General features: G+C 47.2%; 1 protein-coding gene across 1 annotated transcript; it reads left to right on the forward strand.

The window, feature by feature from the left end:
- Positions 1-131,000: 131,000 nt before the first annotated feature.
- On the forward strand, positions 131,001-132,515 carry LOC146829595 (zinc finger MYM-type protein 1-like). Its single transcript, XM_085606518.1, has one exon. The coding sequence runs from the start codon at positions 131,001-131,003 to the stop codon at positions 132,513-132,515; it is 1,515 nt and encodes a 504-aa protein (XP_085462644.1).
- Positions 132,516-144,179: the final 11,664 nt, after the last annotated feature.

Here is a 144,179-nt window from a genome sequence, read left to right on the forward strand (position 1 = left end):
AATTACCACAATGCTGGGCCGCACGTCAACTAGTCAGGGAACATGAACCAAAGACTCTTTACCTTACCCAGCCGTGCTGTTAAACCCTGATGGTGTGTCACCCAAACGTTCATCAACATCCAGGACTGAGTGGACCAACAAGTTCACCCCATTGGGCCTTTTATGGAACAGCAATAATAGGGGACTTGCACCTGAGCAGATTCATGTTTGGAAATTTCCATAAGTAAATGCCCTGCAAAGACTTGCGGTGGCTATACAGATGCTGTGATTCTTCACGCACAGAATATCATCCAGGTAAGAATAACTATAACTGAAGAACGCAACACCTTACGCTCACCGCCTTCTCTAGAAACCAACCTCCCCTTTTATTAAATCCATAGACCTACACAGTGCATTGTCACTGTTTCCAGAACTTACCAGAGATTAACCATAACGCTATGGCTATAGCGAGTTCATGTAAAGAGCCGGTCGGCCAAACCGTACCCCTGACTGCCAGCCTTTCCTCACACTGAGGTAAGAGCACCTTTTGAATCAAAGTGCATCACATATCCTGCCCTGTCTCACCGTTTTCCCTTAACCATACTCTCCTTCTCTCCCATTTCCCCCGACAGTACCCGGACGGGTCCTCTTGTGAGTAATACCCTTTCACTTCTCACTTGTGGCGCATCACTAGTTCACAAGGCTGAGCATTAAGCAATCCAGGTAATTCACACTCCATGTCCCCCCTTTTTTATTTCTCGCATTTGTGCCGGTACATGGGCCTTATGCTCTTATTATTTCATTATAGATTTCCCTGCATCACTAGTCCTGAGGAGACCCCGTACTGATAGAGGGTCGAAACGCCGTCGACAAGCTGAAAGAGCAAACCATTGCCCAGCGCGTATTATTATATACAGTTGCTGTTCACAAAGAAATTATACAAGAATGGTCGTCTTTTAAGATTTATGGAAACCTTGTATATAAATATACACCCTGTCACTTACGATTAGGTTCCATTTTTCACTTTGGGACACAGTGCACAAATATCTGTTCTATTGTAAATTTAAACAATGTATATAATAAGTCTGTTGTGTTTATAAAACAAGTCATAATTGTACAAATGTGTTGGTGGTTCCTTGCCCTCTGACTTTATTCTACCCTCTTTTTATTGCGATTGTGCAAATTATATTGCTTGAATCATTTTTTATGAGTCCACAGAACCGTTGTTTCCCCTTATATACACATTGGTTGCAGCCCGTACTGATTTGAAGAGCCTTGTAACTTAACCTCATCAGTGTGTATTGTTGGGTACTGAGTACCATGTGTTTTGTTGTATTATTAAAGGGTTTCACTTATTATAAGAAACACCCTAGGCTGGACAGCATCTTATTGTGTCTGATGGCTGATTATTGAGTTCTGAGTTTTTGCCCCTGACACTGCCACCATGAGAAGCCTTTGCTCACCCTCACTGCCCTGAGAGTCAAGAGTGTAAGGGCTGTGGTTGTCCCAGATTACACAGCCATGGTTCCAGATCACAGAACACCAGTGGCAACACAACCCCAAGCCCCACGGTTGCCCTGTGGCCTGTAAACAGGATCTGACAATGCTCACCTTGAAATGTAAATAAATGGGTTCTTCCCTCAGATCTGGATTCACTGTGTTCCACAGACAACAAACCTGAGCTCCCAGCAGCCCCCCTCCATGTATAATATCATTGAGGGCTTATTGTGTCACTAAAGGTGCAAAAGTGGCATACAGGATCCTGTTAGGCTGGCATTGGCGTCCGAGTATTTGAACCTTTCCCCTAATACGCTTTGTGAACTGTGGACATACCTGTACCACAAACAACCAGTGCCCAGGATTTGAGTACCCTGATGGGAGCAGGAAGGGATACCCTCGAAAGAGGTGAGGGTGCCCATATTTTCCCTGTGGAGGAAAAAAATAGCATGTGCAAATAGACTTTTGGGAAGTATTTATTTACAATGCATAATTCTACAGCATGTACAATGCGTACCATTGCGAATATCTCTGGCTCCCTGGAGTACCCTTGAAATGGAATAAGAATTCTGAAATTTACGACAAACGTCGGTGTGAAACTATGGGTGTAAGTTATTTTGTTTGTGAATCAGGGCCTCGAGATATTAATTTGGTCCAATACCAGGAGTGACATCTTCATTTTAATATATATCACTCTTTCAGCCCCTGGAATGATTGAATTTGGCAGCCCTAAATTTTCTGCACAGTGATGTATTTGTTGCACTTGACACCTAGTACATTAGCTACTGCATAATTTTCAGATACCAACAGAAAACTGTTTCGAGCTCAGTCGTATCAAAAGTTGCAAAGGTGAGCTGAGCTGTTCACCTTCCAGTTGCTGATTGCTACTGTAGGTTTTAAATCAGTACTAATGTGATGTGAAACTTGTCCTAGACAGTGTTAATGTGTATTAAAATAACATAATAGCAAAATAATTCTACCACAGAATGTGCCGCATGGTGGTGCATAATTATTCTTTAAGCAAACTCTAAGCAACACTGTCAATCAATCAATCAATCAATACATTTGTAGAGCGCACAACTCACCCGTGAGGGTCTCAAGGCGCTGTCGCATACTTTGTTCCTTCATTGCCACATAATTCAGTGGTGTCAACATAACAAAATTATTTATTCAACACACTGACGCTTAATTTTCTTGTTCATTGCCACATAATTCAACTGGCCTGAGCACAACACTGTGTTTCTTCAAACATGCCACATAATTTGACCCTTCATCGCCGCATTAGTCCTGTGGCCTCGGTATGGCACATCCTCTGTTCACCTGCAGAATAGAAGCAGCCTTGCCTCGCTGGCGGCCTCTCTCAGGAATCTTCGTCTGGGGCTCGTGATGCTGATGAAGGACATTCCTTACATATTCCTCGCGCCGCGTGGATGGACTGTTTTCTGGGTGGCCTCCGTGCGCACTGTACACATTTACAAACATCTGTCTAAAACAGACCTCACATGTATAGTTTTCCTACATGATAGAGGACCCTGGGTGTTTCAGGAAGCCAGGGCTGTGTGGACTGGAAGCCCAGAACGCGTCGCCTAGAGAGCCAGAGCAGCACCAGAGGTCACTGTGACCTTCAGATCTGTGGCAGCCCTGCCAGCCATCACCTGAAACGCTCACATTCACACGGCGTTATGTTAAGCCCTGCATGGGGTCTGAAATCCATCAGTAGTTGAAGTAAGTGACATGGCACAGCTGCATTGAAAGGCAACTACCAGTGGTGAGATCCATTGATGCTCTTTTAAATGCATGTCACTAGATCATGCACAGCTTCCAGGGAGCAGATGTAAGGGCTGCAGTGGTTGTGAGAATGCCCTCCCCCAGCAATGTTTTGTTTTCGTGAAGCAAGTTACCCATAATAGCTTTTTCTGATTTAAGTTGGGACGATTTGGTGCTCCCTGCCTGGGCGGATTTGCACTGTGCGTGTGTCGAGGTCATTGAAGGGGCAATCACCCCCCAATGCTCCCTGGACAATCGGCACACATTGGAAGCTTGAACAGGTGTAAGATAGCACACAGGTAAGCACAGCACTGAGCTGGCAGCTTTATTATAAACCTCTTCTCAGGTGCTCTGAAGTGGCCAAGATGAGGTGTGTGGTCTTCACCAAGCTCTGTAGAGGATGGAGCGTCCTCCCCCAGCCTTGGAGCATGCAACATACCACGCACACACGGAACTCTGATTTACACATCTTTATTCTTCAGCATGCAACCGTTAACTGAACGCAGTGCGTCACAAACTTTATTAACCACACCCAGCCACACCCACCAGATTACATTATACTTTTAAGGATTCTTCCGAGGGCCACTAGAGAAATCATATACACAAACACAGGACACGACATCTCCCCTTTGTTAAAAAATGATTGCGAACAAATATATACACCTATATACATTATAACTCCTTAACGAGTCATTGAGGTGCTTGCACCAGTCTTCCAGATCTAGTTGTACGAGCAGAGGAGGGGTGCATTTGGCATCTCTGGAGAAGAGTCAGATGCTTGACTTGGACACATAGGTGCTTTTGCTTCACTCATGAGCTCTGGAGCTCAAGACGATTGAGGCTGTACCGTCCTCCCCAGCCTGGGTGCCCACCAATGACTACGCCACACATGGAGCTTAGTTTTATACAACTTTATTTGTATGCGTGTAACTGCGAACTGAATATTCTAAACCAGCCTTCAATGCATTCCGCTCTATCGCTTACATCGCAGTTCTATGAAGTCCCTCAGCAGCCAGCAGGGTTCCATCATTTCTAACTCACAAGGCGCTACATCTCCCCCTCTGTTAAATATAAAATTAATAATTTTTATACAAAGTATACTGATGGATCTTTAATCAATCGTTTTGCCGCTTGCATTGTTCTATCTGATCTTGTTCTCAGAAACTGGGAACTGTTGACAGCAGAGTCCAGAATCTGCATCAGCGGTGTAGAGGTAACAGCAGGCTCTGATGGTTCAGACCCAGTCTCTACTTCAACAGTTAGATCCGATAAACAATTAGTTAAAGGCCTAAAGTGAGAAGAGTCTCTGGTAATAGACTACCCAGGGCAATGGGCAGTCACCATGTGCCCCTTGGTAGACACAACTTGAATCGGTTCTGCATCAAATGGAGCATCAGATTGTCTTCCCCGCATCTGTCTTGCAAGCACTTGCTCTCCTTTCCCAAAGATGTTCGTCGCACGTTGTCTTTGGTCAGCATATGTTTTCATCTTATGTTAGTTCACCAAGTCTTTCTCATGAGTTACTTTCTCATCTCTCTTTGTCTGATTGGTTCATTGAGGCAACTTGGTGCAACATTCCGTCCATCATCTTGTGTGATTTGCTGTTCACCCTATGTGGGAAGGGTATGCCCGGATGTGGGTCCCGTGCTCACTATGCCACTGGAGTCAAGCTATCCTGGCTGAAGAGGGGTGAAACCCCGAAACCGGTCCTAGGATGCTTGTTTCCAGTCCAGGGAAGACATGGCTTGGCAGTTCTGGCTGGACTGTTCCCATGAGGCACAGGGTCAAGACTGATTTGCATATGGCCATGTCTGAATTGGGGTGGCGTGGTGAGCAAAATAACGATGGATTAAACCCAGATCTGTGACTGGGGGTGAATGTTTTGCCAATGTGCAACATTCCGTCCATCATCTTGTGTGTTTTGTTTGCTGATCCGAACATCAATGTCGCAGGACTTTCACCTGTGGTCGAGTGAGGTAGAATTCAACACAGTTATCAAATCAAGCATCTAAAAATAAGCACGCTGCACTACGTCCTTTACTGTACTCTTAAACCGCTCAACAAGTCTGTTGCCCAGCGGCCACAAAGATAAGCTCTTTTGATGCTTTATATTCAAATAAAGAAATCTTTAAACTTTCAAATACTAAAAGGCGGGCACTTGTCAGACTTTGCCATGGCTTAAACATCTCTTGTCGCCAAGATGCCATTTAGTCTTTTAATGACTCGTGCTTGTGTAATAGATGAAAGATCTTCAAATAAAGGAACTTGTGAATACTCATCCATAATCACCAGCAGGTGATGTCCATTGTTGAGTGGACCGAAAAAGTCAATGGCTATTCTCTCCCATGCATGTTTTGGGAGTTCTGACGTGCTCAAGGTGTGGTGAGCAATTTTCGTAGAAAGACAATTACATTGATGACAGACCTTTAATTCCTTTTCAATCCTGTCATCATGATAAGGAAACCAGACATGGTCTCGGAGAGCTTGTTTTGTGACAACGATTCCACGATGTCCTTCACAGGCCACTTCATTTATTTTCTGTCTCTGAATCTCTGGAATGAGAATGCTTGACCATCAAAGAATAACTCCTTCCTGAGTTATAGGCAGTTCATCCTTGAAATTTGTGAGTGATCGACTGTGCTGGTTCCACGACTGATGTGTAAGCATATCCTTCAGCTTTAACATGTGACTATCATGGCTCATGGCAGTGATAATCTGGGTTAATGAAATAGCAGCTGGTATGTTTGGTTTTACAATGAAATTGATATAGTCCACAGTCGTCATGGATGGAGTACCATGACCCTGTATTGATATTCCGGAAAATAGTCAGCAAGGTTCTGATCTTTCCCTCTTGTAACTGTGGTCCCTATTGTTCAATGTGAGGAGGAATTTTGGCCTTTGGACTGCTACATATAGTCAGTAAAGCTTGATGTAAAAGGCTTTCCACACAGGAAGACATGGAAATATTCATAAACCCATACCACAGCAACATTTTCTTTTTCAGGTTGTGTGTAAGCATGTCCTGTTTGAGATACACTTCTACTTGCATATGCCACAATAATGTCTTCGGGCATTGGAGTGTCCACTGTCCTGGTCAAGGATAGCGCGTAACCCAACGGAGCTAGCGTCAACAACAAACTCTGTACGAAGCGTAGGATTAAAGTACGCCATTTCCATAGCATTCTAAATGTCTTTTAATTTTTTTTAAAGCTTTTCTTACAGTCATGTGACCAATGATATGAAGCATTCTTTTACGTCAAGTTTCTCAACGGAGCACTTACAGTGGCAAAGTCTTGTAGGTATCTGGAACAGTAACTGGCCATGCCAAGAAATTAATTCACCAAAGAAACATCTTGTGGCGGATCAGCATTTGACAGAGCTTGTAATGTAGCAGGATCTGGTATCAGACTCCCATCAGATATGGGCAATTAATTTTAGCTTTGTCTTATGGAACTCACACTTGTCCGCAGTCAAAGTAAAACCTGCTTCAGCAAGCAAACAACTTACTTGCGTAAGAGTTTTATCATGTTCTGTTTTTTAATGGCTCCAAAAACTAATATGTTATCACTGTAAATGAACGCATTCATGACAGGCTGTATGATACATCGAATGACATTTTGAAACAGTTTGGCAGCGGATGACACAGGAAAACATAGTCTTTTATATCTAAACAGACCAATACATATAGAAAAGGTTGTAATGTACCTGCAATTTTGTTCAAGCTCTAGCTAATGATAACCTTTACTTAAATCAAGGTGAGAGAAGACGTATGCGCCATTTACTTGCATTATCACGTCAGCAATATGTGGACCTGGATCAGTAATATGTGGACCTGGATGTCATTCTCGGTCAATTGCCTTGTTTGCCTGACGTATGTCACTGCATATGCGTACAGCTACTTCACTTGTCATTTTATGGTGCTACCACTATGGGAGAAACCTATGGTGCTGGACCAGTTGAACACTCAATAATGTCATGCTTAAGTAAGAACTCGATTTCTTTTTCAACTGTTTCTTGCAAATAAAATGCAATACGCCTATGTCTCTGAGCAACAGAACGGATACCCTCCCTCATGTTAAGTTTTCCTAAACCATGAAATAACAAAGAGAACTGACTTACTATTTCGTGGTGATTTTTCATGTCGTAATTCACAGAGATTCAGTTCTATATCAGCACCTGTGCTGAAACTGAGCAGACAGGCACTTGATTCTCTTGATTGTTTTTAAAATACCTGGCCACTCACTTGCATTTAAATTGTGTTCCCCACCGCGGCTTCTGCGGGTCCCTCCCAGCGCGTCTCCCGTTCTCGGGGAACTTTGTCGCCATCTTGGGGGTAGGTAGGGGTCGTTGTTAGGACACCAGCACAAGTTGCGCTCTAGCAGTCAGGTTGACTCGCTAGAGCCCTATTTAGGCCGGACATGCAGGCGCGCAGCGTGTGCGCGCGGCGTGTGTGCCGCAGTGACGCCGGAGTCACGCCAGAGTCCAGCCCGTCTGCGCCCGTCAGCGTCCCGGAGGCGCTCGGGGCGGCGGGACAGGCTCGGCCACCCAGCATGTGTCATACAGGTCCACTCGTGCTGCGTTATACTGCTGGGGAGCTTCGCGCTCTCCTCACTGCTTCCAGTGGCTGCTGTACTGTCTTTCCTGGGCGTCACCGTGGTAAGTCCATCTGCCCCGGTTGCGGATGGCGCCCCTCCCGTGCTTTGTCTTGTTCCCCTGGCAATAACATCGCCAGTGTGGGATATCTCTGCATGCTACTAAACACCAGATCGGCGTGCAGACATGCACAAGACATCTTTGAGCTTCTTGACACGGCTAAGCCACTGTGACTTATGCTTACCGAGACATGGTGGGGAGAACTTTCAAATCCAGACGTTGCCATGGCAATTCCGCCTGACTATAACGTCTTCAGGAAGGACAGAGCGAAGGGTAGGGGCGGTGGAGTGGCACTGGTGGTGAAGAAAGGCACGGCTTGTACTATCTTGCCAGTGGAGGATATTCGTGGCTCTGAGTCCCTTGCTTTTTCCATCGCTCTGGCTCCGCATCAATCAGTCAAGGGATTATTGGTCTACAGACCGCCTGGCCCACCCGGAACATTCTTTGAAGATCTTGACTCCGTTTTACTGGGACTGGCCCTGAAAGCAGAACATTGCATCGTGGCCGGAGATTTCAACTTCCGGATGGATGATCCATCCGATGCGGCCGCTATTAAAATCTCTGAGGCTATGGCACCGCTGGGTTTGCTCCCCTATTTGCAGGGGCCGACGCACGACAAGGGGCACACTCTTGACCAGGTTTTCTCGACTTCCCCTTTGGAGGTCTTAGAGATTATCCCGGTACTATGGTCAGACCATCTGCTGGCTAAATTTTCGATCATAGGCACAGGTAAATTGGCTGCTGCCGCCCCACAGCAGCTTGGTCGCACCCATAGGGCGTACCATCGAGTGACCCCTGAGATGCTGGCTCAGGCTGCCCTGGATCACCCCTGCCCCCTTTCTGGCGACCTGTCGAAGAATCTGGAGTCCTTGCAGGCATGGCTTTCTGACAGACTTAACGATCTGGCCCCGGAATTGGCCCCCCGTCTTACTCCCAAACGAGTTTCCGCCCCTTGGTTTACCGCAGCACTGTCGGCTAGGCGGCAGCAATGCAAGGTAGCTGAAAGAGCCTGGCGGGTAAAATATGACTCGGATGCTAAGTTGACCTATAAGAGCGTGGTTAAGGAGTATCACCGGGACATTCGCCTGGGTAAGAAAGCCTACTTGGCAGGGAGGATAGAGGCTGCCTCCAACTCCTGTAAGGAGATTTTCTCTATAGTTAGAGAATTTATTTCTCCACGGACTAACATCTTTGAGGAGAGACCCTCTGATTCTTGGGCCTCTGATCTTGCTAGTTTTTTTACTAGCAAGATCCAACTTATACAGGATTCTTTTCCATCGGTTGTATCCGTGGAGCGAATTAATTCTGAGGCCAATCGATCGCCCCCTGCTTCGCCAGGTATGACGCTGGGCGTATTTCCACCTTTATCTGCGCCCGCCTCGTTAGCACTTCTGGGCAATTTGAAATCGGGCTCGCCCTTGGACCCATGCCCTGCTAAAATTCTGGCAAAACTGGCCGAGGTGGTTAATCCATTGGTTAACCCGCTACTGAATCTCTCGCTGAGTCAGGGAGTGGTTCCGCAGGCTTGGAAGCAGGCAATGGTCATCCCGCTGCTCAAAAAGCCTGGTCTGGATCCAAAAGCCCCAGTCAACTACCGGCCTATCTCTCTGCTGCCGGCTCTTACGAAAGTTGTTGAAAAGCACGTGCAGACGGTGCTGTCCAACTTTCTAGAGTCGAATGAGATTTTGCATGCCACTCAGTCGGGTTTTCGCCCAAATCTCAGTACGGAGACTGCGCTCCTCGAGGTCTCAGAAACCATTAAAGGGGTTCTGGATACTGGGGGCAAAGCCATGCTGGTGTTGCTGGACTTGTCGGCGGCTTTCGACACCGTCCCCCATGATGGTCTTCTCATAAGACTCTATGAGATTGGACTACGGGGGACGGTGTTTAGCTGGTTTTCCTCATTTCTAACGGGCCGCCGGCAAACGGTCTGGGCCTCGCCTGATTCCGCCGTGATGCCGCCTCTGGGAGTCGGGGTCCCTCAGGGCTCTATTTTGAGCCCGACCCTCTTTAATATCTTCATGACCCCTTTGGCGGCGTTGGCGGAGTCGTTTGGGGCCCGGATCGTATCCTATGCAGACGACACCCAGCTCCTCTTCTCGTGTAAGAGAGGAGGAGACTTTGATGGGGAGAGTATCTGGGATTGCCTTGGGGCTGTGTTTCAATGGTTTCAACTGAACAGCCTCAAGTGCAATTCCGATAAGTCCGAGGTACTTTTCTTTGGGTGCGACACGGAGCCAGTCTGGCAGGCTTGGTGGCCTACCAATATGTTCCCCCCAACTTGTTCATCCCAAATGGCTAAGAACTTGGGGGTCAAGATGGACAAGGGGTTGACTATGAAGTCTCAGATCCTGGGGGTGTCGGGCACCTGCTTCGGCCTCCTGAGGATGCTACGGAGGTTTCTTCCCCTCTTATCGGAGGAGCACAGGAGGCTGACTGTGCAGGCTCTGATAGGCTCCAGGTTAGATTATTCTAACGTTCTGTACCTGGGCCTGCCACAGTACCTGCTACAGCGGCTCCAAATTGTGCAGAATGCTGCGGCGAGAGCGATCTTTGGCTTGAACAGACGTGTCAGTGCGGCGGGCTTGCTCCAGACCCTGCACTGGCTTCCAATCCGCAAGCGGATCGCCTTTAAGGCTTTGACCTTGACAAATAAGGCCCTCCATGCGACGGGAGCAAAATACCTCCAAAGGAGACTTGCTTTCTACCGTCCGGCTCGTTCTCTGAGATCAGAATCCCTGTTTTTGGCGTCCGTCCCGCGAGTAAAGAGAGCGCGCTTGGGAGGTCGCTCTTTTGGACTACTGGCGCCACAGCTGTGGAACTCTCTGCCTCTTACACTTCGGGGAGCCACTAGCTTACTAGCTTTTAGAAAGGATCTCAAATCCTGGTTGTTTACTCAGTAGGTCTTGTCTCGTTCGTTGTTTTTCTTTCTGTCTGTGTCATTTTCTCTTTCAATGTGTTATGTTAACATAATGTAGTCTACCTTAAATAAAAGCGCCGGGACACTCTTTTTGAGTAGCCGTGCGCTCTATAAAAGCCATCTTAACATAACATAACATAACATAACATTCTATTCCTTGAAGTGCATGGATGGGTGCTTGCACTTTCGTTTTCTTGTTTTCCATTGTCGCTACAAATGATCTTTAACTTTTTAAGGGTGTCAAGGCAGTCCACGTGCATTCTTTGGTTTTCGATGGCGTAAGCGGTGGCAATGGAGATATTTCATTGTATTTCTTCTCAGGCATAATGTCCACTGTCGATGATGAAAGGTATTGAACAAACATTTACTTTCAGTGTCATCTTCAGTCAATGTTTGAATGAATGTTGTGCTTTAGTATGTCAAACTTTTCTTGATTGGACATTTTACTTCACAAGCAGCCAAAACCAACATACGCAAGCTTTTCTGAGGTAAACATCGACATGGCGCAATCATTTTCATCACTTTCATTTGATACTGATACAGAAAAACGGTTTGTCAATGATTTATATGACAATTGTTGACTTTGTACAGTGCCGGTTTGGCTCAACTGATCTTGCTGCTTGGCCTTGAGTTTTCGTTAAACGTGGTTTGTGGAACATTCTTGTGGCCATTTTGTCTTCGCGCCGTGTTGCACTTACTTTTTCCTTAACTTTGCAAACCATCACAAAATGGTTCTACTTCCCAAGGCCTCTGCATACCTGTCCAAGAGCAGGACCTTAGTGTGGAAACGAAAATCCACATCTAATACACAACTTCTTTCTACGTGTAGACATCACTTTGTGTCCATAAGTATATTGTTTTGGCTTACTTTTCACTCTCATAATGGATTTGTCAGCAGCTTGTCTTTCAGCATGCTCTTTGCCTCTGGCAGCCATTAACACTTACTCCAGACTAAGGGTTTCACTCAGCATTTGTCTTCTGATTGAATCTGACAAGCATCCATCAATAACTCTCAAATGCATAGCTTTTTCATCATTAAATTCATTGAACTTACAATGTCTGATGGGTGTGTAGAGTCTCTCCAGAAATTCATCAATAGTTTCACCAACTTTCAGGTGTTCTCGGTTGAAGATGTATCGTTCATAATCAACATTTGGCATTGGATTAAACTTGAGATGCAACACTCCTTTAATTTGATGATATGTGACGTCTTCATCAGTTTGCAGCATTGTCTTTATGACTTCTTTTACACCATCACCAGCAAGATTTTTGAGATACTTAATAATCTTTTTGTTATCAAGTGCAACAATGAAATCATAAAATGTCTCTATCCAACCTGTCCATCTATCGCCAATATTTTTCTTTTTGGCGGTATCCAGCGGTGGTGGTGGTTTCAGGAAAGCGGCAGCATTGTAACCATTTCAGGAGTGGTTGACATTGAGGGTGGAGCTCTCTCCGGCTCCCTTGGTGGTTGATCTTGAATCAGTTAGGGTGAGCCATGTCTAGGGCAGTGAGATGTGCTGACCTCAGGATCATCCAAGATGACTTTTGAAATGACAGCCTCAGTCTTTGCCTCCATTGTCTCAGCTTTCCACAGCTCCAATGATGCCTTCAGTCATTTCGGATTGTCACCAGCTTGGTAAGCACAACCACTGTGTTACCTGGGCTGTGGCATCTAGCGCTGAGGTCACACCGAGTCAATGCTCTGGTTCTGGTGTGTGAATATCTGTTTTATTCTTTGACGTCTCTTTGTGTGCACTTTTTCTTCACCACTTTCAAATTGTAACATTATCATGCATCTCTAGATTATTAATAAGTGCTTCTTGAAAACATACATGTAACTGGCTTTAGCGTTAATGCTCTGGTTTAAGTATGATTGCATACTGCGCAGTAGCGCGATACCCTGGTGTATGGTCTGACCGTCCGGTTCTCGGTCACCGATATGTAGATTTCTTTGCAATGATTTTGTTTTCAACTTCTTTACAGTGACTGGAGTTGTGCTTTGACTCCACATATGTTAAATGTTGATTCTGTACTTTGACTGCAGCACACGTGGCACGCACGAGCAGTATGCTTGTACCACTGCAAACTCTCTGGGAGAGCACTGTCGATCTTTGGGTTACTTACTCCCTAACTCCACGCCAGTTGTAGTATTCTTCGCAGCGGAGGTACCTGTCAATGACTTAGTTTAAATGTTGTTACTCATCATCTGTTTGTAACTGCAAATTCAACATTCTAAACCAGCCTTTAATGCCTTCAGCTCTAATACAAGCATCATGGTTCTATGGAGTCCCTCAGGAGCCGACAGGGTTCCATCATTTCTATCTCACAAGGTACTATAGAGGCAAATGTTTAAAGTGTGCGGAGTCTATGGTTATGGATTTTCCAGGTCATTGGGCAGTTATAATATGTACTATGCTTGCCACCCACAACTCTTTGTGGTTCAGCATCAAACGGAGCGCCAGTATTGCATGTTCACTTTTACTTGACAAGAACTCGGCCTCCTTTTTTGAAGACTGTGTCTCGAGCACATCAGTGCTTATCCGCGTAAGCCTTTGTTTTGCATTTGCAACAAGTGTCGGTGATGTGAATCTTGTCAGCTTCTATTGACCAACTGTTGGTCCATTGTGGTATCTTTGCTACAAGAGTTCTCCTGAACAGCAAGGTGGCAGGACTTTCTCCTGTCATGAAATGAGGAGTGAAACGGTTGGCACAGAGGGCTGGGCGTGAAGCTGACTTTATGTCAAATCCTTCCAGCGCTGCATGCTGAACCACCCTTTTCAAAGTACTCATTAATCATTCAACAATGCTATTTGCCAGTGGTCAGAGAGGAGTACTTTTCTGATGTTTGATGTTTACACGATTAGGAAAGTCCTTGAACTCTCTGCTATTGAAGGGTGCACCAACATCAGACTAGTGAATGGAAGGGACATTCCTTGGTGTGAAAATGTCATCCAGCCTCTCGATGACTGTATCATGTGTGGTGATAAGTGTTCCACTAGAGGACAGCGTGAGTTTTCATCAACAACTACCATAAGATGATGTCTATTATTGAGGGGTCTGCAGAAGTCAACTGTAGTCCTCTCCCAGGCTTGCTTAGGAGGATCAGACATGTCCAGCGGGTGCTGAGTCATTTTGGGAGACAGACAGTTGCACAGATGACATGCCATCAGCTTCCTTTCAACTCATTAATCAAGGCGCAATAACCCCATTTGATCCCTGTGGGCTCTTTTAGTTGCAGCACTGCCATGATGTTCTTTGTCTGCCAGTTCAATACCTTGTTGCCTCAGACTTTCAGGGATAACTATTCTTGCCCCTCTTAGTATGACACCATCATGTGTAACAAAAAGTTCTTCCAGAACTTATTTGAATTTCTGGTACTCAACATTAGTTGTAAGAGGTTAAGTACGTTCCTCCACAATTGCATCGCAATGATTTCTTTAAGCTTAAGAATGTCCTTGTAAGTACTAGTAGCTGTCAGAATCTGTTCAATAGAAAACACTCCAGGCACCCTCGACTTTACTATAAAATTGATATAGGCCTTAGCCGCTTTGGACATTGTACTATGACACTGTAGCAGCACTCGTGAAAAATAGTTTGCGGGGTTTTGCTCCTGCCCCATTTTTTGAACGATAGTGTAATCATAATCCTGTACACCCAACCCCCACCTCTCGATGCGAGGGGATGTCTTGGCTTTGGAATTTCCAGAAAGGGTGAGCAATGCCTGATGATCCGTGACAAGGGTGAAATGCTTTCCATACAGAAACGCATAGAAGTGTTCACACACCCACACAACAGTTAAGCTTTCTTTCTCAGGTTGAGAATAGGGACATTTGGTCTGAGATAGACTCCGGCTAGCATAGGCCACAATGTGTCTCTGAGTATCGGGCCGTCCATTGTGTTGGGCAAGGAATATTATAGTATTAGCTCTCAGCTGAGCCCAGAGAGCCTGCCCCTTGAGGAATGTTTTGATATTGGATACTATAATATTCACTGCCCTCTAGAATCTCGTTCCATAATGCCTTGCAGGGCCTTTGGTTGGGATTGTATTGTATTGTATTGTATTGTATTAGTATTTGTATAGCGCAGCTGTGACCCTACGGGTATCCAGGCGCTCTGACAGAACGGAATCACTTGTGCTGAGGGGGAGGGTCGGTCAGGGGCCATCAGGCTGTATTTTTGCCCATAACTGTGCTTGGGGTGGTCCTAGGAGGATGGGACCACCACCAAATCGTTCAGCATGATGTGCTCTTTGTGTTCAAGGCATCTGCTTGGTTCTCTCCGTAGGTTAGGGAGGACACCAAAATCATCACCTCTCTCACTGCTTCCTGTATTTTCATTTTCACTTTTATGAGATGACTATATGCATTTTTGCATGTGAAGATAGAGTTACTTCTTATTTTATCATGGGTACGTGAGGTTTCAGTTTTTTTAATTGAGATGAGACAGAATGGTGTTGCGAAGCGTAGTTTACAAAAATGTTGTTCAATTCCGCAGAATTCCGTGTAGTGGTACTGCGCCAACTACGCCCACCCTTAGCTCTGACCCTTAAAAAGGTATATGTTTAATTGGCTCACCTATGATTGGAATGAGTTAATTTACATATAAATGCTTAGTACATTGTACCAGTGGTACCCAGGGCCTGCAAATTAAATGTCCCCTGTGGACTGCAGCACTTGTTGTGCCACCACAAGGGAGTCATATCATTGCATGACTCCCAGCCCACTACTGCCAGCTGGCAGAACAAGTTTTAAACTGATAACTCCACTTTTCCATTTAAACCAAAGGCAAACCAAGACCTTCCTTTCTAATATTTGTCATCCCTCAGGCAAGCTTACTGAGCCCTAAAGGAAGGGTGAATTATATAAAAAAGATAGAAATGTGTTTTCTTAGCTTTGCATGTCCTGACAGTAAAACTACCCATTATCGTTTTTACTGTAGTCCCATTGGTGAATATAAAGTTTTACGCTGGCAACCTAGCCGTGCTAACTAAATATGGTACTTCAGGGTATCAACAAAATCACGGCATTAAACTTGACTTGTTGTTCAAATTGAATTTATTGTACCTTTTTCACAAATGGTTTGCCACTTTTTCACCCAAAAGCTTCCAGTAGCCTTCTAAGGTTTCACACAAGTTGCTGTCTACGAGACAACCTTCTTTTCTCCTGGAGAGAGGCGTGTGAACAACTCAGGAAGGGAAACAAAGGACCCACTGTGGGAAGAAGTATGGCCCCATCCTGGCAGGATGGCCAAAGTGTGTGTGAGCCCAAAAGGTGTGCTTCGAAGGGAAAGCAACCTTTGATGGGCCCATGATACTCACACATGGAAGAGACTGCTCTTTTGTTTGAGCAGACAGACTGGCATCTTAGACAGAGAGGTAGAAGCTGTGTTCAAACTAGTTTTTCAGAGGGCTCATGTAGCCACTGGACTGGGCAAGGGAGCTCCACACACCAAGAGAAGGGATTTTGGCATGTTGGGAATGGGTTGAATAGGGCATTGTGGGCAAGCTAGAGGCCACACTTTTCAGATGGCAGTCATCAGGCAGGAGGGGACTTGGTAGCCCATTGGCTAGTTAACCGCTAACATTCCCCTAGGCTCGTAGTAGGCATAAAATTGTAAACACTGGCACTTAGACCTCATATCACCTCTGTACTGGAGAGAGGACCAAGACAGGACTGCTGTGCTGTTCCCTGGACCGGGCAAAGAAAGGCTGCACCATTGGCCACGCTGTTTAGGCAGAAAAGGCAGTGGCAGCACAATAGACCATGGTTGGCAGGGGAAAGGGAGGTAGGGGAAACAAACCAACCATGCAGTACAGACAAGAGAGGTTGTCAGAGACAAGATGATGGCCGCATGGACAGCTGAGTGAGCTGGTTCTCGGCTCCCCTAGCTGAAACTCCCCCTTCCTTCTTACCTGGTCTCACAGCATTATAATCGGGGAAGGAACATATGCTTGTGGTTCCTGATATCTTGGTATGTTCTGGTGCTTAGGGTTACGGCGTTGCCCCGCACCTTTTCAATTGAAACCTGCAGGCCCTTTCATCTCCACCGCGTTCATCTCTATATTTGAACGCCCAGCTCCCCCGATGCTGCCGAAAACTGTGTCCAAGGGCACCAGGACGAGGGGGCCGCTTGTAGGCTCCGGGAGTCCTGGGAAGGCAGCCACCTCTACCGCTACTGATACGGACACCGGAACAGCAGGAACACGCCGGCTGACTGTGGGATGGGTTAATGGATCTTCAGGAATCGTGGAGTGGACCGGGAAAGGAAGCACTACTGCTCGCAGACGGCAGATGGTCCCAGCTCTTTTTAAGGTACAGGCGGGGAAAAGTAAAACTGTGGTGGATACGTCCGATGGAGGCGGTAATGCACTAAAAATGCCAACGGTGCCAGGGACACCCACAGCACCCTTTGTAGCACCTAATCAAGGTACTGTGTCTTCTCTTTTGATGAATATTGGTGAGGAGTGCAGTGAGGGGGTGGTCTCTGGAGATTTAAATGTGCTTACCAGCTTGGTTGCCCCTGAGGGAAAGCAAGGTACTTTGGCCATCTCTACTGGGCCAGAGAAAAATCTGGGGTGAAACATGAAAACAGCTTTATGGGAGTTGTAGTTTCCCAAAATGGCACTCAGGAAAAGGAGATGGGTGAGCAGGGGGATGGAAGCACCTCTAGTAGGATGGCTAAAACAGTGGCAACAGACCCTCAGCAAGAGCTTCAAGGTGAAGAAATTTCAGTTAAAGGGCTCATAAAGGAGGGGAACTCAGGAGATAAGTTTTACTCTATGTCGGATCCCTCCAACTCCTCGGGGGATGACAGCCTTGGAAAAGACTGGGCTGAAGATGAAAGTGATACAGGTAGTTTGCATCTGGAAGACGGCGAGGAAGGAGACAATCCCCCATATATTCCTGGAAGGATTCGGAATCAAAAGGGGCAGCATGATGTCTTGTTAAATAGGGATTCTCGCTCAACTGGGCCAATGATATGGGACTATTCCTTCTCTCCAAAACGGGATGGCATTGTCACAGCTATTGAAGGGATGCCTACCGGTGCCTTATGTTCAAATACAGTGGGTCCAGATGAAATTACACTTTCTACCATCTATCAGAGTATCATGGCTCACCGAGAAGCGACCCGGATGGAGTGTCTACACACCCAGGGAGCATATTGTAAATTACAAAACTCAATCCGCAGGGTTACAAAGACTTGCTCTGACTTTGCTGTCAGGATAGGAGAAGCTGAAACTAGAATATCTACGCTTGAGGATGAGATGGCCGTGCAGAAGACTCTTGCTGATTCTTTGAAAGCCCAGAAGACATGCTCTGGAAATTGACGGATCTTGAGAATCGCTCAAGAAGGAATAACTTACGCATACTGGGCATTCCCGAGGGCTAGGAGGATGGAGATGTGCAGGGCTCATGGGTTCCCTGTTAATCAACGTAAAATAGTGGGACAAACTGTTGATCAACCACGAGCCATTCTGATTTGTCTTAACAATTTTTGGGCCCGAGAAACATTGTATGATTTGGCCAGACCGGACAGGAAAAGGGTGTGGAAGGGCTGTGAGTTTTTTGTGAGACCCGATTTTTGTCAGGCAACGGTGGAGAAAAGATGGCAGTTACACCAAATGATCCCAATGTTTCAGGCAAAAGGGGCGCGAGTATTCTTGCTTAAGCCCGCCAAGCTGAAAGTGATATTTAAGGGTCAGACGTAATTGTTTTCTTCTGATGTACCTGCGAAGGAATACTTGCATTCAATTTAGGAATGATATGCAAAGATGCTGGTTTGTTGATTGATTGATGCAGGCTGTTTGATGTCTACCCTATGCTCATGTTAGAGTTACAATAGGGTCTCTCACCCTTTTGTTTATTTGTATTATTTTCTTCCGCATATTCTTGTTTTTCTCTCTTCCTAGTCAGCCTAATGGGGGGGTACTAGGGAAGGGGGGTGGTGACCAGCTCTCCATTACCAGGGATCGGTTGGTCCTTATGCCTCATAAGGTGGGTGGAAGGGTGGGTATTGAGGCGGTGGATAGGCAAGGAGGGCAGGGTTTTAAGGGGGTTGCACTGTTGTTGTTTTCTATATATTGTCATGGTATTTGTTTTCAAAGGAAAAGAGCAAACCTTGGTATAGGTTGTAATTCTTATAGATACTGTCTGGTAAGGTACGATGAAGAATATGGCGCATTCAAGGATGATGGGTAGAATGGGTAGAATCTCTATCTGCTCATGGAATGTTTGTGGTTTGAACGACAGGAAAAAAAGAGGCTTATTGGCTAAGATTGTGCAATTTATGCAAATAGACTTGTTATGTTTACAAGAGACCCATCTATCATGCAGTAAAGGTGGATGGTTGAAAGAATTAGGCCTCGATCTGCTGGCATATACGCGTACAGTCAAGGGTTAGTGGGTAATTATTGAATTTATAGCTAATGGTGCCCCTTTTTCAATTTGCTCCATTTACGAATTAAATCTGGATGATCCGGAAGTTTTGAATCACTTAAGTGGAGAGTTCGCTGCATGGCCACATCCGTTAATTTTTTGTGGAGACTTTAACATTCATTTGGACAACAATTTTAAACTTTCTACTAGTGATTCTCTAAACCAAGGAAGAAAGAAAAGGACTTTTAAGGCTCTCCAGGGATTAGTTAGGGAACATGGGCTGGTGGACGTTTGGTATAGACATAAACAAGCGGACTCTGGGTTCATTTTTTATTCTGCCCCTCACAATAAACTGGTACGTCTGGATTACTTTTTTATATCATGCCAAATGGCTGAGAGGGTCAGTATTGAGATCTCCCCCAGGGTTATTTCAGATCACAACCCATTAGTTGTGGAACTACCACTTAGCTACTTTGTAGGAATCCAGAGTCCGTGGACTTTCAAAAGAAAATTGTTATTGGACAAGTCATACAGTGAAGATATGGCCAAGTGGATAGTAGAATATTTTAATATCAATAGGAACACGGCTTCTGAAATCATAGTGTGGGATGCGTTTAAAGCGGCCGTGCGTGGTGAGACTCTTAGCTTCTCAATCTATCGTCGGAAGGTCGCAAAGGAGAAGATGAGGGACTGGGTTGAACAGCTTAGGTCGGCGGAGATAGATCTCATGAGGGAAATTTGCGATGGTCAAAATATAGAAGAATGCCAGCAGCTAATTCCTATTATTAAATCTAGAATACATCAGCATTTTGGGGAAGAGTTTTCTATCAAGTACGTGCAATATAGAAATGAAGTTTATGAACTTGGAGAAAATACTGGGAAGGTTTTGGCGAAACGACTACAACAGAGGGAAGTTTCAAATAGAATTTGCAGAATTAGAGATCAGCTCGGTCAGATTCAGGACTCTCCAATAGGAGTCCTGAATGTATTTCAGAACTTTTACCGTTAGCTTTATACTGAGGAAGTAGCTTCCAGTGGGGAGGAATTTCCAGAGGAGTTTTTCAAAGACCTCCAAACAACGGAGATTACACCTGATCAAAATAAGACTCTTGCAGCCCTGATTACATGGGAAGAGATTGAAAGTGCTACAACTTCTTGAGCTTCCGGTAAGGCTGTGGGCCCAGACGGTATTCCTTTGGAGTTCTTCAAGACATTTCGTAAACTACTGCGGCCAGATATTACATCTTTCGTTCAGTTAGCTCAAAGGGACTGTATTCCTGATTCTTGGCATAAGACTACTATAGTATGTTATGTTATGTTAGGGCAGCTTATATAGCGCATGGCTACCCCAACAACAGGGCGTCCCAGCGCTTGCAGATGAGCCAGATACACAGCAACCGAGCCAGGAGTGGGAAGAACTACAGAAAACTAGGCCTAAGGAGTGTTAAATAGCCAGGTCTTAATTTTTTTCCTGAAAGACAAATGATTCGTAATAGCACGAGCTTCAAGCGGGATTGTATTCCACAATTTCGGAGCCAAGTATCTGAAGGATCGGCCTCCTGCTCTGCTCCTCTGAATCATAGGAATGTGGGCCAGAAACAGATCTGCAGAACGGAGAGCCCGAGTGGGGACATATAGAGAGCTTAGATTTTTCAGAATTTTAGGGCCCGAGGAGTGGAACATTTTGTGGATAAGGCAAAGTGCCTTAAATTGGATGCGCTGCTTTACCGGCAACCAGTGCAGATGTTGGAGGATAGGAGAGATATGAAAGTTTTTTGGCAAACCAAACAGACTGCGTGCGGCCGCATTCTGAGCTCTTTGAAGTCTGTTAATCGTAGACTGATTAGAGCCCAGCATGAGGACATTGCAGTAATCAATGTTTGACAGCACCATGGCCTGAATGATCATCTGACGAACTGGGGGTTCGAAAAAACCCAGAATGGGTCTCAGAGACCGAAGACGGCCATAGCACATGCCTGCCACCTTTTTGGCGTGGGAGTCAAGGTCTAGTCGGTTATCGACCATGATACCCAAGTTTTTGACCTCCTTCTTAGGAGTGGGTGCAGGTCCCAATGCAGATGGCCACCACTGATCGTCCCATTTTTGAGTCTCCTTCCCAACCAGTAATACCTCAGTCTTAGATGAATTGAGTTGGAGACGGTTTTCAGTCAACCAGTTTGCAATGGCCGATAGATCTTCTTGAAATTTAATTTTGTCGGCGTTAGTATCACTGGAGAAGGAGAAGATAAACTGTGTGTCGTCCGCATACGATGTTAGTTTGATGTTACGAGTTCTAGCCAGTGCGGCTAGGGGGCGGACGTACACATTAAATAGCGTGGGACTAAGTGCAGACCCCTGGGGGACGCCACAGCACAGCGGAAACCTTCCTGATTTATGCGGTGGAGCATGGACCTGGAAAGAGCGGTCCGTCAAAAATGACACGAACCACTCTAGGGCTCCCTCTCTGACTCCGATCTCCCATAGTCTTCTTAAGAGGATCTCATGGGAGACCGTGTCGAATGCTGCACTCAAGTCCAACAGGACCAGTGCAGCTGTACCACCTCGGTCCTGTACCTCCCTTAGTTGTTCTGTGACGGCTAATAAGGCCGACTCGGTACTATGATTTGTCCGAAAACCATTTTGGGAGTCATCCAAAATTCCATTGGCCTCTAAATAGTTGATCAAAATGGAATTTACATGAGATTCCGCTATCTTGGATAAGTAGGGTAGCAGGGATATTGGTCGGAAATTTTCCGGCTTGGAGGGATCCAAGGTGGGTTTTTTTAATAGAGGGACGACCTTAGCATGCTTCCAGGATTTAGGTATTATGGTGGATTCCAGGGTTTTATTGATCAATTTCAGGCCTTCTGTCAGAATGGGGTCCTTGTGAAGTCGCGCCATTTCGGGTTTAACAGGGTCCTCCGGGGAACCGGATTTAATTTTAACAATCAGCCTATCCATTTGGACCGCAGAGATGGATGCTATGCTTCACTATGGTGAAGTCCGGGCTAGCGACATTCGGGGGGAAGGACTTATAGATGCCCTGTACTTTATTTATAAAGAAGGTGGCAATTTCGTTGCAATGAGCATTCGAAGTAATCATATTGTTAGGTCCTTCTGGAAGCTTAGTCATTTCTTTCACCATAGAAAAAATTGTTTTGGATTGATTTGCACTTGACAGAATCGTGTCAGTATAGTATCTGGCTTTAGCTTTTTTGATTAATTTATGATACGTTTTTGTCGCGGACCTAAATGTACTTTTGGCTTGGGGGTCATAGGATTTTCTCCATGCGCGTTCGAGCAACTTACATTGCTTTTTTTGATCAGCCAGTGTCTTTGAGTACCAAAGATGAGGTTGCGCACGTTTGGACTTAGACAATGTTACGGGAATCAGCTGGTCTAACGACTTATTAATCCACTCTCTATACGCAGCGTCAGCTTCCTCCAAATTCCTCGGCCAGACAGGGCACATGGCTTTCAGGTTGTCTATAAGCAGACTGCTGTCAAGTTTGTGCCATGGGCACCTTGGGATAGGAGGGGGGGGGTGTCTTTTGGAGTTATCAGCTACCTGAATGGAAATATGAACCAAATAATGGTCCGTCCAGCTAAGAGGATTTGGAAGAAAAGCGGTAATGGCCGGAATGTTTGAAAAGACTGGATCCAGTAAGTGGCCTGCTATATGGGAGGGCCCTTTAACAAGTTGTGTGAGTTGGCATGCGCCTAAATCATCTAAGAGACCTCTCACCATGGGGGTCTCGCTGCATTCCAAGTGAAGGTTGAAGTCTCCCAGTAGGCTAAAATTAGCGGAATTTAGAATCATCGTGGAGACAGTGGCCACCAGGGATTCCCGAAAGGAGCTTGTAGGGCCAGGAGGGCGATATATCAGAAGCCCAGTGAGAGTGAAGGTATCCAGAATCTTGATCTTAAAAAGAGAACTCTCACAATCCGCAATATTAGCCGGGGAGAGTGAGCAGGTGAAAGAAGATTTAAAAATCACTGCTAGACCGCCCCCTCTCTTTACAGATCTGTTCTGAATTTGTATTAGATATCCTGATGGGAGGGACAGAGACGGAATGGCTGAAGTATCTTTAGTTAGCCATGTCTCCGTGAGAAATAGTAGGTCAGGAGCCTGGTCAACTAGAAGATCATAAATATCCTCATAATGACTGACCAGGGACCTACAGTTCAAACTAAACACCTTAAGGTGTGTTACCTTATCAGGGGGTAAGGAGGTCTCAGTAGTCGCAAAGCCGCAGTGAGGGCATTGCACCATAGCTGAGCCAGGTTGAAACAGGTGGGGGGTGCAGGCTGAGTGGTCCCAATAGGAGAGAAGCCTCTCCCGTGTATACTTTGGCATATTTACAAGATAAAAGTACAGGGGGACTGGCAGCGCGCAGCGGACTTAGCGCGGACGGGCGCAGACGGGCTTGCCTTTGGCGCGCCGCCGGCGCGCCGCTGCGCGCGTCCGCGCCCTCGGTCCGATTAAGTAGTGAGAGGGACGTACAAGGCGTGCGAAGCTAGAACGCAAGCCTGCGATGTCCGGTACAGCCGGAAGTGAGTGTTAGCCCCGACGACCCTCCGCTCAATCGGCACCAGCCGTGGCGGAACGGGGTCAGGGGCGGCGAAGCAAGCGAGGAGCAACAGGCGAGGCAGGCGAAGAGCAAACAGTAGCAGATAATAGCAATTTTAAAAAAGGATGTGCAAATATGGCAAAGATTAACATGTGCAAATACGCAAAGGCAATGTTAAAATCACGAACAGTAGCAGCAATTGACAATAGAGCTTTCCACAATACCCTGGCTGAAGGGGGTCAGATACCTAGCAGCGGCCTCGTATACTTGGCAGCGCTGCGCGCGTCCGCACCCTCGGTCCGATTAAGTAGTGAGAGGGACGTACAAGGCGTGCGAAGCTAGAACGCAAGCCTGCGATGTCCGGTACAGCCGGAAGTGAGTGTTAGCCCCGACGACCCTCCGCTCAATCGGCACCAGCCGTGGCGGAACGGGGTCAGGGGCGGCGAAGCAAGCGAGGAGCAACAGGCGAGGCAGGCGAAGAGCAAACAGTAGCAGATAATAGCAATTTTAAAAAAGGATGTGCAAATATGGCAAAGATTAACATGTTCAAATACGCAAAGGCAATGTTAAAATCACGAACAGTAGCAGCAATTGACAATAGAGCTTTCCACAATACCCTGGCTGAAGGGGGTCAGATACCTAGCAGCGGCCTCGTATACTTGGCAGCGCTGCGCGCGTCCGCGCCCTTGGTCCGATTAAGTAGTGAGAGGGACGTACAAGGCGTGCGAAGCTAGAACGCAAGCCTGCGATGTCCGGTACAGCCGGAAGTGAGTGTTAGCCCCGACGACCCTCCGCTCAATCGGCACCAGCCGTGGCGGAACGGGGTCAGGGGCGGCGAAGCAAGCGAGGAGCAACAGGCGAGGCAGGCGAAGAGCAAACAGTAGCAGATAATAGCAATTTTAAAAAAGGATGTGCAAATATGGCAAAGATTAACATGTGCAAATACGCAAAGGCAATGTTAAAATCACGAAAAGAAAGGCAAATCTGAACTCAATCCATCCTCATGTAGATCCATCTCACTTATTAATTCTGATAGTAAGATTTATTCTAAAATACTAACGACCAGGCTAGGAAAGATCATCAACCCTCTGGTTTCTATTTGTCAGCATGGGTTTATCCCTGGTAGGACTAATCATGTCAGACGAGTTATTGCCCTCCTCGATTGGGCTCAGGCCACGTGATAACCACTGGGGTAATCCTGTTGGACACTTAGAAAGCGTTTGACAGGGTCTCCTGGCAGTTTATGTGGTCTGTCCTACGATGGAAGGGGATGGATATGAAATTTATTCAAGCTATTCAGGCATTGTATCAACTGCCAGAGGCCGGGATCCGCATATCAGGACAGGAATCTAAACTATTCAGGATTAGCAGAGTCACTAGGCAGGGGTGCCCTTGCTCTCCCCTTTTATTTGCGCCATATATTGACCCTTTTCTCAATAAATTAGAACAAAGTAGGAACATCAAACCAGTGAAGGTCAATGACACTGAACTGAAGACATTGGCGTATGTCGATGATATTGCGATACATACTTGTGATATTATCTCGGCTTACCCAGCAGTGAAGACCCTGGCTGAACAATTTGGTATCTACTCAGGGTACAAATTAAATATAGATAAGGCTCAGATTCTTTACTCTGGCACTGAGTACCTTGTGGACTTACCAATCGTCCCTGAATCAACATACTTGGGGGTTAAGATTACAGCAGGGGTTGTTCAAATTACGGAAATAAATATTATACCAATGATTGATACGGTCAATAAGAGATGCTAGACCATTTGCATCCATCCATGTATGGACAAAACAATGTTATCAAAATGATTTCCCAAATTTTTGTATCTATTTAGGACTATCCCTCTGGAATTTCCTGCTACCTGCTTCGCAAAGATAGAAAGAATGTGTTCTAGATTTCTGTGGGGCTATCATAGATCAAGGAGGGTGGCTAAGTGGCTGACTCTTCCAAGACTCCGGGGGGATAGGCTATCCCCAATTTTTTGCTGTATTATTGGGCATCTATGTTGCAACACATGGAGATACTTATAGTGGGGGATAAAACGGAAAGTTCGGAGGCAGTTAGACCAACCACAGATGAGATAGGGCTGGGGGACGAAGCAAAGCAATGCTTGGTTAAGATTTAGAACCTTAACCTTAGTCTTAAAAGACTAGATTTAAATTAATCAAGGCAGCTTATTCGATTTGGAGAAAGATACGGTGTAGATTAAAGAATTTAAATTTAAATGGGTATACACCATTATCGGCCTCTGGGATCTTGCCATCAATCTTTCAAGATCAAACCACTTTCCGATGGGGGAATATTGGAATTAAGACTATAGGCGAGTTGAGCTATGAAGGGCGAATGGCTTCATTTTTGTTTTTACAGGGAAAGTTTGTTTTGTGCAAACCAGATTTTTTAAAGTATTTACAGATTCGTAGTTTTTTGGGGAGGAACATGCAAGGTCCAGCTTTAAATTTCGGAAAGCTTCAACTAGTGGAATTAATACGAACTAAATCTAGTATAGGGAAAATGTATCAAAGTTTTTTGAAAGCTCTCCCGGATGATATATCTATACAGAACAACAAATGGGATAGGAAATTTGGGAAGGTGGGAACAAATTTTGAGGATTCACTTGAATTGGCCAGCCAGATCTTAATAACTGGCAGCCTTAGGAGTCAGCATTTTATATCTATTTTCAATCTCTACTATACTCCGGCAAAGATGGCCAAGTGGGGAGGAATGCGGGGTGGGACATGTAATAGATGCGGCCTGCTGGCAGCTGATACCATTCATATGTTTTATTCTTGTCCTAGCTAGCAAAATGTTTGCAGGATATTGAATATTTTCTGATTATGGTTCTGGGGATGGTTCTGGGGATCCCGTAAGCAATTACAGCAGATCTGGTAATCTTGGGGGTTGCGGGAAACATGGGGGGAAACGTGAAGCCGCAAGCTGTGACTGGGTTTCTGTTTATTTCAATGGCTATTGTACGACTACGTATCACCTCCCAGTGGATAAGCCCCTATCCTCCTACTTTCTGTAACTGGCGCTCTAGGTTGTTAGACATATATAATATTGAATTTTCAGTGTATCAACTAAAAGGGCGAAGGAGACGGGAGCTGGGGAAAAAGATCTGGGCTCCTATCTGGGCTCCTATCACAGATTGGTTGCAGTAAATCAAGATTTAATAACAATTGTAATATGTGGAATGCCCTTCCCCAATGGATATATTGCTATTATTTATGTAATTGTTCGGAATCAGGAGCTACTTGTTATTTTTTTGTAGAGTATATTTCGTTAGTCTGATTCGGGCTTTGTAACTGTGATTTATCTCTTCAATATTGCTTTTTTCTTTATCAATTACTTTTCTTGCGCCTTGCAAGAGGTCAAATGTTATGCTTATCTCTGAATTTACCATGACATATAGTTATGTAATATCTTTTTTTCTTCTGAAAGCAACAATACAAAATAAAAAAACAGACTAGAGATGTTGTGGCAATATACAATACCATTGAGGGCAAAAAGAAGGGGCTGAGGCAGTTTAATCATACATGCCAACAGACCTCCTCTTTTTTAATGTAAGTCAATGGGGAAAATCAATTTCTCAGGTCTTGTTTCAAAATGTCCCTCTTGCCACATTCAAAATGTTGGCAAGTAAGATACACTGGATCACAGAGGGCAGTAGTAATTGGGTAGGGACATTGTTTGGAGACGAAAGGGCAGGAGGGATTTGGGCAGGGGCACCACACTGACCTTACAGGGCAGGTATCAGAGCTTGCAGCTGCACAATACATCACACAGGGTAAGCAGGATGGCAGTGCAGCACAACAGACTATGGAAAGCAATAGGGAGGGGACAGGGCCATGCCCATGGACAACAGAGAGCAATGGGAAAGAGGCAAGGGCAGCAAGCTGACAATACCGGACAGACAGAAGGGACAGTTGCAGCATATTGTAGACTATTAAGGGCAGGAGGGAGGAGAGGAAGAGGGCAGGGTCATGACGGCGGCCCAGACAAGTCAGAAGGGAGGAAATAGGATTCCGCACATGGAACACAGAAGACAGGGGGCAAGGGGGCAGGGCAGGCACAGCAAGTTGACGATGGAGGTCAGGCAGGATGGGCACTGGAAGCACAACACACCATGGATGGCAACAGTGACACTATAATTGAATACTGACAGACAACAGAGGGAAGGTGGGAGGGGGTCAGGGGCAGCAAGCTGACTACACAGGGCAGGTGGGAGGGTCTGTGACAGCACAACAGACCATGCATGGCAAGCAGGAGGGTTAGTGGCAACCCAGTGAACATGGTGGGCAAGAGAGAGGGGGCAGGGGCATGCACAAAGCACAGAAGGGAGGGGGAGGGGCTTTCTCACATACAAAAGAAGGCAGGGGAAGGGGCTTCACAACCTGCAGAGCAGACATGAGGAACAGTTGCAGCACAACAGAGCCTGGAGGGCAGAAGGGAGTGGCAGCAAAATGGACCATGGAGGACAGAAGGGAGGGGATAAGGGCATGGAACTTGGACGGGCAGGGTGGTGGTGGCAGGGACAGGCAACAACCATGTGACCATGTTAGGCAGGTGGGAGGGGCGGAGGCAGCTTAACAGAACACTCAGAGCAGATAGGAGGGTGGCAGGTCCATAGAATATGGTGGGCAGAAAGGAGGGAGCAGGGGCATGCACACAAACATCAAAGGGCAGCAGGGAGGAGAGTAGGAGCACCAAGCTAAGCACAGAGGCTAAGCAGGAGGGCAATGATGGGACATAGAATTGGGGAATGGAGGGCAGGGACATCTAGCTAAATGGAGGGCAGTGGCAGCACATCGGACCACGCAGAGCACGAGCGATGGGGCTGGTGCATTTGACTCAGACACAGAGAGTAGGGAGGAGTTGGATGGGGCAGCAAGCCAACTGTTTAGGGCAGGGCAGTGGCAGAACAGTGGCCACACAAGGCTCTAATTAGGGAGCAGGGTCATTGACTTGGGCAATGGATGGCAAGGAGGAGAGGGGGAAGGACCAGCAAGCTTGGGTGGGGTCAGCGCAATGCCAGGCCAGGCCCTGCGTCCAATCCCCCCACTGTGCATTGTGATGGGCATTTGACGTAACGTTGAAAAAACCTTTGAAATTCACTGAAAAAAAACAAAGGTGACATGGACATTATAGTTAGGAAATATAATTAAAAACCTTAGCTATTCAATGAAAAAAACAAAGGGTACAGGGACATTATAGTATCAGAGCATGCAGCTGCACAATACATCACACAGGGTAAGCTGGATGGCAGTGCAGCACAACAGACCATGGAAAGCAATAGGGAGGGGACAGGGCCATGCCCATGGACAATAGAGAGCAAAGGGAAAGAGGCAAGGGCAGCAAGCTGACAATACCGGACAGACAGAAGGGACAGTTGCAGCATATTGTAGACTATTAAGGGCAGGAGGCAGGGTCATGACGGCGGACCAGACACGTCAGAAGGGAGGAAATAGGATTCCGCACATGGAACACAGAAGGCAGGGGGCAAGGGGGCAGGGCAGGCACAGCAAGTTGACCATGGAGGTCAGGCAGGATGGGCACTGGAAGCACAACACACCATGGAGGGCAGCAGTGACACTATAATTGAATACTGACAGACAACAGAGGGAAGGTGGGAGGGGGTCAGGGGCAGCAAGCTGACTACACAGGGCAGGTGGGAGGGTCTGTGACAGCACAACAGACCATGCATGGCAAGCAGGAGGGTTAGTGGCAACACAGTGACCATGGTGGGCAAGAGAGAGGGGGCAGGGGCATGCACAAAGCACAGAAGGGAGGGGGAGGGGCTGGGCACAGACAAAAGAAGGCAGGGGAAGGGGCTTCACAACCTGCAGAGCAGACATGAGGAACAGTTGCAGCACAACAGAGCCTGGAGGGCAGAAGGGAGTGGCAGCAAAATGGACCATGGAGGACAGAAGGGAGGGGATAGGGGCATGGAACTTGGACGGGCAGGGTGGAGGTGGCAGGGACAGGCAACAACCATGTGACCATGTTAGGCAGGTGGAAGGGGCGGAGGCAGCTTAACTGGACACTCATAGCAGATAGGAGGGTGGCAGGTCCATAGAATATGGTGGGAAGAAAGGAGGGAGCAGGGGCATGCACACAAACATCAAAGGGCAGCAGGCAGGTGAGTAGGGGCACCAAGCTAAGCACACACCAAGCTAAGCACAGAGGCTAAGCAGGAGGGCAATGTTTGGACATAGAATTGGGGAATGGAGGGCAGGGACATCAAGCTAAATGGAGGGCAGTGGCAGCACATCGGACCACGCAGAGCAGGAGCGATGGGGCTGGTGCATTTGACTCAGACACAGAGAGTAGGGAGGAGTTGGATGGGGCAGCAAGCCAACTCTTTAGGACAGGGCAGTGGCAGAGCAGTGGCCACACAAGGCTCTAATGAGGTAGCAGGGTCATTGACTTGGGCAATGGATGGCAAAGAGGAGAGGGGGAAGGACCAGCAAGCTTGGGTGGGGTCAGCGCAATGCCAGGCCAGGCCCTGCGTCCAATCCCCCCACTGTGCATTGTGATGGGCATCTGACGGAACGTTGAAAAAACCTTTGAAATTCACTGAAAAAAAACAAAGGTGACATGGATATTATAGTTAGGAAATAGAATTAAAAAACCTTAGCAATTCAATGAAAAAAACAAAGGGTACAGGGACATTATAGTTAGGCTCAGGTTTCACATGCACAAAACCAGTAAAATTCAGCAGTTATAGTTACCTGAGTTAACTATAACCTAGAGACCTGCAATGCACTGCTTATGGCCGCACATATTACATCACTCATGACATGGTAAGTGACGGTGAACAGACAGAATATCGAAGGAGAAATTGTGAGTTTAATGAATATCGAGTGAAGAATATTGAGGATGCAGAATATTAAGGTAAGTTATATCATTATAAAAAATATTGACATTTGTGTAAGTAAGAAATATCAATTTTGAAAATACCAATGTAAAAAATATAGGGGAATATTCTCAAGGATCTATCGCCAAGTTATCAGCACTTTATCTCAGCCAAAGTAGCGATACATTTATTGCCCCATTCACAAGCTTGTGCTACCAGCCGATACCACCAGTTTACCTGTGATAGCCTCTGCAAAAACATCGCCACGGATGACCCTGGCAACTATCGCTAATGAGATGCAGAGTAGGCATTACCAAGCAAAAAGCTGTGACAACACCACATCTCAACATCCTCCACGACCAGCCAGAACGGCGATAAGATCACAAAACATGTGATAAGGAGCGTTAGCAGCAGGAAATTAACATCTGCTCTGACCTGGTGCAAAGTCTGACAACAACCTGCACCAGAAAAAGGAGCCCAGCCACACCTGAAGACCAACAGATGCCATGGAGCCACTGATCATGCAGCTCAATGCCCCAACAAGACCACAACACCCACAGCCTCCCCCCCTGACCACCCCACCCCCTGGACCACCACAGAGGCAGCGCAGAAAAAGACAGCGAGCCTTCAGGAAATGCACCAGCCGCACAGACCTAACACCAGACAATGTCATTGCCCACTACAGGCTCAAAAGGACAACCATCCTCCGCATCCTTACCATCATTGCCCACAGGCTGACGGTACCAACACAGCGGGCAACCAACATCCCACCCCAGACAAAGCTGCTGGCTGTGCTGCACCTCTTGGCCTCTGGTACCTTCCAACAAACAACCGCCAGAGTCGGATGAGTCTCACAGCCAGCCCTATCCAAGTTCCTCACACCTGTCCTGGATGCCATCATCAGCTTGGTACCCCAGTACCCATACGTCCCCCACAATGTGCAGAAACAGCTGGAGACCAAGCAAGGCTTTCACTTCAAAGCTGTATTCCCCGTACGTGTTGGGGGCAATCGACTGCACACATGTCCTACTTGTGTCCCCTGCCAACACTGCACACAATTACCCCAACAGAGAGCACACACATTCCATCAATGTGCAGGCAACAGTGGACCACCGGGGACTCTTCACCAATGTCGCCGCCAACTACCCAGGCAGTGTGCATGACTCATACATCTTCCGACAGTCCATCATCAACCGGCGCTTCCAGGATGTCACCTACGGAAATGCCCTGCTCGTCGGCAAGTACCAACTAAACACACCACACCCCCTAGCTCCACAATCATGCAACTTACAACTCTGGCAATGCACACATCACAGACTCACAAACATGCCCATCCACCAGACATGACAGCACAACTTACTGCGGCAATCTGGGCTAGCCATGTACATAAGCCATCAACGGCATGGCACCTCAGCCACACAATAGCAGAATGTGGGGAGAGGTGGGAACCAGGCATGTGCGAAGGAGGCAAGTGACCCATGAATGAGAATGTACGCAATGCCAAGTGTGGCGGAGATGTGCAGGACAGACTGCAGTATGCAGACCACAGATATATCCATGTCTACATGCACTGCTGGTGTTTGGTGTGTAGTGGACAGTGGATGCAACCATGTCACCCCAGGATCAAGTAAATGTAGCTTGTGACGTCCCCCCCTGTAAGCGTGTGCAGAGTGGGCTGGCCCGGGGTATGCCAGGCCAGCATATGGGTATGAAAAAAAGCACACAGCTCTGGGCATGGTTCTCTTCCAGAATACCCAATGTGTCTGCCAGGGTGTTGCCTCCCAGCCCGCCATGAGGCTGACGCCATCGCCATGAGCAGTGCTGCCTGCCATCCTGTGAGCCTGCTGCACCCCGCTCCGCTGGTCCCCGAACCGGTCTTGCCCATCTCTGCGCACCAAGGCCTCACTGCTCACCTGCTGACACTGGCGTGTGTCAAAGAGGGCCCACCACGTGCCGGCGCAAGCCTCAAGCCCGAGGCCCGTGACCTTGGCAGTCTTCTCAGACCATTACGGCCCCCCCGACACAGGCCCGCAGTACTCCTTTTTTGTTATTTTTATTGTTGTATTTTATTGCATTTTCATAAACAGACAATACAAATTGAAAAGAAAGACCCCAACATATGCGAAAATCAAACACCAGAAGAATCATACAGAAAATGACATAAAAGGTGGATCGCTAGAAACTAGAGCAAATAATAAAGGATACATCATCAATGCAAAATACAATAACAATCATGGTAAGGAGATAAGGAGTGTGGGCGAGAGAGGAACCACAGGAGGGAGTATGAGGACGTACACAGTAAGAGGGGGAGGGGGTATATGCACAGCGCAATGCACGCTACTACAGGCAGGAGCAGGTGCGGGGGGAGGGTAGGGGAGGTGCCTGCAGCGTTAGTGCGCGTATTACCATGTGGCTAGCAGCAGCTCAGGTTAGTCTTCAGGGACTGACGCCTCAGTGATCCGAGCAGCTTGATACTGAGCAAAGAGGCCCCAGAAACTTCTCGGGAGATTGTAGGGAGGAAGCATCTCATTATAGACATCAGGCTGAGTATTGCAGTAGACCATATCTTGTTCCCATTCCGCAATAGTGGGCAACGGCCCCCTCATCCAACGCAACGCCAATCTGCGCTTAGCCAACAGGAGACCGAAAGCTGCTAATTTCCGCATAGATTTCCGCATTGGTTTAGTGTAGCCAGTGACAAACTCTAGGCCCCGGACTAAAGGCCCAGCCACGATGCGATTACCAAGCCCCCGCAGTACTCTGTGCAGAGAAGGTTGGTGGGGATCAAACTACCGCCGCAGGATCGCCGAGGAGTTGAGCAGGCGGGGCAGGTCACTGCAAAGGGATATGGCCGGATTATGAACGGAGGGTGGCGGCATGTAGCGGAGCTTTACAAGAACGCAGCCATCTTTCAGCCGAGCAAGCTCCACCCCCGCAGTACTCCTTTCTCGTTGACATACTCCACCGGCCTACACAGCTGTCAAGTAGGTCACACAGTAGTCTTGATTATGCAATGGGAGAGTACACATGTTAATGCAGAGTTCAAATCACTATACTTCCTTCGATGTGGTGCCACCGACTCTGTGCATAGCATTACAACCACAGTCTGTGGCCCCTTGCTGACAACACCCTCGGACTACACTGCGGTCCAGCAGGCCTCACACCAAATCCAATCCAGTCAGTACCAGGCAGGACACGGCATCGTCGCTGGCTAAACACCTGCTCAGCTCTGTTGCTTCTATCTCCGTCAACCACAAGTCATCCCCACATGCCATTTCAACGTCGTGTGTCAGAGTGCCCGGAAAAGCTTACCGAACAGCGGTTGGCCCACGCTGACCAATGCCTCTGGCCTACACAGTGGTCCAGTAGGTCAAACATTTGGATCTGAACCTTGATTTATTTAGGGCAGAGGTCATATCATTGTACTGGCCTCATCGCAGGTCACACATGTGGAACTGTGTCTTAATTATGCAATGGCAGAGTACTCACTTTATGGTAGATTTTATGTCACTGTACTCCCTTCGATTTGGTGCCACCAACTCCGTGCCTAGCATCCGAACGACACCTGTCTGTGGTCCCTTGCTGACTACTGCCTTCGGCCTACACTGCAGTCGAGTAGGTCACACAGTTGGAAATGAGTTCTGATTTGTGTAAGGCAGAGTTCCTATCATTGTATGCAAGGAGAAGAGTAAGAGTAAGAGGAAGACGTGGTGCAGTCCGGAGGAAAAAAGGATCCTCGTTACAGAGGTGTTCGAACATTACCAACACCTGCCCTGGTGCCACTAACTCTGTGCATCCCAAGCCAATGACACATGGCTGTGGGCCCATGCTGACCGCTGCCTCCGGCCTACACTGCGGTCCAGTAGGTCAAACATTTGGATCTGCCCCTTGATTTATTTAGGGCAGAGGTCATATCATTGTACTTGCTTCATCGCAGATTGCATCCCCTTTCAGCTCCGTTGCCACTAAGTCTGTTCCTCGACATTCATGGACACTCTCTGGTTGAACTTTGGTGATGACTGAGTCTATGGACTGGTGGTTGTCTTCATCATGGTGTCAGTGATACTGACTTTGTGGTAAAAACGAGGCTGTAGCATTCCACTCCTCCATTTGCTGCTTCCGTCCGGCTTCTGCCCTTTGCCTCATGCCCTGAAGGGCACCTTGCACTGTCCCCCACAAACCTCCGCCACAATCACCTTGGACATCGACGAGGACCCGCTCACCTAGTGTGACCCTGTCTCACTGCACCGAAAGTCATCGTCCCGTGGCGGGGTGCCTCTGCCGGCCGAAGTGCATCCGGCGCCACTAACTCTGTGCAGCTCAAGTCATGGACCCTTTCTAAATGAATATTGGATGGCCTCTGTATCGATGGCCTGGGGCACATCAATGCCATGTGTCTGTGGACCTGCACTGTCCGCTGCCTCCGGCCTCAACTGCGGTCCAACTGGGCTCACACATCATATCGAGTCCTGACCTGCCCGGACGTTGTATCACCGAAGGATGCACACAACACCACTGCCAGGACCAACTCCAAATAACAGGTGCCAGAGTCGGAAGCGTCTTACTGCCAGACTATCAGATTTGCTCACACCTGTCGTGGGTGCTATTATCAGCTTGAAACCCTGCTCAGCTCTTCAGGTGCTACTAACTCAGTGCACCACACCTCATGGACCATTGTGGTTGCATATTGGGTGAACACTGTATTTTCTCCGGCTACCACCATGATGCATCGCAGTTGTTTATGATTTGCTGGTGTTTTCTGTTTCCGCTTTCATTTTGATCACTGTTCAAGTTGTTGCCAGCACCAACTACTCCATGAGGGCTGGCTTACACTCACCCCACACACATCCAGCACAGGCATCACTGTACATGTGACCCTGGCAATAAAGGTGTCAAGCCTCTCCAATAGTTTGTTGAATTGGCTACGGGCACCGTAGCTAATTCAACAAACTATTTGAGTGTGTCTGTGTGCTCATGATATATGGATAAGGGCCCGGGCCCTATAACATTACATTGTGCTGTGTACAGCGGATGCGGCCATGTCACCGCAGGCGGTGGGTGAGACCTTGCAATGTAGCTTTGTTGTCCCCCAATCAATACGTAAGAGGAGTGAACTGGGCTGGCGTACACAAGTCCAGCGTGGGGTTGTGGATGATTATCCTGCGGCTCTGGGCATGGTTCAGTACTGGAACTGTGCAAAGGCATGTGTCACAGTCTCTGTTGGGGAGTGTAGGTGGGCCATGATGGGACTTAGACACCCACGTATGTGATCTGGTTTGGGTTCCATGAGGTAGGACCCCACCCGCACCTGTTCGGCCACCTCCTTCTGGCAGTCTGACTCCTGGCCTTGGAATGCAATGTGTGCTTCGGTGGGCTGCTGGGAGCCAGCCGTGGTGGTGGGTGCGTCCAGCTGTGTGGTCTGTGCAGATGGTGGGGTATCCTTGATGCAGATGGGCTGCCCTGCTCCTGGAGGTCGATTGCCTGAGATGTCCATGAACTGTTGTACGGCGTCGGTGTCGAATGTGTGGAGGTCCTCTTCAGCATCACTGTAAAATGTGGTCCACACTCAGACACCTCAGTGTCGTGGCGTGCACAATGTCCTGGTGATTGTACTCCAGCCATGCTGCTTGTCATGTAGTTTCGCTTGCATTGTCAGTGTGGCTCACAAATATGCATCTTTGCTGTGTTTCGCACGGGGCATGTGTGTGTTGTGGAATTGGTGATGTGGGGGGGACCCCTTTGGACACATGGTGAACGGGGGCCTACTTGATGTTTGTATGTGTGCTGCAGTGTGCCAAGGGGATCAGGGACATGATCCAGGGTCATGGCGGGTGTGCGGTGTGCTACACGTTGTTGTGCATGTGTGCCATTGTGCCTGAAACCCCCTTTTCCCCCAAGTCCCTGTTCGTTACGCACCCTGTTGATGTTGTGTCAGGTCATGTTTAGATGTGTCCGGACTCCCGACTCCTTGCACTGTCTCCACACTGAAGACTGTGGCTGCCATTTGCTCCAGCTCCTCCTATGGTGCTGGACTCCCACCTCCATACACCGTTGCTGCCTTCCTGTTGGCAGTGGGTTTCTGCTAGGTATGGCTTTTCACATCATGCCAGCGCATCTTGGCCTCCTCGACACTCCGACTGCATTCACAATGGAATGCCATTTTTCTGTCTGTGTTGCCAATGACAAGGGAGAGGTAACGGACAGTTGTCGTTAGTGTTCTGTCAACTCCGTGAAGACGATCTGGTTGTCATGCGGACTGTACCCCGTCTAACTCTTCCTCTTCTCCTTGACCTTCCCCGACCCCGGGGTTCCTTGCTGGTGGTCTGTGGGGCTTGTGGAGTTCGCGTTGACCTGGGTTCTCGGTCCGGGTGCATTTATGTTGCTACGCAGTTTATTATGTTTTTGTTTGTGTTTTTCTTGTTCTGCTTTATAGTGGTTTATCCCACATGACGCGAGGGAATTGGAGGCCTGTCGCTGGTTATCGTGATTTTGTATCGCGCTTGGCCTCATCGCATCTTTTTTCGCGTTCGGGTTTCGCATTTTTGCGACATCGCGTTTTGTTTTAACGCGGTCATTTGATGCGTTATCGTGGGACTATCACATGGTGCCGCCAGCTTGAGAATACCACGTTAACACGGAGTTATTTTCCAGCGATAAACTGCGATGTGAAGAGATGCATCAAGCTAACTTTGCGATGGTTATCCCACGGTTTTGAGAATGTCCCCCATAGTTGTTAAGAACATAGACTATAAAGGGGTTGATTCCGATCCGGGTCGGACAGCTCTCCCAGAGCTGTTCGTAGCCTTACCTTGCAACCGACACGTTCCGGGAGCCGGTGCGTCTGGGCAATGAAGTATGATGCGCATAACTGGCATAAATCCGACCAACACGTAGGCTGCGATTCAAGCTGCATTTCCCGTACCTCCGATCGCCGATTCGAGTCGGCCGGAAGCAGTTCCCACAGCAGTTTCCGGCCGGACAAGTACGATGCGCAAATCATATGTGCCGGACGGGTCCCCACGTACAGCACGTCACAGCATCCGGGAAAGCAGCATATCAGTTACGATTCGTGCCAGAACACAATCCACAGCTACGAGACAGACCAGCTAGCAACGAGTACGAGACGGAGCAACAAGCAGCGTGTACGAGACGAACACATCATGAATCCCATCGCACAGGTCATACCAGTACTGTAAATCTATGACCGGATCAGGAACAGATGCGGACGGCACAGACGGTAAGTCAGACACCCACCACACAAACAAATGACACTTACCCGCCAAATGTCACACACACCCAAGGGGTACATATCCTGTCCACTAGCAACAGGCCACCATAGGGGTCGCATGGCCATCAACACTACCAGCCCCACTCATAGGGCACTTGTTGCCTATCACTACTGCCACCCCCACTCATAGGGGACCTGTTTCCCATCACTACTACCACCCCCACTCATAGGGGGTATGATGCCCATCACTACTGTCACCTCCACTCATAGGGGGTATGTTGCCCATCACTACTGCCACCCCCACTCATAGGGTACCTGTTGCCCATGAATACTCCCACCTCCACTCCAATTGGGCCCCCCTTAGTGGGCAATCAGGCATTGTGAGATTAGAGGGGTCACAACAGACACATTTGACACAAGCTGGAATGAACAGCAACTAAAACAGCAAGAGACTGACACACAACAGCACTACCCCCAGGGACCAGATATTGGGGTGACACAAGCATGCATGATACGTCCACTGTGATGACAAAGGTAGATGTCGTACAAACTGTGTAACTCAGACATGTGTCCTGTGCCACAAATGTACATCACACCTACACAAACACAAATCACTCAGCATGGCCCGTCATCCAGGGACAAACGTGAGGTAGGGGCCGAGCCATGCAAATATTCACATCTGTCCACCCTCAACACCACACACCCTGAACTGCACCAATGTGTATCAGTGAAGCCCACATGGACTTGTGACATTGCACATGCACCCATGACAAACACAGTAATGTTGGGAGGAACTAAGGTGCACAGACTCCTCACACAAGGACAGTCTACAACCCTGGTGAATGACAGACATACTGCACAGTATGCGGTACATGGCCATGACGTGTAAGCTCCCGTAACCTTTGGAATCCCTGCCACAGTCCCAGGACAATGCAGAAGCCAAGGAGAACCACAAGGTACACATGCTGACACATGCCAACAGTGAACCTCTGAACCTGATGAGTGGGAGCAGTCACGCACACATACACATGTCTCAATCACCGAAAGGTAGCACCTTGGGACAACTACATGATATTGCGAAGAAACAAGTGCCTTGGGGACCCCTGTCTGTGTCCATCTGCGTCTGACCACACCATCACCACTCAGAACTGACAAATCCCAATGATGAAACACCAATGAACAGTAGTGTGTCATGCACCCACATATCTGGTAGCCCAGGACAAAGATGTGGGATGAACACAGGACAACTCAGCAAGCATCAACAACAGGAACATATCAAGGGAACACAGCCTGTGTAGAAAAAGGGATGTGGACACACACATGCTCACACAACACACACCATGGGCCCAGGCAATGTCATGGAACAACACACTTAGTTGAGGGGACTCAACTCCTGTGGAAGCTTAGCTGTGCCAAACATAGTCCCAGGAGGTCTGAGTCATGTCAGCAGAACACTTGGTCAGTCAGCCATCAGTTACCACCCACTGAAGGCTCTGGTCACATCAGCCTGGGTACGGGAGTGTCCCTTAAGTTATCTGCACATACTCAATACATATGTCTAGCAAGCTGCACAGAGGACACAGTTGCTCTTACACCAATGATGCCCACACCTGCAGGTCCAGTGGAGATGCGCTCACAGTCAGGGGAATAGACAAATTGGACAATGGGAAGCACATCATATGTGCATGTGTGCAAGCCACAGATGTGACCATGCAAATGAAATGTTTACAGAGATGTTCACAAATTGTTAATCATGAAACACCCAGTTTGCTGCAAAGGATGACATGGATACCCACCAGAATAGGATACATATCTCATGGACCACATGGAGTACATCACATCAACACCTCATCACATTGGAAATCCAGCATTATAACAGCAAGGTCATGGTAAACATCATCAACATAATGTACAGCTAAATCAAATTCATAAGAATACATACAAATGCTTTATTCAGCAAATTTGAAATGCAAATGCAAAGTCCTTTCAAAATGAAGGCCAATGGCCAGTCCATATCCAAATATCAAAAATTAGATGTGAGTGACAACTGTCACACGTTGCTTGCCTGCACTGCTAAGGACAGGGGACATCCACTCGGAGGGGCATACATGGGGGCAGGCCAGGCACCGCAGGGACAGGATCAGGGCTTAGCAGAACGAGGCAGTGAAGGGGTGGTGGATGCAGGAGAGTCACTGGCAACTGCAGTGGAGGTGTCTGACATAGTGGGTGCAGTCACAACTATGGGGCACAAGTCAGATGGGGTGGGTGCCAGCACAACTGCAGTGGGCAAGTCAGATAAAGTGGACTGGGTCTCCACTGCAGTGCCCAAGTCAGACTGGGTGGTCGTTGACTCCACTGCAGTGCCTAACTCCATGGGAGCGGAATGGGGTTCAGGTGAGGTCGGCAGGACAGAGAGGGGGGCCACGGTCCCCACACCAGTGGCACAAACAGTCTGACTGGGGGGTGGGGATGGAAGAGCAAGTGGTAGGGGGGAGGGCCTGAGCATTTTGGGGATGGTGTATCTGTGGGTGGGGGAACCTGGGGCAGGGTGTGACGGGGGAACCTGTGGAGTGGTGGCCTGGGAGATGGAGGATGGAGACTGTGTCGTGGAGCTGCGGGGCGGGGGTGGGGTCTTGCTCTTCCGGCTCAGGGGGGACTTGCGGGTGGGGCCTCAGTCTGACTGTGCCTGGGGGAGGGTGTCCGGGTGTGAGGGGCACTCCCCTCTGTGTGTGGGGACTTCCTCTTCCCCTTGTAAGCTGGATCTGCTAGATCGGTGAGGAAGAGGCCAGGTCACAGAGGAAGAGCTTCTTGGGAGATGGAGTTGCAGGTAAGGGAAGGGGTCTTGGAGGGAGAGGTATCGGAGGACTGCGGAGTGGTCGTGGATGCCTGTGTGTGTGTTTGCAAACCATCCCCTGTGAGTGTGGTATCAGTCCTCTGAGGTTGTTTGTGTGCACGTCTAGACCTTGGTTTCGGTGTTTGTGTGCTGCCCGTGTCTGTGGGTTTGGGTGAATGTGCTGGTGTGTGTGTGCTTGGGACAGGCAGGGTGCTAGGAATCGTGGATGGGGCAGGGGTAGGAGGGGTGAGGGACTGTTGGAGGAGGGACTCTGCTGCCGTCAGGGAGGAGGCCATGGACTGATTGGTCCTCTGTAGGGCAGACATGCCCGATGAAATGCCCTCCATGAACGACACCAGTTGTGTCAACAAACTGGTGTGTGCATGGAGGACACTCAGCATTGATGTCTGCCCTACATGGATCTGTCGAAGCAAGTCCACAGACTCCACACTCAGGGCAGCAGGGGACACAGGGGCAGGGGGTGCAGTGCCTGGCACAAAAGAGACATTCTCCCGAACACGGGAGCCTCTGCGGACCTCTGGGATGGGAGCCGATGGGAGGGTGGTGATGGTGGTGGTGGCGGTGTCGGGGACAGCCTCACTAGCTGGGGTTTGTTGGCTGCTGACACCCGCCTCCACAAGGGAGTCATCCTCCGAGCTGCTGTGGTCCTCAGCTGGGGTGGATGGTGCTGAGGACTCCTCTGGGTGGCTCCACTCGCCCTCCGTGCCACTGGGTCCCTCCAACTCCTCACTTTCGATCCCAATCTGGCTCTGTGGCTCCTCCTGGTCTGTGGCGCTGTCCCCTCCTGTGGCCATGGATGTATCTGGATAGAATTAGGAAAAACAGAACGACATCAGACACCTGCAATGACCACACACACCACAGTGAGTACAGCACATCACAGGGCAAGCCTTGGTATCATCATCTGAACACTGCTCAAAGTGCTCACACTGCTTTGAATAAGCCAATTGTCAGTCTCACCATCAACCATGGCACTCGTATCCCTCCTGGACTTGCACCCATATGTCTGTTGCATGTTGGATGCTAATACCCCAATGTGCAGACATGCACCACCTACACAGTTTATGGACATGCAAGTGAACATGTAGAAGTTTGTCACTATACACACATCACATCTCTTACCACTGACTCAGTACAGGTGTCATGAAGAAGGGAAGAAGGGATGGCCAGAGTCTCATTTCACATGCCACAATGGGGTGCATGGAGCACATTTGACCCCAATGCAGGATCACTCATAGCAAGTTAAATGCCATGGCACAGGCATGCCTGGGAAGTCAGTCATCACTGTCTCCTGTCACAGGGGCAGGACATACAGACAACAACAGTATGCACTGTGTCATAACCATAGGTCATGGGTAAAGCAAACTCTGCAGCTGACAAGTGCACTTGTCCATCCCCTGCAAACAACATATCCCGGACCCAGATGACCCCACATCATACAAATCAGAGATATGAGTGTCTGCGAACACAACTCCCTGAACATGAGCACCACACAGTCTGCTGTGCATGAAACATAGCTGCCTGAACTTCACAGTCGCATACACCATTGTGCACTGTCAAGTGATCACACACCTATATGTCACACAGGTCTTGTAAATGTAAATGTGTATGTGCTTATATAGCGCCGAATCACCCCTGGGGGTATCTCTGCGCTGTACTCATACCGCTGTAGGAACCCTTCCTGGCTATCCGTGTGAAGTGTCCACTCCTGGGCACCCCCATGGTGAAGCCAGGCATCCCAGCGCTGTTGGGGCCGTTGTGGAGACTAAGCAAGCTATTGCCCAGAGTTGCAGCGTGGGACCCATGATTAGAATAGGCACTGATGCGAGAATATCCGGTCCGCGGAATTTATAGCCCGAGACCCTGCCGCATCGGGAATCGAACCCTGGTCCCGGACCAGTGCTCTGCATCGAGGTCTGCCACTCTAACCATTGAGCCACACTTCTCCACACTTGTCTCCGATAGTCACATCTCAGATGTCCTGCTGACCCTCAAACTTATGAATACCCCAGTTGTCCTGAAAAGGAAGCCACACCCCAATGACACAGAGGCAGACACCTGAAGGCACATGTCACTAAGCACAATCTGTAAGTTGATACACAGGAGTGGGAGTACAGAGGGCCCGATTCACAGAACTAACTTAAGACAAAATCCTAAACTTACTACTTTTGGTATTCACAGAAGTTAGGATTTTGTCTTAAGTTTGTCTTAAGACAAACTTAAGACAAACTTAAGACAGACTTAAGACACACTTAAGACTGATTTAAGACTGACTTAAGACAAACTTAAGACAGACTTAAGACAGACTTAAGACAGACTTAAGTTAGGATTTTGTCTTAAGTTTGTCTTAAGTCTGTCTTAAGTCTGTCTTAAGTTTGTCTTAAGTTTGTCTTAAGTTTGTCTTAAGTCTGTCTTAAGTCTGTCTTAAGTCTGTCTTAAGTTTGTCTTAAGTCAAACTTAAGACAAAATCCTAACTTCTGTGAATACCAAAAGTAGTAAGTTTAGGATTTTGTCTTAAGTTAGTTCTGTGAATCGGCCCCAGCGTGTTTCTAAATGCCCTGGAGTAGGCATGGCTGCCCAGGTCTACGTGAAACAGTGTATAGCCCTGGACAGTAGTCAGGTGGCTAAGCAAGTGTGACACACTTGATATTCATACTCCTGAGGCCCAAAATTTGGAGTCACCTGCTGCATGGGTATGTTTGAAATACCCCAGGCACATGTGGTGAGTCAGACCAGCAATTGGAACACATATCAAGGGCACACACAGATCACATGTCAGATCTCAGGCATTGTGTAAACAATTGACCCACCCATGAAACACACAACAGAGTGACGGTAACAGATGCTGTCCGGAACCTTAAGCATAGCTGACTGCAGGGACACAGTGCCCTAGTGACACAAGCCACAGACTGTAGGGGCCACACCTATGGATCAGATGAAGAGGGTGCATCACACAATTGAGGGACATGAGTCCTGGACTACAAGACCTACGTAATGTGGAAGTGTGACCAGGCCAAAAGACTGCAAATAGCATGTCAGACATAGTACACAGATTAGGCATGGATTTACCCCCTCCTTGCTGCTGTCTGGCCTTCAGCTGCCCATCCAGGTCCGGGAAGACCACCGCCAGAATCCTGAGCATGTGGGGGGTCAGGGTCTGGTGTCCGCCCCTCCTGCGAGGAGGCGAAAGATTCAGCTGGACCCTTGCGATCCTCCGGGTCCAGCCCCGAAGGTCCTGCCACCTCTTCTGGCAGTTGCAGATCCGGCGCTTGTAGACTCCCACTGATCTAACTGCCCGGGCGATGGTCAGCCAGATCTCGTGCTTCTGGTGGGCATCAACCTGTGAGGATGACAAAGTTAAAAGTCCTTTACCACACATGCCACATATTTGTGCTGCACACACTTGGATATACATGTAGTCATCACAAAGGTAAATGAGGTACACAGGTAGTGCAACCATGGAAATGGACAATTGCCCTGCATGTCTGACATGTTAACATTGCCGGGGTAGTTAAAGCTTGCACAAATGCACTTTTGCTGCGAACACATGTTCATCACATGTACCTACACACTTTGGGGGTTGAAAGTTCTCAGTGAGTATGCTTGCCACTGGTGTACACACTGCTAGTACTTCTAGTCAGACAACAGGCACAATTAGGAAGGCAGTGGACTGCACACTCACCTGCTCCCCTGGTTTCCAATACAGCTTGCAGTACTGTGGAAGGAGCTCATCCAGCAATGCCTGGTTCTCCTCCTCAGTGAAGGCTGGCGCCCTCTCCAGAGTACGTGCCATAGCAGTAGCCAGAGGATGCAGAGACAGCAGCAGTGGTAGCAGAGATGTGGTCCAGTAGCATGTAGTGCAGGCAAGTGAGCTCCCTGGGGGCCAGCCAGCCTTATATCTGTGCTGCAGAGGAAGACACTGTGCCATGTGTCCTAAGTGATAGGTCCAACACGGTTGCATTCTATGAATCTGGCCAATCCATGGAATTGTACGACTTGTACAAGTCTTCCGCATTGTTCAAATTTTCACCTTCATGACACCCTAGAAATTGCAACATTGTTGTAGGCATCCAACTGAATTTCCAGCGCACGACTTGTACAAGTTTTGAATCCGCGTCTGTCTCCATGACAGTCCATAGCCAATGAGTGGGCACGGTTTGGTCAACTCTCTGTACAACGCGTAGTTTGAAAATCCACACGCACCCGTCTCCATACAATTCAATGGGCTATGCGTGCGCACAGCTCGGTCCATGCCTGCACGAAGCGTATGAATAATAGTCACCCGCATCGGTTCACATTGCAGTCAATGCCCAAGGCGTGCGCACAGCTCAGTCCATGCCTGCACGACGCGTATGAATAATAGTCACCCGCATTGGTTCACATTGCAGTCAATGGCCAAGTCTTGTGCATGGCTCGGTCCATGCCTGCACGACGCTTATGTATAATAGTCACCTGCATCGGTTCACATTGCAGTCAATGGCCAAGGTGTGCGCACGGCTCGGTCCATGCCTGCACGACGCGTATGAATAATAGTCACCCGCATCTGTTCACCTTGCAGGCAATGGCCAAGGCGTGCGCGCGGCTCGGTCCATGCCTGCAAGACGCGTATGATTAATAGTCACCCGCATCGGTTCGAATTGCAGTCAGTGGCCAAGGCGTGCGCACGGCTCGGTCTATGCCTGCACGACGCGTATGAATAATAGTCACCCGCATCGGTACACATTGCATGTCAATGGCCAAGGCGTGCGCACCGCTTGGTCCAGAACTGTGCAATGCGTCTCTGTAGAAGTCACCCGCATCAGTTGATATTGGTGTGACTTTTTGACGGATTCCAAACACAATTACTTGCCAGGGACTCAGGTGCACACCTACCACACTACAGCATGTGCCATACTGTATCCCATGGCATGTAAGGCTGCATTACCTGTGTGTGTAGGGGGGGCAACATTTGGTTTGTTGTGTGGCACTTTGGTGCAGCCACTCCCAGGCTGTGCACGTGTTCATGGGGACAGAATCCTTTGTGTGTTCTGCACATTACCACTGTGATGTGCTTCTGTGCAGTTATGGGCATGAGTCATGGACACAGTTGCAGGTTGGATATGTTTAGGACATGTCACATACACCCTTGGTCCTGGGTGGGATGGTATGTACGTCACAGTGAGACCCATTGCCACAATTCTGATGTACACCCACAGTCTGTGTGCATGTTGTGTCTCAGATGTGTCTGATCCCATGTGCCCAATGGGAGACAGTCTCCACATCCATGTGGTTTGTGCATCAACATTGATGTTGTGTGTGTGTCTCAGAGACGTCCATGTAGGGCCTGCAGAGATAACAGGGGCCACTACCTGTGGGACTTATTGGCTGTTTTGTGGCGTGTACATGATACGCCATGTCATGCCAGTGTCCATGTGGCAATACAGGGACCCTGGGTATCTGCCTGTCAAAGAGCTGTGATGCCTCGGAGACATCAGGCTGCACTTGTCACTGTGGTGTGTGTTTGGAACGTGACAGCAGTACATAGGTACTGTGACACAGCCTAATGATTGCCCATTGCACTATATGTAACTTATGTAGACATGTGGACTTGAGATGTGAGATGATGGGCATGTAGGTGACATATGTGTCCATACCCAACAGCACACACCTCAGTACATTGTGTATTGTCATGAGGTATCATGTGATATTTTGCTTGGTCATAGCCACATGGGTGGATGAATCGACAATCTTCCTTTGTTCATCTCTGTACTGCAGGGCACCAGCTGTCCATAGACCGTTCCCAGACCTTGAAACCATGCAGGAACGTGACTGCATCCGACGGTACCGCTTCACCAGGCCACTGATTGAGGAGTTGGCGGAGCAGTTGGCGCCACATTTGCTACCTGGCCGGACATATCCTACAGCACTGACCCCAGAGGTGAAGGTGATGGCAGCCCTGTACTTCTTTGCTACGCGATGTCTTGGAGGGGATGTTGCATTTCCGTGACCTGTACATCAAGTTTCCTAACCCAGGTCAACTCACTGACATTAAGGATGCTTTTTATACACTGGGGAGGATGCCGAACGTCATCGGATCTATTGATGGTACACATGTGGCCCTGGTACCACCACGGGCACATGAGCAGACTTACCAGAACAGGAAACATTTCCACTCCATCAATGCTCTGGTGGAATGTCTATCGGACATGTGTATCACACATGTGTGTGCACGTTTCCCCAGTTCTGCGCACGATGCCTACATCATGAGGAGTAGTCGCATTGCAACGCTGATGTCCCAGATGCCAAACCAACGTGCCTGGCTTGTCGGTGTGTACTGACTGTTTACCATTGTGTGTGTTTGGCAATGTTGTATTCCACCCTCTTTCATAACTCAGCTAATTGTTTAATTGTTTGCATGTAGGTGACTCCGGATACCCCAACATGCCGTGGTTGCTGACACTCCTCAGGAACCCTGTGACACCAGCCGAGATGCGCTACAATGAGGCACATGGTCGGACCAGGAGGGTGATTGAACGGACATTTGGTCTCCTGAAGAGCTGCTTCCACTGCCTGGAGAAGATCGGAGGGTCCCTCCCATATGACCCTGCAAAGGTGTGCAAAATTATCCTTGTATACTGCATGCTACACAACATGGCAGTGCGGAAGAAGGTGCCTCTCATCCAGGATGACGATGACCGACCTCTGCCACCTGTGGAGGATCCAGGCCTGGGACACGATGCCAGTGATGATGATGATGAGGGTGACATCCGCACACAGCTCATCAACAACTTCTTCACCTGAATGTAAGTTTACAGGGTTGTTATGTCAAAGTATTGAGTTAGCCTGAAATGTGTTGGTGCTGCTCTGTTGCTGTTTGAGTGTGTCTGTGTGCTACTTGACTGGATGCATGCAGTGATGTGTCCTTTCAGGTAGTCTGTACTCCACAATAGTGTCGACATGCTAACTTGTTTTTGTGTAGGTTTCTTGTGACATGTTTTGTGCATCTGTATAGCATTTCTCTCCTGTTCTACTGTGCTTTTGACTGTGTCTTATGTCTGTCCTTCCCAGGGTACTTTGCCTGTTGTTTGGTCAACTCTGACCCCCGACACCCAGAATCCAATCCCAGGGTGGAAGTGGTCGATTCCCATCAAGTGATGTACCACACACCCCTGGACTTCAATTCTTCGACACTTTGTGACCGTGTGTCCACTGTCACGTAGAATTACCTTGAAACTGTTGTGGAATAACCATGTTGCTAATGTGTAATGAACCTGTGCTACGCTTTGTTATGTGTGTTGTCTGTCTTCCCTCACCTGACTGACATTTGCTTACCTCACCTGTGGGCTTGTTTCCACTGATTGTGGATAGGTGTGGTGTCTGTGCATTCCACTGTATTTCAGGTCAACATCATTGTATGGGATGAGTTACATGGCCATGGTGAGTATGTGTTGTGGTGCCCTAGTGGTGTGTCTCCGTCACATGTGTCACATCACCATGACTCACATAACAGTGGTCACATTGCTGTAGTAGTTGGGATGCACCATGTTCTTTAGCAAATCATCATCTCCATGACACATAACAAGTTGGAATCACAACAGAGGCAAGTATAGTGTACTAGTGAGTTTATTTACAAACATGTGTGAGGATAGTGCACAGGATGGTGGGTGCTGTACATTGGGTTTTGAATCCAGAGTTCGCATAAGAGTTGGAAGTGTTGGTAGCTGAAATGTCCAGAGTAAAGTCCACAGTCATCTGCTACTTTAGACCAACATGAACCCTCCATGTCATGTAGGCGAGTTGGGTTATATACGACAAGGTGAACGGTTTGCACACAAAGAACATTTTCCAGAACAGGTTTTGAGGCCCTGAGGGATGTGCATGGCCATCTGCGTCTCACTTGTCCTTCTTCGGACGACCCATCTTCTTCTTCAGGGGGGATCCTCAGGTGCAGGCGTCTGTGGTGCAGAGGTCTCCCCACCAGAGTCATCCTCCCTCCCTGTGGCACTGGCAGATCTTGCGGCAACAGATGTTGTGGCCACACAGGGAGGTGTGGACATGTTGGTGCTTTTCTGGCGGAGGCATGTGAGTATGTCCCTATGCACCACAGTAAGTGCATCCCACTTGGACTCCATGCGAGCATGATGGGCAGCCTGCTCCTGTTGAATGTCCTTGAGGATCCCCACTATCTGGCCGAATCCTCCGGTGCTATCCTGGTACGAATCTATGATGCGTGCCAGTTGGGGGTCATCATACAGTCCAGACCCCTCTGCAAGCCGCAACCTCTGCCTACCATCCCTCCCATCACCCCAGCCACACGTGCAGAACCTGTGGCGGCACGCACAGGTGACACTGGGCCCCCTTGGGTGTTGTTACTGGTGGTGTTGTCCGTAGCTTCCTGGGGGGCCTGTGTCCCTGTGCTGTCAGTATTCTGTGTCCTTGGTCTGTTTGTGTTGGCGGGGGTGCCCTGTCTGTTGCCAGATGTTGGAGGTGTAGGTGCAGGTGGTGCAGATGTTTGTACTGCTGGTGCTGCATGATGACTCACACCGGAGGTTGTTCTTCGTCATCCGAAGAGGACAGAGACTGATCCACACCAGAGAGCTGAGGGTCCACCGGAGTCTGGGACAGGGACTCCTCTTCGTTTGCTGCTGTGTCCCCAGCACCACCTGTGTTTGGAAGAGACACACAATGTAAGTTATGTTTCTACAGGCATCAATGGTTCACATACATGACATTTGCTACTGTATGTCAGGATGCGTGCCTGCACACTGCTTTGTCCAAAGTTGTCACGGACAGAGATTGATATTGTTGTAGCACATTGTCCAGCCAACATGAAGCATTTCAATGTGCATGGCGAAGTGTGTGCATGACCAGCTCATGCATAGATTTGACTGTACATGGCCATTACTACTCAAGGGCCATCACGTGGCTGACACAGGTGTGTCATCCCTGTACACATTTGACCTTTAACAAGGACATGCGTTCAATTCCACTTAGGATATGTTGCAAGATTGGGGCATGTGTGGTAGCAGTTTTTGCTAGTCTTTGTGCGTCACACTGGTGTGTTGGTACAACATGATCACAGTCCGGTATGCCTGTTATCTCTTGTGAGAAAGTGTTTTTTTCCTGTGTTCCTAGTTCCCATCTCATTTCATACAAGTGATGATGTCACCATCGTTAATGAGTCTGGTGCTGAGTTTTGTACGTGCATATGTGATTTGACTTGTCAATGTTCTCCATGGTGATATGGATTGAGCAAGGCAGCTCTCTGGCTTTTCAATGCTCATGATAGTGATAGCCTGTGTTGTGTGTGTTGTGGTTTGGCTGCTGTGAGTAGCATGTCTCCTCCAATTCAGTCCAGGTTAGACCTTGTGTCTACAGTGTCTATGACAGTGAGTGGTGTGTTGTGTGAAGGATGCATATGTTGCAGAACGATGTAGGAGTGGAATGCAACACACAACAGCACCTAGTGTGAATAAGACCATGCTACGGTGTCGGCTATATTGGTGTGTCCATTCTATTCACTGTCAGATGTCCCCTGTCAATGATGTATATGTGAGTTCCTGTGTGTTTTGTGCAATGTACTCCATATGGATCTCCACACTTGTCATCTGCAAGACACACCTCCATAGCCAGGCCAGGGGGCACCCCTGGACAATGCATCCCCAGACAGTGAGTTTGAACATACGGTTGCAATGGCTGTGTGTGCGAACGTGTTTGGGTTGGCCAGTGCTTATGTGTGATTTTTAGCCACATCATTTATCAGGCCCACATGTCAGCCATCTTGCCCGGGCATTATCTTTGTGAGGGACTATTTGTTTTCAAGTCAGGACCTCCTTCTCCCCCAGGCCAGTTATCCCATCATGAAGCGTGACACCATTGCAGTGGGTACAGGTTAACTTTCAGGATGTCAGTCAGGGCAGTCCTGGTGTTTGTTGGTGCCCAGTTTCTAGCAGGGCCTTGTGCTCCCCACAACAGAGCCCAGTGTCAGACATCTTGTCAGTCCATTTCCACTCCCTGTGAGGTGAGCATGGTTCAGTGTGAACTTGCTGGGCCATGTAGGTGGGTGGGGATGGTCTGTGACTGCAACTCCCATCATGTTCTTGGCTACACCTCCCTTCTCAGCATGCCCATACTTCCTTCCTTTTGACTCTGCTTCCCTGTGAGGGAGTGTGACAGCAATGACAAGATGGCTGACAGTGCAGTCCTGGTGTTTGTTGGTGCCCAGTTCCCAGCAGGGCCTTGTGCTCCCCACAACAGAGCCCAGTGTCAGACATTTTGTCAGTCCATTTCCACTCCCTGTGTGGTGAGCATGGTTCAGCGTGAGCTTGCTGGGCCATGTAGGTGGGTGGGGATTGTCTGTGACTGCAGCTCCCATCATGCTCTTGGCTACACCCCCCTTCCCAGCATGCCCATACTTCTTTCCTTTTGACTCTGCTTCCCTGTGATGGAGTGTGACAGCAATGGCAAGATGGCTGACTGTGCAGTCCTGGTGTTTGTTTGGCTACAAGTCCAAAGAGAGCCCCTGTGCTTCACACAGCGGAACCCAGTGCGGAGTATCTTTGGGTGATATTTCACTACAGTGTGATTCAATGCATTATCCCAGGTGAGTTGTGTGGAGTTTGTGTTGAGGGGTGTGTGTGTGTCTACACATGCTGGTAAGTATGGTCAGAGCTGTCCGTCCTCCTTCCCACCCAGCCAAACATCCCACCATGAAACGTGCTTCCATTGGAGGGCGTGCATGTTGGCTTTCAGGATGTCAGGCAGAGGTGTCATGCTTCTGATGTGGGCACAACCCCTATCAGGGCCTTGTACTCCCCACAGCAGGACCCAGTGTCAGCCATCTTGTCAGTTATTTTCCACTCCCTGTGATGTGTGCATGGTTCAGGGAGGTCTTGATGGGCCAATTGGAAGGGGGAGCATTATCTGTGACAACAAACCCCATCATGCTTTTGGATACACTCACTTCACCTGCATACCCACTATTCCTTCCTGTCAGTCAGGTTCACTGTGAGGTAGTGTGTTTGTGGTGGCAAACTATCTGACAGTGTTTATTTAGATTTGTGCCACTGCCTTGCTCTATTTGTTGGTAGGTTTGTACATGTCATGACACAGTTACAAGTCACTATGAGATGGCAGGTATTGTGTTTATCTGACTAGCATACACATCTTGGGATGATTATCTATTGGTTACTGTGTCTTTGCTAACGGTGCATGGTTTCACTGTCCCCTTGACAGTGATGTGTGTGTATTGCCACACAATATTGAGTATATTGGTTGTGTACTCACCAGGCTCTGGTATGTCTGATAGACCATGGACGCTCTCTGGTGGAAGGATGTCACGCACCTTCTCCTCCCAGGACCTGAAGTATACTGGTTTTGCAGGAGGGCCACCACCAGTGCGCTGACCCAAGGCGTGATCCTTCTCGATGAGTTTCTTGACCCTCCTGCGCACATCATACCACCTGTTCTGGATATCATCCTTTGTGCTCAACATTGGTGCTTGTGCGTTCACATTGACCACAATCCTCGCCCACATCTTTGTTTTCTGTGACATGGGGGTCCTTTGGACCAATGTACCAAACAAATGTGGCTCTACTCTGATGATTTCATCTAGCAGCACTTCTAACTCACTATCTGTGAACTTTGGATTCTTCTTTGGGGGCATGGTGATGGGTGGTGGTGGTGGTGGTGAGTGATGTGTGTGTGAGGGTGCAAGTGAGGGTGGGTGAGTGTTAGTTTTGCTAGCTGTATGTATGAGTGCTTTTGGTGAGGTGCTAATGGTGTGAAAGTTGTGTGATGGGTGAGTTGTGAGTGTGCCTGTGGTTGCTGTCTGATGGTGTTTTCTGCTGGCTGTTCTCTTGAATTTGCAGAGGATCATGGTAGTGATTTGTGGCATTTATATAGGTGGAGTTGTGGGTGTGTCTTTGTTCCAAGTTTTTTGTTTTGATATTTATTGACTTTGTCATTGCTTGTTTGGTCCTTTTTTTGTATTTTTTCCTTTGGGTTTTCTAGGCATGAAGGAGACGTTCTTCTGACCAAGACGGACGCTGATGTTGCTCGTGCGGGCTTCACCGGGTCTTTCGCGCTGACTTTCTTCTGTGTTTCATACGCGTCGGTCGCGGAGATCTCTATTGCTTCAGGTCCCTGTTTTCTGTGCGTGTCGGTCATGCGGCTTGGGCTCCGTGCGAGTCGGTCTGGTTTTACACGCATTGCATTGTACTGTGCGGGTCGGACATCGCGGGTACGTGTCGGTCGGGGTCATTCCTGGTGCGTGTTGGTCGGTGCGAATCGCATCCCGTTTCCCTACGGCTCAGTCGTAAGGCTTGTGTTCCGTACGTGTCTGTTGTAATTCACACACGTTGCATCGTACTACACGGGTTGTACGGCGCCGGTCCGTGTCGGTCGGTCTCCGTACCCTGTCCATGTCGGTCGGTACGTTTTACGACCGGAATCGGAATCGGCTCCTTAGTATTTTATTTTTTTGTTGGTACAATGTTTAAAATAATTTATTTATGTTAATAGTAGTTATTTTATATATACAAGTATTATTTTTAATGGTAAAATATATATTTTTATTTTTTTCTAAATTATTAGGAGCGGGATGTTGGGTTTATGGGGGATATGGGCAGGGAGTAAATTAAAATATATTTGTTTAAAGTAATATATATTTTTTAATTTTTTTTTTTTAATTTGTAGCAGGATGTTGGGTTTATAGGGTATAAGGGTGGGGAGTAACTTAAAATATGTTTGTTGAAAGTAATATTTTTTTACATTTTCATTTATATTGTTAGGAATGGGCTGTTGTGTTATAGGGGATAAGGGTGGGAAGTAATTTAAAAGATATCTGTTTAAAGTAATATATATATATTTTTTGGTAATTTATTAATGAGAATTTTAATAAAATATTATCAATTATAAACATTGTTTGAAAAACCTTGTTTAAAATGTCTTTTTATTTTGTATTTTTGAGGTGTTGATATATTATTTAGAATTTTTAAAAAATTGTAAAAAAAAAATGAAACATTTGTTTTTTGTTGTTAATTTTTTAAAGTGATATATTTTTTTAATGGTTTTTTATTATTTGTATGTGGAAAATATGATTACTTGTATTTGTTAAAAAAATGTAATTAAAAAATCTTTTTACAAAACAATTAGAAAATATTTTTTTCTGTAAAAAATATTTAACATTTTGGAAATTAATAGTTTTTTATCATTATTGGAAATTTAGAACAAAGTTTATTTTTTAATAATTTTAAAAAAAAATGTTAAATACATTCCTAAAATGTGTCCCTTTATAAAGAATGTAATTAATAATATATGGAATTTTAGCAACATTTTGAATATTTTTAGATGAGCCAAACAAAATATAGTTATTTTCTTGGGTTAAATTTCCAAATTCAATATTTTTATGTATATTGTTTATTTTTTTTATTTTAAAATGTTTGAGTACTTTCTCAGAATATAGTTAACTGAGAGGTGGAATAGTTAAGTTTAGTTAGTTTGGAGTTGGAATAGTACATTTAAATGGTTTATTATCTAGCACTTTCCCTGAGTTTAGTTAGTTTGGAGTTGGAATAGCAATTTTTAATTGTTTATTATCCAGCACGTTTCCTGGGTTTAGTTAGTTTGGAGTTGGAATAATACATTTAAATGGTTTATTATCTAGCACTTTCCCTGAGTTTAGTTAGTTTGGAGTTGGAATAGTGATTTTTGATTGTTTATTATCCAGCACGTTCCCTGGGTTTAGTTAGATTGGAGTTGGAATTGTAATTTTTCATGGTTTATTATCCAGCACTTTCCCTGACTTTAGTTAGTTTGGAGTTAGAATGGTAATTTTAAATTGTTTATTATTTAGCACTTTCTCTGAGTTTAGTTAGTTTGGAGTTGGAATAGTAAATTTTTCATGGTTTATTATCCAGCAATTTCCCTGAGTTTAGTTAGTTTGGAGTTGGAACAGTAATTTTTTCAGTTTTATTATCCAGCACTTTCCCTGAGTTTTTGTTAATTTGGAGTTGGAATAGTAAATTTAAATGGTTTATTATCCAGCATTTTCCCTGAGTTTAGTTAGTTTGGAGTTGGAATAGTAATTTTTTTCAGTTTTATTATCCAGCACTTTTCCTGAGTCTAGTTAGTTTTGAGTTGGAATAGTAATTTTTAATCGTTTATTATCCCGTGCTTTTCCTGAGTTTAGTTAGTTTGGAGTTGGAATATACATTTTTCATGGTTTATTATCCAGAACATTCCCTGAGTTTAGTTAGTTTGGAGTTGGAATAGTAAATTTAAATGGTTTATTATCCAGCAGTTTCTCTGACTTTAGTTAGTTTGGGGATGGAGTAGTATTTTTTTCAGTTTTATTATGCAGCACTTTCCCTGAGTTTAGTTAGTTTGGAGTTGGAATAGTAATTTTTAATTGTTTATTATCAAGCACTTTTCCTGAGTTTAGTCAGTTTCGAGTTGGAATAGTAATTTCTCATGGTTTATTATCCAGTACTTTCCCTGAGTTTAGTTAGTTTGGAGTTGATTGATTGATTTATTTATTTTTTGCAGAGTTTTCTATAGCGCGAGCTAGACCCGAATCCAATCAGGTATCAGAGCGCTTTACATAGCACCAGTTACGTTACATGAGGACACACATTCATTTTTTGTTAGGCACGGGGAGATTAAGTGATTTGTCCAGAATCAAAGGATTTTCGGCGTCATTATCGAGACTCGAACCCAGTTCCCCAGGTCCGAGGTCGAGCGCCCTAGCCGTTAGGCCAACTCCTCTACCCCATTGAGTTGGAACAGTAATTTTTTAAGTATCCAGCACTTTTCCTGAGTTTATACATGAATTATATATTGAAAAAAGTAGACGTATTTGATTTCATTATGTTATTTTTATTCAAAATCAAGTGTAATTATTTTAGCAGTTCATATTCATATTCATATTTTGTTTTGTTCAGTTTTCTTTTTCATTTTCTTGTAAAAAATAAATTATGTTTTCAACTAATTTTAATGTAAATCAGAAGACATTATAAAATATAAAACATTTTACCATATATTTTGAATACACAATTTTACAAATATATTCCTTAACCCCTTCAGTGCCCCGCCCTTTCCCTCTCCTGTGCCGGGCATTGTATTAGCGGGCGGGGTCCATGACGAGATAGTCTCGTCATGGGCACAGCGCAACCGCGCTCCATGACGAGACTATCTCGTCATGGGCATAGAAGAGGTTAATACATTAATATTTTTTTTTAACAATTTTGATAATTTTTACATTGTTATCCAAACACAATTATGCCATAGTGATATAAGTATATTTTTGATATTTTCATTAAATACTTTTTAAGATCTAGAACTGCTCATTGATTTGAAAGAAAAACAAACATTTTAGTACATTCGTTTTTACATAAGTTTTAATACATTTTAGATAATTTTATTTTTGCATTAAATTGATATAATATTTATTTTAAAATGTTATAATTTTTGCATTTTTTTGGTTATTATTTAGTATTAAATATTATTCTTTTTTATATCCAGTATTTAATATAATAAATAATTTACATATATGTTTCAAAAACATTTTGGTATAAGACATATTTTAGTTGTTAAACAGTGTCATATTGTTTGTAGATTAACAATATAGTTTTGCTAATTTTATATGTTGAAAATTAAATGTATCACAAAAATATATAGATTATTAATATATATTAAATATTATAGTTTATATTTGGGGCCCGATTCCGATGCGGTTTGGAAGGCCTCCTAACGGCATTTGCTCCATCCGAATCCGATCTGTGAAGTGTCTTCCTGACATAGGGCTCAATTATGATGCGGTTGGGAAGGCCTCCTAACGGCACTTGCTCCATCCGAATCAGATGATTAAGAATTAGGAATATCCTAATCTGAACCCGATGGCATTCGGAATGACCGAGCCGTACGGAGCAGACTCGTACATCTCTACAGGCCGCGTTTTACGTATGACCGATTACGTTCCTGGATTTGGACAGCCTTTCAAATTTGTGTTCTCCGACTCAAATCGGCAATCAGAATCAGACTTACCAGCCATGCACAGTGTGGCAGGCACCAGGGGATGCCCGCCACCACAGAGTGCCCGATTTTCCCCTGCTACCCCTTTCTTCAATGGGAGCCTATGCATTCGGTCGGAACATAGGAGAGGATGTAGCCTTACAGCTAGAGCAGTCGACCTTGAAGCTGGGGAACTGGGTTCGAGTCTCGGCAACGACGCTTAGCATCCTGTGATTCTGGGCAAATCACTTAATCTCCCTGTGTCTAACAAAATGAATGGTGCTATTTAAAGCGCTCTGATAACCAATGTCTAGGGTCTAGTTAGCATTATATTAAACTCTTAAAAAAAAATAGGTGACCATTGAAGTCAATGGGAGTCCGACCCAATCATATCTGGAAACAACCGGATGCATCGTAATTGGTCAGTCGGACTCTCGCTATCTGAGTCGGTCGGAAACCATTCCCAAACCAATTCGGTCATAATGATTTGCAATCTGACTGAATCAGTTCCGGAAAGCTTTCCGAACGACTCGGCTTGGGGGAGTCCGAACAAGCGATTTGGATGCATCCAGATGCTTCTGGATACGGGTCAACTGGACTCCCATTGACTTATATGGGAGCCTGTGTTCCGAACGAGAACACAGGCTCCCATTGAAGAATGGGGTGGCTGAGTAAAACCTTGCACCCTGTGGTGGGCACCCCACTTTGCCTACCACACTGTGCATGGTTGGAAAGCAGGGTCCCTTGTGTACCCTCAGGGGCCCGATTCAGAGGGCCCTGGGCGAAGGGGGTCTGCTATGGGCCCCAAAGACCGATTCTGACAGCAGATTCGTTCCGGAGAAATTGATTCAGAAAGGCTGTCCGAATTGGTCATCGTACTCACTCGCTTGGGAAACAGAGTCCATAGAGCTGAACGATTCAGCTCTGAAAAACGGGACCTGCCCAAATGCCTTTCGGAACAGATTCAGTCAGCCCTAACAGTTTCCAGGCATCGGAATCGGTCGTTGGGAAGTGTGTCCGATTCGGTCAAAAACAAGGGTTCACAATGCACCACTTAGGACCTCACATATTAGATCACTCATGACATGGTCAGTGACATCACTGATGACATCACTGATGACATTCCAAATGACATCACTGATGCAATCATCCACAGAACCACTCACACACCCACTCACACCCCAATACAACCTCTCATATACCCACTCAAACACCCAGAACACCACTCACATACTCAGTCACAAACCACTCACACACCCACACAGCTAGTCAGAAACCCACTCACTCACCCATACAGCCATTCCTGCATATACTCACACACCCATACCGCACCCAGTCACCCATTCACATACTGGTGCAGACAGTCACACAGCCACTCAGATCACATATGTTAGGAATAGTATCACTAATTAGTGGTATGATTAGTATATAATCTAACTTTGTGTTTTGGTTAGTATGTATGTTTAAAACTCATAAACTCTTTGAAAATACTTACGCTCACTTAATTATGTCATCAGTAATATAATTTGCGATGTCTTCGTGATGTCATCAGTAATATCACTCACTATGTCATGAGTGATGTAATATGTGAGATCATAAGCAGTGCAACTTATAGTTAGCTCAGGTAAGAACAACTGCTGAATTTCTATGGTTTTGTACATGTGAAATCTTGCCTAACTATAACGTCCCTGTAACCTTTAGTGTTTTCAGTGACTATATATATATTTTCACTGAAAAAAAACAAAGGTTGCAGGGATGTTATAGTTAGGAAATGGAATCAAAAACATCTTAGAAATTTACTGAAAAAAACAAAAGTTAATGAGATGTTATAGTAGGCTCAGGTGTCACTCGTACAAAACCAGAGAAATTCAGCCATTATAGTTAGTGAGCTAACTGTAACTTGCGCCCCCGCAATGCGCTACTTATGACGTCACATATTACATCCCTCATGACTTGTCAGTGACATCACTGATGACATCTCAAAAGACACAAAGTCTGTCAGTCATGTGACCCAAGACATGCTGCAGGCACAAAAGGGCTAAGGGCAGACAAATGGCTACTTTCTAAATATGGCATTTTCAACATTTTAACAAAAAGCACAACTTTACCATTAAATAGGGGTTTTCATTACAATTCCAAAGACATCAAACACGATATCGCTACCTGATCACAATTTGAAATTACAGCTTATTAAATGTAGCAATTAAACCCCAATGTTACCCTATGGGAGGGGTAGTTCTCACAGTAGTAAAAAACTAATTTTGAGTTTTCTCACTACCAGGACATGTACAACTTAAAAGTACATGTCCAATCTTTTAATTACACAGCATCCTGCCCTATAGGCTACCTAGGGCCTACCTTTTGGCTGACCTATGTGTAAAAACGGGAGGTTTAAGACTTCGCAAGGGGGTTTTAACTCCAAGCTGACATGGCAGTTTAAAACTGCATTCAGGCTGCAGTGGCAGGCCTGGGACATGTTTAAGGTGCTACTTAAGTGGGTGGCACAATAAGTGTTGCAGGTCCACCAGTATCATTTAGTTTACAAGCCCTGAGTGTATAGTGTATAGGGATTTATAAGCAAATTAAATATGCCAATTGGGTATAAGCCAATTTAATAATGTTTTAGGGGAGCAAGCACAAGCACTTTAGCACTGGTTAGCAGTGATAAAGCGCCTACGTCCACCAAAAATAAGTTTAGCAAAACGGAGGAGGAGAGGAAAAAGTTTTGGGGAGGGCCAAGGACTCCAGATTCACAATTGCCTTATTCCACATTCTCTGTTATGGAAAGTTGATTTATGCACACAGGTCACAAGAGGCTGATCTCTACAAAATACCCTATTCTGAATAACAGAAGGTCTGAGAGAGCAGAGAAAGGACAGGAGAGAAGAGAAGAGGGAAGAAGACAAAAGTTGCAATGTTTATTTATGTAGGACTTCTTCATCCGGTATGTACAGGAAGTTTAGTCGCATTATATCCTATTGTTACGTGCAAGGGCATCTGGTATGTAAAGGAAGATAAAGGTAGAAACATCTGGGTTTTGCATCTGTTACCACCAATGTTTACAGGTTAGGTCATCACATCCATACATCCTTCTCGGATGAAACTATATGGCTATTCTGTTTGTGCACAGTAATATTTGTGTGAGGTAATTTGTGTAGGCTGTACCTCAAATTGTCACATCAGTCTCTTTCTCTGTTGTATTTGCAGAATTGTTATGTTTTGAAGTTGTACATTTATTTTGCACCTTTTAAGATGATTTACAGCTCAATGCTTCTTTGGTTACCATTGAGCATAGTATTTAGGGCTTTTTTTTACTGCACACATATTCTCTTCACGTTTTGCAAATTATGAGTAAACATATGGGCTCCCAGTGTGCTGTGAAGTACCTGGAAAGACAGGGAAAACAATGCAGTGTTTTTATTTTTTTTATTTTACTGCTGGGTTTTCTGAACACTTTTAAAGGCAAAAATATCTTTAGATGATTGAGTTTAAGGGATAAAACAATTTTTACTCCTCTGAATATTGGAAGGAATGACAGGAAAGTATAATGACTTACCAATTAATTGCACGTTACATGCATTGTGATGTTTCACAAATGTGAAGATGGTGGTGTACAATTATTTTAGTGATTACCATTTCCATCAGTTACGTTGAAAGTGAGACTTTGGCATCCTGCTGCCTAGAGGAGCATGAGCTTGGCTTCCTTGGACCCTCAAACGACATGGAAATACCTTCCCACTGCAGGATGAAGAGTTGGCTATGCAAAGGGCAGCTCTGAACAGGCCTGTTAAAGAACATGGAGCAAATGAAGGGTATCAAAACCAGCAGAAATGCACTACTTCAGCAATACATGTCTAATTGAAATTCTGTCAAAGGCAGGGCTTAAATTTAGCCGGTTGTTGCAGGTGGAGACACACCGCACACTTTCTTGGGGACTGAAACTTATTTTCAATCATTAGACTTTGGTCCAGAACAAGAGAGACAAAGGCACTAAAGGAGGATAGACGGAAGAAGAGAAAGACAGAAACAGAAAAGCACTACAGAGGGAGAAAGCTGGGATAAGGATACTAGAAAGTATCTGAAATATTGAATTAAAGAGACAGCGGGAGTTTCTTGGTGGAAAAAAGAGGCATGTGATGAAATAAAGGTTGTACAGGGCATTGGGAATTTTACACCATGATTAACACTTGTACCACCAAGAGATTAACACAAATATCAACTCACGCAGAGATGGAGCACTGTAAAAGCATGTTGGAGATCAAAAATAATGTAAAATGTGATCTACATCTGTACATAGAACCAGGTCAACAGTAGGGAAAGTTTTAAGTAAGGCCAATGTGCACTTGGATTACCAGAGGTAGCCTTCTCATCCCTTAGGGAGTTGCCGACATGCAATAGACCAATCGGTACTTGGAGCACCAGAGGCAGCCTCTTCTCATCCCTTAGGGAGTTGCCGACACTGACATGCAATGGACCAATCAGCACTTGGAGCACCAGAAGCAGCCTCTTCTCATCCCTTAGGGAGTTACTAACATTGACAGGCAATGGACCAATCTGTATTTGGAGCACCAGAGGCAGAGTCTTCTTATCTCTTAGGGAGTTGCCAACATTGACATGCAATAGTCCAATCTGTACTTGGAGTACCAGAGGAAGCCTGTTCTCATCCCTTAGGGAGTTGCCAACATTGACATGCAATGGACGGGGAACTAATCAGCATCAAAGGCCAAATCTATGACCTATTAATAGTATTGAACATGGATTAATGCTCAATGTTGTATTACATTTTCAAGTTTGTATTGTAGACCACAGGTCTAATGCGCTCACAGCAGTAGTCCATGCACAACATTATAGTCTTGGGTTCAATTTATGTGTAAAGGCACTGGACAGTGGCACTGCTGTAGAAAGTATTATTTTAGGAAATGTAACCTCAAGACTCAATTTCAAGAAACGTAGCTTAAGTTTAGGTTGAACATTTTTTATGTTACAGATGAAATAAATTGTGCACTAAAGATTCGATTCTCTACTGTAAAGTGGAAAATGTGCACCCATGAGTTGCACCTATGTTTGGAGTAAGTGCCCGAATTTCATGGAATTCACAAAGAATTCTGAGAGAACTCTTGTAGTATTTGGCAGATATACTAAGGAGTACACACATATATTTCCTAATACACACATGGGGCCCTTTACCTCATTGGACATGAACATTTAAAGTGTTTTTGCACTAGGTAGCATTTTATTACCAACAGTCTTCCCTGTAGCAATTTTCCTTTCATTACACACCATGCCCATCAACTGGGCATAATGGTGACATGTTTCTACCCCCAAGACAAATTAGGTCCTGCCCCGATAGCATAAAATGTCCAATGTGTTTATGGAATACCCAAAAACCTGCAGGATTCTTGATGTTCATCAGCATTTGGTCTATTGAAACCTGATTAAGAACTCTGTCTAGAGGCACATGTGGACTCAGTGGGATCAGCCTGCGCTTTTCAAATTAAGCTCTTGAAGGAAAGTTTAAGACGTATCTGACACAAGAACTTCATGTGACGCTTAAAGCAGTGTCCACCCTTTCCAAGTTAGACTACACCAAATCCTGCTAGTTTGGTCTCTTGATAATCCCTAGATTGCAATTGATTCAAAACACTGTCAGACTTGCTTCTGGTCTAGGAAAGTTTGATCATGTCACAGAGGCCAGGAGGCATCTGCACTGGCTGCTGGTACAACAAAGATTGTATTTTAAATCATTGTGCTTGATGTATGGAGCTTTATGTAAAACAGGGGCTCCAGTGATCAGTGCCTGCATTACAACCTAATTGCCAACAGGCATGCTTCGATCCTCTAAATGAGTGGTTCTTAATCTTCTGACTTCTACCGATCCTTTTGAAGCACAACTGGAAAGTAGGGACCCCTAAATCATTTCTAGAATTTGAACCAAGTACATACTATATAAACTCAGCACATCTACCTTCCTCTGCAACTGCATGGTTACATATGAGAGTGATTACACACCAGTAAAAGACCCAAGGCGTATTCACAAGTCAATAAGTAATCATGTTCAATATGAGCATTCAGAAGAAATGGTGGGACAGAGGTAGTAATTTGTTTGACGTTGGCCTCAGAAAGAAAAAGAGCAACAATGAAGCTTGGTATGGAGAAAGCTGGAGATCGTGCAATGCCTTTTTGCCAAAAAGTGATAAAAAAAGTGATTGAATAAAAGCTAGAAGGGGCCAGGTGCCGTATTATGGAAGTGCCCCGGGGGCACAACGGGCGTTAGCGTCCGCTTTGCTCATCCCCGGGTCACTTTGGTATTAGAGAAGGGGCCACAGATGCTTGTGCGGATCTTTTTGCAATGCAGATAGCACTGGTGCACATATTTTGCCAGTACTATCATCAGAGGGTGTTTCCTCATTTGCATGGGGGCGTGGCCCCAAGCAAATGATGGAATCCCTTTACCTCTGTGCTTACGCCGTATTATAGATGCGGTGGCAGAGGCAAAGTAGCTTTTTAGCTGGCGCACTGACAGTGCGCCAACTAAAAAGTGGTGCATTGCTAGTGCGCCCACTGATAGCAGCCCTCCTGAGGGGGAAGGGGGTTCTATGGACCCCCCAAAAATCCCTTTGCAGGCAGGAGCAGCCACTCACTGAACGAGCCTGCTTAAGGGTCTCTCTCCCCTTTTAAAAGTGCAGATGGGTTGCCGCCTGTACAGTGAAACATGGAGCGGCTGTGTCAAAGCCGTTCTATATTCCACTTGAATGCGCTGCCCCTAGGGCAAGTTCACGGCTGCCCTGGGGGCAGCGCATTCAATGTATTAGGGCACACTTTCCCCGTTTGTGCCCGGTGCACCTGTTTTAAAGTGTGCCATGGCGCAAACAGGGAAAGTGTGCCCTATCGATAATACAGCCCAAGATGCTGGATCTGGTGGCTTTGTGGACCAATACATCCACTATAGGGGCCTGTGTTTGAACTCATGGTCACAGGTTCAAATCCTGGTGGGCCCACTCAACCTTTCATACTTCTGAGATCGATAAAATGAGTACTATTGAGTTGGGTAACAGTAAACATCTGTTATTCTCAGCCAAGAAGCCCACGGGTGAACGTGAACTTTACAAATACGCATGTTAGATTATGTATAAAGTATTTTTCCAGTCGCAAATGGCACGATTCGCAGAATAAGCTGTTTGTGACCGGAAAATAGTTTTTTTGAATGCACAAAAGGCAAAATGCAATTTGGCAACTTGTTGCCAAATTGCATTTTGCATTTGCTATTCGGTATTTGGAAGGGCAGTGTTTAGGGCGTTCCTTCCAAATACCCAATCGGTATGGCATGTATTACTATTTTGGGACCGAATTTCGGTCGCAAAAGAATAATACTTTACCACCAGTTTAAAACTGGTGGTAACCCACTTGCACAGGGTTAGGGGTTCTCAAGAGACCCCTTCCCCTTTGAGATTGTGAATATTAATATTTTTAAAGAGCAGTCAGTGTCCACAGCCCGATTCACAGAATCGGGCTGTTTGTGACCGGGAAAATGCCTTTTCAAACCTACAAAATGCTACATTTTATTCAGTAACTTGCTACCAAATTGATATCTAGATGAGCGATTTCCGGTCCCAAAACAGTAGTACCTTGCCACCAGTTTGAAAGTGGTCGGAACCCATTATCAAAGGGAAAGGGGTCCTCTTAGAACATATCCCCCTCTGAGAATGTCGAAAAAATATGTTTTAGTAGCAGACAGTGGTCCCATGGATAACTGCCTACTCTTAAAAAATGAAAATTCGAACTTTCATTTTTTATCTTTTCAAACTCATCTCTTTTTCCTTTAAGGAATATGGGCTGCTGACCTCAACAATCAACCATCCCCGTGATGGCTGCAATTCCTGATGTGTCTCAAATTGTGACTTACCTCATTAATATTCATGAGGTAGGTCGATTTGCGACCTACTAGGAATTGCTATTTGGGAACAGAAGTACTTCATGCATTAGGAACACTGGCTTCCTAAATGTGATTTAAAGATAATCGCAATTAGGAAATCGGTATTCCTAATGTTTGTACATATGGCCCTTAGTCTCTTGAGTAAAGGTTTATCATTTGTCTCTACGGAGCAAAGTGATTCCTTCCAATCATACAAAGATTTACTTAGATTTTTTAGATGCATCTGACTACATGTGTTTTTCTCAGACAAACATGATTTCCACAACATGGACATGACTAGCCTATGTTACCCATCATCATGCAATCCTCCTGGTACATCTATGCATATAGAAGAACTGGTCTTTGACAATCTGGTCTTAAAGGAAATTCCCTAACTGAGGGACACATTTGAATATGTACCGTACAGCATTTCTAATACAAAACATCTATCATTGACCACTCTCAAAAATAATTGCAACTTAATAATCAAACCAGCAGACAAGGGTGGCGGGAAAGTCATCATGAATCAATCTTACTATAGAATTGAGATTTTATGCCGGCTGGCCATCTCAGACCATTATCTCCCACTAACGATAGGCCTCAGCAAAAGCATTAAAAAATGCTTTTTCGAACTCGCAAAATCACACGAAGAAGAAATGTCTTTTTCTTAACTTTTTCTTAATAACCAAACACCATGCCTCCCAGTAATTGACATAACTGCTGCTAAAATTCACACAAAAACAGACAACCCACCAAGCAGACCAAAGGTCTCTGGTTGTGGCTCTATCCTTGATCCCAGTAGCAAATACTGTGGCCTATATATTAAACACTATGCTTCACTTACCAAACCATTCATAAGTGACAGCCTTTGCCTCAACATGTACCCCCTGCATTTCTCTTTTCCCTACTCAACATAGTCCTCTCACAAAACTTCTTTTTTTTAAGGACACATTGCACTATCAATATCAAGGAGTGTCAATGAGAGCATGCTGTGCTCCCAATGTTGCCATTCTTTACATCAACAACATTGAAAATTCCACCATCCTTAATAAATCAAATCTAGTTTATGGTAACATACGCCTTTGGAAACGTTACATAGATGACATCCTTATGGTATGGAGATGAAGTATTTCAGCATTGACGAACGTCTTAAATTGTCTAAGCAGAGCCATTTCACTTGCAACAACAGTAATTCTTCCATACCTTTCCTGGGCATAACAATCAAAGTCTATGAAGGAAAATTGAGTACAGACCTCTATGGAAAGTAGCAGAGCATAACCCTCTTTTGTCCTACAAAAGTCACCAGCCCCACAGTCTAAAAGAATAATGGCCATGAGGAAAGTTTCTCCTCATCTACAGAAGCTGGAAGTGGAGGCCCGACTATTTCAGAGAGGCAGTGATTCTATCTTTGACATAACGAGAAAGAGAATATCCCAAATGTTTGGTATTTAGTGCATTAAAAGCGCTTACTTTCTATTGTCCAAGAGAAACTTTCCTCACTCCAAGAACACATGAGGATTCCAATTCATCACCACTAAGATGTCTGTCATTGGAAAAAACATTGGTCATCTTCACTTCTGGAGGAATAGTCAACATATCCTCTTTGCTTTATTTTCACAGAGGGAGAAATTTACAGGGGCATATACAGAAGGCCATGAGCAGGACACCTACACACAACATCAGAGCATCATTGCTAGGATTACCCCCTACAACAGGACATCTCAGAATGTTGACCAACCATGAATCCCAAAACTTTCAGACATAATAATGTCATACATACACTAACAGATTTTACCACCTGTAACTCTACCGATACAGTATACGGTATATAATGCCCTTGTAATTCAGTTTACATCAGGCAAACAACACAAAGTTAAAGAATTAGGCAGCATGAAAGTTGAATCAGATATCATACTGAAAATGACCACTGGCTCCTCACTTTATGCGTAAATCACATTCAGAAGCAAGTTACTTCCTTGTTGGTTGGTTACAGGAAACAAGATAGATACATATTAGGCCCCACCAGGAGCAGTCTCCATGCTGCTCAGCCCTTCCACACCAACTTATTCCTTCTTCCACTCAAACACTCTCAACATTCTGATGACATCACATAGACTGAGCAGCAAGGCAAAAGGGCAACAACAGAGGATGCATCATTCACTTACTAGATTATAACACATCCCCCCCTCATCCAAATTGTAAAAATACAAGCATGCAAGATGACTGACAATAAATAAATGAGCGGAGGTGGACATACACACATACGAAAAGTCCACGAGCTTCAAAAATAACATAACGTTACAAGAATAACATCAATCTTCAAGAGCATCATCAAACACCACATCCCATCCCATATAGAAAAGATGAGAGAAACACAAAAGTGTTGTATTCTTCAAATCGCACACCTAACACACCAAGGCGTACACTCTAAGAGTAATTATGCAACCCCTAAACACAGGGTGATACATCTACCACAACCAAAACAAGGGTAAATCCAGAGAAGCTAAACAGAAAGTAGTCTTCTCATGTGCGCACAGTCCAAACACCTCTCACAAGGCAACAACCACTCACAGGGTACATCCAATACAAGTAAGACAGAGAAGCTACAGAAAAGGTAGATCTCTCAAGTGCGCGCCCGTAACGCACAGTCCAATACCTCACACGAGGTAACAACCAATTCAGAGGGTAAAACCAAAACAGGGAAGTCAAAGAAGCTTCAAAAGAAGGAGTCTTCTAATGTGCGCACCCGTAACGCACAGTCCAAACACCTCACATGAGGTAACAACCAATTAAGAGGGTAAAACCAAAACAAGCAAGTCAAAGAAACTTCAAAACATGACATGAGCAGGAACACTACACTCACTCTCCCTCTATTCATACAGATACAAAACAAAGACACTACACAACTCACCACTACTGCACACACTTGCAGGACTAGGGAGACAACATACTCCTTTTACTGCACACACCTGCAAAATAACATCAAACACCACATCTACCAATATCTCTAATATAAATAACAGGGTAGGTTATAATATCATTAAAATAAGAAAAGAAAGTAATAAAAGTAGTCACCGTAGACCGTAGTAGAGTCCAAGTCCAGTATGGTTAGTCCGGTGCAGACTAAACACAGAAATAAAACCTTGTTGCGCTGTAACGATGATGTTCTCAATACCTTATTTTCACCGACAACCTAAACAAAATATATAACGTGGTTGGCAAAATATGAAATCGTGGTTGGCAATACTAGAAGGTTGCATGTTAATAACCGCCCAATCCAAGTAGATCTGCATTGTAAGATGGTGGCACGCTGATTGACGTGGGGCCGGGTAGCTCCCAACACGCCAAAGCTGGTCTGCGTCTCTCAAGCAGTCACCAATTGCCAAAGGATCATCCGGAATTTCGAAGTCAAAACGTGTCACACGCACATCGAATGGAAAGCGGCAGGGAAGCTCAGCTCGCGAAACCCACGCTCACAAAGGAACCTCGCGCCCACAACAGAATGCCGGTAGGTGTTTGAATAAAAACACGCCTTGAAATTGGCATCGAAATACAATTGCTCACCGTTGTGTCTCACTGTGAAAATTCAGCTAAACACTCCTCGGCTCAGGCACTGTTAACTCCATAGTCTCCACATCTTTGCTTGGCTAACTTTTTCTTTTTTTTTTAAACACACGCTGTTGGATAATAGTTGACCTGCTCTTTAGACTTGCATGATCCGTGCCCCCGACCAACAGCTAAAGGGTACGGTACATTGAGGCAGACCAACACAGTTTCTTCAGTTATGAAAGTGCATTTTCCATTGAAGTAGCACGCAGGTTCTTTAAAATCGTCGTCAGTGTTACAATTAAATTATCAGTGGCAGGTAACAGACCACGTCAAACTACCCCACTCCTCCCCCCTCCCCTTCTCCCCTCCACCACCCTAGAGAAAACATGCAATCCATTCTCAAAAGATTTGAATCCAGGTGGATTATGTGTTGTGCAGCAACAACTACATGCATCAATTCAATAGATGAAAGGAACACCTTGCTTTAACAGGTAGTGTATCTCATATTCCTAGTATTTGCATTTGGTTACTTTTACCTCCCTTAGTTAAAATTCCTGTCCGCATTAGTGGTATATATTTAGAACGTCACTTCCTATCTCTCTGGTTTATTGGACATATTGGTTCCAATTACGATCCTGCAAAAAATTTCCCCGTACGACTCGTATCCGGTCTTTTTACCGTACGAATCGTACAAGTGCCGTACAAACTGCCTATTACGATTCGCATGGGAAAAAGACCATACGATTCGCATTGGGAATTATTCCCCACACGTCCTCGGGTCGGAAAATGTGTCCGACACGTCCTCGGACGATTTACCGTACAAATGTGAAAAGTGAAGTCCGACCGCGGAATCACGCTCCATCCCGTGCGTCTGATGTTTCAACCGTATGGAAAAAACACCATCCGCACCGAACACCCATAGCAACCATGGAGACATGCGTCCGCATACGCGCCGACCCCCCCCAGCCCCCGTACGTACGCGCCGACCCCCCCGCACGTACGCGCCGACCCCCCCAGCCCCCGTACGTACGCGCCGACCCCCCCAGACCCCGTACGTACGTGTCGAACCCCCCGTGTATGTACACCCGTGTAGTGTCCTACCCCCCCGTGTATGTACACCCGTGTACATTAGAGTCGCACCCCCCACCCGTCTATGTCACCCGTGTATGTACACCCCTGTACGTGTCGTACCCCGTGTATGTACACCCGTGTACGTGTCCTACCCCCCCCTGTATGTACACCCCTGTACGTGTCATACCTCCCCGTGTATGTACACCCCTGTATGTGTCGTACCCCCCGTGTATGTACACCCGTGTACGTGTCGTACCCCCGTGTATGTACACCCGTGTACGTGTCCTACCCCCCGTGTATGTACACCCGTGTACATTAGAGTCGTACCCCCACCCGTGTATGTACACCCCTGTACGTGTCGTACCCCCACCCGTGTATGTACACCCCTGTACGTGTCGTACCCCCGTGTATGTACACCCGTGTACGTGTCGTACCCCCCGTGTATGTACACCCCTGTACGTGTCGTACCCCCCGTGTATGTACACCCCTGTACGTGTCGTACCCCCGTGTATGTACACCCCTGTACGTGTCGTACCCCCGTGTATGTACACCCTTGTACGTGTCCTACCCCCCGTGTATGTACACCCCTGTACGTGTCGTACCCCCGTGTATGTACACCCATGTACGTGTCGTACCCCCCCTGTATGTACACCCGTGTACGTGTCGTACCCCTCCGTGTATGTACACCCGTGTATGTGTCGAACCCCCCGTGTATGTACACCCGTGTACGTGTCCCACCCCCCCTGTATGTACACCCGTGTACGTGTCGTACCCCCCGTGTATGTACACCCGTGTACGTGTCGTACCCCCCGTGTATGTACACCCCTGTACGTGTCGTACCCCCGTGTATGTACACCCGTGTACGTGTCGTACCCCCCCCGTATGTACACCCGTGTACGTGTCGAACCCCCCGTGTATGTACACCCGTGTACGTGTTGTACCCCCCGTGTATGTACAGCCCTGTACGTGTCGAACCCCCGTGTATGTACACCCCTGTACGTGTCGGACCCCCCGTGTATGTACACCCCTGTACATTAGAGTCGTACCCCCACCCGTGTATGTACACCCGTGTACGTCAGAGTCGTACCCCCACCACAACATCCTAAGTACGGAGCGCACCCCAGGCCCCAACATCACAACCGCATGTACGAGTCGTACCAAGCCACACACAAGGACAGCACTGTACAACAAAATGGCCCATGTACACCCCGTACACACGCTAAAAACGCACGTACACAACCAGGACAAACCAAAACAACACAAGAATACACCATTCGAATGTCACAAAGCCACTAAACATGTCCAACAACCACTAAAACAACACATTCACTGACCTGCAACTGCCAAAAACAAACAGAGGCCCAAAACACCACCACTCCTTATAACACACCCACCCAAACTTCAAACACAGCCACACCCACCAATGGACCAATAAAAAGGGCCCACACACACAAACCATGAGCCTTTGCAACAGACTCACTGCTGCCAGACCCCACAGACAACCTACAGCACCATACTACAAGCTTTACCACACCTTACACTTGCACACCTTCACACAACCACCTTCACAAACACCCCCTCATCACATTCACACACACACACACCTGCACAACCACAACCACACCCACACACCCACAACCATCCACACACCCCCCCATCCATACCCACACCCATCACCATGCCCACTAACAAGAATCCAAAGTTCAGTAACCGAGAGTTGGAGGTCCTTGTCGATGAAATCCTCAGAGTCGAGCCACACCTCTTTGGAACATTGGTCAGACAGACCAGCATTTCAGCAAAAACAGCCATGTGGCAGACCATCGTCGATGCTGTGAACGCTGTTGCGGACACCAGAAGGAACAAGCAGGAATGCCAAGCCAGGTGGTACGATCTGCGGAGGATGGTCCGAGCCAAGATGAAGGATGAACACAACCAGGCCAACGTCACTGGAGGAGGGCCGTCCCGCAGACTCGTACACTACCATCCCTGGGAGGAGATGGTGATGGCCATACTGCCGGTGGAGGCAGTCGAAGGATTAGGAGGAGTGAGTACACAAACAACGCACCTCACATGGGGGGAACGTCATCCACAACCAAACTCACAAACAGGCACGCAACCACCCCAAGCTATCGCATGACTCAACCACACTCCATGAACACGCACATGCCACTGGCGCCACCATGCCCCATGCACCCAGCTGGACAATGTCAAGTCACAGGCCACAGAAGACACCAACACATGACACGGTAAGCCGGATGGCGGGAGGGTGGGCCCCAAAAATAACATAGTGCAACTCAGAAGCAGACAACAATGCCCTCTGCCCATATGGCCTAGGTCACAGCCAGACAAACAGTGTGTCCCCACACAGGAAAGACTCGCCAGCAAATGGCGGACGCCTTGCATCAACACATGGGGGTGACGGCACTGTTTTGCACATGACAGCAGCTAATGAACAGCCAACACTGTGAAAGAGTGGCAGCACACACCACCACAGCAGCAGTGCAGACACACACACTACACCCAATGGGTGCCTGGAGATCAGAAACAAACTCACATCAACAATACAAGGGCCATTCAAAGATCTGCTAACAGTGTGTGCACAGTAAGCTGGGCTGAGGTGACAGAGGGAGACGGACAGAGGGAGGAGGCGGGGACAGAGAGGGAGGGAGAGGGGGACAGAGAGGGAGGGAGATGGGGACAGAGAGGGAGGGAGACACAGAGAGACGGACAGAGGGAGGAGGCTGACACACAGAGGGAGGGAGAGGGGGACAGAGAGGGAGGGAGAGGGGGACAGAGAGGGAGGGAGACACAGGGAGACGGACAGAGGGAGGAGGCTGACACACAGAGGGAGGGAGAGGGGGACAGAGAGGGAGGGAGAGGGGGACAGAGAGGGAGGCAGACACAGGGAGACGGACAGAGGGAGGAGGCTGACACACAGAGGGAGGGAGAGGGGGACAGAGAGGGAGGGAGAGGGGGACAGAGAGGGAGGGAGACACAGGGAGACGGACAGAGGGAGGAGGCTGACACACAGAGGGAGGGAGAGGGGGACAGAGAGGGAGGGAGAGGGGGACAGAGAGGGAGGGAGACACAGGGAGACGGACAGAGGGAGGAGGCTGACACACAGAGGGAGGGAGAGGGGGACAGAGAGGGAGGGAGACACAGGGAGACGGACAGAGGGAGGAGGCTGACACACAGAGGGAGGGAGAGGGGGACAGAGAGGGAGGGAGAGGGGGACAGAGAGGGAGGGAGACACAGGGAGATGGACAGAGGGAGGAGGCTGACACACAGAGGGAGGGAGAGGGGGACAGAGAGGGAGGGAGAGGGGGACAGAGAGGGAGGGAGACACAGGGAGACGGACAGAGGGAGGAGGCTGACACAGAGAGGGAGGGAGAGGGGGGGACAGAGAGGGAGGGAGAGGGGGACAGAGAGGGAGGGAGAGGGGGACAGAGAGGGAGGGAGACACAGGGAGAGCAAATCAGCCTTGTGGTGTGTGGGAATGTATGCTCGTCAGCAGGTGGACTGCGTGCATGTAGACAAGGGTGGCCAGTGCCAGAACCCCCCCTCTCCTCCATGGCAAAACACAGGGCCATGTCACAACCTGTGCACGAGCACAACGACAGCTACCTGCATCATTGAAGTGTGTGGAACAACTTCATGTGCCCACGTACAGTGCAACACGGAAGGCGCCAATGCACGGCTCGCCACACCTGCCCACTCCACTGCTGACTGCAGTCACACTTGACGCAGCAAGTAAGACTGTGCCACACATAGTTAAAGTCGCCAAAGCTGTGCCCAAGGGACACACCCATGCACAAGTGCACTGTGAGTGGAATGCAAGACAGATCCAAATTCCCAGAGGAAATGTTCCAACTTTGAAACTAATGAAACATGGATGTTGCATGGAACAAAATTTAACATTGTCTCTCTCACACACAGGTCAACCTCGTGGTTCACCCCCCAACACTGGGGGGAAGACTCACAGGACCCGGCTCTGCGGGAGGCCGATCCCACCGGCAGCGACGACTCTCACCACTCTGTGGACGACCCCGACCAACCTGGCCCCTCTGGTGTCCAACGACCTGCAGCGCCTGCGTCAGGTACAACGGGGCCAACCACCACCCCCACTCCTGCCACATCCCAGGAGACACCCAGGATCCCTGCCCCACCACCACAAAGCAGCCAGGCTGGCCAGGAGGGACACGGTGTCCCGGGCACCCAGGAGGAGGCAGGCGACAATGTCAATGCCACCCCTCAGGGGTCCCGGAGACCCGATGTGCCCACAAGGGCAGGCCAGGTGCAAGTGGGCAGGGGTGGTGGGAGTGGAGGACGCCGGAGGCACCAGCCTGACCAGTTGGCTGGAGATCCGGTATATTCCCATGTCCGGAACATCCTGGACACATACCGGCAGGACACCACGGGCATGGCCCAGGTTGTGTCCACCCTCAATGAAATGAAGGGGACCCTCGATGAGATCAAGACCCAGCAGGCCCAGCAACATGCGGAGCAACATGCCTGTCTACTGCAACACCAACGGAGGATGGAGGACAGACAGGCTGAGCTCGTGACGGTGTTCCCGGGAATTCACACTACACTCCGTCGGATGGCCGACAACATGGCCAACCCTCCCTGTGCCAGAAGGCGTAGAACATCACCACCCACAGGAAGGGATCAGGAGGAGGAGGAGGAAACATCCGATGGAGCATCCCAAACATCGTCACGGCCTGCTTCTGAGGGTCCCCGCAGGAGGGCGGGTCGTCCACGGAAAAGACCGTGAGGGTCGGCGCTACATCACCATCTCCCAGGACACCTGGCCTGGCACCTGGCCCACTGGAGCAACAGCATCACAGCATCAAAAGACATTCTCTGCCACATGGCATTGCTGGTCACTGTCTGACCAATGTTGACAAAGACTGTGGCATGGACTCTGAGGATTTCCAATGGCAAGGACACCAACTCCCCTACTGAACTTTGGATTCCAAACTCCCGGAAAGCCCCTCACGTCATACCCCTCCCCCCACACCCCCACAAAAATAAAAAGTCACACCATGAAGAGAAGATGCCTGCTGGTTGCATTATTACCTTACATGTGTCTTGTAAAGTCTAAACATGCCTGAGTTCTCTTTTGACTTCAACCATCCACACCCTGGGGCCTGAGTCTGGCACAGGACACACGGGTCACAGTGTATTAGGCAAGACAGACATGGAGCACCATACACACCCGTGATGGGCTCAACCAGCTGAGGGGGTGGCCGCACAACCGTGCCGACAGACATATTGAGTACAGCAACAGTCATGCGCAGAGGTCAGGGATCATGTCCAGTGTCCTTGGAGGCACCCAGGTATGTGTAGACAGGTGGCAGAACCATGTCCTGCAAGCTTGAGTCCAGTGGATGCAGATAATGGGGGCCTGGCCAACGTTGGATGCATGGGGATGGCACATGTCACAATACCCACACAGTCATGGACATCATGCACAATACACAGTCTCATCCCACACACACAGCTTGCATCTTGCTACTCGACACATAGACACATAGCCACTATCAGGGAAAACCATGCCAGACATGCCGGATGCACTGTGGCAACACACCAGCATTGACTGAGAATAGGCACCTTGGAGGCATAGGGACACCTTTATTAGTCATGTATTCTGGAATGCAGAGGCAACTCGGAGTACACATACACAGGTCATGTGGAGTAACATGTGGGTCCAACACTGGCACCCCCCTTCTGCAGCACAAATGCGTGATAGCCATGGAACTGGCACACAAGTGTCGGCTAACAGCTAAACACCCCCTGCTGCTCACGGAGAGGCTGCCATACACCATTGATCCTCTGATGTGGAAGTCCCACACCATGTCAAGCCAATGCAAACTGTATGTGTCCGAGGGCAGTGTTACACACATTGATGCCATCATCATAATCCACTATCCCATCACAGATGACTGTCAACTAGTCTGACCATCTATTCAGGTGTACCCAGCTGCATGTCATGTGTACCATGGTGATGCAACATGTCTGCAGAGGAACCAAACATCCACAGGGGCAGTGTGCATACATCGTGAACAACTGCCACACCCAATACACCCCTGATGCATCCCTTACCCTAAGGAGACTTCCAAACGTGTCCGTGCCTGTAACGCTGAGTCAGCACACGATGACGTGTCCATGAGGAATAGCAGTGCCACAACAATGCAAGCAGCAGATGGCATGCGCAAGTACCTGGGGAAGAGAGACACACAAGAAGTCAGCCACAAAAAGCACAGCCACTTGCATGTGCATTTACTCGACACATGTATGGATGACAACATGCTAGGTCACAATTATGACTGGGGAAATACAACCATCACTGGCACCATCACTCCAGTGACACACTCACACACACCTCTGACTCACGTGCCATACATGCATGTGGAGACACACATCACAACACATGCCACACGGGGACCAATGCGTGCACACTCAGACACTGGTACTCACCACTAAGCAAAGAAGTCGCGTATGAGCCGAGTCCGGATGTCCTCTTGCGGCTCCACATCCTCCACATCACTAGCCCCATTGCCAAGACCTTCGTCCTCCACGGGTGGATGGTCCTCGTCATCTTGATCCAGGATGAGTGGCACAGCTTTCTCAACTGCCATGTTGTGCAGCATGCAGCAGACCATGAAGATTTTGCAGACCTTCGCCGGGGCATATGGGAGGGCGCCGCCGGTCTTGTGTAGGCACCTGAATCGGCTCTTCAGGAGGCCAAACGTCCTCTCTATCACTCGCCTTGTCCGGCCATGGGCGGTATTGTAGCAGAGCTGGGCCGGCGTGATGGGGTTGCGGAGAGGTGTGATCAGCCATGGCATGTTGGGATAGCCAGCGTCCCCTACATGGAAAGCACATGGACATAAGCAGGACAGGAGAAGCGGTCGTGCTGGAAGTGTAAGCAAAATACAGGACTGCCAGAGTGTACCCACCAACAACACATGCTCGTTCGTTGCGCAGCTGCGTCATCATTTCAGGCACCCTGCTACGCCTCATGATGTAGGCATCGTGTGCTGATCCTGGAAAACGAGCACAGACATGTGAAATCACCATGTTGGACAGACACACCACAAGGGCATTGATGGAGTGGTAGTGCTTGCGATTCCGGTACGCTACCTCCTGTGCCTGTGGTGGTACCAAAGCAACATGTGCCCCATCTATGGACCCAATGACATGGGGCATCCCTCCCAGGGCATAGAATCCACGCTTGACCACAGTCAACTGTTCAGGGGTAGGAAAATGGATGAAGTCATCCAGGTGAATCAACATGGCCTCTAAGAAATCATGCAGCACACGGCAGAACATGCTCTGGGACATGCCACCAACATGAGCTATGGTATTTTGAAAGGAACCCGTGGCTAGAAAATGTAGGGCTGCCATTACCTTCAGCTTGGGTGTCAGTGCCGTAGGATACCTGTGCAGCGGTTGCAGGTGTGGTGCCAGTCTCGCCGTCAAATCCAGAATCAACCGTTGGGGGAAGCGGTAGCACCGGATACAGTCATTCTCCCGCATGGCAGCCAAGTCCGGAATTGCTCGGGGAAGAGGCGGCGCTCTGCAGTAATTTGGAAGTGACAAGGAAGAGTGAGTGCACCACAACAACAATTTATATGTACTGAGCACATGTTAATCTGTCTATACACATATGCTACATACGGAGTCAGGTATGTGCCACATGCCCTGGACACGTATGGCTGCCAGGTGACACTCCTACCAAGACCCAGCTACACACGGAGATTCTGAACCTCCACATGCCATGGCATGGGATTAGCTGTGTCCCAGTGCAAGTGAACAGCCAGACGCAACACAGGAGTGACATACATCCACACATCAGCAGAAGTAGGATGTCGATTGCAGAGACTGGTAGCGGAACACTAGAGCCACAGGTCACATGACATTACACTAGGACAGCCCACACACCTTGCCATGAAGGTGTACATGTCATGACTCACCACACATTCATAGAGAGGATGCAGACATGTCCTTGTTACGCTACTCCGTGTCCCATGCATACATATGCACCTCACATCCGATACCACATGTAGCATGGTGTGCGGAACAGTGTGCAATGTCAATCTACACACAGACACATGTTGGTTGCTGCAACAGCTGCAGCTTTTGAGGGTGCTCCAACATCAACCTAATGGGAACCCCCCACACATACATGACATAGTCACATCGTGCACCGTGGGTAGTGACATGTCAGGTGTGGTAACCCCTGTACTGGGCATCAGGGGACACTTCCGTGTGTTGGTGTCCGTGCCATACCAGTGACGCTCATCCCAAGTGTGCAGTACGACATGCACACATGTCAAAGGTGTCAAGGGCATGCCTGGCACACATTGCACCGTCACTCATTACATCTGTACACATCTCATCATACATCTGGTGCCTTCTCGACTCAGGAGTAATGTGCCACATCACAGCCTGTCACACCTGTGCCCCACACATGTAGTACTGCCCAGACAATGCCTTGATGTCCATCCATGGACAAGTATGTCAGCCCTATTCCTTCCTGTGTGCTGCCTGTCACCACTGTGATGTGTGAATACCACCGTACTGCTGCTAAGAGGGCCTGTGTACGTTCCCATATCACTATGGGAGTGCTGCCGTATGTGTACCCATAGTGATGGTGAGCGTACAGGCATGTGTACGGTCAGTAAGTACGCATACGCAGGAACACCCATAGTGGTACGGCCCGTACACGCGTGCGTACGTTCACTATCACTATGGGTGTCCTCGCGTATGCGTACTCATAGTGGTACGGCCCGTACACACGCCTGTACGCTCACTATGACTATGGGTGTCCTCGCGTATGCGTACTCGTAGTGGTACGGCCCGTACACACGCCTGTACGCTCACTATCACTATGGGTGTCCTCGCGTATGCGTACTCGTAGTGGTACGGCCCGTACACACGCCTGTACGCTCACTATCACTATGGGTGTCCTCGCGTATGCGTACTCGTACTGGTACGGCCCGTACACACGCCTGTACGCTCACTATCACCATGGGTGTTCTCGCGTATGCGTACTCGTAGTGATAGTGAGCGTACAGGCGTGTGTACGGGCCGTGCCAGTACGAGTACGCATACGCGAGGACACCCATAGTGATAGTGAGCGTACAGGCGTGTGTACGGGCCGTACCACTACGAGTACGCATACGCGAGGACACCCATAGTGATAGTGAGCGTACAGGCGTGTGTACGGGCCATACCACTACGAGTACGCATACGCGAGGACACCCATAGTGATAGTGAACGTACGCACGCGTGTACGGGCCGTACCACTACGAGTACGCATACGCGAGGACACTCATTGTGATAGTGAGCGTACAGGCGTGTGTACGGGCCGTACCACTACGAGTACGCATACGCGAGAACACCCGCAGTGATAGTGAACGTACGCACGCGTGTACGGGCTGTACCACTACGAGTACGCATACGCGAGGACACCCATAGTGATAGTGAGCATACAGGTGTGTGTACGGGCCGTACCACTACGAGTACGCATACGCGAGGACACCCATAGTGATAGTGACCGTACGCACGCGTGTACGGGCCGTACCACTACGAGTACGCATACGCGAGGACACCCATAGTGATAGTGAGCGTACAGGCGTGTGTACGGGCCGTACCACTGCGAGTACGCATACGCGAGGACACCCATGGTGATAGTGAAAGTACGCACGCCTGAACGGGCCGTTGCTATGCATTTGGGGTGCCCTAGGGCCCCGGAACGCACCGTACCTGTGTGTGAAGCTCAAAATTACATAGGGGACACATGAGGGACAAGTATTAAAGCCTACATGCATGCTGGTTGTCATGGAGACCAAGTTTTAAGTTTGAATTTGTTCTGGAAGGTGCACAGCAGAAGTCAGTTGGAATGAATCTACTTTGTTGCAATGTGTTTGTGGGGTTGACATCATGCTGAAGAAAAAAACACAATAAGAACCCACTGACTGTGCTAGGTTTGAAGGGATTGGAGGAAACATAGGATGCAAAGGTGAGTGACCAATCACTCTGTACTCCTGTGCATGAAACAGGCCAGCAAGGCAGATATAAGGCAGCCAGGTCCCATGAGGGAGCACTTGCCTGCACATATTTCGATTCTACCACACTGCTGCTGCTCCTGATTCCCTGGAACCATGTCAAGGTCTGTGGAGAGGTCACAGCCCTTCACCCTGGAGGAGAACATGGCTCTGCTGGATGTGATCCTCCCACAGTACCCCATGCTGTATGGGCGACCAGGGTATCAGGTGAGTGCAGAGCTACTAGCACAGACTGTGTCCCTTTTTTGTGACTGTGACTTCTGCCATTGTGTCCAGGTGTGACACACATGCTATGTACTGTAGGGGGGATCCCAGGGGGGGGAATGCCTGATGTCTCCCAGCAGTGCCCAGAGACAGGAGGGGTGGGTGCCTATCACTCCCAGCAGTGCCCAGAGACAGGAGGGGTGGGTGCCTATCACTCCCAGCAGTGCCCAGAGGCAGGAGGGGTGGGTGCCTATCACTCCCAGCAGTGCCCAGAGGCAGGAGGGGTGGGTGCCTATCACTCCCAGCAGTGCCCAGAGACAGTAGGGGTGGGTGCCTATCACCCCCAGCAGTGCCCAGAGGCAGGAGGGGTGGGTGCCTATCACTCCCAGCAGTGCCCAGAGACAGGAGGGGTGGGTGCCTATCACTCCCAGCAGTGCCCAGAGACAGGAGGGGTGTGTGCAGAGTCCTCCCAGCAGTGCCCAGAGGCAGGAGGGGTGGGTGCCTATCACTCCCAGCAGTGCCCAGAGACAGGAGGGGTGGGTGCCTATCACTCCCAGCAGTGCCCAGAGACAGGAGGGGTGGGTGCAGAGTCCTCCCAGCAGTGCCCAGAGACAGGAGGGGTGGGTGCAGAGTCCTCCCAGCAGTGCCCAGAGACAGGAGGGGTGGGTGCCTATCACTCCCAGCAGTGCCCAGAGACAGGAGGGGTGGGTGTGATGCACAGTGTGAGCCTTTATAATTGATTGTGTCTTTGCCCTCATTCCACCTGTGTACTTTCACTGGCACGTACTGCTTTTGCCCTTCACCAGAGGAGTATGTCCCTATGGCAAAGGTGCAATGCGTTGGCTGCATGACATGCCTTGTTGTAACCAGCTAATTTGTTCTCATATGTGTCTCTGTGACATGTTGCAGGTGTAGTGATGTAGTGTCACTTGTTCATCCTCACAGGTAGGCGCCTCTGCCAAGGAGCAGATCTGGCTGACCGCCGTCAGTGCCGTGAGGAGTGCGGATGGTCGCAAGCGGCGCCTGTCCCAGGTGAGGAAACGCTGGCAGGATATCCGGTGCTGGACGCGGAGGATCGCACGGGTCCTGCTGGGGGACTCACCTGAGAGCCATAAGAACCGCGGGCGCCGCCGACTGAGCCACATCCACAAGCGTGTGCTGCCGGTGGTCTTTCCAGACTTGGAGAGGCGCTAACAGGAGATGCAGCAGCAGGAAGGGGGTAGGTACATGTGTGTGTTCGTTGTGTTTCACCAGCATTTGTAAGTGCACTGTTCCATGGATGCACTGGCAGGGTTTAATGGTGCTGTGCAGATCCTGTTACCCACAGTATTGCAGTGCTCTCCTGCCTCCCTTCCCCTCCTTGCAATGTGTTCCCTGGTCTGTGTGAAGTCACTCCGTCACAAGGTTATGTAGCCTGGCACCTTCTCCACGTGTACAATGCCTGCAGCATCATGTGTGGGGGTGGTGTGTAACAGGTTTTGGGATCTTGCCTGTGCCCTGTCCAGTTCTGATCTTGTGGGTTCCATGTCAGTTGGCACTAATGATGAGTCCAGACATGGGAGTTAGTCTCTCAAGTGTGAGGCCTTATGGCATGCATGTCCTATGTGGTGGCCTGTGACATGATGTGCATGAGTGTGCGGTACGCATAGTGCGGGGATGGTAGCGTGTGTTGCAGTCATTCCCATTCAGGAGCATGGAGTTGTGTGGCCACTACTGTCCCCAGGGGCATATTTTCCTAGGTATCATGTGTGTAATCCGAATATGTCGACAATCTCTGTGTCTACAGCATAGGTTGTGCTCTGTGCCATTGTCCCCTGGCCAAATGTATATTGACGTGAAATGTGGTACAAGTGTCCACTGTACAGCCTGACCTGATTTTCCTTGTTCATACTCACGGTGGACATTGCCTTTGTGTCTTGTTACAATCATCTGATGATGCCCATTTGTACATGATTATTTGGACAGGCGCACCTTGGGTATTTTGTGTGCAACCTTGATTTGTTGCATCCCATGTGTATTTCACCCAGACTAAGGGATGTAAGTGCTTCCTGTGTCTCCAAATAATAGTCTCATGTAGGGGGTGGGTGGTGCGGGCATGGCCTTCATGTCACAACCTGATATCTCCTTGCTAGGACTGGCCAGTGTGTGATGTTTGTCTGGACATGCACTCAAGGTGCAGTGGGCCAGTCATGGTGGCCATGTTTTCAGTATAACCTATGCTGCATGTGCCTCTTGTTCCTGGATATGGTCCCTGCTCATCCCTATTTCCTGCCACGCTGTGTGGTGCAGATGCAGTGCTGGATTGTCCCCAGGGCCTTGCTCCTCAGTCAAAATTCCATTCCATCTCATTTGCTATTGTGTCATGCTCTCCATAGTTTTTAGGTGGCATGGTGGGTCAAACAACTGTGTCTTGCATGCCCTACATAGGTACCTTGTTTTGTAGATGTAACTCTTCTTTTGTTTCAGGCTATGCACTGTGACCTATGTAGATTGGACTCATGTGACATATGTATACAGGTGTATGATTAGTTTCTGTCTCTTCACCCTGCCCACAGCATCGTCGGGGGACACGGAGGGAGACATGGGCACAGACGGAGCAGAGGGACCGAGCACCAGTGCCAGCGGTGACATCGGGGCTGGCACATCAAGTGGGACTGAGGTAGAGGAGAGTGAAGCCGGGGACCTGTCGACTGGCACAACAGAGTATGAAGCTGACGGGTCCGAGGATGATCTCTCCGAGTGGGCGGCGGCTGCACCAGCAGCTGACAGCGGCACTACATCTCGCCCCGCCCCCTCCATTGCCATCAGCCGCCTCCCACTTGCTCGTGTCCCTTCCCAACGTGCCCGGTCACCACATGTCTCCTTCCTGCCAGGCACCACACCCCCTGCCCCTGTCTCCACTGCTTCCGCCAATGCCGAGTCTCTGGACATCCAGCGGCAGTTGCAGGTTGGTCAGGCTGCGATCCTTAATGTCCTCCATGGCCACAGCCAAGTGCTGCACAACATGGAGGCATACTTGGAGGGCATTCATTCATCGCAGGCTGACCAACGCAGCTTGCTGAGGGCGATAGACTCGACACTGACTGCAGCAGTGGGTCTCCTGCAGCGCTACGTCCCACCCCCTACCCCTGCCCCATCCACACTTCCCACTCCCATGCCTGTCCCACGCACACCCAGACGTCAGCATGCACCCACCACAACACACACAGGCACCACACCAGCAGGGAAGGTCCACTGCACACCTCCTGACACGCACACACAGGATGAAGTAGGCACACCCACTGGGTCGGGGGGCAAACGTGTGACACGCAGCCAGAGTGGGAGTCCGCATTCCACCCAATCCACTCCCTCCAAATCCCCTCCCCTCAGCTCTCCTGGCCACATCTCCCCCAAAGACTCCTTCATGGCCGCTCTGTCCCTGAGCCCCACAGTGACGCCACCACGCAAGCGGTCAAGGAAGTCCTCGGTCAGGGTGGTTGATTCCCCCCCCCTGTCTACACCCTCCCCCAGTGGCACTGCGACCCATCCCTCTGACCCCCCCCCCCCCTCCTTGGGGCCTGTGGTTCCTTCAAGTGCAGGGGATTCCCTGGAGGACCTTGCTAAGGTGTGCAGCGAGCTCCTGGCCTCCACCTTTGGCCCTGCTCCACCCCCTGTGGTGGAGTCCTCCATCCCTGCACCCACAACGCCTACCCTTCACCCTCCTGTCCCTGCGGTGCCTGTTTCTTCCCCCCCACATGATGCCCTCACCCCTGTGGAAGACGACGGAATGTAACTGCACAGGCAAGCTAGGGGACACGCATCCCACTGTGTCCCCCATCCAGCTGTGACTTCTGGACTGCCCAATGGGCTTTGTAAATATACAACATACAATTTTTGATCATGCTGATTAAAGCCATTTTTGTTTCCTTTGAACACTACTGCTTTTCTGATATTGCTGTTGGTGGGGCTGCTACATGATTTTGGGTGGTGATCATGTGTTGGTTGTGTGGGAAATGTAGTAGTGTGCTGGTCATAGGGGGGACCCTGGGATCTGTGTGCCATCACACGGTGTTAGCTAGGTTTCTGTGTTCATGTAAGCAGTTGCTGCATGGTGAAATTGTCCAAAGGTGTATTCCTTCCTCTGTGTACCCTGACATCTTCCCTGCAGGGTGTTCCCAATATTTAGCGCAGAGCTGTGTGTACATTAGCTGGGTGTGTGACGGACTCCTTCTACTTTGCACATGCATGCTGACTGATGTCTCCACCTGCATCATTTGTGGCATTCTTGATAGTCATTGTACTTGTGTATGTGGACTATTGACATGACTTCATGTGGACATGTTTTCTTTTCTGCGCTATGCATGCGTATACTCCCAGCCTCGCACACATGTGGTACATGTACTGCAGGGTCTTTGTGCACCTGACTGACATTTGTGGGCATGGTATCTGTGGCTACTCCACCCTTTGCGTTACATGGGAACTGCTGTAAGTGTTAGGCACACACCCCTCCTGTGTCTGGGCACTGCTGGGAGGACTCTGCACACACCCCTCCTGTCTCTGGGCACTGCTGGGAGGACTCTGCACACACCCCTCCTGCCTCTGGGCACTGCTGGGAGGACTCTGCACACACCCCTCCTGTCTCTGGGCACTGCTGGGAGGACTCTGCACCCACCCCTCCTATCTCTGGGCACTGCTGGGAGTGATAGGCACCCACCCCTCCTGTCTCTGGGCACTACTGGGAGTGATAGGCACCCACCCCTCCTGTCTCTGGGCACTGCTGGGAGTGATAGGCACCCACCCCTCCTGCCTCTGGGCACTGCTGGGAGGACTCTGCACACACCCCTCCTGCCTCTGGGTACTGCTGGGAGGACTCTGCACACACCCCTCCTGTCTCTGGGCACTGCTGGGAGGACTCTGCACACACCCCTCCTGCATCTGGGCACTGCTGGGAGGACTCTGCACACACCCCTCTCATGTCTGGGCACTGCTGGGAGGACTCTACACCCACGCCTCCTGTCTCTGGGCACTGCTGGGAGGACTCTGCACCCACCCCTCCTGTCTCTGGGCACTGCTGGGAGTGATAGGCACCCACCCCTCCTGTCTCTGGGCACTGCTGGGAGGACTCTGCACCCACCCCTCCTGCGTCTGGGCACTGCTGGGAGGACTCTGCACCCACCCCTCCTGTCTCTGGGCACTGCTGGGAGGACTCTGCACCCACCCCTCCTGTCTCTGGGCACTGCTGGGAGTGATAGGCACCCACCCCTCCTGTCTCTGGGCACTGCTGGGAGTGATAGGCACCCACCCCTCCTGACTCTGGGCACTGCTGGGAGTGATAGGCACCCACCCCTCCTGTCTATGGGCACTGCTGGGAGCGATAGGCACCCACCCCTCCTGTCTCTGGGCACTGCTGGGAGTGATAGGCACCCACCCCTCCTGCCTCTGGGCACTGCTGGGAGGACTCTGCACACACCCCTCCTGTCTCTGGGCACTGCTGGGAGGACTCTGCACACACCCCTCCTGCCTCTGGGCACTGCTGGGAGGACTCTGCACACACCCCTCCTGTCTCTGGGCACTGCTGGGAGGACTCTGCACACACACCTCCTGTCTCTGGGCACTGCTGGGAGGACTCTGCACACACCCCTCCTGCGTCTGGGCACTGCTGGGAGGACTCTGCACACACCCCTCTCATGTCTGGGCACTGCTGGGAGGACTCTGCACCCACCCCTCCTGTCTCTGGGCACTGCTGGGAGTGATAGGCACCCACCCCTCCTGTCTCTGGGCACTGCTGGGAGGACTCTGCACCCACCCCTCCTGTGTCTGGGCACTGCTGGGAGTGATGGGCACACACCCCTCCTGACTCTGGGCACTGCTGGGAGTGATAGGCACCCACCCCTCCTGTCTATGGGCACTGCTGGGAGCGATAGGCACCCACCCCTCCTGTCTCTGGGCACTGCTGGGAGTGATAGGCACCCACCCCTCCTGCCTCTGGGCACTGCTGGGAGGACTCTGCACACACCCCTCCTGTCTCTGGGCACTGCTGGGAGGACTCTGCACACACCCCTCCTGCCTCTGGGCACTGCTGGGAGGACTCTGCACACACCCCTCCTGTCTCTGGGCACTGCTGGGAGTGATAGGCACCCACCCCTCCTGTCTCTGGGCACTGCTGGGAGTGATAGGCACCCACCTCTCCTGTCTCTGGGCACTGCTGGGAGTGATAGGCACCCACCCCTCATGTCTCTGGGCACTGCTGGGAGTGATAGGCACCCACCCCTCCTGCCTCTGGGCACTACTGGGAGGACTCTGCACACACCCCTCCTGTCTCTGGGCACTGCTGGGACTGATAGGCACCCACCCCTCCTGTCTCTGGGCACTGCTGGGAGTGATAGGCACCCACCCCTCCTGTCTCTGGGCACTGCTGGGAGTGATAGGCACCCACCCCTCCTGCCTCTGGGCACTGCTGGGAGGACTCTGCACACACCCCTCCTGTGTCTGGGCACTGCTGGGAGGACTCTGCACACACCCCTCTCATGTCTGGGCACTGCTGGGAGGACTCTGCACCCACCCCTCCTGTCTCTGGGCACTGCTGGGAGTGATAGGCACCCACCCCTCCTGTCTCTGGGCACTGCTGGGAGGACAATGCACACACCCCTCCTGTCTCTGGGCACTGCTGGGAGTGATAGGCACCCACCCCTCCTGTGTCTGGGCACTGCTGGTACTGATGGGCACACACCCCTCCTGACTCTGGGCACTGCTGGGAGTGATAGGCACACACCCCTCCTGTGTCTGGGCACTGCTGGGAGTGATAGGCACACACCCCTCCTATTTAACAATTTGTACGCTTAGTCCATACACGTGTGTGGGTTCGCTCCATGGGGGTACGGGTCGTACTTACACTGTTGGGGTGGGAGGTACGCTCCATACGTACGCGGGTGAGGGTACTGGTCGTACTTACACTGTTGGGGTGGGTGTATGCTCCATACGTATGCAGGTGAGGGTACGGGTCGTACTTACACTGTTGGGGTGGAGGTACGCTCCATACGTACGCGGGTGTGGGTACGGGTCGTACTTACACTGTTGGGGTGGGGGGTACGCTCCAAACGTACGCAGGTGAGGGTACGGGTCGTACTTACACTGTTGGGGTGGGGGTACGCTCCATACGTACGCGGGTGAGGGTACGGGTCGTACTTACACTGTTGGGGTGGGGGTACGCTCCATACGTACGCGGGTGAGGGTACGGGTCGTACTTACACTGTTGGGGTGGGGGTACGCTCCATACGTACGCGTGTGAGGGTACGGGTCGTACTTACACTGTTGGGGTGGGGGGTACGCTCCAAACGTACGCGGGTGAGGGTACGGGTCGTACTTACACTGTTGGGGTGGGGGTACGCTCCATACGTACGCGGGTGAGGGTATGGGTCGTACTTACAATGTTGGGGTGGGGGTACGCTCCATACGTACGCGGGTGAGGGTATGGGTCGTACTTACACTGTTGGGGGGGGTACACTCCATACATACGCGGGTGAGGGTACGGGTCGTACTTACACTGTTGGGGTGGGGGGTACACTCCAAACGTACGCGGGTGAGGGTACGGGTCGTACTTACACTGTTGGGGTGGGGGGTACGCTCCATACGTACGCGGGTGAGGGTACGGGTCGTACTTACACTGTTGGGGTGGGGGTACGCTCCATACGTACGCGGGTGAGGGTACGGGTCGTACTTACACTGTTGGGGTGGGGGGTACGCTCCAAACGTACGCGGGTGAGGGTATGGGTCATACTTACACTGTTGGGGTTGGGGGTACGCTCCATGCATACGGTGGTGGGGGTACGGTACATACATATCCGTAACCACGCTATGTGATGCTTGTGCGACCCGTACCCAGGCCTTTGCCACGTGGGTACAGCCGTCCCGCCATTGTTGGGGTGACGTAGGTGTGGGCGTGGTACGACTCGTACCCACGCTCTTAAGGCGTGGGTACGGGACGTACCTGTATAGTTGTGTTGCCGGTTCGCATCGTGAGGCACTTCCTTTGTGGCGGACGCTGGCTTTGCTGGACACGCCCCCACCCCCTCGTGGTGACCAGGGCATGGGGGTCAGGTATGTCCAGGGCATGTGTGCTGTGTGACATTGGTGGTGGTTTTGTGGCCTGCCCCTGGTCCTGCCCCCCCCCCTTTTCCCCCCCTTTCCCCCCCTCCCTTAGTTGTTCTGACCTTCTGCGGCGTCTGCGTCGTAACCTGTAGAGGAGGTCGACTGCTATGAGGGCCAGGATGACACGTAGGTTCGGGTCCATGTCTGTCCGTCGCGTACAGGTCCTCCTTGTTCGCGTCGTCCTGATTTCCCGGCAGATTTTGGCAGCCGTAAAATATTCACCGTGCGGGATGACGGTGCGAATCGTAATTCCTGGTTCGTGAATGGCAGGCTGCGTTCGTCCCGACGTCACGTCGGCGCTTTCCCGGATCGCATTTGTATGTTTATTTTCGTCGGTCGGGGTTTTGTACGATTCGTACGGAAATGGTGTTTCCGTGCGAATCGTAATTCCATGTTTGTACATTTTGACGACCGGGTACGCGTCGGACGGAGAATTTGCTCCGTCCGACGGTTCGTACCCGGCTTTTACAGGATCGTGATCGGCACCATTGTAGTTATATATGAATATGCACCCTGTACGTTGTCCTCGCTTTCTCAAAGTTGTCATTTAATAATATGTTTAAACTTAGTATCAATAGGCACACTATGTTAAATATGTTTGTGGCCTGCTCTCTTTACAAATCTATGATGCCTCAGTCTTTTAATATTTATTTTTATCATTCTATCTCAATGTGTTACCTTTTCTTTTGTCCTTCCTCTAACTCCCTGCTTGAGAGGCCTGTTCTCACAATTATGTCCTCTAAATCACCCCTCTTTAGCATAGATTGCACCCTCCCTGAGTCCCCATTCTATGTCCATGACCCTGGCATGACCGTATTTCATCCACGTCCCACTTCCACGACATTGCCCTTGACTGCTGATAACAGGACGCCTGTCCAAGCTCGCTCTGAGCATGGATTCTATAGCTGACCATGAGCCGGCTGCCGCCTCACGCCTTCCCATGCTCGCTGCAATCCCTGCAAGCTGTCCATTCAGGGGCCAGCATTTCCCTTTAGATATTAGTGGGATGTGTCACTTTTTCTCTGGTAATTTAATTCCATGGTTTGTTTCTTTGGGCTCTTAATTTTTGGTAACTTGCACCAATAGATTGATCCGTTTGTACACCAAATATTTGAAGAACTCCTTGCAGCAACAGTTCCAAACCAATCACTGCAGATTTGGCCTTCCACGCGCCCTCAGTCTGACAATAGCTGAATCTGAATCCATTTCCTGTTTCCCAATTAAGTCAAAGGCGTCGGTTCTCATTTTATTGCATTATCCTTGTTCGCATGATTGACAAAATTCCATATACATTTCGGCCTTCACAACCCTGGATCTGTGGTTCAGACACGTACCTTAATGACCCCGTAAGTTACACCCTTGGCATGATTCTTGCCACTTTTTTAGCACCAGGAGACTCCTGTGCACATTCACACTCTTTTCCAATTCTTCTTTCTTTCAATAATTTTCATGAGCATCCTTTATCTTTCAGGCATCCCTGTCACTGGATATTGATTTTCTATTAATTTATAAACCATAGAACGAGTAGGGAAATAGACCTTACATTCTTTTATTGTTTTCAGGGTACACATTTTGCTTGCAATGATCTTCTCATCTTGATGATGACCCACCAAATGGCCTATGTCGAAACACTGTCGATATCCTGTGGCACAAATATGGTTTTCTAAAAACAACTTGCCTATTAAATAGCACTGCACTCTACACACTTTCCATCAAACTAATTAACGGGCTCCATTGCATAAAGCTATCTGAACACCACCATATTGTCTACTGCTATTTTTAATCTGATCTCTTTTATCAGACTATCTTGGTCTCATTTGCTTCACTTGCACTCTGTCATGATTTTACACATATAGTTTTTTGGGGGGTAAGTAAATGTAACTTTATTTCTTAAGCAGTCTTTGCATTTTACATAGCGTTGGGATGCCTATTATACTAATGTGCATTATATACAAAATAATACAACCTCTGAATGTGCCGCATAATGCCAGATCATATGCCTTTTCTTGCTGCATAAATTACTCACCCCTGCCTCACAATTCCAGTTACCCTGTCCCAACCCACATGTATTGCCGTTTTCCAATATGTCTGCACCAAACCTCTCAAGGTGCTTGGGGTGTAACTGTGGCTACATTTCCTATCTGAAGTTCTAATAGAGTTCTAATAGGGTCTGGTCCTTTGAGATATAAATAAAGGTGCCAAGTGATAACATGAATAAGACAATAGAGGGCGGGTGGCATCCATTTATCCTTCTTTGAGTCGCCCTTGAGCACTGATGGCCTGCTCAGCTTTTCAGGAAGTTAATTTTTTTAAACTTTTATTTAAAGATTTTCCCCAACAAAGACAATTAATACCTCTTGAGATCCACAATTATGCACTTTTCGCCACAACACGACAGTTCGAATCATACAGTAACCCTGGTGTCATACATAGTAAAGTAGGAGCAGTACCATAAGTACAATATTACTGCGAGGTGGTGGGCTCTGGGTTAGTTTGCGAGCTCACTGACATCTGATTGCTTATTGAGGATATGGGGCTTGATGTCCAAAACAAAGGTCACAAACCACTGTTTGCAATTTGGGACCAGTATTTTTTTAACCATTGTGGAATTTTGCTAACTGGCCTATGTTGTAATAGGTCGGTTCACGAAATTCCCATTTGGAGTGGGCTGCAATCTGACCTACCTCATGAATACTAAGGGGACGGAGCTTGCAGAGTTTCACTACATGGAATTCCACAGAGTTACAGAAAAACTCTTCAAGATTCCACCAACTGGCGGAAAATATGCAACTCGCACTGGTCACACTGCAATGCAGCACCAGAAGCGTGAGCAGCGCTGAAAATCACAGCGTGATCTGCACCATGCTAGTGCAAGAGCACGTGGCCATTCAAGTTGATTTTGCTGTTGCTCAAGTAGAAAATCTACTTGAGCAGGAGCAAAATCTACTGGAATAGCCGCGAACGCCACGTGGACACAAAATCTTGCTCGCGCTCACCAACTCGCATATTTGGAGACCCGCAGGGAAACAATTTGGCCATGCCGCAATGGACGAATTTGGCTAGAACTCTGCATTAGAGAGTAACGCAGAGGGACCAAAATTCCGACATTCCGCAGGCAGAATGGAATATTTCGCCCACCCCTATGAATACTACTGAGTTATGTCTCAAATTGTGTTGGATGCCATAAAAGGGATGGTGATCTGTTGGGGTAAGCAGGCCACCATGCCAAAAAATAAAAACTGCTTCTCACTAGCAATTTTTTTTTGTTAATTCAGAAAGCAGAATGGGTCTTCTGTGGATCCCTTCCATTTTGTGAAGGTGTACCACCCCAGCTCAACAGTCACTATTCTTTGAGGGCCAGATCTACAAACACTTTGAGTTGGGTTTGTGTTACTTTTTTAACGTAGACCCAATGCAAAGGGCTTGGTATTTACAACCCAGTACAACTCAATTGTAACCCGCAAGGCAGTGCTCAATGGGTGGTGCACGGCATTCTTGTGCATCCGCCCATGGACTCTGAGGCATATCCATATCTACAAAGACTTGGAGACATGGATTTGCACCAAAATCTTGCACCGCCCTGAGGCTGGCGTCACAAGGAGAAATATTTTCCTCTTTGCATGCGCTGCAGTACGCAGAGGAGGGCATGCACTGGAGCTCACTGCTCATTGCTGCTTAATGCACGAACCAGGGCTTATGAAGCCAGCAGCTGAGAGAAGGCGACATGTGCAACCCAGAGGATTGTGGGCTGTGGACCCTGCGTCAGTCTCCTTCATGCACCATAACCGTCAGCTCTTTCCATCAAACCTGCATCCGAGCCCCAAATCTAGAGCTCAGTGCAGTAGAAACTGTGCAGTGGCATTGTGCAGCTTTCAGGCAATCTTTGAGTAAGCTTTGTCCGGTGGCATTGTAAATTGGCTGCTTGTGTGGCGATGCAATGCCCGGTGGTTCATAGGTAATGTACAGCAGCACTGTGCCAGGGACTTTGTGCAGAACCATTATCCAGGAGTACCTTGTATTGTAGGATTGTGCTGGAGGCATTATGCATGAACTATGCATATGAACATTGTTCATGGGCATTATGCAGAGGGGATGTGGGAAAGGTCAAATTGTAAGGCAGGGTTCTGGTGTGTCATTCAGAGGAGGCATTTTGTTGGGGCCATTTATGGGGCCATTATTGACCGACAGTAGAGAGGTGTGGAGAATAAACAGGTGTAATGTGCCATGCATAATGCGGAAGCATTTTTAGAGCTATTGTAAAGACAAGCACTGCATGTGTAGCGTTGTGCAGAGTCCATTGTGCAAGGCACATTGCCACAGATATGATGAATCATTGAATACAAGCAATGTGTATGGGCAAGGGAAGGAAACATTATAGAGGGGCATCATACACAGGGTACTGTGCGGTGTTGTATATAGGCACAGTGTAAGGGCACTGCACGAATGCCAGAGAGCAATGTACAATGATCTTGTATGTATAGCTCAGTGGTGGGATATTGCACCAGGGTATTGTCCTCAGGCATTGAGCAGGGCACTATGATGGTAGCGTTGCACGGGTGCATTGCACAAGGGTCATGGTGTAAGGGCAATCATTGGAAAGGGCGTTTTGAAGAGGTCATTACTGATAGGACAGGTTTTAGAGGTGTCAACAGGTACCCTGGACATCCAGTGTAGATTCTACCCTCCTTGACATGCGTTGGACACCGCGATTCACATGCTCTGTACATTACTCTGAATTACAGAACAAGGTTTAGTCCCACTCGACTGTCCGAGATCATGTATTCGCCTGTTTCTAAAGTCGTAACTGAGGGCAGTGAAGATGTTTCTAGGGCAGAGTGCCTTTATCCTGTCACTGTCAGCTTCACGACGCTACAGCTGTTCAGTGTCACCTGCCAGCGGCGATGCTGTTTGAAATACACTGTGATAGTAACAAAAGCAAGCTGGGCTATTTATAACAATGTGTACAGAGGTGCACTCGGGTGATGTCTGTCCCTGAGTTAATTTAGTGTGTAATGACCGCCGAACTGCTTTGAAAGTTGTTCCCGGAAACGCATGCTCCCTCACTGGGGAAGAGGTTACAGGCGCGCTGATGCTCCTGTCCTTTGTGGAGCCTCACACATCCCTCCAATTCCTGCAACATAAAAATCTTTAAATTGATTAAAATGATTTAAGGTGAAAGTTTTTCTTATCAAGATACAAAATGCCATTGCTTTCCTTGGGTTAGTATGTGAAGCAAAAAACAGGTGTGGTGGGAGAATATAGGGGCATATCAACAAGGGCTTTATCTCAGCTTTTTTGGCTTTAAAAGCCAAAAAAGGAGAGATAAAACTAGAGCCCTATCAACAACAGTGTGCTAACATGCAAATTTGCATGTTAGCACCCTTTTACTCTACGCTTCCCCTTGCATCTCTAATGAGATGCAAAGGGGGCGTTCCAGAGTAAAATAATAGGAGAAATGTCGCTAAGCGACATTTCTCCTATTATCAAGAATGTCGCTAACCCTGTTAGAGACAAAAAAAGCAGCGCTAACCGCGGTTAACGCTGCTTTTTTACGTCTGGTATTTTTCTGACTTAGCCATGATATCCTATGGAAGGAGGATATCATGGCTAAGTTTGCCTGTCCCTATCAACAAGGTAACACGAGATTATCGCTGGGTTTCCAGCGATAATCTCATGTTAGCCTGTTAGCGTGAGAATTTTTATCGCTATTGAGATAAGCGTTGCTAATAGCACGCTATCTCAGCGATAAAAATTCACGCTAGCCGGCGATAATTATCCTAGCGCTAAGTGCGCTTAGAGATAATTATCGCCGGTTGTTGTTGATATTCCCCATACATTTTAAAAATCAGTTTATTTGGTTTCAAGAAATAAAGAAAAACATAAACAGAATCTGGCAGGACAAAACTAGGCTCTAGCAATGAAGCATTCCATCTTCATTCAACCCTCAGTAAATCCACATCTATTGAAGTCATTCATTGATCTGTGGGAATGAAACTTTCATTAAACCATTGATCAACGGACTTGATAGTGTGTCATGAGAATAATTATTTTTTTGTAATAAATAGAAGCAAATATTAGTAAACAAGAAAGGAAAACCGAAGCCATGAAAACAGAAATGAGTATTTCTCCATCCATGTGCGCGTGGTTGAGATTTTGTCCACGGATCCAGGCATCGCCAACCCTTGTGCTCACACACCGCCTTCCAGAAGGTTTTTAAAGTGCAGAATGTACTGATGGGGTAGAAAAGAGAATTCCCGGTTACTCACCGGTAATCTTCATTACTCTGAGTCCAGATCTTCCCGTCCCATTCCTTATCAGTGAGAGCAGCTTGTCTGCTCCCCAGAAACCTTATACCTAGCAGAGCTTTTAGCACTTCCCCCAATATGGCGCCACCTATCAGGTGAGAATATAGGGGAAGTGCGTCACACAACATCCTGTTTTTTTCTGACATCGTCAGTTTCTCTTTACCTAGCAGGGCGGTTATTTGGGTAAGTGTTTCGTTCTTTATTTTTTATTGTGTGTTTGTGCGGCCTGCTGTAGCGGCTGCCTTTGTTGTTTTCTGCTTTTTTACATGAATGTGCATGTTATGTTTTTTCATTTGAGATTTGCGCGGCCTGCTCTAGTGGCAGTTTGTGCCTATTTCTTTCGCTTCGGCAACGCTCCATGGCCTCCTTGTACGATGGTGATTATGGCCTCGGCCCGCATCCCGCTCCCTGTGTCTTTTCAGCCACTTTGTAAAGGATGTATGCATTCATGGTATGCGCGGCCTGCTCTAGCGGCCGCTTCTATTTTACCGGTTCCATCGCCCCCTTCTTTAGCGGGCGCGGGTCTTCTCCTGGTTACCTACGGTGCGTAGCGTCCTCCTGGGTTTTCTGCCTCCCTTAGGGGTTTTCCGGCGACCGGGCTCCTTTTTATGCATCCGCCCACTTTAATGGTTGCGCGAGAGGTCGGGTGCCTCGGGACTTCGTTCCTTTTTAAACAGGTCCTTTTTCAGTTGGTCCCCGACCTCTTCTGGTTATTTCCAGTGCCTGTTCTTACCTATTGCTCTGATATTGTGCTGCCATGGACCAGGGTGCATCTGGCTATGCAGCTCCTAGTTTGGATACCCTGCGCCTCATTATCAATGAGGCTGTTGCTGCTGCTTTCCGGGCTCGGGAGGCGGTTGGCCCTCCTGCCAAAGTGCCTCATGGGTCTCTCAATCTGCCTGACCTATCGGTTGAGGATGTGGGTGCCGAGGAGGATGATTGTGTGTGTGGTCGTTTTGTTCAGGGTGCGGAGCTCTCTGATTTATTTGTCCATGTATGTGGCAATTTGGGTTTTGCTCCTCCAATGCTGGATGTCCTGGAGGATGAATTTTTTACTCAGTATCTCCAGCCGAATCCTTGCCCTTACATGGCGCTGTGCAGAAGTTGCTTATGCATAAGTGGAAGGATGTGGATAAGTCTGTCTTTCCTTGCTTTTTGTGTAAGCGTTATCCGTTGGAGGGGTTCTCTGCTGAGTTCCCTCTGTCAGTCAAGGTGGACAATTTAATGGCTGGTCTTTCCACTCAGGGCTTGGTTCTGTCTGATGATGCCCTTCCTTCTGATGCTGTAGATAAGCGAGTGGAAGGGGTGGTGAAGCTTATAAGGAAGGGACGGGAAGCTGATAAGGAATGGGACGGGAAGACGGACGAGGTGGTAATGGCTGTCAATCACTTCTCAGAATATCTCCAACAGTCCCTAGTTACTGCTGCGTTTCCTCAAGGTTATAAAGATGTGAATAGAAATAAAAGTTTTACTGCTTGATAGATAGGGGCAGGATAACAAAGTGGGCAGGCTTCTTCCCCCACACTCTCCTAACCAGAGATTCTAGTTATAGGCAAAAAGGGGAAAAACAACTCACACCAGTTCCCTTTTTTCTTAGGGACAAAGACAACCAGAACAATGCAGCCCTGATGCACAGATCATCTTTTGCTAAGAGCCCTCAGTATGGCATGGTTTGGCTCCTGAAACTCGTTAGGTGGTGGCTAAGGTACTAGGGCATTTGTGTGCTGCACCAACATTAGACACAATCCAGAGAACCGAGTTCTGGTTGACTGCCAGCTTCTAAGTAACACAAAAACAAACACTTTGACTCTAGCTGACCATGTGTTTGTTTGCGCAGTTGTGCAAGCGTGCTGCCCTGTGGCCTGAGGTATGGATATGGACACCAGGTCCCAGAACTCCTTATGTTTTCTGTTGTCAGGCTCCAGCAACCGCAACCCTCCCTTCTCCCCACCATCTTACTTGTCTTAACTCTTTGCTGCTGGCTGTGATGATTGGGACCACTGGTTGCGTCAGGATATAGACCAAATGATGAAGCAATTCTTACACTTTTCTGCCCCTTATGACCAGAGCCACCCAACATGCAACACACATCTGCAGGCTGACAACCTGCAAGAGCTGAACAAAGGGCAAGAAGCAAGAGACTAGGGAAGGCATGTGTATGTGTGTATTTGTGTATGTGCATGCAGAGGCATGTTTGTGTGTGCCCATCGGCATGTGTCTTTGAGTGGCTGTTTCTCTCTCTGTTTCTGTAGATGGCCATGGGTCTTACAGTATATTCATGTATGTGTGTGTGTGTGTACATGTTTTTGCAGGCGTGGGCTTTTTTCAAGCGTGTCTCAGCATATGATGGCAACAGTGACATGTTTAAACTGTTATTGCTAGATTTGGTTAGTAGGGACAAGTGGAAACTGGTTAAGCTGTGTATGCACACATCAGACAGTGGTAAACAGGCTTGTCAATGTCAAAGCAGGCATAGAAACCAGTGCAACATTGTGTGATGAACCAAAACAATGTAAAACTAGTGTGGCATTATGGAATGTGTCATGACAGCTATAGAGGGCAAAGCAGAACCCGGCATGTGGATAACCCCTGCACTGTGCCCACTCCAAAAATGCCATGCAACTTTCTCACATGTGTACATTCAATAAAACAGCCAACACGTGTTGTAATATTGTGGTCGATGTTGGCCGCAGTTTTGTGCGCATAACATGTAAAATGATCTCTTCTCTTATGACGTCTTGGTAATTCTTTTATAACCCTGGCCATAAATCACCATTACGGACTGTCACACAATGCTTATCGTAAATCATTTGCACTTCTTAGTTTCCTAAACAACCTTGGCAGTCTGTTGTTCTGCTCTCTTGCAGGCATAACTCACTTCTTGCTGCTTTTCGGGGTCCTAAATTGTTCTGTTGGTCTCCACGCCCCCTTGTGTGTGGGGTTTAGCCTCTCCCTGGAGTTAGGCCCCAACTCGCTACCTTCTCTGGGCGGGTCTGGGCTGTGAGTGCCGTCTCCGTTTGCTACCCCTTTTTTGGGCCTACTCACTCTTCTGTAAGGCATCTCAAAGTGAGTGGCCCTCCTCCTACACACCACCCTGCTGGTGTGCCTCCCAAACTAGCCATTGTAACCCCTCTTATCCTCCTCACCTGCCATCCAGCCCTGCAACACTACTGTTCCTTAGGTGTGGGTCTCATGATTTACCTGGTGCACCGCTCCCCCAGCTCCACGAAGTACAATAAGTGAGCTGTGCCGTGGAGAGTGGTACCTTATAACCCCCCCATTGCCTAACGCCGTGCAGGCGGCTTCCCCCCTTTGGGGGGTTCAAAAATCACCTGCCCCCTGTGAGAAAGTGCCATCTTTCTTGCATGGTATGCCCCCACTTTTTGCTAAATTGCTGAATGTACTTTGATTGAGTGTACCCTGGACTCCTGCCAATCAGGTGCCCAGGGCCTATGTTCCTTCCTTAAAACACACCAACTCCAAATTGGCAAACCCTAGCCACATGTCAGCCCCTGGTAAATGGTACCCTAGGTACCCAGGGCCTTGTGGCAAGGGAAGGCCTCTAGGGGCTGCAGCACTCGTTGTGCCACCCTTAGAGGCCCTGTACCCTTACACACACACACTGCCTTTGCAGGCTGAGTGTCTGGGTGCAGGACAAAACAAAGAGTCGACATGGCACACATCTCTGTATGCCATGCCCATCACCTACACTGCCAAGGCATATATCAGTCACCCCTCTAGCTGGGTGCTTTACGCCTATGGTGTGGGCACAGGAGCAGGAGCCCTGTGCCCCTACAGTACCCGGGTCCATTCCTGGGCACTGTAAGTGCAGTGCTGCCATTTAAGAGTACATGGTGCTGAGAGTTCATCAAACACGAGCTCCACAGCACCATAATGGCAACACTGAAGACTGGGAAGTTTGGTATCAAACTTCTCAGCACATTAAACCCACACTGATGCCAGTATGGGATTTAATGTACTAAGCACCCCAGAGGGCATCTTAGAGATGCCCCCTTACAACTAACCTACAATCCACGTCTGCTCTGAGGCTGCCCAGGCTGCCACACAGCAGACACGTTGCTGGACCCCTGGGTGGGAGAGCCCCTGCTCTCCCGGGCCTGCAACAATGCACATCCTGGGTGAGGTGATACATCTCCTCCCCCAGGATGAGCAAAGGGAAGCTTCAAAGGCATGCCGCCTCTTGGAGTTTCCCCAGGCCACTGCAACCCCCCACTCTGGCGGGAAGCTTGGCCGGAAACCCCATACAAGGACAGGGGATGTGCCAGCCTGCCCACCCCACCCCTCAGGTGGGGGAGGCGAGGTGAAGCACATCTCCGGGCTCTCGCCATCTTGAAGATGGGGGGCCCTACCCTATCAGGATTAGGCTACTGCCCCCCTCCCACAGGAAAGAGGCAGGATAGGGGGTGTACCCACCCCAGGACAAGGACCTATTGGTCCCTGGCCTTCACCTACCTGTAACGCCCCTAAATCCAGTATTTAGGGGCACCCTGAACCTTCCTTCCCCAGATTCCAGATTCGAAAAACTACAAGAAGAGCAAGAAGAACAAAGACCTGCTCTGCAGCTGCTAAAAAGGGAAGAAGACACCAACACACTCTGCACCAGTCAAGCCTGGCCAGTGCCGGAGTGGACAAAGACCCTGAGGACGACCCCACGGCGACTGTGACCCCGAGTCCGGCACCCAAGGACCCCCCTCGACATTCCGGAAGAAGCCTGCAGCCTCAGAACAGAGTGCCACCCCAACCGCGATCAACAAGAGGGTAAGATTTCCGACATCAAAAGGCACTCCTGCACCCGGCGCCCTGCGGCCCCCTGTGCCCAATCCCGGGGTGCCCACCTAACCTACAACTACCCAACTTACCTCTCGAAGTGGTGGTGGCACCTGAAGCATCCTCGTCCCCGAGCTTGCAGCCTTTTTCCAACCCGGAACATTCCCATTGATTTCCATTGAGCGCCCGACGGCTCAAAAGCACCCTGCACCCAGCCGCCCGAGTGGCCCTGGCAGTGCAATCTCTACACTAGCCTACTTCCCCACTTGCCCTGAGTGAGTGACCAGGAGCCCAGCTCCCACAGCCGCGTGGCCTGCTAGTCAGCAGCCACCAAACCAGGCCCCCCTATTCCTCATAGGCTAACATTGGGCCTAACTCTCTCTGCACCCGGCCGTCCTGAAACCGCTGAGGGTGAACTGACTGTACCTACCTGACACTGGGAGACCCCTGAGTCTATGCCCAGAACTTCAACTCTGCCAGTCGAGAACTTACCCTTAAACCGCGATCTTCATTTTCCTCATAGGGTAACATTGGCTGGCTTTTTCTTGGAAATTCTTCTAAGTGTGAACTTTTCAAAACTCAAAATATTCACCAAAAGTCAGCCGAGTACCAAAAACGAATTTACTCACCTGCTCTTAGGTGAGCTCCCAGTGCTGGATCTTGGTGCCCAGCACTGTCTCTGAAAAGTACCCACAACTACACTTACCTTTAACTCCTTTTTCTTCCATAGGAAACCATTGACTGCTTTTCTGTGAAATTTCTTCTAAGTGTTGATTTCTGCAATCTTGAAATATTCTTTTAAAATCGTACAATTTCTGCAAACGTAATTACTTACCTGTTTCTGATAAAGACCCCAGTGCTGAGTCTAGGTACTCAGACCTGGATTACAAAAGTAACGATAAAGTACTCTACCTGCAACTTGAATTTCTTGCCATAGAGATCCATTGAATGTTTTCTTTGAAATATTTTCTAAGTGTCAACTTTTGAAATAGCTAAATATTATTTAAAAATCAGTACAGTAATTAAGTCGACTTTCACCACTTGATTCTGAATATTGTCCAAGGGCTGGATCTAGGAGCCAGACCTGGAATTCCAAAGGTAATCTGAAAAGTAATTTATTACAAATAACCTGAATTTACCATTGAGCTCAATGCATTGTTATGTTTAGGAAATAGGATTGTTTATTGCAACCAACTGTGACTGTTTACAAAAATCCATTGCTTATTGCAAAAGTATTTATATTCAACCTCTCATTCTGAGAAAGTATATTTTTATTCCCTTTGTGGTTCTAAAAATAAAACAAGCATATATTTTATATATATAAACCATTGGCCTAGAGTTCAGTTATTGAGTGTGTGAGACCATTTGCTGACTGAGTGTGCACAACAAATGCTTTACACTGTCCTCTGGTACTGCCTTACTGCTCGACCAAGCTACCACTTTAGAGAGTAAGGTCATACCTAACTTTAACCTCTATCAGCCCCTGGGGGACTGTGGACTCTGTACACCCTGTACCTATTAGGGAACAGTATATACAGAGCCACTTTCTCACACCCCCCCCCCATGGGCCAGGTGCTTTTGGGCCTCCTTGGGGTGCTTACTCCTGCGAGGGGGTAGCCCCCTCTTCCCCTCGGCACTCTATTGCGGCCCTAACTGGATTTTTCCAGGGCCCTGCCGGCTGTTATGGCGCCAGCCCTCTAGGCCCCCTTCGGAGGCTGCCTATGCAACATCTGCTAAACTGGGGCAGTGTAAAATGGACAGGGCAGTTTGCAGGAAGCAATGTGGATCCTGGAATGTGCAACGTACATCTGGCTGGGAGTTGTATAAACATGCTTGATAATGGGGAAAGTAACATAAAAAATGTATGGTGATTGTGTTAGAAGAGGCATGGCAATGTGTGTTTACATTGGGTGTTGTGGAAACGTGCAAGACTATTTGGAAATTATCATGACAATATGTGCTTATCTAGGGCAAATCCGAAGATGGGGCAAATGGGGGAGTGGAAATGGCACAATGATTTAGGAAATATAGAAATTAGTATTTCATTTTTCTTTGTGCCATTGAGATTACTACAAATGTGTGCTTCCAAGAGGCAATGATAACCGACAGGATAACATGGAAGTTTTCTGAAGTGTTGTAAATTGAAACCACGATGTGATTAAGCATTTACTGAAGACATTAATTCCCTTCCTTAGATCATGTTTTCTCTGTTATGTTGACCGAAGTTCGGACTCCATTTTGTATTGTCATGCTTCCACGTGTTCCCCACGAGAAGAGTCCAACCTCTGTGTTAGTTGCTCTTGTAATCTGCCTAGTAACAGTCTATAAATAGCTCCTTTGTCCATCTGGCGCATGCCCAGACTTGACCACATCTGTTATCAGTTAGCCTTGCTTGACCATGTTTTCGCGGGCTCAAGGAGTGTGTTAGCTCCGCCCGCATATTGATTCAGTATCGAAAATGACCATAAATGGTAATGTTCTTTGGCCTCATGTTGTATCCACCCACTTATGAGCCCCTCTATTGTGTATAAAAGGGGACCATGTACGTAAGTTCTTTGTGCTACTCTATGCAATACTGAAGAGTGTTGTGTGGATTGTAGGACCACCCTTAAGGGTTAATAAATGCTGTCTTTGTACTTTGCAGTTTCCGTGCCAACTTCCTTATAGATTCCATTACAGGAGAGCGAACCCTTGTGTCCTGTGGGCCTAGCTGGGGCCTGTATTCATCAATTGGCGCCCGTCACGTGGGGCTCATCGGCGACTCGGATGCTCGAAGGACTGGTCGCGACGAAGGTGAGGAATTTGGCCAGGGACGTGATCACTGCCAGCGGCGTCTTAGCCCTGGAATCCCGAGGTTTTTTCTTCCTTCCCTTCCGAGCTGACCGTCTGGGTGGCGCCGGTCCTCGACTGAGACCTCTTCTGTCGGTCCTGCCGTGAAAGCCGTTTGGGCGATTTTGGAGCTTGGCAGTTGGAATCTGGACTCTTGATTGGTAAGAACCGTTGTACGGTACTTGCTCCGAGTTTTTTTTTGAAGCCTGGTCTGGCTATTTGAGTTTGATTTGTGATGACTAGTCATATTTTGTATTTGTCTTTGTGAAAATATATGCGTTGCAACACATATAGGCAGGTAATGTGGAGAGATTTCTCCGGAGCTGTGTAACCTTGAACGGCGCAACGATTAAGTGCCATTTTCTTATAATATTGCATATTTTGCATTATTCCTGAGCATGCCTGCTTTTAGCGCACTCCGTAAGTGGTGTTGCTGTTTTGGAAACCGGTTGAACCTCGAGGACTCTGCTCCGGCTCCCCCAGAGGGGACTCCTAATAGGGATATGTATGTGAAGCATGGTCTTTCTTCCATAATGTACAGCACAGTATGGAGGAAATATACTAAAAAAGATCCTGAGTTGCGATGGCCTTTGTATGGATCGTTTGATATACGTAAGATTGAGTATGTGGAACAGTGTATGTGCAAACGGCGTGCTCGGCAGGATATGTTTGAGTGTGTGCGGTTGTGGGTGAAGGAAGTGCGGGAGCGAGAGAAGCGTGAGAAAGCGCTGTTTGATAAAGAACAACGGAAGAATGATCATGTGCGAGCACAGGAAGCGAGGCGTCGGGAGGAAAGAGAACAGATGGAGAAGCAAGAGAAAGAACATAGGTTACAAGTCTCGGGTCAATATGCTGTTCGTCAGCCGCTCTATCCTGTCCTTAATAATCATGACGATGATTTTTATTTATTAGATCGTTCTCCGCCTCCTTATGTCGGCGTGTCTGCCCCGAGGCCGCAAGATTCTGGATCGGGTTTGAGTAAGGTGGACACGCGGTCCATGTTATCGGCTGAGCAAATGGCTGAGCTTCGGCAAGTTTCCTTCCGTGCGCTTAAGGGCAAGGTGTCCCTGGATGAATTGTTCCATACTTGGGGGCCGTGGCAGGAGAGAGAGAAATTGTATTTTTTGGGTCACTTTGCTGATGAAGTGACTGCTGCTTACCGGAAATATTCCAGTGTTTTTGAGCCTGATGATGTGACATTGGATGCTAAAGCATTGCATAATGGTGTTTTCTCTCCCTCTAAGGCTCCTGACACGGCTCGGCGGCTGTTCGCTTTGCGGGACGCGGCGCTGGCCCTTAAAGGAAAAGCGCGCCAACAAGCAGGGGAGGTGAAGCAGTCGGATCCGTGTACAGCAGAAGGCCACTCATCCACCTCCCAGTCAGATAAGGATGACATAGTGCATGTTAAACCAATGCGAGAGGCGGCGCCTTTGTATGTTCCTCCTAAAGGAGCGGGGACTAGCTCGGATATTACCTCCGCCGATGCTAAGGGATATTTTGTGTATAATTGGGTTTATACTCCCTGGCACAGGGCTGACGTCATGGCATTAAAGAATGCGTTGCCTGATCCCCGCAAGAATCCAGCGGCCTTCTACGAAGAAGTCGAGGGGGCCTTGAATTCTTGCGTTATGACCTTAGCAGATATAGACCTGTTCTTTGGCCTTATTCTACCACCGGATATGTGGCGATCTGTCCGAAAGGTAGATGATGTAGTTGCCTTTAAGGCTCGGTGGTCTGACCTTGAGGATGAGGATAGGGAGCGGAAGCCCGCGCAGAAACCACCCCAGAGTATCTTAGACCTCCCTACTGCTATTTTGACTAAGTTGAAGACAATTATCCCCCCTAAAAAGATTGATTGGAATATGTTAGCTTCATGTAAACAGAAAGTTGACGAGTCAGTTGCGGACTTCTTTACGCGTTTTGAGGAGACGTTTCATGATTTTAGTGGCCAGTCGCTTACTGATGATACGGGTCGCCACCTCTTTGCGGATAAATATGTGGCTAATCTGCTGCCGGCAGTTGCGGCCCGTTTAAAAGCGAGCGAAAGTTCTTGGTCTTCCGCAACACCGACGGCCCTCCTGACTATCGCCCAGTATTATGAGCGTCAGGAGCAAGAAGCAAAGGGCCAGGAGGAAAAGAAATCGAAAGATTTAAAAACAAAGGTGATGTTGGCACAAGTCTATGGCCCGCCCCGACGGGGTAGTAATAGAGGTAGGGGAGGATCTTATGGTCCTCCCTCGGGCCGATCTGATTTGAATAGGAACCAATGTGCGTATTGTAAGCAATCGGGTCATTGGGTTAGGGACTGCCCGGTGTTGCATGCATCGCGTCAGGGGCATACCCAGGGTGGCCCGCGAGGTCGAGGGGGTTTTTCGAACTTTAGAGGGAATTCTAACGAACAGGTTCATTTTGATTCTGCTGGGCAGCACCGAGATAGATCAAATGTTTTCGATCGACAGCATCAGTATCAAGTGTCGGGGATTGACCGATCGGGGTACCATGACTCTCAGCATGCATAGGAATGCGTTGGATGGGGGTTAGAATCAGTTGAGGTACCGGTCGATCAGAAGGGTCCTTATGTATCGGCTGAGGTTTTGGGCTCTACTGATCAGTTCCTAGTGGATACAGGAGCGACACGTAGTGCGCTGTCTAAGCAATTGGTTCCGGGGGCTCCCCCATCCGGCTTAATGGTCACATCGGTAGGGTTTGACGGTACACTCTCCCGAAGCCCTCTTTCGCAGCCCCTCATGTTTAAGGTTGATTCTTTTTCTGCACCCTGTCCGTTTCTGCTTGCCCCGTACACACCGGACAACATTATGGGCCTTGATATGTTAAAACATTTTAGGGCTATGATCCGCTGCTCCCCTGCTGGTGTGCGGGTAATATTAAATGACAATTACCCCCGGTCTGAACGGATGTGTGCGATGTCAGAGGATGCGCTGTTAGCTACCCTCCCTCGTGCTTTGTGGGCAACGTCGGATACTGATGTGGGACAAATGGTGATTCCACCGGTCCACATTAGTGTCCAGGAGGGGGCGGTGTTACCACGCCTCCCACAGTACCGTATTTCCCAGGAGGGTGAGGAGGCTCTCATGCAGATAGTGCAGGATTTGATGGCGGTAGGGGTTGTGGAGGAAGTCCCCTACAACATTTGTAACAGTCCGATCCTTCCCATACTGAAAAAGGATACGGACGCCAGAGTTTATCGGTTTATAATTGATTTGAGAGAAGTAAACAAGATCGTGATACCTCAGTACCCAGTGGTTTCTGATATCACGACGTTGCTTACTTTGGTACCACCTACGGCGACTATGTTCTCAGTGATCGATTTGAAGAATGCCTTCTTTTCCATTCCCATTCACCCTGATAGCCGATATCTTTTTGGGTTTACATTAAATAATAGATCTTATCGTTTTTGTAGGATCCCCCAGGGCTACACAGAAAGCCCTAGCATTTACAGTCAGGCTTTGAAAAGACAATTGGATTCCTTTGTTCTGCTCGAGGGGGTCGCCCTCATTCAATATGTCGATGATATCTTGCTGGCGGCTGACACCCTGGAGTTGTGTGAAAAAAGTACGTTATCCTTGCTTTCCTTTTTAGCATCCAACAATCATAAGGTATCTAGGAAGAAATTGCAATTCTGTAGACCAAAGGTGACTTATTTGGGTCACCTTTTGTCTAAGGAGGGACGTGCACTCACACCGGATCGTATCCAAGTCATTTTGGACACACCGAGACCGTCCACACAGAAGGATGTGCGTGCATTTTTGGGCCTTGTTTCTTTTTGTAGACAGTGGATATTGGGGTTTTCACACATAGCTAAGCCATTGTTAGCCCTCTTGACAAAGGACACGCCTATCCCAATCCCTTGGTCAGATGAGTGTGATACTGCTTTTCAGCAACTACGGCAGGCCCTTTGTTCAGCACCAGTGTTAGGGACCCCTGATTATGCAAAACCCTTTTCGTTGTATGTGCATGAGAAAGATGGATGTGCATTGTCAGTTCTAGTGCAGATGCACGGCGATAAGCAGCGCCCTTGTGCATATTTTTCGGCTGTACTTGATCCTGTCGCCCGAGCATTACCAGGGTGTTTTCGCTCGGTTGCGGCGACAGCTGTGTCAATACGCCAAAGTGAGGGAATTGTGTTATCTCATAAGTTGTTGGTATTAGTCCCCCATGCTGTCGATGCCCTGCTTAATCAAACAAAGACGCAGCATTTGACCAGTGCCCGTTTAACGGGATATGAATTGACACTTTTGGCTCCCCATATTACGTTGAAAAGGTGCGTAACGTTAAACCCGGCAACATTGTTGCCATACCCCGAAACCCAGTCCGAGGCGCGGAGAGTACATGATTGTATTCTCGTGACTGAGGAACAAACAAAGGGTCGTATTGATCTCCAGGATACGCCCTTTCCAGATGTAGATGGAGAACTGTGGGTGGACGGATCATGTCTGAAGCTACCAGATGGTACGACTTCAGCAGCGTATGCAATTACCACGTTGCAAACGATAGTGGAGACTGCACGCATACCACAGAAATCAGCTCAAGCAGCGGAACTGATAGCATTAACACGAGCATGCGAGCTCAGTACAGGATTATGTGTGAATGTTTATACAGATAGCCGCTATGCCTTCGGAGTAGCGCATGACTTCGGCCTACTCTGGAAGGAGAGAGGGATTTTAACGTCACATGGAGTACAGATAATGCATGGAGAGTTAGTTCACAATCTTTTAACTGCATTGACATACCCAAAGAAAATTGCCATTGTTAAGTGTAGCGCCCATAGGAAAGTAGTTGACAAAGTTGGAGAAGGGAATGCGTTAGCAGATCGAGTAGCACGGGAGACTGCGATGCAGCCCGGTGCTACTGCCATGTATGTAGTAAAGTCACAGGTGGAGAGATGGCATGATGCGAAGGAGGAAGTGCGGGAAATGCAAAGGACCGCTTCTGACAAAGAGCGGGAACAATGGGCTAGTGAGGGAGAGCTGGACGATGAGGGCTGCTGGAGAAATAAGCAGATGGATAGATGGAAATTACCCACGGCTTTTGTACAGCCTATGGTTCAGATGGCACATGGGCTAGCACATGTTGGAGCTTCCGCAATTGTAAAATTGCTTACCCAAGTCTGGGAGCATCCAGAGATTGCTAGCACGGCAAAGAGGGTGGTGCAGACTTGTATGATCTGCTTGAGGTATAACCCAGGAAAGGGTACTCGAACTCCAGCAGGAGGATTCGTGACACCCGCTGCACCCTTCGAGGTTTTGCAGATGGATTACATCCAGCTTGAGCGCTGTAACAACTTGAAGTATGTTCTAGTAGTGGTTTGCGCCTTCAGTAAATGGGTTGAAGCGTACCCTACGAAAGACAATACTGCAATGACTACTGCGAAGCTGCTGCTGAAAGAGTTCTTCCCTCGATATGGCGTTTGTAGACTTCTGTGGAGTGATAATGGGCCTCACTTTGTAGCGGATGTTATAAAGTATGTCTTGAAGGGCCTGGGCATCACCCAGAAGTTTCACGCGGTATTCCACCCTCAGTCTGCGGGACTAGTCGAGAAGTATAATGGTACACTGAAGCTCAAGATCGCTAAAATTCAAGCTTCGACGTCTTTGACTTGGCCAGATGCTCTACCACTGGCGTTATTGTCAATTAGATCGGTACCACACTCTCGAACTGGCCTTACACCGTACGAGATTGTTTTTGGACGCCCAATGAATATTTGGGGTCCACCAAAACCTAAAGCTGTGTATGATGTACCTTGTGTAATGATGAACGATTATCTGGCACAGTTAACGGATAACTTGGTTTCTATTCATCAACAGGTCCGAGAGGCGCTCCCTGATCGGTCCACCGGTGAAGGACATGGTCTCCGACCTGGTGACCACGTGATGGTGAAAATCTTTGACAGAACAAACAGCTTGGAACCGAGATGGGTGGGTCCTGAGCAGGTCCTCCTCGCAACGAGGACGGCTGTGCGAGTCTCCAACAGAAAGAATTGGATCCATTCCCTGCACTGTAGGAAGGTGCCGCCCGGATTGGTGGAACCTGCCGTGCTGACCGATCAACGAGAAATCCTGGCTGCAGAGACAGGCTGTGCTGCGGAGCCAAACGCCACTGAGGAGCTCTTTCCGGACCACGCGATTTCTGGAGGAAGGCGATATCATCTTCGACCAAGGAAGTGAGTTCTCCAGCACCGGGACATACTGTCAGAACGGCCCTTGGGTTAGTGAAACGGAGAGCCGATGAGGCAAGGGGGGGGGATCAGCCCTGCATTAGTGTAGCGACACCCGTCTTGGCTCGCTGGTGAAGAAATCGACCGCTGCCCAAGGGGAAGAGTTCTGACAGACTTTTAGCTTCAGGAAGATATTGGTTTTTTTTTACTTTGATATGGAGAAAAAGAAAATCCTTTGTGCATTAGGGTTCATGTTGACAGTAGCCATTGTTGGGATAACCACATGGTTCGTGGAGGATGTAACTCCCGCTCGGAAAATTCTGGTGTTGACAACTCCGGCGCCTGAGGAGCACTACTTTTATACATTACCGTATCAAGAGTTGAAGCATCGACAGTCTTACTTGAACAACACTTTCATCCAGATGCTGCATCATACCCACGTTGCTACGAACGCTACGAACTGTTGGATATGTGGGATGATGCCAGCTCATCAGAAGAAAGGAGGAACGCCATTTATACCACTTCCTTTCTCTCATAATGGCTCTTGTAGAGCATGGTATACTTTGCTTTTTGCCACTCGGAAACCGACAGTGGGATGATTGCTCTTCAGACTCAATAAAGAATGCCATCAAGATAAAAATGGGTATCCACAAGCGAATGGGACAATTTGGGAGTGGGAAGAGTACCGACCAGACAATGAATCCATTCCCTATATCTTCACGAACACAAGAGACACTGTGGGAAAGGACAAATTTGTGATTCAAGTAGCGCAAGCTCAAGCGGATCTGTGTGTCCAGAGTGTGGGTTTTATTCCTGTTGGTGTTAGTGATTGTATTACTGTTCTGAACATTGATGGGTTGAACAATAGTACCTTTTTAGCCTCCCATAACACGTACTTTGTGTGTGGGAATAAAGGTTATTACCGTCTGCCGGCTGGGTGGTCTGGGGTATGCTATGTATCATTCCTATTACCTCCTGTATTCCTAGCACCCGCATCTTATCATAAGGATCTGAAATTATTGAATAACGTGACTGTAAATAGGTATAAACGTACTTTATCAATTGATGATGTAGATCAGACTGATACCAGTCTGCAACAGTATATTGATTTTAACTTAGGACTGTTTTTCTTTGTTGGAGCTGCTCTGAACTGTAGAAAGATCCGAAGATTAACAAGAGTGGTAGAGGCTGTGACAAATCAGACTGCTGCTGCTCTTGGGAATCTTACAGAGGAATTGCAAATCACTAGAATTGTTGCATTGCAGAATCGTATGGTATTAGACGTTATGCTAGCTGACAGAGGAGGAGCATGTAAAATTATTGGAAGTAGCTGTTGTGTGTTTATCCCTGATCATACGCCATCAGTTTATAATGCCATCAATAAACTGCATAAAATTGCAGCTGAGATCCATACAGAAAACGGCACTTGGTCCTTTTCTGGATGGTTTTGGGCGTTAATTACTGCCTGGGGATGGAAGGTTTTAACTGGTCTCTGCATTATTGTAGCAGTTCTGTTTTCGTGCTGTATCTGTGTTCAATGTGGTCCCTTGCTCTGCTCCTTATGCGTATCATTTTGTATCCCCGATAAGGAAGCTATTGCCAATGTGGCTCATCAGAAACGCTTAGCTAAAGAAGTCGAAGAAATGATGACAATTGACATATATGATGATTACCCTAACAAACCGGATGTCTTCAGTAAATGCTGAAAGGGTCGTCTGTTGTAAATTGAAACCACGATGTGATTAAGCATTTACTGAAGACATTAATTCCCTTCCTTAGATCATGTTTTCTCTGTTATGTTGACCGAAGTTCGGACTCCATTTTGTATTGTCATGCTTCCACGTGTTCCCCACGAGAAGAGTCCAACCTCTGTGTTAGTTGCTCTTGTAATCTGCCTAGTAACAGTCTATAAATAGCTCCTTTGTCCATCTGGCGCATGCCCAGACTTGACCACATCTGTTATCAGTTAGCCTTGCTTGACCATGTTTTCGCGGGCTCAAGGAGTGTGTTAGCTCCGCCCGCATATTGATTCAGTATCGAAAATGACCATAAATGGTAATGTTCTTTGGCCTCATGTTGTATCCACCCACTTATGAGCCCCTCTATTGTGTATAAAAGGGGACCATGTACGTAAGTTCTTTGTGCTACTCTATGCAATACTGAAGAGTGTTGTGTGGATTGTAGGACCACCCTTAAGGGTTAATAAATGCTGTCTTTGTACTTTGCAGTTTCCGTGCCAACTTCCTTATAGATTCCATTACAGGAGAGCGAACCCTTGTGTCCTGTGGGCCTAGCTGGGGCCTGTATTCATCAGAAGGAAGGTAAATGCTACCATAGCAGTTGTGTGCAGCTGGTGCAATGTGAAACTGACCATGGATTTTGTCATGTGGTACCTCTGGGTCACATGTAGCAAAAAGCCATTTTGCATTCCTTAAATAGCGAATTTTATGTAATCACTATTCAAGGAATGCAAAATGGTATGTAAGAAAATAGCGATTACCTAATAGCGATTCCTACAGAGTCTCAATTGCAGTTAGGTAATCGCTCTTAGGTAACACTACTCCATTTGTTTCCATAGGTGCAAATGGTTTTGCATTATCTAATTTGTGATTATCTAATTGGTAATTGCAAATTAGGTAATGCAAAACCAAGGGTGCCCAATTGGTAATAGCAAATTAGGCAATGCAAAACCAAGGGTGCCCGGGGACCTAATGCACCCCTGAAGCACTCCCTACAAAAAGTGCACATGTAAAGTGCATACATGCCCTAAGGGCATATGTGCGCTACATGGCACTTTGAAAAATATGTTTTTTGTGCAATTTCTAAAATTGTGCATGGTTACCATCTACTTGGAGTCATTGGTAGTAGCATTTCCTAAATGCACAGTTTGCATTTAGAAAATGCTTGGTATATGTGCTTAGAGAATCGCAAATTGTGATTCTCAATTTGTAATCGCAAAAAAATTGTGATTACCTAAAATGCACTGCAAATGCAAAATAGGGTGATTCAATGTGGTTCTTAGGAACTACTATTGAATGTATTCTAAACTGGGTCAGTATTAATGTGGAAGGGCAATTGAAAAGTTATATGGTGACGTTAAAATTGAGTGGTCAGTAAACAACCTAAAAATGTCTCCTGCTTTGCCTCCTTAACAAGGGAAACTTTGAATTTGACGTTTGTGTGAAAACTAGCTTGGCAAAATGGGATCTTATACTGGCACGTTGGACAGCACGTTGGCGTATTTAAGCAGCACGTTGATACACTGTGCATCATGTTAGTAGCAGCACCGTGGAACACTTAAAGAACACCGTGATATTGGTAGCTTTACAGAATGGTTGAGTGGCACTCATAGATAACGGAAGTCCATATAGAATGTAGGTCGACCCATCTGATGCGATGGCCACTCGCCATATAGCATTAGCAATCGAAGAAAAGTTTAGTTCTTTTTTATTAGAGTTAGTGATCTGTTTCCCATGGCCTAACCAGAATTAATCTTTCTCTGCACGTGATGCCAGGACTTCCTGAAGTTCTTTTATCTTTCAAGGATTGAACATTTTAAGGAGAAGAGTCCTCCTTGGGAAACCTATGTACCTCCAGGCTATGGCATGCAGACCTGCTCTGCATCTATTCTTTTTGGCCTAATGTGTTGACAAACACGTCTTGTGGTGGCTGATGGGAGAATTTTACCGGATTGAACGCTTTTGAGATTGGGGTTAAATTTCAAAGCCTTAGTCCAAATGTTGTGCAACTTCACACCGAAGTTTGCAATGACCAACCAGCTTACAAACAACGTTTGCATCACCAGCAGATGAGAAAAGGTGCTTTGATACTGGCTGTTTAGTGCAAATATCATGTTTGCACTGGCTGTTCAGTTAAAATGTTGGTAATTAATTCCAATGCATAGTTCTGTTGTTAAGTAAGGTGCGTCTTGGTAGCAGGCAGTGGAGGAGCGTCGCCCCACTGCTATTGGAATAGCGCAAAAAAAAGAATTAAATAATAATAACAAGACATTATAAATTTTTTTTTTTGTGCAGGACTGGGGCCAGGTCGGGACGGGATGGGGCTGAGCAAAATGAGGAGTGGTTTGCACTCCCTAAGTGCGCATGAATGTGTGTCCGGCCCACATATTCATGCACACATTGCATGTTCTCCACCTGGCTGTGTGTGCACATGCCAGACTCCCAGACACTGTCTGAGTGGCCAAACAGGCCACTCAGGTCAATCACAACGTTACTCGTGCAGCGTCCTGCTTGGCTGGGAGAGTCCGGGAGCCTGGGTGTTTCCAGTGCTGTCAGCAGAGTGAGGACGGAGCAGAGGCATGCAGTGGCGGTGAAGATATGTTTTTTTATTTTTTATCCATTCCCTCACCCCCATTCTGAAGCAGCCGACACTGGTAGTAGGAAGTGATGTCTGCATCTAGTTTGGCCTGTTTCATCTCGTTATGTCATTGTTTATTATAATGGAATTTGTTATATTTTTTATAGCTAAGCAGTCAACATAAGTGTGTATATTGTGCAATGCACTTTGTCCAAAGGGATGGCCAGGTATTCCTACAACTATATTTGGCACAGCAGCGTTGAGATTCCACTGAATGGACGTCAATTCGCCAAAATGCCTGGGGTAGTGGAAATGACATCACACGCCCTTTGACCTCCACTTTCACACACACACACACTCACACACACACATACTTACTGCTAGAAATGGAGGTCTCTAGTTGGAAGATGTAGGTACCTTTATCGAAGTAGCAACCCTTCTTCCTAGTCAGGATAAGGGAGTTACACTCCTAAAATAACCCCTGCTCACCCCCTTGGTAGCTTGGCGCGAGCAGTCAGGCTTATCTCAGAGGCAGTGTGTAAAGCATTTGCACATAACCAACAGTAATAGAGTGAAAACACTACAAAAGGACACCACAGCAGTTTCAGAAAAATATCCAACATTTTATATACTTAAAAGCAAGACCAAAACTATAAAAATCCACAATACAGTACTTAAAAATATATACTTTGCAAACATACTTGAAAAGACAGTTCCTTGAAGCCGGTAGCTCTTTCCGGGGCACCACGGTGTTGTGAACAACAAATCCAAACAGTTCTGGCTCACCGCGGCATCGCGGGCCAGCTATGGTGTCGGGAAGACCTACAAAACAGTACCTTTAGAAATGTATTGCGTCGGTGACCTCTCGTTGAGCTCTGATGAGACGCGTTGGCAGGCGTCAGTTCTGGAAGTCGGTGCAGGAGTTGTCGGCCCCTTGGAGTGACAAGCGTTGCAGATCAAACTCCTCGCGGTTGAAGTCGAGAGCGCCGACAGGCATCGGATGCTGCCGTGCGAAGTGCAGCTGTGCGGCTTGCAGTGCCCTCCGGTCGCGGTGCAGGCAGCGGCTCGGTGACGGTCATCCAGCGGCATCGGTGAGACCAGAGCTGTGGTGCGAAGTGATGCGGTGCTCGTCGCAGTGCTGGCAGGTCACTGAGCAAGCAGCGTCGTCATCGTTGCTGAAGCACTGTCGTCGACTGACGAACTGCAGTCGATAGTGCTAGGGTCAGTAGGCCAAGGTTGCGGTACAGGATGAGGACTGTGTATCATGTAACTTATGAGTGGTGCCCTCGTACCACGGTGCAAGCAGCGGCGTCGATGATGGCGTGGAGCGTCATCATCGGGGATACCAAGGTGGCATCGTGAAGCCGGGCAGTGCGAAGTGCGGTGCTCACAGGTCACGGTACAAGCAGCGGCTCGGTGTCAGCATCGGTGGCATCATTGGTGAGACCAGGGTTGCGGTGCAGCGGAGCTGTCTGCGGTGCCTTCAGGACATGGCGTCGGCAGCGACGTCGTGTACGGCGTTAGGTTGCCTTTTATTCTGGTGCAGCACAAAACACACAGACCCCAATGCTGATGGCAGAAGAACTTGAAGTTTTTGCTGATCCTGAGACTTCTTGAACAGGGGGCAAGCTCTACCTCGAGCCCTTGGAGAAACTCAATAAAGAAGTTGCAGAAAGTTCAGTCCAGTCCTTTCACTGCCCAAGACAGAAGGAGCCTCTTCAGGCCAACATAGCAAAGCACTCAGCAAAGTGGTAGTTCCTCCTCACAGCTTCTCCAACTCTTCTTCTTGGCAGTATTCTTAGTTCAAAAGAGTGCTAAAGTACCGGGGTCTGGGCCCCAGTATTTATACTACAGAATCCTTTGTTCTCTCAGGAGGAGAGTGTCTGGCTTAGTCCAAACCAATTGTGTCTTCTCCTGCCCAGCTTCCTGGCAAGAGGTGGAGACAGCATTGTGGAAGGCAGACCAGGACCATTCAGGTGAAAGGAAATCTCCTCCCCCTTCTCTAAATGCAGTCCATGTCTATTCAGCCCAGCCCTGACTCATCCAGATTCTCTGGAGCCACTGCACATCATCAGCCCCTGTCACCCAAAAGCCGGACAGTCAATACACATCCTAGCAGAGGCCCACTGGATGGCTAAGCAAGAAAATACCTACTTTCTAAAAGTGGTATTTTCAAACCTAGAATGTAAAAATCACCCTCACTAAAAGATGCATTTTAACATTCTGAGTTGAGGCATACTAAACTTTATTTTCCTACCTTGTTTCCAGGGGGAGTTATGTTTATAAGATGTTATAAGCAAACTCCCCAATATATCTTATGGGAACAGGTAGCTTTGCAATAGTTAAAAACTAAATTGGCAGTATTTCACTATCAGGACATGCCACACTCACCAGGGCATGTCCTACCTTTCACATACACTGCACACTGCCCACAAGGGTACCTTGAGCCTACCTTAGGGGTGACTAACATGTAAGAAAAGGGACGGGTAGGGCCAGGCAAGTGGGTGCACGTGCCAAGTTGACATGGCAGTACTAGACTTCAAACAGATACTGCAGTGGCATATCTGAGTTACATTTACAGGCTACTTATGTGGGTGGAACAATCAGTGCTGCAGGTCCACTAGCAGAATTTGATTTACAGGCCCTGGTCACACACTATGCACGGTACTAGGGACTGACTAGTAAATCAAAGAGGGCAATCATGGAAAAACCAATCCATAATAACAATTTACACCAGGAGCACTTGCACTTTAACACTGAACAGCAGTGAGAAAGTGCGCAGAGACACTAAACCATCAAAAACAGAGTTAAAACTAGGAGGTCAGAAAACAAAAAGACTGGGGACATACATCAATAGATGGTAAGTCTAACACTTACACATACACATAAATTCACATATATAACCCTCTCACATATAAATGCACTCTCACCCACAAGCACGCCCACAGCATACATTTAAAAGCATTTTTTACTTACTTCAGTTGCCATGGAAAGGCATATTCCGGCTTATGTACTTCGTTTTAATTACACTATTAGTGAATAATATATTTTATTTATTCACTATTAGTGTAATAAAAAATTGACAGAAAATAAAGAGAGTGGAGCCAGACCTGCCCCAGGGTTCCTGGCACTGAATTTGCTACCTCTGAGGCCAGGGTTCGCAAAGGCAGTGCCAGGGGTAGCAAGAGGCAAGCCAGTTGCGACCCCTTGTGACCCCTAAATGACATCCATGTTCCACTGCAACTCACGCTGCCACAATTAGTTCACATAAGCATGTGTTCACCTCACTGGAACATACAAAACAATAAACAAATATTTGTGAGATTTTCTTACACCATTTGTAGGTCGAGCCTAGTCCTGGGGTATTCAATTCAAGGACTTTCATCCCGCCCGCTGCCTTCCCATTGATTCAGCGCAGTATCGCTCTGCTTTGCTACCTCCTAGTTGGTTCATGGAACGATACCTCACTTCAGTTTTCTGCAGCATAGCACCGCTCAACTACTATGTCTTTCCGATTCTTTATGTGTTTTAGGGAGAACTTTTTTTCTAATTGCTGTACCACGGCACGCCGATTTATGCTTTAAATATAGCGGCAGCTCCTAGATTTAAGTTTACATAACGCGCATCTTGCGGGCTCCATATAGCCCTTCTTAATGTGGTTACGTAATATATGGGTGGCCGTTTTGCAGTACCGCCGCACGCCGTCCATTAGTCTTTAAATGTGGCGGCCGCTACTTGCTTTTGTTTTACACTGCACGCATCTTGAAAGTTGTGCAGGTCACCCCCAGTCAGTGACCTCTTCCCTTTAGTGCTTGGGACTAGAACCCCTCTTAGGCTCTCACAGGTCCCGGAGGAGTGGATACACTGTTGGGGAGAAGCTGCGTCCGGTCAGTACACTCTGTCGTAGTATGCTTTTAATTTCCTCCCAGGTGTAGTCTTTTGGGCCTGGTCCTTTCACATGCTGGTGAAAGGACACATGCAGACACTGGAGTTATAGTTAGATAACTGGACCAGAGCATGTGCGCTCGGCCCCTTTTATTGCCAGGGTCACCTGACTGGTGACACCTGTGGTGGGTGGGTGTTCAGTGTGTGTTAAACATGCTGGAACACTAGACTGCTGATCGGAGGATCACTACACCAGGCACTCAGGAATTAATTGCAGTTGCGCTCTGCTCACTGCAAGCCCCGAGTTAAACAGGAGGGAGCCGGGGGTCGAGAATCGACCACTGCTTATCCCCTAGTCCGGACCTCAACTTGTGCTGCTGCGGTGCGATGCCCAGGCACTCAGAGCCCGACTTGTGTCCAGCAGTTGTCATGCTAACCTAAGTCTCAAACTCTACATCTACAAAATATTTTTTTTGTCTGTGCTGAAATAGCATTTCCCCAGGGCACACGCCCTCCCATAACTCGGGGATCGATCTGTTTGTGAGACTGCCTCGTGTTCCAGGTCGAACATTACTTCCATATGACTCCACAGAGAATGTATTCATTTTAAGTAAACATTACCACGCAAGTGGGCTTGAAAAACTATAAGAAAACACAATTAATCAGGAATATATTTGTAGCAACTACCAATACCAATTCTCCAAGTATTGTACCGGGCAGATTATTTGAATGAAAACATATTCTCCATAGTGTTTTCTCAGTTATAAGTAACAAATTGGAGTTCAGTCGTGAAATAGATTAATGTGAAATGCCTTTCAAAGTTCAAGTATTAGCGAAGCTCAGACTTTGATCACGCTGATAAAGGAATGCGCTAGGCTCGTTACACACACCGGGGCAGATTTATGAGCCCCTTGCGCCACTTTTGCGTCACTTTTCCCATGTTAAAAGTGACGCAAAAGTGGCGCAAGGGGCTCATAAATCTGCCCCACCATATCAAATCGCTAGTCCTTAATGCTTCATTACTAAGGAGAGTGACTGGCTTGACTAGGAAAATCAGTGCCATCTGCATGTATTTCTTAGGACGCTATTAATGGGAGCCAGTCTGTCATCGTGGGGAAACTATGAACTATTGGGCATTTCTATTATGCCAGCCTTGTCATCAGGACATGCTGTACCATCATGAGAAAATTCCTTTTGAGTTTCCAAAGTCAAAAAGTACTGCAATTTTTTTTCTGCTCTGTGATTCGCCCATATACATATACCCGTTAAGAATATTGTTGTGCTGTGGCGAAGCAATTCCCTGGATAGTTTTTCATGCTTTATTTAATTACGTATTTATTTATCTGTTTTATATAGTGTAGGTTTAACCCAGAAGCCAGGTTAACGTTCCCGCTGGAAAGAGTGCAGAGTTATGTCTACTGTCAGTTTTGACTCTCACCATAAAGTAGAACAGAGGGTTAATGTGCCTGCTGCAAAGAAAGTCTACCAGCTTTTACAGAACTGTATTTTATGTGCATAGCTCAGTGGGTTGCTGCTTTTGTGACAACTTGTGGGTCAGCTGCACCTGGGGCAGAGGTTAAGGCGGAAGGGGCTGGTTATTTAGAAATAATAGGTTTAAAAGCACCTGCTGCCGAGTTCCGTAGAGTTTCTCGTTGCTCAAGTGAGTGTGATTTCTGATATTTGTCCAGGGGCGGCTGGTGTTAATGGGCGAGATGGGCGCCACCCTGCCACCGAGCAGCTAGCAATAAATTGTGCTGGCTGCCTGGCTGCTCGGTGAACAAACATGGGCAAATCTGGGTTTTTTCCTTGAGGGTGATGGCTCTTGGCTCTGCCTCTGTTGTGCATGCTTTTGGCTGGGCGAAGATTTCTTCGACCTGGAGCCAGATAGCAGAGCAGTGACGACACACAGGTGGGCAGGATCTGTGTATCACTGCCGGAATACAACTTTTAAATTGGGCGAATTTCGTAGAGCCCAGGGAGGAGTCAGAAGCACCCCATTAATTCCAATGGCTGGGGGCAGGCCAGTTCAGCTTTGAGAAAGTAGTGGGGGTGTGGCAATGGCCTCTACCTCTTGCTCGAGAGAGGGCCAGTAACAGTTGTTGTTTAGGAAGTGATTGGTGTGTTGGGGTCTGGGGGAGGGGTCAACCCAGAATTTTCCAGTTTGTTTGAGATCTGCGTCATTGCCACCCGGAGCCCGGCACAATAGAACATGAGCTCGTCGTAGGATTCCTGGAGGTAGAGGCGAGCCACTGACTAAGTAAGTACAGCTGAATGAACTCACTGACCCACTAATAATGATTGATGGCTGCAGCTTGCTTTAGAAGCTTGAATTAAAGCGTGCGTGAGTCATGAACAATTTAGAAATAACACTGGCCGGGCCTTTCACTGGCAGACTCTGCCGGTGTACTTCCTTCTAAATAATTAGTCCCGCACTGAAAATGCTACATCAAATACATACAGATTGTCTTCTCTGTAAAGAAGTTCTATTAGCATAAATTAGATTTGTGCAAAAATAATCCAAATACAGGCACTCCTCAAGTCTTTGATTGCAATGCTCCCCCAATTGTAATTAACTTCTTTTCCAGAACGAATTTTCACAATCGTAGGATGGATCTGTTTCTGTTTGTGATCGTGCCCTCATGGAGCCGTGCTCTCGCCCTCATGGAGGCGCGCTTTCGCCCTCATAGAAGATTTTAAATATGAAAAATAAATACATAACTAAATAAAGCAAGACAGAGTGGTTGCAAAGTGGCCAGATTGGTTTTATTTACATCCAAATACATCAGCATCACTTTACAGAGAGTGCTACTTTTGTTTTCTCGTCTTTCTTTGAACGGCATTGTTGTCCCCTGGTTGGGAAGTGTACCATTCCTGGAGGTACTGCAATACCTGGTGTAGTGAATACACTTAACGCAGAAATTGAAGAAGTATTTCTTTATTGAATATCTCAACCGGACAAATGCATCCTGTCCGTAGTTCAATGCCAGTAACAAAATCTCTAACGTACATTCCAGTTTAAACCCTAACAACATCTACTAACAGCTACACGCTTGTGACAACACTTCAGACTTGACACGAGCTTGCTCCATTTTAATTGAAAACATGCTCTCGTTCTGCTTTGCCCGCGCGATGACCAACTCAAGCACCATGCGACCAAACAGAACGAAGCATGCGACACTACACATCTCCTCCTTTATATACAATAAAAGAAATTATCCACATACATAGTCTTTTAGAGAAACAGGACGTTTGATGACTCTTTTTGCTCTAATGTTGATGTTCCCACAGTCTGTTGAACCAAGCTGCCCACTTACAACCTTACCAGTGAAAGGTTGACACACATCCTCATCAAAACCAAACCTCATGTTGGATTTAGAAGACGATGAACAATTAACTTTTGGTGCATTACATATAGCAACCCTCTTCAAATTCCAACACTTACCATCTTCCAAAATTACAGCATTTTTTTTTAAAGCAAGTACTCTCTGTGGTTGAAAAAACTTGCTGTCACCTTTTTTTGTAAAACCATGTTTCCTGATTCTAACCTATTGACCCACCGAGATTTTGACATCCTTGGTGCTATATTTATTGTCATAGAACCTTTTATACTCATCATGTTTGACCGCTAAATTTTTTTAACCTCCCCTGAGGACCAAAACACTTCACCAGAACATTTAAGCCAACCAGGGTACCACTTACCCCTTGGTTTCCTGCCCCTCATGAGTTCAAAGGGGGAGAATTTTGTCGAATCAGCAATGGAGACTCTATACGCCCATAGCGTTTTGAAAACTTGAATTCCCATGGAACACTATTATGAGATGCTAATTGGATTGCACCTTTTAAAACTCTGTTATACCTCTCAACCAACCCATTACCACTTGGATTGTATAAAGAGGTGGTTTTGTGTGCAATACCACACCTAGCTAAATATTGAGTCATAGTTCCTGAGGTAAACTGTACTCCATTATTGCTGATAATACTCGCCGGAGTACCTTCCGAAGTGAAGACTTCATCAAAGAATTTGATTACATTCTCTGTATCAATTTTTTTAATGATCTTGAGCACCGGCCATTTTGAAAATACGTCCATCATAGAGATGATGTATTTCTCCGAAGCGCCAATGGGACCCATGATATCGACTGCAACACTTTCCCAAGGTGCATTAGGGCATAAAAAATCCCCCATAGGGGGTCTAAGGGTTTTAAGAGTCTTGTCAGAAGTGGAACACAGATTGCAATCCCTTACTAACCTCTCAACAGAAATGTCTACAGCAGGCCACCAAAATCTACCTTTCACTATGCTTTTAGTTTTTGAAATGCCCAAATGTCCCTCGTGATACAACCTGAGAATCTTGTCTCTCAAAGCTAAAGGAGGAACAACCTTATCACCTCTCATTAGGATTCCCTCCAAACAAGACAACTAATTTCTGACTTCCCAAAACGGTTTAATGTCACAAGCATCCAACTTACGAGGCCAACCATTGGTGACACACTCCAAAACTTTCTTTAAACACTCATCAGAGGACAAAGCCTGAATCCATTCCTCTTTCCCAAAAGAATCTGAACCATGATCCCATACAACCGCAACTTGCACACAGTCCATAAGATCATCTTGGTTCTCGATCATTTGGACAGGCAGACGCGACAGGAAATCTGCGACTGCATTCTTCCTTCCTGGAAGATATTCAATATTGTATACAAAGTCTAAAAGTCTCATAGAAATCCTAGCTAACCTGGAGGACACATTAATCATGCCAACATTTTTCAAAACCTTGACCAATGGTTTGTGATCGCACTTGATCGTAACCTCACTTCCCCACACAAAGGTTTGGAAATGCTCTAGTCCCCAAGCACAAGCAAGTGCTTCACGCTCAATCACTGCGTACCTAGTTTCCGCTGGAGACAACGACCTAGAAGCATATGCCACTATTGATTGTACCCCATTATGGTCTACTTGTGAGAAAGCCGCACCTATACCTATACCACTGGCATCTGTAGTTATTATATTTTTTCCCTGAGGATCAAACCCTTGAAGTGCAGGGGCTGAACTAATCGCTTTTTTTAAATCAGTGAATTCATTTTGACACTGACTGCACCATGTGAAACCTTTCTTTGTTTTTAGGAGTTCTCTAATATGGAATGTTCTTTTAGAAAAGTTTTCCACAAATTTGGCAAAAAACTCCACCATCCCCAGAAACGATTTTACCTCATCTTTGTTCTTAGGACTGGGCGCATCTGTTATTGCAGAGACTAGTTTTGTCTTGGGAAGAATCCCAGAGGCACTAATTTCATGTCCTAAATAAGTTACAACGTTAGCAGCAAACTTACATTTGGATGGTTCAATGGTTAGCCCATACTTTTGTAGTAAAGACATTACATGAAATAACTTTGTGCTCTTGATTATCCTTGGCCATGATCACAATGTCATCTTGGAATATAAGCACATATTTTAGATGGCCAAATATCTTGAACATTAAGCGTTGGAATACAGCAGCCGCAGAGGCTAATCCAAAAGGCATCCTAGTGTATTGAAAACATCCTATATGAGAAATAAAGGCTGTTAAATGTTTGCATGAATCTACCAACGGAATCTGATGATAAGCTTGTGATAAATCAACTGTAGAAAAAACTTTCATTCCTTTACATTTTGTAATCATGTCATTAATTTTTGGTAAGGGAAATTGATCAATCAAGATATTATCATTTAAATGTCTCAAGTCAATGCATAGTCTGAGCTTACCATTAGATTTCCTGGCTGCTACCAATGGAGAAACCCACTGAGAGGCTTCAACCGGTTCAATTACACCGTTCTCAACCAAGCTGCTAAGTTCCTTCTCCACTTCTTCTCTAACTGAGAAAGGTATATTGCGTACCTTGTGAACTTTTGGAGAAGGGTCAGGTTTGAGACGACTGAGGTGTTCAAAACTTTCCAATTTCCCCAATTTGCCAGAACAAACATCAGGAAATTTTTTTAATAACACTTTTTTAAGAGATTCTTCTTCATTCACCACCAAGACCTGTTCCACCCCATTTGGATCCAGTATGATATCAAGTTTCCTTTGGTCCTTCCATCCCAACACAGAAGGACCCTTCTTTGATACATACAATTTACACAGGGCACTTCTGTTCTTGAATCTAAACAACAAATCCCTACAACCTAACAGTTCAATTGGTTCTCCGTTGTAGCTTAAAGGTGTAATATCGGCTTGGTCTAAATTGGAGCCTAACTTCATAACAAATTGATCAGCCCACACTGATTCGTTCACAATGGTAAAAGGCGAACCTGAATCCGCTGCGATGTAAATATTTACACCACCTAACGAGATGAGACACATAGGTTTGCTAGAATCAGTGTCGTGGACAATGTTAAGCACTACATTACTCATGGGGCTCAAGGAATCATCCTCACTATCATCATTACTGGAAGAAGGATAACTTTCTTCAATACATTTAACATGTTCCCTTTTAACATTTCTAGCATGACAAACTTTGCTGAAATGACCTACTTTTTTACAAATTGAGCATCTTTGTTTGATAGCCGGACAACTTTTGTCGTTGGCTAGGTGATTCTTGCTATCACAACGATAACACTTGAAATTTTTTTCCTTTCTAGACATCTTGTTTTTTACCACGGCTTTGGATGAGGTCTCTTTACTACGATTATAACCAATTTTTGCTACAGTATCTTGCTGAGGATTATCAGTACTCTCTTTTTTGAGTGCCTTGGCACACCTTCCCGACAATTCAGCTTTCCTAGCAATGGCTAGAACATCCTTAAGCGCACTATCACCATTTACCCACAACCTATCTTGAATAGAGGCATCATAGGCATGCATCACTACTTGATCTCTAATTAACTCCTCTTCAATAGCCCCAAATCTACAATCAATGGCTAACTTTTGGAGAGCGGTTACAAAATCATCAGAGGTTTCATCCTTAAGTTGTTTCCTTTTAAAAAATTTGAAACGTGTGACACCAATACAAACTTTTGGGGAGAAATAATTGTCAAGTTGTCTGATAGCTTGGTTAAACACATTATCATCCCCCGCAACAGTTTCCTTATTTAACTTATTGTAAATTCTTAAACCTTCTGGGCCTAAACTGTGCATCAATAAACCTTTTTTCCTGTCTGCAGACAATTTGTTGGCATGGTCAATGGTGAACAAATAATTGATGAAATATTCCTTCCACTGTAACCACGGAACCGGTGGATCACCCGGAACACATACAAATTCTTTTGGAGGATTGACTGTTATATTGGTGACAGGAGTAGCCATGACTACACAGCCTTAAAATTTTACCCTTGAACATGTTGATAAAATATTATATTTTACCCTTGAACCTGTTGATAAAATATTATACAACAATCAATACATATAATTTTGATACGGATTTTAGGATATGTGCTACCTCTTAATATAAAGTCTAACTGTTAAGTACCACATAAAGGCGCCAATGAGCTCTTTTAAACTGATAAGTCACAGTTGTGATCATGGATGAAATGATCCTTGAACAGATGATCACTGTTAAATGTACTATAAACTGCTCCGGAATAAATGTATCCAATTTCAGTCATTCAGGACAGTGTAATTATACTCATTGTTAGTTCTATCAAAACGCTTTGAAGAACGCGTGCACACTGTGAAATCCACCGCTTGTAACTCAAACAGCAGAACAGTCAGCTGCGCTGTTAATAATGCGCGCGCGCGTATGTGAAAGCAATCCAACAGGGCTTACGATGTTTAAAAAGAGCTCAACCCCTCCGTACCTTGCAAAGTCTGTTACCGCTTCCTCAAAATGATGATTTAGACGTGATATCCTCACCAAAATCACGTCAGAGAAACTGACACAACCATCCGCCGGCAGACCCGTTTCAATTTCACGCTTGTGAATGATACGTTGTCCGCGACTGGTTGCAGATAAACAGGAAATTAATTACTGCTCCCCGATTGGTCTATCAACTTGTACCAATCCAGAATGAGTTTCCAAAATAGGAGGCAGTTCCTCCCAATCACGAACCAAACCGGTTGGGGAACACAAAGGACACCTCTGACGGCAGCAGGATGCGAACAGTTCCTCAGGGCTGGAAACTGAAATTGACGAAAACGCCGAAAACGATGAAAATCCGCGTGGATCTGCTCCGGCTGAGACCCAAGTCGCCAAAATGTAAGTGTAGTGAATACACTTAACGCAGGAATTGAAGAAGTATTTCTTTATTGAATATCTCAACCGTACAAATGCATCCTGTCCGTAGTTCAATGCCAGTAACAAAATCTCTAACGTACATTCCAGTTTAAACCCTAACAACATTTACTAACAGCTACACGCTCGTGACAACACTTCAGACTTGACACGAGCTTGCTCCATTTTAATTGAAAACATGCTCTCGTTCTGCTTTGCCCGCGCGATGACCAACTCCAGCACCACGCGACCAAACAGAACGAAGCATGCGACACTACACCTGGTTGATGGATGGATTGGAAAACAAAATGTGTACCATGGCTCTGTTTATGGATGTGGTCTTTTTTTTTTTTTTGAAATATTTTTATTAGGTTATTCAACAAAACAGAAAGTAAAAACCACTCTTTCAGTGTAAGGCTTAGGACAAAGCAGATTGAATATATCTTGGCAATTCAGGACATGCATCACAGAGATATATATGCAAGCAAAGGACCAAACACATTAGTCTCCATCCCCAATCAATGTGCGAGATGGGGCAGCTAGTCATGGTCGCTGAGGTCAGATTCTGGTGCATCGGGTGGGGGCTCACAGATGTTCCCTCTATACACATTCCAGCCACCCCACACCTGGGACCATTTCTTGGGGCACCCTCTGTGTACATATACCGCTTTTTCAGTCACCATTACAAGGTCCATGTCTCGGATCCAGTGCGCCAGGGTCGGTGCCTGTCCCGATCCCCATCGCTGGGCTATGTTACGTTTTGCGAGCATGAGCCCCAATGTCACCCAGAGCTGGGCCATTCTTACGTGGTCGGTCTGCTCCCAGACGTTAAGAAGGCAGAGCCGAGGTTCGGGCAGGGTGGGGATTTTGGTCACTTGGGAGAGAGTACGGAACACCCCCCTCCAGTAAAGCGCTATGATGGGGCAGTCCCATAGGGTGTGGAGGAAGGTTCCTTCGTGGCCGCAGTTCCTGAGGCATAGTGGGGAATCCGTCCGATGTAGTTTGAATAGAAGTGTACGGGTATAGTATGTGCGGTGCAGAATTTTAAGCTGGACTAGCCTTAATTTGGACGATATGCCCACCTCCCTGGGGGATGACAGCGCGGCCTGCCAGTCAGTATCGTCAAAGTCTCCAAGTTCTGCCTCCCATTTCCCTTTAAGGACCAAAAAGGGGTCAGGGCGATTATTGATTATTTTCCGGTATGTTAGGGACGTCGCTTTTTGGATCAGATGTTCAGTGAGGAGCCGGTCCTCCAAGGGTGATGACTCAGGGAGCCGAGTCCCGGGTGGAATCGCCGTCCGGAGTGCATGGTGAATTTGCATATAGCGGAAATGTTCGGTGTTAGCCAAATCGTATTCTGCCTGGAGTTGGGAAAAGGTGATCACCTCTCCCCGTCGCCAAAGGTCCCCGGATGTGGTCTTTTTAAACCATACTGCTTACGTTTATTAAGGATATAAGCAATGGACATTGAAGCGGTTCCCTTCAGGGCCCTGTAGTCATGTCCTTAACTTTTCAGGAAAAACCACTCGCTGATTTCTGAATAGTGAGTGAGAGATCGTTAAGGTAACCATGTTGTTTCTGCTTACAATTCACATGCTTTACTTAATCTTGCATTCCCTATGTGTTTGCTTTTACTTTTTTTTTTTAGGCAGCATATTACTCTTATCAAGTGCATCATTTGAATTGAGCCACATCCAAGTGTTTATAGCGGGCACAATTAGGTTGTAGCTGAAGGCAGTGCGAGTTTCTCTCAGTGGGGCAGTATGGTGTTCAGTGGGGGAGAGGATGTGGCACTATGGCCAGTGCTGTCGAATTTGGAACTGGGGACCTGGGTTCAGCCTTCATGACCAGTCCACCAGACCACTCTACTGAGGGAGCATATTTTATTTATTTATTGAAATTTATAACGCGCAACAGCTACCCTCAATGGGTTTCCCGGCGCAAGGGATAGACTCAAGAAGAAAGCAGACCATATGAGAAACAACACCTTAAACCTCAAAGCAGCACAGATCATTGAAAAAGTATAGTTTTCAACTTTTTTCTGAAAGCAAAATAATTAGTTTCCATTTTTAGAGAAATGGGTAGGGTATTCCAATATTTGGGGGCAAGATGTGAAAAGGCCCGTCCCCCCATTCTTGTAAGCTTAAAACGAGGAATAACAAAATCGCAATTGGCAGAGGATCTGAGAGTGCGACTGGGCCTATAAGAGTGGACCAAACTTTGTAGATATCTTGGTGCAGAGCCTTGCTTGATTTTAAAAAGATAGCATAAGGCTTTAAAATTGATGCGACTAGGGATCCGAAGCCAGTGTAGATCACGCAGCGCCTGAGTGGCCGATTGTCTTCTCGGAATGTTACAAAGAAGCCTGGCCGCTGAATTTTGGACCACCTGAAGTCTGTTAACAGTGGCCACATCAGCACCAAGATAAAGGACATTTCCGTAGTCCAGGCGAGATGTGACTAATGCTAGACCTTAGAAGGCCCTACTAGACCTTAGAAGGCTTGATGTCTTAGCACAAGCAGGTATACCCTAGTGGCATCAATTGTGAGTTAATCTTGAAGGCCTGTCCACCACAATCCATACGGAAGTTCATCTCCAGTCTTGCGGGCAGGCCTACGAAGCAGCACACCCTGGAGCAACAGTGATCCAGTCACTGTGAATCTGTCACTGAAGTCACATGAACCTTGAGCAGGTTAGGGCGGTGCAAACGGTGTGACCGCACTGGGTACCTATTTCGGGTGGGTGCGTAGTGTTTGCAAGTATATTATGCTTTTAAAAAAACTTGCTGCCACCTTCCTGGCCTCCAGCAATTTTCAGAAACAATAAAAATGTCATGATAACTTCGGTGATTGATGTTCTTCCTAGAGAGAGATCCAAGTTTTGTCTAGTGGAAGGGTTGACTCATGGAAAGGTAGCACAGAGGGTTAATATGCCTGTTGCAAAGAACATGTACCGTGCAGATCACAAAGTGCACTGCTTTAATGGGGGGACCATGATGAATGCTCATTTAATATCAGCTGTAGATGATGGATCCCTGAACAGTGTTGTGCATGTTTGCATTGTGCTGAGGGGAAAACCAGGTAATTGTTCACACAGCTCTCTGATGGATGTCACATGCGGTTTTTCTGAGTCCCCAGATAGATCATGCAGTCTGTGTGTTCTCTTGTGTACTGCCAGTCACTGCCAATCACCGGTGTATTCAACTGTGTAGCCTTGGACCGTGTCATGTATGTGCATGTAACTTGCATGATCGAGGTAACTATTAGCGGCGATGGTACGTGTCTCTCGGTCCTCTTTCAAGTGCTTGCCGTCCTTTTTCCCCAGCAACCCCTCCCCCCCAGGGGCGGCAATCTGAGGGATAGCCCCGGGCGCCACAAGCTCTAGCTATGCCTCTGATGGGTTCTATGCTGTTAACGATCATGCAAGATTTCCATTTTTGTGCACACTTTATTTGTGCATGAGATGCAAGCAGCATTTTTCCAAGGGCTATAAAGTCTGGTCTTTGACCTCCTACTAAAACATCTGTGCCGAACTTCTGAAGACTGTTAGAAATGAAAAACAACATTTAAACAGTTAAACTGTTTAAGTGTTGTTTTTCATTTTATCTTACTGATGCCTTTGGGGCCCGGCCGGCAGGGTGACTTTGATTCCATGGTGGGTAGTTGCAGGGTGGGGTGGTGGTGGGGGGGTGGAGGGTGGCTTTGAGGCCTGCTGCCTTGCCCTGGTGGCGTACGCACTTTGTGCAATTTGTTGGTAACGTTTGGTTTCGTTAGTTGGATAACAGACATTTTGAGGCCCTGTGCACCTTTGTGTGCTATTTTTAACAATTCCATTCATAAAAATACTAGGACGACTTATCAACTTAACAACTTCAAACGATGCCACTCTAATGCCAACTCAAACCCTGCAATTATGGCACTGTGATATGAAAAACGGGTAGCGATTGTAGGTTTGAATACAGCAAACCATGCCAAGTTAAATAGTTAATATTAAGGAGGTGGTGGTATATGAATCTTTTAAGCAGCATGAAAGTATGAAGGGGAGAAAATCAATTGAGTCAACAAACCAATTCAAGGTAACACACCTCAATACTTAATAACTCACAGACACCTGGAACAGGTTAGTTAGATTTATTACAATGCCAAAAACAGTAGGACATAAACCTCAGTACAAGGGTTTAAAGGTACAGAGGAAAAAAAAAACTCTTTCCCATAATTCCCTTCATTCACGTACACCAATGATGGTCACACAGCCTAGGATGGACTTTTCCACGGTGTTCTCCAGGTTGCTCTTCGGCATCATTTATTTTGCCCTTGTTTCCCATGCCTTCTTCTGTGCAAAACTGACTCCCGAGTATTGCCCCATATCACCTTACAGCATACAATTCTAACCTCTCCTTTCCTTGACTAGTTGCTAAAACAAAAACATTACTATTCCTACGAGAAAGCTTCTCCACCTGCAAAGAAAACATGAGATAGTACAAATTCACAGTGCACATGAAATTTAACGTTCATTCAGAAAGAGAACTACCAAGGACTGGTATTTCAGGGCTACAACTTGAGGTAACATAAGAATGTATTTCAAGCATTCATGTTTCATAAATTGAGTTTAGCACAACTACATTATAATTCTCCTAATGCGGATTATCAAACTAAAATGAAGCATTAGTTTAAACCACAAGTAAAAAATTATGAATGTAACACAGGTTTCTTCAGATGAGTAATTCCAGACGTCATGTCTATTTCCTATGTTATTTTGCTCATCGTCTAGATAATTGCTAAAATATGGCATGTAAATGCATTAACATGGTTTACATTTCTAACTGTCAGACCACGCTCGATTCAATGCACAGGAGCAGAATATCGCAAGTTCCCAATGCCTCACCAGGGTTCTTCAGCAACCCGCAAGTTGTAGCGTGTATGCCAAACAACCCCAGGGGGGAAAGGGGATGGGACAGAGAAGAGACAGTCACACTGCTGCTAATCTTTTCCTCAGCTTCTGGATCTTCCTTCTTGTTTTCTTCTGGCTAACACAAGTTCTTTAGACTGTAAGATAAACGACACTAATTAATTTATACCCTATCTGCTAACCTTCCTTTCTAACTTAATCTAACTTGTACACCTACCCCGTCTTGGTGTGACCCTTGCCTCTCTTCTATTTGTATTTTTTCTTGCTTCTGTGTGCTGTAACTAAAGGTTAAAAAATGTGTTAATTTTTGATGGTTGTTTCTCCCTTTCTTAATTGTATCTTTTTCTTTTACAGCTTCCTCACCTATTGTGAGCTACAGCAGTGGCGTATAATTGGATTCTGTGTTGGAAAGTATTTCTTTAATTTAGTCTTGCTTCACCTTACTTGAGGTATTATATTTCAATGTTTGTGTAAATTCTATTCTCGGTAATTCTAACTACTATTATAACTTGTTTAAAACTGTTACCAAACTCCTTCCAATGTATCTTCTACCAGCCGGTATTTTTCTCTATATTATTCTGTCAGCATAGATTCTCTTTTGGCAAATGTACACTGCAAGCGCTGCAACAGGTAAACTCGCAACTAGTGCTGACTCTGCTTTTTCTCTCTCTCAGAATAACTACACGGTTCAACTAGTGTTCGCTCTAAGCCTGTCAGTGTTCTTATTACCAAATGCGCCTGACCGCACAAGCGACCCTTCTAACAATCCATGCGCATGCCTCCCAATGTTTTTTTTGGAACAGTCTTACCGCGCTTCACAGACGACTGCACTGGAATTCCTGATTTGCCCAATACATGGTAGTTTTCGCGCGACAAAGTATTTTTCCCTAACTAACTTTCGCGGCGCTCCTTAAATGCAGCTTCTCTCCTCCTCAGTTCTCAGGTGAAGTGCGCCACAGCACGGGCGCTTCACCTGGATCTTCATAATTGGTAGCGAGCGCTAGAGCGCTAACCTGCTGACCTGACTGTTGACTTTCGGCAGCCATCTTTGAATCTGTATTTGCCTGTAATTTGTATTGCCCCTTAGCCTTCCTGATTCTTCCTCTGGTTTTAACCCAAACAGCATTCACTGACAGCCTTTTCCTGACTAGAGGTCTGACAGCCCTGACACTAACACACGTGTTTGCATGAAACATGATTATATGTGGGTGCGCTTGACATGTGATTATGATGCACCCCATCTAGTGTCCAAGTTTACAGCTACTTTTTACTTATTCACAGGGGCCATCGATTGACCCAGTAACTGGCAGAAAGGCCAGCCAGCATCACTAACAGACTCAAAGCACTGCCCTACTTCATCACCCCACTTGGATCACTAGATCATTTTCTGTTAAACAAAATGAATACAGTTGACCAGCTACTCCTCACACCATTTTTTAGGCTGAAAGAAGAAGAGAAAATGCAGATCAAAACTTTAGGACCAGATAAGCCTGAAATCAAGCTTGAACAGTCTACAAAAGATCGTGGAAAAGATTACACTAGAAAATTCACTACTACATGGTATACAAAGAAAATGTGCCTTACTGCTAGCACTACTAAATATTTGCTGTTCTGCTTTCCCTGCTTACTGTTTGGTGGTGAAGTACCATGGACAAAAACAGGAGTTACGGATTTAAAGCATCTCTCTGAAAAAATAAAGAAGCACGAATCATGTAAATCTCATCTAGATAGCTCAATAAAGCTTGCCATGTTTGGAAGAATGAATATTGCTTCACAGCTGGATGACGGCTATCGCATTGGAATAAGTAATCATAACCTAGAAGTTGATAAAAACAGGTACATTTTATCTAAATTGATTGTGTGCTTTTTGTGGTGCTTTTGAACTGGCATTACGTGGTCACGATGAGCAGGAAGGCTCTTCAAATAAAGGAATCTTTAGAGGCCTAGTTGATTTTGTTGCCAGCTTAGACACAATGGACACTCACTTAAAATCACCAACAGTTTTTAAAGGCACTTCCAAAACCATCCAGAACGAACTCCTGGACTGTATGTTGGAACTAACAAGAGACGTCATAATACAGCAGCTACGAAGCTCTGAATTTGTGGCTATTCAGGCGGATGATACTACTGATGTATCCACACAGACTCAGTCCGTACTGGTTTTCCGCTATATTAATGCCAGCAATAAAGTTGTTGAGAGATTCTTTTGTTTTAATCAACTAAAAGATTCATCTGCTCATACAATTGCCACAACTTTGCTTCAGGAACTTAATAATATTTTCCCAGAGACCAGTGACAAAAAAAAAGTCATTGCTCAAAGCTATGATGGAGCTAGTGTGATGAGTGGCGGCTCTGGGGGAGGCCAGAAAAAAGTTAGAGATGTTTACCCCAATGCACATTATGTGCATTGCTATGCTCATCAACTTAATTTGATTATGGAGCAAGCAGTATCAAGGATCTCAAAAGTAAACATTTTTTTTGCTATTTTGGGTGGCTTTCCTGCTTTTTTCTCACGATGTCCAAAAAGATCTGAAGTTCTCCAAGACATCGTTTCTAGAAGACTCCCAAGAGGGGCTACAACTCGCTGGAATTTCCACATACGCACTGTCAATATGATCTATGAGTACAGAGAAGACTTGAAAAAATGCTTTAGGGCCATTGAAAGTAGCGGTCATTTTGAATCAGTTGCTGTACGTGAGGCCCATGGATTCATCAGAACATTGGAAGACAGAGAGTTTCTTTTCTTCCTTTTTTTATTTCATGACATAATGCCCCATGTGGACATTTTGTATAACCAGCTACAAAAGAAGGCCATAGATGCCTTATATGTGCAAACAAAAACAACAGATTTTGTCACCCACATCACCCATGTAAGGGTATCTGTTGACAATCTTGATGCTAGATTGCCGGTGGAATATGTGTTTTCAAGCCACAGAACTGATATAAAGGTCTTGGTCCACGTTGCCAAAGAAGTTTGTGATACTATCATTGTCCACGCCAAAGAACGCTTTGAATTTACCAAACATCTTGTCAGTGCTACTTTACTCCAAAGTGACCACTTTGAAAAATATGACAAATCATTTCCAAATCAAATACTCAATGAAACTATAAAGGCATATCCCATGCTAAACAAAGAAAAATTGAACTCTGAACTATCAATCATATATGGGAGGCATGAATTTCGAGGAGCTACTGGTGCCATTCCCTTATTTGGTTTATTTGTTGAAAACCATCTACAAGAACCATTTTCAGAGACTATGAATCTGTTGAAGATTCTGATCACCACAACCATGACCACAGCAGAGGCCGAGCGGTGTTTTTCAACTCTAAAGAGAATAAAAACATTCTTAAGGAACACTATGATAGAGACTCGTCTGAATGCATTGGCCATGTCTATGGAACAGGAACTTATCAGAGACTTTCCACGTACTATAGAGAAGTTTGTCACTCTTAAAGGTCGCCGTGCAAAATTTCTGTACAAAAAGTGAACATGGTTGACACCCAATAACTTTTTTGGAGGGGTTTGACTCATACAGCTAAATCACAATGACACATTTTCAGCATTTTCCTAGTGCTTTACAAATCACAATCAGTTGCTGTTATAAGCTTTTTGTATTCCTCTAAAAGATTTGAGCACTTTTCATTTTTCCGTCTTTTGCACAGTTATTTTTCTGTGTGTGTGGTCTTTATTTGCCGATGCTGCTTAAAAGTTTACATTTTATAAATTACTGTTACTCGTTAAATATTATTGTTCCACTATAAAGAGTGGAAACCAAGCTTTGCCACTTTAACATATTTGTGTTTATTTAACAATATTTTCTTAACCATGTTAACCACTTGGTGTGGTTTTATTTATTTGTTAATGCCAAATTAAAGTTTAGATTTTATACTTCTCTTTTCTTTTGTACATTACGAGCCTCATTTATGAGGCCCCTTGCGCTGCCGCAATGTCTCTTTTTGTGATGTTCCGTGGTGCAGGATTTTTATTTATGAGGCAGCACTAAGCCACTTTTTTTGGCTTAATGCTGCCTCGTAAATATTTCCCCTTTAGCGCAGTTTTCTGCTTTCAATGTGTGTTGCTGGGGGCGTTGCCAGCAACATCCATGGCTTTTTGACTCTACCCCAGATTTACGAGAAATCGGTTATCTGAAGCAGCACCAAAAACTTAGAGGTACAACGCGGAGAAAGCTCTTTATTTTGCCTCATTTTTCTTTTTTCTATGCATATTACTTTTGCAGCACACAGGGAAAGAGGAAAACGCCTCTTGTAATTGCCCGCAATGCAGGCACCAGTGCACCATGTTGCAACAGTGCCTGCATTGGAGCACAGCAGCTTATTGTGTGCCGGTGCATGGGGAAAGGACAGGAATGCGCCGTATCTGCTGATAGATACGGTACATTTGTGCCCTTTTCTTTTGCTGTAGGGCAAGGCAGCAGGAAGGCCTACTGTTCTGCCCTACAGCAAAACCTCATAAATGAGGCCCTAAATGCAAACTACTTTCTTCACTGATTTAAATTTTTCTTCTTGTAATGCTCTACATTTATATGTTTTATTATTTATGTTTCAATTTAAAAATTAAACTTGTTGTGTTAACTCCTTCTTCTCTATTGTAAATTTTGAAACACTTTATAAACCATATCTGTCTTTTTCAGTATATCTTTGCTTTCCACCCAAAATCTTGTCGTCAGGTTTGTATGTTTTGCACCTCAATTTCTGTTATGTGGACTTTCTATCAGTGTACATTTATAGTATATAAATGCTATATTTTGCAAATTAAACACAGTTTGCTGAAATATAATTTCTGTTTGTCTGGCTAATCTTAATAAAATCAAGGATGAACTGCAATCCTGGGATAGATCTCTTTCGCCATCTAATTTTCAAAGTATTTGCAATGTACGGTCTTACCAATGGTGTGAGCCTTGATGACTTAATTAACCAATACAGTAAAGAGGAAGAGATGTGTTACAGCTAGAAAACACTTAGAGGGCCTTTTCCCATTGGCTGTGTATGCTTGGCTTGGTTGTCGTTTTGCAAGCGGACCAGTTAGAGGATTGGGCACTTTTTTTATATGTTTGTAATGTTTTCTTCACACTTGTGCTTTAAAATGCTATATTTGGATCTCGTTTTTGCAAAAACTTACAGTAAATATGTGGTGTAAAACCCACCATTTGAATACATTTTTTGCAAAATTTTCAGTTCGGGCTCGCTCCCTTCGCTCGCGCATTGTACAAGGGTACAAATTTTTCACCTCACCAGTTTCAAAATCCACCAGCCGCCCCTGATCTGATATCACACAACTCACAGGAAGTTTACTGCACTTACTAGAACGTTAACAGGTATCAAGGATTAAATGCTAAATAATATGAACACCTAATTTTTGGAACCATATATTCTAGGCCATGCAAGTTTTCCTTTTCAGGCAGATAATGTGATCAGCATATGCTCATTAAGCCTCTTTCTGTGCTATTCATCGTGTGTTCATTCGTATGCTCCGTTTTATTAGCAACCTCCCAGCTTACATATTCACAGCACACTAGTGCATCTGTGAGTCCTATTTCATTATACATTGTTTCAAATAAGCCCCTGCTTTGGCAGGAATAAAGAGCAACACACAGGAGGTAAATACCGCCAGGGTGGAGCAACGAGGAGAAATACACACTTGAGCCAGGGTGTAAGGAGCCTGGCGGATGTACGATGTTACAACGCAAGTTTTTACAACGCGTACCGTTACATCGCGGTCATTACAACGACTGCGATGTTACCACGCCATGGCTTTACAACGCAAGTCTTTACATCGACTTGCACTAGATGGCGTGCTAACATTAGAAAAGCGTAATTTACTATTCCAACTCCAGTCCACTTAACAGTAGGGAAGGTGTTTGGATAATAAACTACACTATTTGTAATGTTAGCACGCCATCTAGCGCAAGTCGATGTAAAGACTTGCATTGTAATGGCATGGCGTGGTAACATGCAGTCGTTGTAACGATTGCGATGTAACTGCATCGCGGTGTACTAACCGTGATGTAAAGGTTGTTTCCCGAGCCTGGCCCCTGATGTTGGGCTCTTGAAGGTTGCAGCATCCATCATTGATCGTGTGGCACTTCAGGACGAGGTCACCTTGGGGTCATGCTTTCCAAGTTTGAATAACTCAACAGGACACCATTTTAAAGTCAGGCACTTAAGTAAAACTTACAATACATTTGCAAAATAAATTTAAAAAAGGGTGATGCAAGGTACAAAACAACTTCATCTACGAAGATTATGTTTAATTTTGAGCTGTAAAGTAGTCCTTCATGCCCTTCAGTGCAGGCACTCCATTGGAGGTGGGAAGATAAACTTCAACCCCAATCGCATCAGGTGAGGGAAATATGCTCCTGTGGGTTGGGACAAGATAGAGCCCATAGGTCTATTAGAGATCTGCATTTTCAAGCCTATCCTTAGAATAAGGTGGAATCTCCCCCAAACATTCAAATATTTCATTGACTTGCAACCAAAGGACTTTCCCCGCAGGAGAAGCACAAGTCAAACGTGCTAGTAAACATTTCACCAACATTCATCCCTGTGGAATGTCTGCTCTGAGCAAATGTAGCCCAGTAGAAGTATGTATGCAAATGTGTGACTTGCCTAACTTTCTATGTCTTCTTTTCTTTATATTAAATTTTTTCCTGAAAGCAAGAAGACTTTATCTCCTTAACTCTAAGGAAACTGAATTATTTTTACCACTTCAAGTAACTTTGGGGAATTTAGAGTGCTCTTTAGTTGTCGACTTCACATTTTGTCTTGGGAAACAAGGTGAACATCGGCCTTATGCAATTGTAAATTTTAAATCATGTTTAAGACTGAATTTATTTAATATTGCCATTGCAACCAGTGAAGTCCATTCAGAGCCTAAGAAATATGGGTTAACCTAGGAATGTTTGCCACATTCATTCGTGGCAGCTGAAGCTTGAATTGCCTGCAATCTATTGGCCAGGAATATGTGACGTTACAATGTGTACTAATACCACTAATACCATTACAACGCGGGCATTAGTACGCCAATACTTTTACAACGACCTACCATCACAGCGAAAACCTTTACCATGAATATGCCTTTACCACGCATGCCATTACAATGTAATGCATGCGTGGTAAAGACATACAGTTGGTAAGAGTGGTTAAGGTAGGTAAATACCAGCTGTTTAGTGCAGTTTCACAACCAAGGCATTTCAATAATCTGGTTTAGTAGCAATAACAGCTTTCAAAATGTCTCTATCACTTACCTGTACCAGAGGTCATAGTTTATTAATCAGATTTCAGATAATAGTTATAGCTCCAGTCCTTTTGCTTTCTATAAATAGATCTATATCCTCTGGGACCCCTTAAGGCACCTCGTTTCCTACAGCCGTTTTAATGTGACTCCCCTCAATCTGGAATGGTGTTTACTTTTTTCCAGAACAGTGCTTGAACCAAGAGCTTTGGGTCTGTTTTAGTGCCTTTTAGTGAGGGCCAATTGACAATGGATGCACACCTTAATGGCTTCTGGGAGTCTTTTCCTTGTCAACTGTAAGCAAGACACATAGCGGTGTATCGCCAACGTATCAACCTTAGTTAGTACCTGTTCTGTAACAACAAATCTATCAACCTCAGGCAGTACCTGTTCTGTAACAACAAACCTATCAACCTCAGGCAGTACCTGTTCTGTAAAAAAAAACATACCAACCTCAGGCAGTACCTGTTCTGTAAAAACAGACCTATCAACCTCGGGCGGTAGCTGTTCTGTAACCAAAACATCGACCTCAGGCAGTACCTGTTCTGTAACAACAAACCTATCAACCTCAGGCAGTACCTGTTCTGTAATAGCCAAGCATAAACCTCGAGCGGTAGCTGTTCTGTAACCAAAACATATACCTCAGGCAGTACCTGTTCTGTAATAACCAATGTATCCACCTCACCCAGTAGCTGTTCTGTAACAATCAACATATCTACCACAGCAGGTAACTGCTCTTTTCCAACCAACCTGTTAATCTGGGACATTAGCTGTTCTATAACAACCAGCGTATCACCCAGAGACAGTAGCTGTTCCGTAACAACCAACACATCAACGTAAGGCAGTAACCTCTCTTTACAAACTTAGAAGTCGCCCTCAAGCAGCAGTTCTGTAACAACCAACATATCAACATCAGTCAGTAACTTTTCTTTATACGTCAACATGTCAACCTCAAGCGGTAGCTGTTCTGCAGCCACCAAAGTATCATTCTGAAGCGGTAGCTGTTCTGTGGCCACCAACGTATCATCCTGGAGCGGTAGCTGTTCTGAAGGCACCAACGTAGCCACCAACATATCATTCTGAAGCAGTAGCTGTTCTGCAGCCACCAACGTATCATCCTGAAGCGGTAGCTATTCTGTGGCCCCCAACGTATCATCCTGGAGCGGTAGCTATTCTGTAGCCACCAATGTAGCCACCAACATATCATCCTGAAGCGATAGCTGTTCTGTAGCTACCAACATATCATCCTGAAGCAATAGCTGTTCTGCAGCCACCAAAGTATCATCCTGAAGTGGTAGCTGTTATGTAGCCACCAACGTATCATCCTGAAGTGGTAGCTGTTCTGCAGCAACCAAAGTGTCATCCTGAAGCGGTAGCTGTTCTGCAGCCACCAAAGTATCATCCTGAAGCGGTAGCTGTTCTGCAGCCACCAAAGTATCATCCTGAAGCGGTAGCTGTTCTGCAGCCACCAAAGTATCATCCTAAAGCGGTAGCGGTTCTGCAGCACCAAAGTATCATTCTGAAGCGGTAGTTCTTCTGCAGCCACCAACGTATCATCCTGAAGCGGTAGCTGTTCTGCAGCCAACAAAGTATCCTCCTGAAGTGGTAGCTGTTCTGCAGCCATCAAAGTATCATCCTGGAGCGGTAGCTGTTCTGTAGCCACCAACGTAGCCACCAACATATCATGCTGAAGCGGTAGCTGTTATGTAGCCACCAAAGTATCATCCTGGAGCGGTAGCTGTTCTGTAGCCACCAACGTAGCCACCAACATATCATCCTGAAGCGGTAGCTGTTATGTAGCCACCAACATATCATCCTGAAGCAGTAGCTGTTCTGCAGCCACCAAAGTATCATCCTGAAGTGGTAGCTCTTCTGCAGCCACCAAAGTATCATCCTGAAGCGGTAGCTGTTCTGCAGCCACCAAAGTATCATCCTGAAGCAGTAGCTGTTCTACAGCCACCAAAGTATCATCCTGAAGCGATAGCTCTTCTGCAGCCACCAATGTATCATCCTGGAGCGGTAGCTGTTCTGTAGATGCCATCTTGTTAACCTCAGGCAGAAACAGCTCTCTATAAACCAATGTGTGAATCAGAGTCAGTAGCTGTTGATTTACTTTAAATGTATTGTATATACTTAGATAATAAAACCATTCCATAAAGATTACAATAAAATTCATCTTAAAAGTGCATTTATAAAACCTTCTTAGAAACCCATTTTAAAGTGTTAATATCGGTTTTCTTCGCAGCCTGTGTAAAGAATCTGATCGTTTGCGAAGTTAGTCTGATGTTCCCCCGTTGAATATGCATTACTGCTTGTCGGCAAGTTCGCACCCCCAGTGCGTTGAAAGAATGGTGCAGAAGTTGTTGTCGCTCATACTGGAGTGCTGGGCTGATGCAAATAATGTGTGTTATGGTTTCAACAGCTAAATTACAGCCTCTGCACAATTTATTGTTTCCTTTTGGAAGCCATTTTGGCCTAAGACCCAAAGTTAGGGGATCATCCAGAAGCAGGCGCATTCATTTAATTTTCATATGGAATGAATAACAAGAACTTCGCTATTTCTTCGCCCCTAAAGTTTCATAGGATTGGATGGTAATCCTTGAGTGAGCATGCTTTGAGAGGGTGTTTTTGTCCTCCAGAAGCGAGAGCTCATGCGCATTTTAATTGACATGCTTCCTAAAATCTCGAAATGACGATGGGCATTCCCACAGCTTGTTTATTTGTAGGGACCCTATGCTGGACCGGAGGCAGTCTCGATAGGGGCCTGTGTTTGTAGATAACTCTATCCGGGTCCTTTGGTCTAATAAGTCTTCCTCGGCGGCTCTCAATTTGTGACAGAATTTGATAAAGGCACCTTGTCTACGTCTTTTTGCCTCACGAGCCCAAACTCCCGCCTAATTGGGGCCGGCGAAATAGCTACTATTTAAAATCCTCTTTGTGTTTCCCTATGAGGGCAGAATCCTGCCCAGTGTACTTTCAAAGATCTGTTGCTATGTGCTCACATGGTGGTGACGCCATCCACCTTCTCAATAACATTTTCCAGATCCGACCTTTCTCTATTGAGATTCTACGGAATCTCCTAAAACTTGCAATGTCACTCTTGAAGAAGAGCTCCAGACATTCCAAAGATGTGCTGTAAGAAGCAGGCTTTGCAAAGAATGCTCACCAGTGCAGGCCGGTGGATTAGGCTCCTCCCCGCTGCACAAATGTACCAAGGGAAAGCCATCCTATACAGCTCAAAACAGTAAGGGCCACATTACGCGCTAAGTGGTCACTTATCGCCCCTGATAAAAATCGATATAACAGGGTATGTTATTTAAAGAGTGCAATAAATGACACCTATTACGAGTTCATGGGGGATAACATGGATTTTGAGTTTAATGCGCCAAAATCCGAAAGATGAGGTAAATACCTTATGTTTGCCCCTGTTAAATTTAGTCAGGATTGACCTGCTGAAATTTAATGAAGGTTACGTTATTTAACACATCTGATAATTATTGGATGTGTTAAAAACCTTTAATTCCAAGCCATGTGTAAACAGGAGTTTACGCATTGGTTGGAATCTGACGAGGAACTCGTAATCAGCTCCAAGTAAAAGAGCAGGATGCATTTAAACAAACTTTATTTGAACATGTTTGCGGTTTTAGCTTTCTATTCCTCTGGTTGTGGTTAAAATGTCCTTGTTTAGTGGCAAGAAGCCTCGCGGTGGCATAGTCATCACCATAATTGTTTATTTAAACATGTTTTACGTCAATAATAAATAAAACAGCTTGTGCTTCATTCAACAATAAATCGGAAGCACCTGCAGACTTTTGACTTCCAACGATGTAGATTTTTCTCTTTTTGAAATTTGCAAAAATCATATGAAAATTAGCTGCACAAGTGCAATTGAATTTGCTAACTTTTTTGTCTGTAGGAGCAATGTTTTCTCCTTTCCTCAATCGCCACCAATTCTGGGTACCCCTGGAATTACCCCTGCCCTTGACAGTAGTGAATCTCTGACATTTTCCAGAGCAGGAAGGTGCCAGGTACCAGTTTGTAAATAAGCTCGAATTTGTAAGTTTTGGGGTGCGCCGTTATTCCCCAAGCATTCAGGGACTGTAATGCTCACCCCTGCTCAAAGATTTACTCATACGAAACTCTTCATGGGAGTTCATTTTTTTCTGAGTTAAACCAATGCATCACAAACTGCCCCCAAACATTAGAAACTGGACTTCACCACGATGACTCATAATACATTTTTATAAAATACAAATCCTATATTTTCCCTATTTTATAGCAATCACTTATTTTTCTGATGCTATTTACTTTTTCTCTGCCTCACTGAAATGTTCCTCCTCAGTCAGAAACATCAGGGTACTACTCATCCATGGAAATACAAACAGTTTTATCAACAAAGCTGTTGTAGTACGATTCCCAGTGGCGTAGCAGGGAGGAGAAGTCGGAGGGTGGGGGGTTCAGGGGGTAAAGTCTGCCCCGGGTGGCATGTGTTTTGGGGGGGCAGCTGCCTCCCCCACCCTGCTCTTCCATGCCGCAGCTGCAGGGCGGCAAAGGCAGGGACTGCCACGGGCGGCAAAGTGGCCAGCTACGACACTGACAATTCCAGTTAATATATACCAGGCCTTGGTGGAATTTCGATTACTCCGGAATAATCAGGGTAATTTAGGTAGTTCTGTGTTACTCTTTGCTGCAGAATTACCTAAAATAACGCGATTATTCCCACTCATGAAATGAAGAGCAGTAGCGGTCCGTGGAGGGAGTTCGGTGAGGCAGAGAGGCGGGGCGGGGGAGGGGCAGGGTGGGGAAATGTAAACACCGGAATATGGATGAACGGAGGTAAGTACACATTTAAATAAATAAAACGAATTCCTTTGTGCACGCTGCATCGCAAAATGCGATGCAGCGCGCGCAACGAAATTTGTTTTATTTATCTAAATGTGTACTTACATAGGTGATTGTTGTGTCTGCCCCGCTCTCCGGTTTCCGCCGTCGTCCTCGCGGCCACGCCCCTTTTTCGGGTCCTCCCCGCTCCTGCCTCCCAGCTGCTCATCCCTCCCACTTGTCCATAAATGGCGACCGCACAGACGCGCAGCGGTCACGCGCAGTGGGAGCGCCGATTGTGCGCCGAAGGCGCGCCAAAGGCAAGCCCGTCTGCGCCTGGACCGCGCCCAGTGCCGGAACCCCTGGCCCCCGCCGATGCAAGACTACCCGACGGACCTACGAGGCTGCCACTCTCTACGCACTCAATGCCGGCCAGAACCCTGCCTGCTACCGAGCCACCCCGAGACGCACCCACGGACCCTTCGCCTGCCAAACCTGCAGATTCACCTGCTACCGGACCTGCACCACCAAGTCGAGCACCAGCAGCAACCACCTGAAGTGCATCCTGCTCAACACCCGCTCCGTCCACAGGCACGCCGTGGAACTCTGGGACCTACTCGACGCAACAGCACCTGGCGTCGCCTTCCTCACCGAAACCTGGATGAACGCCTCCTCAGCGCCCGACATCGCCAAAGCCATCCCGGACGGATACAAGATCACCCGGAAGGACCGCATCAACCAGACGGGAGGAGGCATCGCCATCATACACAAGAACACCATCCGCATCTCGACTAACTCCGACGAAACCTTCACCGCCGCCGAACACCTGCACTTCCAGATACACACTGACCCCAAGACCACCCTCCGAGGCACCCTCATCTACAGACCCCCGGGACCACGCACACAATTCAGCGAAGACATCGCAGACTTCATCAGCCCGTACGCCCTCCCCTCCGCTGACTACATCCTCCTAGGGGACCTCAACTTCCACCTGGAGAACAACAACGACAGGAACACCACCACCCTGCTGGACAACCTCGCCAACCTCGGACTCAAGCAACTGGTGAACACCCCCACCCACTACGCCGGCCACACGCTTGACCCCGTCTTCTCATCCAGCAAGCACATCTCCTTCAGCCACGCCACCGGACTCCACTGGACCGACCACAGCTGCGTCCACTTCAGCTTCAGAAGAACTACGACCCACCACCACCCGCAACAGGCCCCCCGCCGGAGCTGGAGCAAGATCACCCCCGAGCAGTTCACCGCCTCCCTCAGCCACAACACTCCCGCCAGCACAACGGACCCCAACAAAGCAGCCAGCAACCTCACCAAGTGGCTGACCACCTGCGCCGATGACCTCGCACCACTAAAGAACCCTCCCAGCAGACCCGGCAGCAAGAAAACCCCCTGGTTCACCAACGAACTCAAGGAATCCAAGAAAAACTGCCGCACCCTCGAGAAAGCCTGGCGGCATGACCAGACCACAGACAACAGGACCGCCCTCAAGCACGCCACCCGAAAACATCATCAGCTGATCCGTGCCACCAAGAAGTCGGCACTCAAAGAATGACTTGACAACAACGCCCACGACAGCAAGGAACTCTTCAGCATCGTCAAAGAGTTCTCCAACCCCAGCGCCGGATACAACGACATCACTCCCTCGCAAGACCTCTGCAACTCACTCGCCTCGTTCTTCCACCGCAAGATCGCCGACATACACAACAGCTTCGACGCACAGACAACGCACCCTACCACCGAACCAACACCCGCCACCACCACCCTCTGCAACTGGACCCCGCTCAGCACCGAAGACACCACCCGCACGATGAACTCCATCCACTCCGGATCTCCAACCGACCCCTGCCCACACCACGTCTTCAACAAAGCCGACGCCATCATCGCACCCCATCTCCGGGACATCATCAACTCCTCCTTCCACACCGCCACCTTCCCGGAGAGCTGGAAACACGCTGAGCTGACCGCCCTCCTGTAGAAACCAACGGCAGACCCCACCGACCTCAAGAACTACCGTCCCATCTCGCTCCTTCCTTTTCCAACCAAAGTCATCATGAAGACCGTCAAAAGACAGCTTGCCGCCTTCCTCGAGCCAAACGGCTCCCTCGACCCCTCGCAGTCCGGGTTTTGGGCCAACCACAGCATCGAGACCGCCCTAATCGCAGCCACCGACAACATCAGAACCCTGATCGACAACGGGGAAACAGCGGCCCTCATCCTGCTGGACCTCTCTGCGGCGTTCGACACTGTCTGCCACCGCACCCTAGTGAAGCGCCTCAGCAACATTGGAATCCGAGAGAAAGCACTGGAATGGATCATCTCGTTCCTCGCCGGAAGAACCCAGAGAGTCCGCCTCCCCCCCTTCAGATCCGAGGACACCGAAGTCATCTGCGGCGTACCACAAGGATCTTCACTCAGTCCAACCCTCTTCAACGTCTACATGAGCCCCCTCGCCGCTATCGCACACCAACACAACCTCAACATCATCTCCTATGCCGACGACACCCAGCTGATCCTCTCCCTCACCAACGACCCCACAACCACCAGAGCCAACCTACACGAAGGGATGAAAGACGTCACCAACTGGATGAGGAACAGCCGCCTCAAACTGAACTCGGACAAGACGGAGGTCCTCATCCTGGGATCATCACCCTCCGCCTGGGACGACTCCTGGTGGCCCCTGGCCCTGGGCACCGCTCCCAAACCAACAGACCACGCACGCAACCTGGGCTTCATCCTGGACTCCTCCCTCTCGATGACCAGACAAGTCAACACCGTCACATCTTCATGCTTCAACAACCTGCGCATGCTCCGCAAGATCTTCAGATGGATCCCCACCGAGACCAGGAAGACCGTCACCCAAGCACTCGTCACCAGCCGACTGGACTACGGGAACACCCTCTACGCCGGAACCACAGCCAAACTTCAAAAAAGACTCCAACGCATCCAGAACGCCTCCGCACGACTCATCCTGGACATCCCCCGACACAGCCACATCACCGGACACCTGAGAGACCTGCACTGGCTCCCCGTCAGCAAGAGAATCACGTTCAGACTTCTC

The sequence above is a fragment of the Triturus cristatus genome, chromosome 5_2, assembly GCF_964204655.1.
Source record: "Triturus cristatus chromosome 5_2, aTriCri1.1, whole genome shotgun sequence".
NCBI lineage: Eukaryota > Metazoa > Chordata > Amphibia > Caudata > Salamandridae > Triturus > Triturus cristatus.

Coding starts and splice junctions, on each gene's coding strand:
- LOC146829595 (XM_085606518.1), top strand. CDS start 131,001: ATGGACACTCACTTAAAATCACCAACAGTTTTTAAAGGCACTTCCAAA.